Source organism: Staurois parvus, unplaced genomic scaffold (assembly GCF_062004578.1).
Source record: "Staurois parvus isolate SC_StPar_1 unplaced genomic scaffold, SC_StPar_1.0 ptg000392l, whole genome shotgun sequence".
NCBI classification, from domain to species: Eukaryota; Metazoa; Chordata; class Amphibia; order Anura; family Ranidae; genus Staurois; species Staurois parvus.
The window spans coordinates 3,603,864-3,748,042 of NW_028318188.1; the positions used below are offsets into that span (position 1 = coordinate 3,603,864).

At 42.3% G+C, this 144,179-nt stretch overlaps 1 protein-coding gene and 1 long non-coding RNA gene across 5 annotated transcripts; both read left to right on the forward strand.

Annotated features, from left to right (window-relative positions):
- Positions 1-2,719: 2,719 nt before the first annotated feature.
- GCNT4 (glucosaminyl (N-acetyl) transferase 4) lies at positions 2,720-75,884 on the forward strand. 4 transcript variants are annotated; one of them, XM_089686157.1, is made up of 5 exons: positions 2,720-2,869; positions 52,752-52,794; positions 56,391-56,450; positions 58,745-58,961; positions 66,978-75,884. In XM_089686157.1, exon 5 carries the CDS (start codon positions 66,979-66,981, stop codon positions 68,293-68,295), a length of 1,317 nt encoding a protein of 438 aa, XP_089542283.1. In that variant the 5' UTR covers positions 2,720-2,869; positions 52,752-52,794; positions 56,391-56,450; positions 58,745-58,961; position 66,978; the 3' UTR covers positions 68,296-75,884. The 4 variants fall into 4 exon arrangements, with proteins under 4 accessions (XP_089542283.1, XP_089542284.1, XP_089542280.1 ...); XM_089686158.1 differs by lacking the exon at positions 58,745-58,961; XM_089686154.1 differs by lacking the exon at positions 52,752-52,794.
- A 35,359-nt stretch (positions 75,885-111,243) lies between these two features.
- On the forward strand, positions 111,244-138,459 carry LOC149455497 (uncharacterized). The gene is made up of 2 exons (XR_016314042.1): positions 111,244-111,380; positions 137,949-138,459. It is a non-coding gene; the product is annotated as an uncharacterized LOC149455497 (long non-coding RNA).
- Positions 138,460-144,179: the final 5,720 nt, after the last annotated feature.

The window sequence follows — 144,179 nt, forward strand, 5'->3', positions numbered from 1 at the left end:
CTTGAATTTGCACGATTTCAAAGTTGGATGTCAGTGTAACTTCAGGTGAGACTTAGAAGACATCTGTGCAGCTTCATGTACAGATGTCTAAGCAAGTCACTCCTGAACTTGCAACAAGTATTTCATGAACTGCTTTCACGATATGACTGCTCCATTGCGGACAATAGGGTGTGACTTGTCATGCAATTTGAAATGATCAATCGCATGACAATTTGCGCCGGTGTGACCGGGGACTTAGTGCTTTGTCGAGAGGCAGGTACACACTATAGAAATATATACATAGAAGTATATACTTTGGTCAGTTTTCATACCATTTCATATCTATGGGTTTAGTTCTGGTTTATGATTTGATTTTGGAATGAAAACCACGTACACTGTTAGAAATTAATTTGTTTGAGAGAACTTTTCTGTCCTACTACTGTGAATTTTCTCCACAATGAATGTCGTACTGGTCCCACTAACGTTGGAAAATTGAACAAACATTCATAAAATATGAAAGTCTACATGTGTGGCCAGGAGATGGTAAAGCCTGGCAGTTGAGCTGCAGTTTTACTAACTGGGGTCACATTACCACCATCCTTTAACCACTCCATGATCATGGAGCAGTGGTGTGCCATTCACAGGGTTTAAATCAACATATCAAATGAACATATAGACAAGCCTGATGCATTTTGGAAACAAGTTCTGTGGACCGATGAGGTTAAAATTGAACTTTTTGGCCGGAATGAGCAAAGGTACGTTTGAAGAAGAAGGGGCACAGAATTTAATGAAAAGAACCTCTGTCCAACTGTTAAGCATGGGGTTGGATCAATCATGCTTTGGGGTTGTGTTGCAGCCAGTGGCACAGGGAACATCTCACGAGTAGAAGGAAAAATGGATTCAATAAAATTTCAGCAAATTTTGGATGGTAACTTGATGTCATTTGTGAAAAAGCTGAAGTTAAAGAGAGGATGGCTTCTACAAATGGATAATGATCCTAAACACACCTCGAAATCCTCGACATCAAGAGGCGTAAACTGAAGGTTTTGCCCTGGCCTTCACAATCTCCTGACCTCAACATAATTGAAAATCTATGGATAGACCTTAAAAGAGCAGTGCGTGACAGACAGCCCAGAAATCTCAAAGAACTGGAAGACTTTTGTAAGGAAGAATGGGCAAAGATACCTCAAACAAGAATTGAAAGACTCTTGGCTGGCTACAAAAAGCATTTACAAGCTGTGATACTTGCCAAAGGAGGCAGTGCATGCTATAAATTCTGCAGGGTGCCCAAACTTTTGCAGACGCCATTTTTTTGTTTTCTGTTATTTTGAAAGTGTAAATGATGGAAATAAAATCTAACTTTTGTTGACATATTATAAGAATGTCCAATCTGTAATTTGATGCCTTTTGGAGATTTTTCCATCTTTCCTTGGCTTCTTTATGCACATTAATACAAATTTTTAGCTGGGGTGCCCAAACTTTCGATCCCCACTGTATATGTGATTTCTTATTTCCGGGTAGGGGGCGCGCAAGCCCTACCTGTGCCACCATTTGGGGCCGTGTCTGTCAATCACTGGGCCCCGGTCGGTAATTATTCGCCGCCGCCCAGTGATTTTGAGGATCTCCAATGGGGAGGACTGTTTTGTTTACTAACAGTCCTCCTCCCTGTCAGTTTGGGCACAACACAGCCATCCACAGCAGTGTGAGTACAGTGAAGCACACACATCCCGCCCCCTAGTAAACACTCCCTGCATACAGTTAACCCTTTGATCCCCCTCATGTTAACCCCTTCCTGCCCAATGCCATTAGTACAGTGTTGGTGCTTTTTATTAGCACTGATCACTGTACTGGTGTCACTGGGGATGTCAGTGACACCAAGTAAGTTCCCCCCAGTGTCACATGTCCGCCGCAGTCCCGCTATAAGTCGCTGATCGCCGCCATTACTAGTAAAAATGAAAAGAATTCCAGTATATATACCACCATTTTTAAACGCTATAACTTTCACGTAAACCAATTAATTTACATGTATTGGGGTTTTTGCTAGCAAAGACATGTCGCAGAATACATTGTGGCCTAATATTTATGACAAAATTTGAATTTAAAATTTTTTTACTGGACATGTTTAATAGCAAAAAGTCCAAAATGTTTTTTTTTTCTCAAAATTGGCGGATTTTTTTTATAGCGCAAGAAAATAAAAAATGCAGAGGCAATCAAATACCACTGAAAGAAAGCTCTATTTGTGGGGGAAAAAAGGACGTAAATTCCATTTGGGTGCAGCGTTGCATGACCGTGCAATTGTCAAAGTAACGCAGTGCCGTAACGCAAAAGATGGCCTGGTCAGGAAGGGGGGTAAATCCTCTGGAGGACAAGTGGTAAAGTCACTTAGTACTTTATCTGCATGAAATTGGCCTCAGAACCTGTGTAATGAATATGTGTTCACTGTTCAGGTTTAATGGGATGAGGAGACAACGCTACTTCAGGGGTGACAAGCGCACATGAGAATGAGCCCTAAGAAGTTCATGGACATCAAATTGCAGGACCATGATCGGAGTAGTAGATGAGTATGGACGATGTGTGACAGATCTGCTGTCTATGACATCACACACCAACTTCGTGCATTGCAATGATCGGGGTGGGGAGGACACTGTGTGTCGTGTATGTGATCAGTAAGTTCACACTTCCCTGTGTATGAAGACAGACGAGCAGAGCCGTCCCTCCCTCCCCCCCGTCATCATCATCCTGCCCCTTGTCTCCATCGCACGGCTCCCACTCCTCCTGAGCTGTCACACCGCACAGCCAGCCGGCGCCACTCTACATCTCCGCCGGGAGGGAGGACTCTGCCCCGGGCACAGCGATCACAGGGAGCCGGCTCCCCTCCGCACCCAGCCCGGTGAGTACTTCACATGGAGGCGGACAGCTCCGGAGCCCCACCGCTACCTGCCATGGAGAGGAGTCAGATGCTGAGCGTTCTCCGCACACTGCGGGCCTCCTCCTCATCATCCTCCTCCTCATCCTGCACCACTTGGAGGGCAGCTCTGGACACACTCAGAGGGTCGGGAACAGTGCTGCAGGGAACAGCTATCCTGGGGTGGTTCAGTGGGAAGCAGAGCACTGGGGTGGTTCAGTGGGAAGCAGAACACTGGGGTGATTCAGTGGGAAGCTCAGCGCTGGGGTGGTTCAGTGGGAAGCGGAGCACTGGGGTGGTTCAGTGGGAAGCGGAGCACTGGGGTGGTTCAGTGGGAAGCGGAGCCCTGGGGTGATTCAGTGGGAAGCTGAGCGCTGGGGTGGTTCAGTGGGAAGCGGAGCGCTGGGGTGGTTCAGTGGAAAGCGGAGCGCTGGGGTGGTTCAGTGGGAAGTGAATCACTAAGGTGGTTCAGTGGGAAGCGGAGCACGGGGGTGGTTCAGTGGGAAGCGGAGCGCTGGGGTGGTTCAGTGGGAAGCGGAGCACTAAGGTGGTTCAGTGGGAAGCAGAGCTCTGAGGCGGTTCAGTGGGAAGCGGAGCGCTGGGGTGGTTCAGTTAGAAGTGGAGCTCTGGGGTGGTTTAGTGGAAATCGGAGCGCTGGGTGGCGGTTCAGTGGGAAGCAGAGCATTAAGCTGGTTCAGTGGGAAGCGGAGCGCTGGGGCGGTTCAGTGGGAAGCTGCGCAGTGGGACGGTTCAGTGGGAAGCTGCACAGTGGGGCGGTTCAGTGGGAAGCTGCACAGTGGGGCGGTTCAGTGGGAAGCGGTGCAGTGGGGCGGTTCAGTGGGAAGCAGCACAGTGGCAAGTGGTTCAGTGGGAAGCGGTTCAGTGGGAAGCGGTGCAATGGGGCAGTTCAGTGGAAGCAGCGCAGTGGGATGGTGGAAGTGGAGCTCTGGGGTGGTTCAGTGGAAATCGGAGCGCTGGGTGGCGGTTCAGTGGGAAGCAGAGCATTAAGGTGTTTGTGGGAAGCGGAGCGCTGGGGCGGTTCAGTGGGAAGCGGCGCAGTGGGGCGGTTCAGTGGGAAGCAGCGCAGTGGGGCCGTTCAGTGGGAAGCGTCACGGTGGGGCGGTACAGGGGGAGCGGCCCAGCGGGAAGCGGTTCAGTGGGAAGCTGTGCAGTGGGGCGGTTCAGTGGAAGTAGAGCACAGAGGCAGTTAAGTGCACTGGCATAACAACATGGGTCGCAGATGTCAGTGGCAGTTGGGACATGGCCCCTTCTCCAGGGGGCCCTGGGGACTGTCAACTCCTGTTCTTCAAAGCAGAAGCAGTTTCCTCCTATATATCACAATGTGATGTTTTCCTTTTACTTTTCTGAAAGAGTTATTATTATTATTAATATAGTAATAACTATTATTATAAAAAGAAGAGTTAACCTACATCCATCCCTTAGTCATCCTTGTCCTATGAAATCTGTTATCTCCCTCTGCCCAGCCCCCTCCTCACATGCCCTGTAATGTCTTATCTACAACTGGACAGAAGATGAAAAGAGAAAAGGAAGAGTTGCAGCTGTTGGGAGTCTGAGAGCCCATCTCCCTGTGTCAGTGCAGTCAGTGCTCAGTGTAGGGCAGAGCATTTCACATTCTGGACACTACAGTCTTGCCTGCAAAGTGCTCTGGGAATGGTTAGGACACGGACTGCCTGCATGTGAGATGGAAATGTCCTTCAGGGTGGAGTAAGCCAAACTTGTATTTAATTTTTTTGCATACAGACAAAAGAGAGACATGAACACCTAAGAAACCAGGGCTGGTTCACATCATACCTGCAAAGGAATCGCACAGGAACGTGCTGTGCATTCCTGTGCAATTCACACTGCATGCAAAACACACTCCATTTGTGATCTTTAGTGGGTGTTAGTAAGAGGTTAATGACACCCCAAACACAGATCACATGTGCAGTGTGTTTGCCTACACCAGATCGCATGGTACTTTTGTTGCAGTGTATTTTAAAAAGCAGTGCATGCGATACTTGTGGTGTGCAATTTCTGTCCATCCAAAATGAAAGGGCTGTGATCGCACTGCACAGGACTGCATGTGAATTGCACAGGAACTGCTCAGTGTCACTGTACATATCACATGCAGTCTCTGGTGTGAACCGACACTGAACTAATGGAGGGAGATTAAATGAAGACGGGAAGGAGAAGAGGAGAGAGAAAGAAGGGGAGAGAGAGAAATGGAAAGAGAAAAAGAGAGACATGGGGGAGAGAGAGAAATGGAAAGAGAAAAAGAGAGACATGGGGGATAGAAAGACGGAAAGGGAGAATGATGTTTGGGAATTTAAGAGACAGAGAGAGCAAGAAAGAAAGAGAATAGGAGAAGAGAAGAGAGAGGAGGAAAGAATAGCAGAGGAGAAGAGAGAGAAGGAAAGAGAATAGGAGAGGAGGAGAGAGAGGTAGAAAGATAATAGGAGAGGAGAAGAGAGAGAGGTGGAAAGAGAATAGGAATGGAGAAGAGAGAGAGGAGGAAAGAGAATAGGAGAGGAGAAGAGAGAGAGGAGGAAAGAGAATAGGAGAGGAGAAGAGAGAGGGAGAGAGAAAGAGAGAGAGAGAGAGGAGGAAAGAGAATAGGAGAGAAGAAGAGAGGGGGGAGGAGGAAAGAGAATAGGAGAGAAGAAGAGAGAGAGGTGGAAAGAGAATAGGAGAGGAGAGAGAGAAAGGAGGAAAGAGAATAGGAGAGGAGAAGAGAGAGAGGAGGAAAGAGAATATGAGAGGAGAAGAGAGGGAGGAGGACAGAGAATAGGAGAGGAGAAGAGACAGAGGAGGAAAGAGAATAGGAGAGAAGAGAGAGAGATGAGGAAAGATAATAGGAGAGGAGAAGAGAGAGGGGAGGAAATAGAATGGGAGAGAAGAGAGAGAGGAGGAAAGAGAATAGGAGAGGAGAAGAGAGAGAGAGGAGGGAAGAGAATAGGAGAGGAGAAAAGAGAGCAGAGGAAAGAGAATAGGAGAGAAGAGAGAGGAGGAAAGAGAAGAGAGAGAGGACAAAGTATAGGAGAGAAGAGAGAGGAGTACAGAGAATAGGAGAGGAGAAGAGAGAGAGGAGGAAAGAGAATAGGAGAGAAGAGAGAGAGGAGGAAAAAGTATAGGAGAGAAGAGAGAGGAGGACAGAGAATAGGAGAAGAGAAGAGAGAAAGGAGGAAAAAGTATAGGAGAGAAGAGAGAGGAGGACAGAGAATAGGAGAGGAGAAGAGAGAGAGTTTAATGATTTCACCTAGGGGGATGGAAATAAAAGGTTGTAATACATTCTTGCCCACATTTTTACATTCCATACTGGGGTCTGCTTACAAGTATTCAGAATAATTGAAGAGGTATATCTAAATGTTGACCACTTCTCCCAAATCTTTTGAATTACCCTCTCAATATGTAAATAAAGATCTGAAATCACTTCAAGTATGTTGGCGCACGGTGGAAGCAGTGGGTGGTAGTAAGGGGGGTCCCAGGTCAACTTTTGCATCAGGGCCCACAAGCTTCAAGTTACGCTTCTGGTTCAGTGGGAAGCAGTGCACTGGGGTGGTTCAGTGGGAAGCAGGGCACTGGGGTGGTTCAGTGGGAAGAAGTGCACTGGGGTAGTTCAGTGGGAAGCAGAGCAGTGGGGTAATTTAGTGGAAAGCAGAGCACTGGGGTAGTTTAGTGGACAGCAGAGCAATGGTGTAGTTCAGTGGGGAGCAGTGCACTTGGGTAGTTCAGTGGGATGCAGTGCAGTGGAGTGGTTCACTGGGAAGCAGAGCACAGGGGTAGTTTGGTGGGAAGCAGTGCAGTAGGGTAGTTAAGTGAAAAGCAGAGCAATGGGGTAGTTCAGTGGGAAGCAGTGCAGTGGGGTAGTTTGGTGGGAAGCAGTGCAGTGGAGTAGTTTGGTGGGAAGCAGTGCACTGGGGTGGTTCAGTGGCAAGAAGAGCACTGGGGTGGTTCAGTGGGAAGCAGTTCAGTGGGGTAGTTCAGTGGGAAGCAGTGCTGTGGGAAGCAGTGCACTGAGGTAGTTCATTAGGAAACAGTGCAGTGGGGTAGTTCATTAGGAAGCAGTGCAGTGGGGTAATTAATTGGGAAGCATTGCAGTGGGGTAGTTCAGTGGGAAGTAGTGCCCTGGGTTAGTTCATTAGGAAGCAGTGTAGTGGGGTAGTTCAGTGGGAAGCAGTGCACTGGGGTAGTTTAGTGGAAAGCAGAGCACTGGGGTACTTCAGTGGAATGCAGAGCACTGGGGTAGTTCAGTGGGAAGCAAGAGCACTGGGGTGGTTCAGTGGGAAGCAGAGCACTGAAGTGGTTTGGTGGGAAGCAGTGAAGTGGGGTAATTCAATGGGAAGCAGTGCACTGGGGTAGTTCATTGGGAAGTAGAGCACTTGGGTAGTTCAGTGGGAAGCAGAGCACTGGGGTAGTGCAGTGGGAAGCAGAGCACTGGGGTAGTGCAGTGGCAAGCAGAATACTGGGATAGTTCACTGGGAAGCAGTGCACTGGGGTAGTTCAGTGGGAAGCAGTGCACCTGTAGTTCAGTGGGAAACAGAGCACTGAAGTGGTTCGGTGGGAAGCAATGCACTGGGGTAGTTCAGTGGGAAGCAGTGCACTGGGGTATTTCAGTGGGAAAGCGGAGCACTGGAGTAGTTCAGTGGGAAAGCGGAGCACTGGAGTAGTTCAGTGGGAAGTGGAGCACTGGAGTAGTTCAGTGGGAAGCGGAGCACTGAAGTGGTTTGGTGGGAAGCAGTGCACTGGGGTAGTTCAGTGTGAACCAGTGCACTGGGGTAGTTTGGTGGGAAGCAGAGCACTGGGGTAGTTCAGTGTGAAGCAGTGCACTGGGGTAGTTTGGTGGGAAGCAGAGCACTGGGGTAGTTCAGTGTGAAGCAGTGCACTGGGGTAGTTCAGTGGAAAGCAGTTCAGTGGGGTAGTTCAGTGGAAAGCAGTTCAGTGGAGTAGTTCAGTGGGACGCTGTGCAGTGGGGCAGTTCAGTGGAGTAGATCAGTGGGACGCAGTGCAGTGGGGCAGTTCAGTGGAAAGCAGTTCAGTGGGGTAGTTCAGTGGAAAGCAGTGCAGTGGAGTAGTTCAGTGGGACGCAGTGCAGTGGGGCAGTTCAGTGGAGTAGTTCAGTGGGACGCAGTGCAGTGGGGCAGTTCAGTGGAGTAGTTCAGTGGGACGCAGTGCAGTGGGGCAGTTCAGTGGAAAGCAGTTCAGTGGGGTAGTTCAGTGGAAAGCAGTTCAGTAGAGTAGTTCAGTGGGACGCAGTGCAGTGGGGCAGTTCAGTGGAGTAGTTCAGTGGGACGCAGTGCAGTGGGGCAGTTCAGTGGAAAGCAGTTCAGTGGGGCTGATCTGTGATCCTCTGTGGACATGACCAGTGGCTTGTTCTCTCACATGTCAGCACAGTCCTTGTGAGTGGAGGCTGATGGTTCCCTTTCTCATTACATCTCACATGCTTCCTCTTCCTGCAGCAAGGTGTATAGATATATAAACATAGATGAGTGACAGGTGAAGGAGACCAAGCTTTATCCGGTCTGATCCACCTCCCTCACTCCATTTTTGACTATAGATCTTTGCCCCAAATGTGTAGAGCAGCCTCACCACTAGTTTACATAGGAAGTGCTGGTGTGCAGTAAAATTCAGAATGTCTCCGCAGCACATTGGAGGGCGCTACATGTCATCACACAGCAGGAAAACGCACCACACTGCTGTGCAGTGACATGAATGAATTGTCACTAAATTACACTTCAAATAAACTGAAGAGAAAAAAAAGCAAGCAATGTGATGTGCTGAGCCGACACTGTCACTGCCTGCACAGTAATACACTGTACCTTGCGGGCTAGTCTGAACCTAGATTTAAAGTGCCTCCATTCCAGATGGAGGAGCAATAGAGACACCTTTGGACAGCAGCAGTGTTAGGCTGGGGGGAGGGTAATGTTAGATGGACTAGCAGATTGATATGGATTTAACAAAGATGAACTCCAACTGACACTTTTTAAACAGTTACAGCAAAAGATGTTTTTTTTTTCTCTTGGGGTAAAGGTTTTACATAAATAAATAAAAGCTGATCATTGTTGTGCTCTCCTGTCAGTAGAGAATAATTTGTCCCTCTGCCTGGTCTGTTAAAGGAAGTTAAAAAAATAACAGATTTACTGGGCCATCAGGTGAAAATAAAGGGAAAAAAAAGAAAACTAATGCAAGCACAACATCTAAGAACTTGTAAGCTGTAGTATATAAAATTTTATTTTTGGGCTTAATTCTACTTTAACCACTTGCCCTCCAGAGGATTTATCCCCCTTCCTGACCAAGCCATTTTTTGTGATACAGCGCTGTGCAGAGAAGTACACAGCAGCATGTCCTTTCTGGCAGGAGAGAGACCTGTGTTGTTTACACACAGGCTTCTCCCGTCAGTGATACTTGGTGATCGCTGGGTGCCGACGGGGAATCTCCAGCTGGGACCTAGTGATCGACATCTGTGGCCGCCAATGACGGCGCAGGTATGGCGGCGCGTGCATGCGCCCCCTACCCGGAAATACAAAATCACATATATACAGTGGGGATCGAAAGTTTGGGCACCCCAGCTAAAAATTTGTATTAATGTGCATAAAGAAGCCAAGGGAAGATGGAAAAATCTCCAAAAGGCATCAAATTACAGATTAGACATTCTTATAATATGTCAGCAAAAGTTAGATTTTATTTCCATCATTTACACTTTCAAAATAACAGAAAACAAAAAAATGACGTCTGCAAAAGTTTGGGCACCCTGCAGAATTTATAGCATGCACTGCCCCCTTTGCAAAGCTGAGACCTGCCAGTGTCATGGATTGTTCTCAATCATCTTCTGGGAAGACCAGGTGATGTCAATCTCAAAGGTTTTAAATGCCCAGACTCATCTGACCTTTCCCCAACAATCAGCACCATGGGTTCTTCTAAGCAGTTGTCTATAAAACTGAAACTGAAAATAGTTGATGCTCACAAAGCTGGAGAAGGCTATAAGAAGATAGCAAAGCGTTTTCAGATGTCAATATCCTCTGTTCGGAATGTAATTAAGAAATGGCAGTCATCAGGAACAGTGGAAGTTAAAGCAAGATCTGGAAGACCAAGAAAAATATCAGACAGAACAGCTCACAGGATTGTGAGAAAAACAATTCAAAACCCACGTTTGACTGCACGATCCCTCCAGAAAGATCTGGCAGACACTGGAGTTGTGGTACACTATTCCACTATAAAGAGATACTTGTACAAATATGGTCTTCATGGAAGAGTCATCAGAAGAAAACCTCTTCTACATCCTCACCACAAAAATCATCGTTTGAACTTTGCAAATGAACATATAGACAAGCCTGATGCATTTTGGAAACAAGTTCTGTGGACCGATGAGGTTAAAATTGAACTTTTTGGCCGGAATGAGCAAAGGTACGTTTGGAGAAGAAGGGGCACATAATTTAATGAAAAGAACCTCTGTCCAACTGTTAAGCATGCTGTTGGATCAATCATGCTTTGGGGTTGTGTTGCAGCCAGTGGCACAGGGAACATCTCACGAGTAGAAGGAAAAATGGATTCAATAAAATTTCAGCAAATTTTGGATGGTAACTTGATGCCATCTGTGAAAAAGCTGAAGTTAAAGAGAGGATGGCTTCTACAAATGGATAATGATCCTAAACACACCTCGAAATCCACCGGGGATTACATCAAGAGGCATAAACTGAAGGTTTTGCCATGGCCTTCACAATCTTCTGACCTCAACATAATTGAAAATCTATGGATAGACCTTAAAAGAGCAGTGCGTGACAGACAGCCCAGAAATCTCAAAGAACTGGAAGACTTTTGTAAGGAAGAATGGGCAAAGATACCTCAAACAAGAATTGAAAGACTCTTGGCTGGGTACAAAAAGCGTTTACAAGCTGTGATACTTGCCAAAGGGGGCAGTACAAGATATTAACTCTGCAGGGTGCCCAAACTTTTGCAGACGCCATTATTTTGTTTTCTGTTATTTTGAAAGTGTAAATGATGGAAATAAAATCTAACTTTTGTTGACATATTATAAGAATGTCTAATCTGTAATTTGATGCCTTTTGGAGATTTTTCCATCTTTCCTTGGCTTCTTTATGCACATTGATACAAATTTTTAGCTGGGGTGCCCAAACTTTTGATCCCCACTGTATATATATATGATTTTGCTCAGCCCTGCTGCCCTGTAGCAGTAGTTCTTCTATAGGGCGGTAGGGAAGCAGTTAAATTCACTGGTGAATGACTCACTACCTCTGCTGAACATTTGTTCTGAGCACCAACTACATTTTTGGTAAAATAATACTTTTGAAGATTAGTTTTGAACTTTCCTCCTGCTAGTTTGAGGTCATGTCCCCGTGTTCCTGATCTTGGCTTCATATTAAAGATACTGCCCTCCTGAACCTTATGTACACCCTTAATGTATTTAAAGGTTTCAATCATGTCCTCCCCTTTCATTCTTTTTTATTTGTAATATTTGTCTCCCACCACCCCTCTTCCCCACCTCCATATTTCAAGCAATTGTAAAGGTTATGTTTTTTTTCTAGAATAATAACCATGTTATACTTACCTCCTCTTTTGGGGTCCCCCACTGGGGATCTTGGCTTCTCTCTTCTTTGTCTGCCACCATAGCAAGCCACTTGCTATAGCGGCAGATGTGTGGACTCACTCCCAAGCCATGCTCTGTGCATCCATTGACGCATACAGTGGGCCCTGCCCCCAGCTTTCTGCTCACAGGATTTGATTGACAGCAGTGGGAGTCAATGGTTCCTGCTGTTGCCTCTCTGTCCTATGAATGCAGAGAGAGGAGAGAGCTGCTACAGACAGGCACAGCACTGGGTCAAGTGAGGACTTGGGTAAGAATTTAGGGGAGTGAGGGGCCTTTACTGCTACTGGGATATTTTTTACCTTAATGCAGGGAATACATTTAAATTAAAAAATGTCTTCACTTTAGAACCACATTAAAGCGGAGTTCCAGTAATTTTTGTCTTTATTAAACGTCAGGAGCTGCAAAAACTGTAGTTGTTGACTTTTAATGAACACACACTTACCTCTCCCAGGATCCAGCGATGTGCTCACCTGCGTCATCCCTTCTCTCTCTTTTCCCTCACCGGTGCTGCCATCTCAACTGTGGGCACCAGGCTGTGACAGCTTGTGGCTTCACAGCCGGGTGCCCACTGCGCATGCGTGAGTTGTGCTGCACATCCTGAAGTGTCCCAGAAGACTGCCGGAGGAAGGAGGGGGCCGAACTTCTGGCTCACTTTACCATGGGGAACTGAGCCAGAAGTGGGAGCGGGTACCTGTCAAAACCAGGTATCCGCTCCCCCCAAAAAGTGCCAAATATAGCAGTGGAGGGGGGAGGAGGCAAACAAGCGGAGGAACTTTCAGGTGGAACTCCGCTTTAAATTTCCTGCACAGAGGTGCCGTAGGTCTCTGCCAGGTATTTGGGACCTGGCAGAAATCTGCAGCATGTCTTAGTGTGTGTGGGGGGGATCCCCATGCATGTGAACAGATGCTGCTACTCTCTAGTATCTGGGACCTTGCAAAGACCCACCGCATCTGTGCAAAGGAATCTCCTGGGACTGTTGTGTCACATCTCAGGAGGCAGTGTTTTACTCGGGGCCCATGTGCACTACAGCATTCCGTTGCTGTGCAGACATTCAAGAAGTCACTACCAAGTCCCAGATACCTGGATCAGTATCATGTATGCACCATGGAATCTTGTGGCACACAATGAGCCCCAACGTAAAACACTGACGCGGCAAAGGTAGGAGGCAGCAGGTTGTCCCATCTGAACAAGGAATGCAGAAGTGCTGCACTGCAGAACTAAAAACATACTGTACTTTTTTTTAACAACAGTGAAACATTTTTCAGTTCTGTAAGAGGGAGGGGGAGGAAACAGAAGAGAAAAAAAATTATTGTAATGGTTAAAGGTGCTCTTGAGTTCCTGCAGTCTCTCCTTTGGTTTTATCCCTGAGACCTTTATCACTGAGACTCTTATCCCTGAGTCTTTTATCCCCCAGATCTTTATCCCCAAAACCTTCATGCCCGAGACCTTCATCTCATAGACCTTCATCCCCAAGATCTTCATTCCCAAGACCTTCATCCCCGAGACTTTCACCCCTGAGATCTCTATCCTTCAGATCTTTACACCTCAGACTTTTATTCTTCAGACCTTTTTCCCTTAGACCTCTATCCTTCAGACCTTCCTCCATTTTTGTTGCCCATCTCTGGAACAATTCTTTTAGGGAAATCAGATCCTCCTAAGATCTTTATCGTATCCCTCAGACCCTTATCCCTCAAATCTCTATCCTTCAGACCGGTGCCCCTCAAACCTTCTTCTATTTTTATTGCTCATCGCTGGATTCCTTCTTTTAGGGGAATCAGGTCCTCCTTCCTCCAGATTCTCCTATAAAGATCTTTAGTTAGACCTCCTTTAGAATACTGTGCCCAGTTCTGGAGGCCTCGCTTACAAGAAGATATTGATAAGACAGAATGGGGTTTATTTACTAAAGCTGGAGAGTGCAAAATCAGACTCCCTTCTGCATAGAAACCAATCAGCTTCTAACCTCAGCTTGTTCAATGAAGCTTTGGCAATGAAACCTGGAAGCTGATTGGTTTCTATGCAGAAGTGAGTCTGATTTTGCACTCTCCACCTTTAGTAAATAAACCCCAATGAGTCCATGGTGTAATGCTAGTTATACAGGCTTGTTCAACAAACTAAGGACAATCAAACTGCATTTTTTGCAGATCTGTGTTGAGCCAGAAATGCCATGGGCTACACATGTAATTACTGTTTGTGCTGTTTAGATTGTGTTTCCCTTCCTGTTATTTGTTTGCAGGTACTTCTGGCAGGTGCCTGGGACAAGTTTCTATTTTACTAAATTGTCTAGCACACATATTTGTTTATTTCCATGTATTTCGTCATTGTTATGATATTACAATGGGTGCAACTACTGGCATGGGTTAATTTTATGCCTGTACAAGCCCCTCATTGTCAGCCTATGTAGCCGTGCACACATAGGCATTTACAAGGGTATTTGAAGAGGAGCGTTTACAGGCAGAAAATAAAAACTCACCAAAGGTATATTCTGAAAGGAGCTCTTTAGCAGAAAAACTGTGTAAACGCGTCTGCGTGTAAATGCATTCCAATGTCCAGAATGTTAATTTATGTTATAAATACAATACATATTGTAATATTACGGGTATTTTTTATGCTACATTCTGGCAGAAAAAAATGCTGCTGATTTTCCTAAGCCCGTGTGCGTAAGTCCTTATACAGCTAAAAACAAAATGAATCCAGGAAATATCCTGGACCTTGTCTTCTCCCACCTCTGCGCTCCCCACAACTTCACTAACACCCCCTTCCCTCTCTCAGACCACAACCTCATTACCTTCTCTGTCTCCTCGTCCTCTAAAGCCTACCCCTCCCAAGTGCCATACTACTACCAGCCGTAATCTCCGCAACCTGAACCCTACCCCCCTCCACTCTGCAGGTGATCAACTCCACGACAGCATCCTCCCCCTGTCCTGCCCTGACTTGGCTATGACTGCCTATAACAACGCGCTGTCAGCCGCCCTTGACTCATTAGCGCCTCTAACCACACGAAACATCAGACCCTGACAGCTCCAGCCTTGGCAGACTGATCACACCAAAACTCTCAAACGACACAGTCGTGCCCTGGAGCGACTATGGCGCAAAACCAAATCCCAACAAGCCTTCACCCATTTTAAATCCGCCTTCCACACATACACCTCCACCCTCCACGCTGCCAAACAAGCCTACTTCCTGATCATCATCAAGATCCTCTCCTTTAATCCTCGCCGACTTTTTTCCACCTTTAACTCTCTACTCTCTCCACCCCCACCTCCACCCAGTACCTCACTCACTGCCCTTGAGATTGCCAATCACTTTAAAAACAAGATTGACACAATTCGCAAGGACATCGCCGCTCCTCAAACTCCCTCCAAACCCGTCCCCTCTCAGACAGCTACCCCCTCATCACCCCTCTCCCCCGGCCTCACCACTACTCTGACCTCCACCCCACAGAACATTCCTCACACTGAAGCCCCCTCCACACTCCACACCTTTGACCTTACTACCATCGAGGAGGTCACCAAGGTCTTTTCTGATGCCCGCCTCACCATCTGCCCCCTTGACCCTATCCCCTCACAACTCCTACGGCCCCCCTCCATCCTACGCTCCCTCACCCACATCTTTAATCTCTCCCTCTCTTCCGGTGCATTCCCCTCCCCTCTGAAGCACACGCACATCACTCCCATACTCAAAAAGCCCTCCCTGGACCCCAACGACCTGAACAACCTCAGACCCATCTCCCTGCTCCCATTCTCATCCAAACTCCTCGAGCGCCTAATCTACAATCGCCTAAGCTCTCACCTCAACGACAACAACCTCCTCGATCCCCTACAGTCTGGCTTCCGTCCCCTACACTCCACCGAAACTGCCCTAACTCAAACTCTCCAACGACCTTCTAACCGCCAAAGCTAATGGCCACTATTCAGTGCTCCTACTCCTTGACCTCTCCGCTGCCTTCGACAGAGTTGACCACCCCCTCCTCCTCAAAAAACTTCAATCCCTTGGCGTCAGAGATTCTGCTCTCTCCTGGCTCTCGTCCTACCTATCACAACGCTCCTTCAACGTTACCTATAACGCTACCACCTCCCCCTCGCTCCCCCTCTCTGTTGGGGTCCCTCAAGGCTCCGTCCTCGGGCCCCTTCTCTTCTTCATCTACACCTCCTCCCTTGGCCAACTCATACACTCTCACGGCTTCAACTACCACCTCTATGCCGACGACACAAATCTACCTCTCTACCCCTCGCCTTACCCCCCTCTGTCTCCGCCCGAATCACAAACCTACTAAACGACACTGAACCTCTGCAAAACCGACCTCCTAGTTTTCCCCCCAGCTCGCACACACCCCCCATTGACTTCTCCATCACGTCCAACAATGCCACTATCAGGCCCGCCCCGCAGGCCAGAGTACTTGGTGTCATTCGGGACTCCAACCTATCCTTCCAGCCCCAAGTCCAATCACTAACTCATGCAGACTCCACTTCCGCAACATCGCCAAAATCCGCACTTTCCTAACCCCAGAAACCACTAAACAGCTCATCCACTCCCTCATCATATCACGACTCGATTACTGCAACTCCCTCCTCACTGGCCTGCCTCGCCACAGGCTATCCCCGCTTCAGTCGATCCTGAACACGGCAGCCAGACTCATTCACCTTACCAACCGCTCCATTTCCGCCACCCCCCTCTGCCAATCCCTCCACTGGCTTTCGATTGCCCAACAGATCAAATTCAAAATCCTAACACTGACATACAAAGCTGTCCATCATACTGCCCCAAATTACATCACTGACCTAATATCCAAGTACCACCCAACACGCACTCTCCGCTCCTTACAAGACCTCCTTCTCTCTTTTTCCCTAGTCTCCTCCTCCCATGCCTGCCTCCAGGATTTCTCCAGGGCGTCACCCATCCTCGGGAACTCCCTACCCCAATCCATCAGACTATCACCTACTCTCCTCTCATTTAGGTGCACCCTGAAAACCCCCCTCTTCAGGGAAACCTACCCCACCCCCTGCTAATTTGCCGACCTCTTCCACTCTTCCTACCACTCCATTCCCCACAGCTATCTCCTCCTGTACCACTATCCCCTCCCTCCTAGATTGTAAGCTCCAAAGAGCAGGGCCTTCGAACCCCTCGTGTATCACATGTATCGCATGTTCTGTCTCCCTTTGTAATGTACAGCGCTGAGCGAACTATTGGCGCTTTATAAATACTGTATAATAATAATAATAATAATAATTATCTTATATTTGATTCCTTTATGAACTATTGAATATACTGTAATGTCTATGAAAATACAACATGTCACTTTGTTATTGTAAAATCATTCCATAGTTACACTTTTGAACAATCCGTTAAAGGGCCAGTAATGCCAAACAGCATCACTTAAAGTGTATGTAAACCCTAACAATCAACTCTTTTTGATTCCTTTTCTTGTCCCCTCTATGTTATAAAGACAAGGAGGAAATGTTCCATAGCCCTGTCCATGAGTGACAGCATTGCCTCTCTGTTGGTAGAGTGGTCACCTTGCTGTTAGGATCACCAGTTGAAAACAAAGTGAAAATAAATAGTTTGAAAAATGAAAACTAATGTAGCTGCTACATCCAAGGGCTGGTAAACTGCAGTATATTACATTTTTGCTCTTGGGATTAGATACTCATTTAAGTAGAACTCTGGGGAAAATAAAAATGATGTACTGTATATGATGCAGTCAGTTAGTAGCTTTAAATTAGACCTATAACCAAAGCCTTTTTTGGCTATGCTTTTCCTATGGATCACAGGAGCGCAGTTCATTCTGCACTCCTGTGACCTGTTTTCAGCTGACAGCAGACTAAAGTTCGCTGTCGGCGGACGTCACAGAGCCGATCCAGGCACTGACAAGATCCCAACCATATGGTTGGGATCTACCCAGATGCCTGGACCAGCTGCTGGCTCAACCTCTCAGCGTTGCGCTGAGAGCCTAAGCCTGCCGCTCCCGTCCCTCCACAGCCCAGCACTCCAGTGAGCCCTGGAGGAGTAGAGCAGATAGCCAGTAATAGACAGTCACCAGTTCTTTATAGCCTGAAGACTGAGAGCTGAACGGTCAGCGGTGTTTGATTGCTCAGTTCTCGGTCTTAGAGCCAGCAGGGGTCAGATGCATCATCAGAGCGATGCAGCATCCACCAAGGTAAGTATAGATTTTTTTTATTTTTTTTTATTGAATCCCATACTTCTCTTTTAACAAAGCAGTTTTTTTACTCCCTCTGTTGATCCTGCCAGTAAGTCCATTATTTTACTACCTTTTGCAATAGGGTGACAACGCTGTTTGTTCTGCAGTGAGATCTCTTCATTGGTGTCACCTTGTAGACAGGGTAGCCTTACATGGATATGCAGTTTTTAGATGGACTTTAAAGCGAACTTTCACTCAAAAGTGAAAGTACCGCTCGGCCTATTCCCCACCCCTAAAACACCTGCATTTTTTTTATGTTGAACAGGTAAATGTTTTGCCAGGAACCCTTTCCCACTTCCTCAATCTTTTCCTAGATGAGAATGACATTACCTGCCCTGGCCCCTTCTTGCCTGCAGCCTTCTGGCACAAGTCACATGTCCCAGGAGGCTGCAGGACCAGACTCACTGTGCAGTGGTGTTTTCGCATATGCACAGTGGGGAGCCATATGTGATTCCACAGAAAGTCACAGCTGGCTCCCAGAACCAAGATGGTGGTTCTGGCGACCCGCAGCAGTGAGAAAAATGGGCTGTAGAATGACAGCAATGGAATATGTGGACTGGTAAGTACCTGACTTTTACAGTACTTGTATCTGGTGACTTTTAATTTTGAAAAAAAAGGTGAACTTTCTCTTTAATGGTTAGTTCACCTATACTGAAAGACTGCCTATGCTTTAAAAAAAAACCCAAAACTTTTCATCATTGAAAGTCTGATAATGCCCTTGATATAGGTCTGGGCTATTTACATCCTCTTGAAGCCTGGCAATTTCACATTCTGCTTTGTTTCCAGGATGTTGCTAAGGCACTTCCATCTATTACTACTCACTTCCACCAAACCCCAGCAAATGTACAGTTCACTATCTCCTTCATAACAGCATCACTGAGCTTAGAGCTACTGTGCTGGGCAAGATAGTGTGCATGCAAAGGGATTTTGAGTCAGAGAAAGAGCTTGCTCCTGTGATGCTGGGAATGGGCAGTAACAGCTGGGACTGTCTTAGCAATGTCCTAGCAACGAGGAAAGACGGGGATGCCATCTCTGGGAGATTTTTGGCCAGGCATCTGGATATGCGTAAGTGGCATACACCTATAGAAAGGGCATTAGGTAGTGTTTTGGTAAAGGTGACCTAACCCTTTAAGTAAGCAACAAACAAATGAATGCTTAACACTAGTTCCTACTTTTTAAGCAGTTGAAGTGACAATGGTAGCTGTTAAACAAATATGAATTAAAGCTGACTGATGTAAGCACCCCTGGCAGTATTACATTCTAACCGCTGTAACTGTCATTTTTTCTGGACAGCTTGGCACGCATGTTGATGTGGAAAAAAATATATAAATATAGTCGTGTGAAATGAAAAAGAAAGAATAACAATTCTTTCATCACAGGGATGAACTGCATACAGTGGGTATAGAAAAGAATCACCCCTTTAAAATAATCACATTTTGTTGCTTTGCAGCCTGAAATGAAGACAGACACAGTTTATGTTTTAACCAGCTGTACCTACTCAGTGCAAATGATAACATCCAATTGAAAGATATAACACCAGCATGTCAGAAAAAATTTAAAAAAAATAAAAACGGAATCATGTAGTTGGAAAAAGGATCACCCCCTCCTAAAAATGACTTGTTAACTCAGTCAGGTGAAGCTAATCACCTTCTCAATGGCACACAAAGCCATTTGACTTTGAGCTGTGATCAGCTGTGGTCATTTAGTTTAGCTCAGCATGCAAATAGCTTTCCTGGAGCATTTCAGCCCGTTAGTGAAACTGAAGCAAACAATCAACTATGGCACTGCAAGGTCCGAAGATCTCTGGGATAAAGTTGTGGACAGGCACAAGTCAGGAGAAGGAGACAAAAAAATATTCAAAGGCTTTATCAATGCCTAGAAGTATAGTGAAATCTATTAGGTATTTGGTACAACACAGACCCTCCCTGGATCAGGACGTCGCTCCAAACTGGATGAAAGTGCCAGGAAGAAACTGGTCAGAGAGGCTAACAAGGGGCATACAACAACTCTGAAGCAGTTGCAGGAATCTATGGCAAGGAGCTGTCATTGTGTGCATGTGACAACAATATCTCAAATTCTCCACAAATGTGGCTTTTATGGGAGGGTTGCAAGAAAAAAAAGCTACTCAAGAAAGGCTACATGCAGTAACCACTGAGCTCTGCCAACAAGCGTCCTTGAAGATTCTCAGGCCACATGGAAAAAAGTGTTATGGTCAGACTAAAAATATGATTATATGGCCTCAATACTAAATGATATGTCTGGCGGAATTCCAGTAAAGCTCACCATCTAAATAACAACATTCCTACAGTAAAGCTTGGAGGTGGTGATATCCTGTTATGGGGGTTTCTCTGCAGCAGGGACTGGAGCACTTGTCAGGATAGAAGGAAAAATGGATGGGCCAAATACCGTTCCATTCTTGAGGAAAATCTGCTGCCTCTGCCAGAAGGTTGTCAGTGGGAAGAAGGTTTACCTTTCAACATGAGAATGACCCAAAGCAAACAGCAAAAATGACCACACAGAGGTTGAAGGAGAATAAAGGTGAATGTCCTTGCATGGCCTAGTCAGAGCTCAGACTTACACACCATCAAAAATGTGTGGAATGACTTGAAGTCCGCACTCCACAAACGGTCACCATCAAATGTAACTGAATTTAGCAGTTCTGCAAGGTCTAGATGTGCAAAGTTAGTAGAGACATATCCCAACAGACTAAAGATTGGAATTAAAATAAAAGGCAGTTCAATAAAATACTGACACACGGGGGTGATCCATTTTCCAACTCAGTGATTCTGTATTTCAGTTTTATTTGTTTTGGTATTATATCTTTCACATGGATGTTATTAGTGGCACTGAGTAAATACAGCTGGATAAAACAAAAATTGTATCTGCATTTCAGGCTGAAAAGCAAGAAAATGTGACTATTTTAAAGGGAGGTACCGTAATTCTTTTCTATATCCGCTGTAGGAATACAGAATACAGAATACAATATGTTTCACTGTAGTGATGATAGGAATACAGAATACAGAATGCAATATGTTTCACTGTAGTGATGATAAATAACTACAAGGTGTCAATCCACTCAAAGCTAGTATCTTCCTTGGGTGGGTGTTTGTCGGTTGAATCACCACTTCCTTTCTTTCTCAGAAATGATAATGAGATATGTGCACCTGAATTTCTGTAAACCAGACATTGCCACTGAAGGATACAAAGAAAACAAAGAGAGGGGTGCACCGGCCTAGTGCATTACCTTAAATAACATTTATTAATAAAAAATGATAGGTGATATACTCACAAAGGACAAGTATAAATACGCTCATCATAAGTGTCAGGATCCGCAGGCGCAATGTGCCGATTTGCACTAGCGTGCGGGCACTAGGTCCTGGGTGGCCGCGACGACGGCGGAACTCGCGCATGCGCACTCGAGATCGCGGGCGCGCGCCTTGCACCAATGACAGTGCAGGACACGCTATTTAAATCCGCTCTGCACTGACACTGGTTGCCGTATGGTCTTATCTGCCTGTTCCTGCTTCTGTTATAAGTTATTTGATTGTTGCCGACCCTGCTTGATCCTGACCGTGCTGCCTTCTCCTGCCCTGACCCCTGGCCTGTTTGACCTCTCTTTGGATACCCCCATTGGATCTGACCTCCTGTTACTGACCCGGCGAGTGACCCGACTATTCTGTGCCTGCTGCCTTGTACAGCGCTGTCCCCATAGTTACTGACCCGGCCTGTCTGACCACGCTTCTGCTCAGCCATCCATCCGTCCTGCACGGACCCATCTGCCTCTTCACGTCAGGCTCTTATCCTGCGCTCTGGGGAATCCTATTCCGTGGGTTGCTAAAGGTACCGCCAGGCGGTGCATTACAAAAGGAACAGCACTGTCCAGTCTAAATGGTATGGCTATCCACATAGGAACCCTGGACCTCCAACAGGCTAACGCGTTTCAAGGACTTGTCTCTTTCTCAGAGCCAGTATACACAATGCCTGTACTGCAGATGCTATGGGGAACCATCACATCCATCACAGCAGAGTGAGTACATTGCAATAGTTTTTCCACTCTATCCCCTCTGTCTAAATCATCCTTTCTGCACACCGTTTTGCATTCACTTTGTACACACACATTGTTGTCGGCATGGATGGATCTTGGGACACAATATGCATGGTTCATTATTATTATTATTATATATGGCATATTCTATTGGTTTTATATGTATACATTTATACATGTTTTTATGGATTTTTATCCGTTTTAGCCCTTTATAGTTCGTAAGGATCTTTGTATGTTGATTGATTTGTTTTGAGTCTTTTCCTGAGAAGGGCAGCACATATCAGCTTTGTCCCCAAATCTGGGTGAGGAGGTGACAGCCCACTTGTAACACTTGCATTTGATACCAGACTATTTATAAAGAGGGTACAGGCTTTGTGTATACTGGCTTTGAGGAAGAGGCAAGTTCTTGAAACGTGTTACCCTGTTGGAGGTCCAGTGTTCCTATGTGGATAGCCATACCATTTGGACTGGACAGTGCTGTTCTTATGATGAGCTTATTTATACTTGTCCTTTGTGAGTATATCACCTATCATTTTTTTATTAATAAATGTTATTTAAATAATGCACTAGGCCGGTGCACCCTCTGTTTATTTTCTTTTTATCCAGTGTTTGGACTCCCTCAGTCCTTTGAGGGCAGCAATGTGTGAACCACCCAGGATCTCCACAATGGATCCATAACTGTATTGAGTTCACTCCCCGAGCGCAGGAGTATTTGTGTCAATTACTTTTGATTGCTACTAAAGGGTCGGTCTGCTAGATTCATCTTTTATTTTCCAGAGTATGCAGCATTAAGAGTCGGCGATACATCACAGGGGCATTCAGAATAGAGATCTTACTGCTCATAGAAAATGAAAGTGGGGAGAGATGCAGCCCAACAGGCCCCAGCCTTAACCACATAGTCAGTGTTTGGTGAACTGGCCCCTCCATTATATGAACAAGTCTGTGAGTTTGAAGGGTTCCATGAATGAGGCAGATATAGTATGGTTTCTGGTTGAATGGAGAATCTTGAAATTCTTCTTTCTTAAAGTGAACCTTTACTCTCTCAATCAACATTAACTATTTGAATCCTTACGCTGCTAGCATTATTACATATATTGGAAGGTATATTATATTTACTTGTTTTAAACATTTTTTACATATCTTCAGTTGCTTCCTGGTTTCTGGTGTAGGCCCAAACTTTGCCATACATCCTAGGAGTCTTAATAGTCATTTGTTTTCTTTCATCTGGAGGAGGGACTTTCTCAGCTAATCAGACTGTCCTGCCTGCATGCCTGGGTTAAGGGAAGATGGATTCCAGGAAGTAAATTCTATATGAATTGCCTGCCCTTACTCAAGATGCTGGCAGCTAGAAATGCTAGGGGGAGGGCTTTTCAAAGTTGTTTCTCAACAAAATAAATAATGGAAACATGAATGTGTGAGTTTGCTTTGAATGTTAAATATAAATTAAATAGTGTTTTCAGTTTGTGGTGCTCAGATACAGTTACGTTCTACTTTAATTACAGTTGACTGTTAGTAAGCACGTTGAAGACAATAAATGCAGCTCATTCTCATCCTAAAATAACTGATTATGGGGAATAAAAATAACTTTGCATAGGAAATGCAAATGCAGTCAATACTATTTCACTTGTTCTTTATTTCTGAAACATAGTTATTAATGATCCCATCATTGCGTCATGTCAACATCAGTGCCATACGTATGATACCACTGTCATGCTCCCTGTTTGGTAGCATTGATCCAGAATAATTCTTGTGCCTATAATTTTAATCATACAGGTTGTGCTTTTAGAATTCTAACTATGGATCTACAGGGTACAGCTACCGCCCTCCTCCAGGAACTGGCTCCTGAGATCCCCTTGGAGCGATTGGAATTTGACCGTATCCATAGAGCTTTAGCTCCTAAACCCTCGGAGGGCCCTCCCAGGGACATAATCATTAAATTTCATTTTTACCGCACCAAAGAGTGTCTACTACAGGCGGCTCAGAATCGTCCGGCTCTGGAATTTCAGGGTAACTCCATTCAGCTGTTTGCGGATTTGTCTCCAGTCACGATTTCGAAACGTCGTATCCTGAGACCCTACCTTCAGATTCTACAATCAGCTGATATCAAATACAGATGTGGTTTCCCTTTCAAGCTCTCTTTCTCCTTTCAAGGTTGCTAGTTCCAAGCTTCTTCACCTGTGGATCTTCGCCGCCACTTTCAGGAAATGAAACTGGAATTACCATGCTCCCAGGCTGAGGAGACTACAGTTTCCACATGCCCGCGGGGCTCCCAGTCTTCACGTAAATCATCTCCTCCAAGCCAGAGTAGCTCTCAGGCTCTTCGATCTTCACAGGCCCAGCGTTTTTAGGAGTCTGCGAGTTGACATTCTGTGTCCGGTTGGGTATTCACATTTGCTTTTTACTTTTTGAGATGCGGGCGACACTGCCCACAGATGTTTCTACGCAGCTATGCCATGTCGCACTTTTTTCGCTGCAGCCAACGCCTAAATAACTATGCTAGTTCTGTATAGATGCTTCTATTTATGTTATTGTTGATAGGCAGAACCGGCGGTGGATCTCAGGCCGCGGGTGTTCACTGGGCGGGCCCGTGAGCGGTCTCACTCCTCTGGTTATTTTGGAGTTTCTTCATTTTTGAGGCTTTAGCTGACTGAGATTCCTATTGCCTTACGAGTCACTTATTGACCACTTATTCGTGGGTGTATTAGCCTAAGCTGTTTGCTTTGTGTTTTCTTGTTTTTACTAAGTCGAGTTGTTCCAGTGGACTATTATGTCCCCCTCCGAGCTGGCTAGTGGTCTGGATTGGTGTCCTGCCCGCTACCTAGCCTCTTTGTGGGTATATCACCCACAGTTGATTATTACGATGTTTGTACTAATCTTACTGTTTCACATGCATACTGCTCGTATACCAGATGGTTTCTTGTTTTCTTCCTTCTTTTCCATCTTCTTTTCTTTGATCCTTGTCATGTGTGTATTGTGTTTTTATACATTTTTTTTTAGGGCTCTCGGCGATCGTGGCGAATTTGATCTTTTTTCCTTCTGATCGCCATGTCGTTGAACTGGTTATCTTTGAATGTTCAGGGAATGAACTCCCCGCAAAAACGGGTAAAAATATTTAAGTTTCTCCAGGCTCGCCATGTCGATATTGCTTGTCTGCAGGAAACTCATTTCTCAACTACCTCCGCCCCAAAATATTTTGATGCACGCTACCCTCAGGTATTTCAGGCTACTTGCCCTACTAAACAAAGGGGAGTTCTTGTTGCTTTTCACAGCAAAACCCCATTTGTCTGTGTGAAGCGTATTGCTGACCCCAGTGGCAGGTATCTTTTATTACAGGGCACGATTCAGGGTATAGATGTCACAATACTGACCTACTACGCTTCCAATGTCAACCCTGGACCCTTTCTATCACATATCTGCTCCCTCCTGGCTGTCCATCAACAGGGTACCCTTTTGATGGAAGGAGATTCCAACTTAGTATTAAATCCCTCCCTGGATAAATATCCTGCAGAGAATTCTAGTTCTTCCACGTCAGCTAAATTCTTTACCCGTACGTTAAGTACCCATGATCTGGTAGATCTATGGCGTGAGTTCCACCCCCGGGGGAAAGACTATACTTACTACTCTCACCCTCATCATTCTCACTCTAGAATTGACCATGCTTTTGTATTGCGCAAACATCTCCCTTTGATACGCTCAGTCTCTATCCTCATGGTTCCATGGTCTGATCATGACCCCACTCTGGTGGTTTGTCGATCTCTCCTTTGTAAGCCAGCCTACTCCTCTTGGATTATGAATGATTCCCTACTTTCGCTAAAGGAGATTCAGGCGGAACTACAGCGCAAATCCCAAGAATACTTTCAGCTAAACTCGGGTTCTGTCTCTTCTTCGGTGACGTTGTGGGAAGCTTACAAGTCTGTTCTTAGGGGCCATATTATTCAGATAGCTTCAAGGCAGAAGAAGGATAGAGAATATAAACAGTGTCAGCTGGAATCAAAGCTAGCTTCTGCATCGGCTCAATTTAAGCAGGTACCTACCCCATCGAACCATAGATTGCTAGATCAGGCCCGCCTGGAACTGGATCTCTGTTTGACGGATGAGGCTGAGCGCTCTTTGCGTTGGACGCACCAGAAGTGGTATAGTAAAGCAAATAAACCAGATTCCATGTTAGCACGTAGATTACGCACTTTTACACATCACCCCAAACCGATTTCTCTACGCACTCGTCAGAATGCTCTCACAAGTAACCCTGTAGCGGTATTGGAGGAGTTCCGGCATCGGCTTGCCAGACTCTATACGGATCCTACACGGGCTGACCCTTAGTCTATTTCTGACTTTTTATCCCGTCTGTCCTTGCCTACTTTGACTCAGGCTCATAAGGACCTGATGGACCGTGATATCCAAATATCAGAAGTTCTGCAATGCATTACAGATCTGAAGACGGGCAAACGCCCAGGTCCAGATGGTTATATGGCTTTATATTACAAGAAATTGGCTGATGTGCTTGCCCCTCACCTTGCCACTATGTTTAATGCGGTAAAGGGAGGTTCGAACTTTTCCCCTGACTTTTTAACTGCTAATGTGGTTATGATCCCAAAACCGGATCGTGATCATTCCTCTTGGGCAAACTGTAGGCCAATTTCTCTTATTAACATTGACATGAAAATCCTCACCAAGATCTTAGCCACTCGTTTGAATTCTTTCCTTTCTCGTCTGATAAAAAAGGACCAGGTGGGTTTCGTCCCCCACAGACAAGCCGGAGATGCCATCAGACGCATTTTACAGTTACAACATTTGGCTCATGTTCGCAAAATTGATATGATGCTCCTATCTCTAGATATCAACAAGGCCTTTGACACTTTGTCCTGGCCTTATCTCATGTTGGTCCTTCACCGTTTTGACTTTGGTCCCTCGTTCTTACGTTGGATCTCTTCATTATATACTTCCCCTCAAACAAAACTCAAATATTATGGTTTTGAGTCCTCAACGTTCCCGATTGGCAGGGAAACTAGACAAGGGTGTCCACTTTCTCCCATACTATTTATCTTGGCTTTGGAACCTTTGGCAGAAGCTATTTGTATGCATCCTGATATTAAGGGAATAGACGTAGCTGGTTCTCAGCATAAGTTATCTCTGTTCGCTGACGATATATTGTTGTCGGTCACGAACCCGGGGGTCACTTTGCCAAATTTACTTGCGGTTTTGGATTCCTTTGCAGCTCTCTCAGGCCTCAATGTCAACCCTGCCAAATCTAAGGCTATGTCAATTACCCTCTCACCATCACTTTTGGCTACTCTGAAACATTTGTTTCCTTTTCAATGGCTCTCGGCCTTGCCGTATTTAGGAATTAAGCTCACCCCGACTTATGAAGGACTTCATCTTTAATGAACTGACAGAGCTGTTGTCCTGGTCTCACTATCCGCTTTAATGGTTTGGTAGAATCAATGCGACCGTATGACTTATCTTCCCAAATTATTGTATGTGTTTCAAGTTTTACCTGTCCTTGTTCCCTCACATATATTGCGTATTCATCAGCGAAAACTCCTGTCTTTCATTTGGGGTTCTTCTCGACCCAGAATTAGTAAACAAATCTTATTTGCTCCTAAGACCGCGGGTGGGTTATCTGTCCCAAATCTTCAGTCTTACTATCTGGCGGCCAATATTGCCCCCTTAGCCCATCTTCATGCATCTCATCACTTTCCCTTGTGGGCTACTATAGACTTGCTGGATTCCCACATGATACCACTCTCTTCTTTGCCGTGGCTTCCCTCTACTCATCAACCTTCATCCCTTAGTCCGACGCTGATGCTAATGCTTCATCTTTGGGATTCTATTAAATATTCTGCTGGTCTCATCTCTGCCCACCTACCGTTACTATGTTTGCTACATAACCCATTATTCCCCCCGGGTCGTGATAACCCTCTACGGTTTGCTTGGTGGCAAGCACATGGCTTCCATGATGTACATTCGATGCTATCTCCCACTCGAATACTCACCTTTGAAACTCTGCACTCCTCTCATGATATCCCATTGCGGGAACATTATGGCTATCTTCAAATCCGCCACTTTATCAATACATTAATACAGATGCACTTGGGACTCACAGGTTGTCCCCCTTTCAAAATCAATGTAGACATAGACCCCATGCTCCGGGCTTAATTTCTCTGGTCTATTCTTCTATTACTTCTTCTAGAACTCCTCCGGTCCGTTCTTATCATTAGCGTTGGTAGTCAGAACCCGGGGGCACTCTGGATCAACAAGATTGGCGGACCATGACCCAATCGTTATCTAAATGCTCTAGGAATGTTATCATACTAGATAATGCTTATAAGGTTCTTTATAGATGGTATTACACGCCTGCTCGTCTGGCTCGTTTTATCTCTACATATTCCCCGACTTGTTTTCGGGGCTGTCAACAAGTGGGTACTATGGTCCATATTTGGTGGACTTGATCTAAGGTTTGCAGATTGTGGATCAGAGTTTATGCCCTCCCCCGTACTATGTTTCACACAGACATTAAGCGCAACCCGTATGAAGCGCTTTTATTTAAACCATTAGTGGGCCTACTTCGTCCCGAACGGCAGCTGGCATCACACCTGTTTATGGCTACCAAGCTGACGATCGCAAGGGCTTGGAAGACTCCCCTCCTCAGCTTCGAGGCTGTCAGAAACCGGATGAACTTCATAATGGTCAATGAAAAACTGACTGCTATACTGTTAGACACCCACACAAAATTTCTGCAGACATGGCGTCCCTGGCTTGATATAGCCCAACCATCGAGATTCTACCAGTCCCTTTTGTCGATATAAAATTTACATATCAGTTTATTTTTCTTTTTTTTTCTGCTGCGATCCCCCTGGAGCCCTTTTTGTTTTTGTTTTTGTCTCCTTCCTCTTCGTTCCTCTCTTTCCTTTTGTCTAGTCTGTTTTCATGTTATGTGTACTGATTGTGATTATTGCTTTGAGTGCCGCACCAGCAATACTACACCGAGTTCCAAATTATTATGCAAATTCTATTTAAGTGTCACAAAGATTAAATATTTTGTTTTTAAGTTTAACTCATGGATGGCATTGTGTGTCAGGGCTCTTTTGATCACTGAAAACAATCTCGGACACCTGTGATAATTAGATTGGCCAGTGAGCCCAATTTAAGGAAAAACTACTAAAGGAGGGTGTTCCACATTATTAAGCAGAGCGCCATTTTCAAGCAATATGGGGAAGAAAAAGGATCTCTCTGCTGCCGAAAAGAGTGAAATAGTTCAATGCCTTGGACGAGGTATGAAAACATTAGATATTTCACGAAAACCTAAGTGTGATCATTGCACTATTAAGAGATTTGTGGCTGATTCAGTGCACAGACGGGTTCGTGCAGATAAAGGCACATTGAGGAAGATTTCTGCCAGATCCATGCATCGGATCAAGAGAGCAGCTGCTAAAATACCATTACATAGCAGCAAACAGATATTTGAAGCTGCTGGTGCCTCTGGAGTCCCACGGACATCAAGGTGTAGAGTCCTCCAGAGTCTTGCAGCTGTGCATAAACCTTCTATTCGGTCACCAATAACCAATGCTCACAAGCAGAAACAGCTGCATTGGGCAGAAAAATACATGAAGACTAATTTTCAAACAGTCATGTTCACTGATGAGTGCCGTGCAACCCTGGATGGTCCAGATGGATGGAGTAGTGGATGGTTGGTGGACGGCCACCCTATTCCAACAAGGCTGCGACGTCAGCAATGCGGTGGTGGAGTCATGTTTTGGGCTGGAATCATGGGAACAGAGCTGGTCGGTCCTTTTAGAGCCCCCGAAGGTGTAAAGATGACCTCTGCAAAGTATGTGGAGTTTATGACTGACCACTTTCTTCCCTGGTACAGAAGGAAGAACTATGCTTTCCGTAATAAAATCATCTTCATGCATGACAATGCACCATCTCATGTGCAAAGAATACCTCTGCATCAATGGCTGTTATGGGGATAAAAGGAGAGAAAGTCATGGTGTGGCCTCCATCCTCCCCTGACCTCAATCCTATTGAGAACCTGTGGAGCATCCTCAAGCAAACGATCTATGAGGGTGGGAGGAAGTTTACATCCAAACAGCAGCTCTGGGAGGCTATTCTGACATCTTGCAAACAAATTCAAGCAGAAACTGTCCAAAAACTCACAAGTTGAATGGATGCAAGACTTGTGAAGCTGCTATCAAATAAGGGGTCCTATGTTACAATGTAACGTGACCTGTTAAAATGTTTAAAATGTTAAAATGTTGTTGAAAGTTTGATTGAAATAGCTTTTGATTTCAGGAAATATGCTGCAAACACAACAAATGACAATTTTCAGTTCTTTACAACCTATAAAGTGTTTTGAAACTTACTGTGCGTAATAATCTGGAACAGTGCATTGTAAGTGTTTTATGTTTAAAAAAAATCCTGTTATCATTAGGAGGTTTGTTCAATAAAATTTGAATTGTACTCTTAATAGTTGATAACATGAGAATTATGCTGACTGTTATTTACATCAATTATTTAGGGAAATGAGAAAAATATCATTTGCATAATAATTTGGAACACGTGTATATCTTTATGCTGGACTCCATCGGGAGCCCTGCGTGTGGAATGTCCATTTTTATTCAGAGAGGTTCCATCTCATATCATCTCCGCTTTCTATATGCTGATATAGTGACAATTTTCCTTAGAGTTTATACTCTCATTGGTCTATAAACGTTTCCCATTTTTGCAACTTACTGTTTTCTCCCTTTTTTTTTTTTCTTTCTGTACTCGGCACTTAAGTATGCTGTTTATTTCTATCTCTCCCTCAGTACGTATTCTGTAATATTCATCGAATACCTTGTATGTTGTATTTCTGTTGGTCAGTGTATCTGTTTTTGACTGATTCGCTGCTCCTATCTTTTCTATAATAAAATTCTTTGTAAAAGAAAATTCTAACTATGGACAGATCAGTATTTTTCATAAAGTACCCATACTGCAATTATCAGGGTAATAATGGACAGTATTACAATATTGAACCACTTGCCCTCCAGAGGATTTACCCACCCCTTCCTGACCAGGCAATTTGTTTGCGATATGGCGCAACTCTGCACCCAAATTAAATTTATGTCTTTTTTTCCAACAACTATGCAGAGCAATACAAAGCAGCATGCTGTTGCTGACAGGGGAGAGATCTGTATTGTTTACATACAGGCCTCTCCCCTGTCAGTGTTCCTCGGCGATCATGGGGTGCCAGTGGGGAATCTTCAACCAGGACCTGGTGATTGACAGCTGTAGCCACCATTGGCAGCATGGGTAGGGCAGCGCGCGCACCCCCTACCTGGAAATACAAAATCATGTATATATACATCATTTTGCGCAGCCCTGCTGCCCTGTAGCAGTAGTTCTGCTATATGGTGGTTGGGAAGCAGTTAAATAGTGTAATAAACCGCCTGGCGGTACCTCTAGCAACCCACGGAATAGGATTCCCCAGAGCGCGAAGTCTAATGCAGGCCATAGATGGGGAGAAAACCGGCCGATTTTTCTTTAAAAAGATGAAAAATCGGTCGTTCAAGCGGCCGACGTTACCAGCAACGGTAAAAAAAAATCGGCCGATTTTCATCCCGTCTACAGCCGGCAAAAAGTGTCCCTGCAGAGAGCTCCGCTATTTCTTTGACAGTTCCTTGACATTTATAGCGTTGCAACAATGTATCTATTTGTATCCATTTAGGATAGAGATGTTTTTATTCGGAAACAAATAGATACATTGTTGCAACCGCTATACGTGTCAAGGAACTGTCAAAGAAATAGCGGAGCTCTCTGCAGGGACACTTTTTGCCGGACTGGAATTCCTCTTCTTCTTCATCCTCTTCTTCTTCTTCTTCTTCTGCTTCTTCATCCTCTTCATCTTCTTCATCCTCTTCTTCTTCTTGATCCTCTTCTTCCTCTTCCTCTTCTTCTTCTTCATCCTCTTCTTCCTCTTCTTCATCCTCTTCTTCATCCTCTTCCTCTTCTTCATCCTCTTCTTCTTCATCCTCTTCTTCTTCATCCTCTTCCTCTTCTTCATCCTCTTTTTCTTCATCCTCTTCCTCTTCTTCATCCTCTTCTGCTTCTTCTTCTTCCTCTTCTTCATCCTCTTCTTCATCCTCTTCTTCTTCATCCTCTTCTCTTCTTCTTCTGCCTCTTCTTCATCCTCTTCTTCTTCCTCTTCCTCTTCTTCTTCATCCTCTTCTTCTTTTTCCTCTTCTTTTTGTCTTCCTCTTGCAGGTCACTGCTCATGCGCAGATTTTTTTATCGGTTAAAAGATCGGCCGATTTGCCCATTATTGCCGCGAAAATGGGCCGATCTGCAAAATTGGACGATTTTTTTCCAACTTTACCGATAAAAAAAATCTGCCAAAATACCGAAAAACGGCCGAACAATTAGCCCGCTAACGATCCGAAAATCGGCCGATTTTATTTTCGGCCGAAAAATCGGCCGATTTTCGACCCATCTATGGCCTGCATATGTCTCAGTCTGCTTGTTCACCTGGGCCCCTGATGGTGGGGATGGACTTGGAGCAGACAGAGACCAGGTCGCGGCCCCTGAGTACACCCACCCGTGGTAGAGGGATCCACCAGAGGTATCTGCAGGATGAGAGCCTGATGTGAAGAGACGGATGGGTGCAAGCAGGATGGATGGATGGCTGAGCAGAAGCGTGGTCAGACAGGCCGAGTCGGTAACCGTGGGGACAGTGCGGTACAATGCAGCAGGCAGAGAATAGTCGGGTCACTCGCCGGATCAGTAACGGAAGGTCAGATCCAATGAGGGGCATCCAAAAGAGAGGTCAGGCAAGCCAGGGGTCAGAGCAGGAGAATACAGCACGGTCAGGAACAATCCGGGTCAGCAACGATCAATCAGCACAGATACAGGAGCAGGAACAAACAGAAGAGACCAGTGTCAGTGCAGAGCGGATTTAAATAACACGCCCTGTGCTGTCATTAGTGCCAGGTGCGCACCCGCGGTCCCGAGTGCGCATGTGCGAGTTCCGTCGTCGCCGTGGCCGGACAGGACCTAGTGCCCATACACCAGTGCGAGTCGGCACACTGCACCTGCGCCGAGCCACACGCCGCAGCGGCTCCTGACAAATAGCATTGACAATTTTGGTGTGTCTGGTTCTGTGCAGTAAAGTACAAAAAATAGGGAGTACAGTTGTGGTACATGAACATAATCAGTAAAAAATAGCACATGGGATATTTTTATTATCGTGCATTATGTACAAACTTTGCAGGGATGTTCAATATATATCGCCCGATGCTCGGGACATGTAGTTCCGGGCACTGGGCAGGTCGTTTTTTTTTTTAACCTTTAGTAGTACTGCGGGCAAGCAGCAGGGCTCACCTGTCAGATGGAAGCATTCGAGCGGCTGCGCTGGTATCCGATTGCTTCCACACAGCCCAATACAATGCCAGCCATTGCCACCCTGCCCGTTATGTCTCCCAAGCTCTGCTTGCCCATCTGCAGCCCCAGGACTGATTCAGTGGGTGCTAGTCTGTATAGGGGAGGGAGCAGAGTGGACATGTCTGCTCCCCTCCTTGTCCTGGCTCGAAAGTGACATCACTTGCTATGGGGGCACCCCCGCAAATGCGCTCCTCCGCCGCGGCTCTGTGTGTCTATTCACACAAAGAGCCTTGGCTTGGACCAGCCTCTCCTGATTGGCTGATTGGCAATCACAGCCAGTGAACCAATCAGGAGTGAGAATACCCGGAGAAACAAGGCTCTTGTGAACTTTGCTGGATTGGGATGGGGCTCAGGTAAGTGTTAGGGAGGAGGCAGGAGGGGCTGCTACACACAGGTTTTTTATGTTCATGCATACAATGCATGAATGTAAAAAAAATCTTGAGCCTTTACAACCACTTTAAATGCTATAAATGTTTTATTTGACTTATTTTGCACTGTCTACTTTTCCTGTAAAAAAAAAAATCAGGGGAATTCAAAATGGCAATTCCCTTCAGTCGGCCATACATGGGTCGAATCCTGATAAAATTTTCTTTCGAAAATATTTTCTAAGAATTTTCGTTCAAACTCTGCACCATTAGTGGGTCACAGCAACAGCTGGTTTTTGAGCGACCATTGAATTTGAGTGATCGGGCATCTTGGAAATGTTTTCAAAAACAAACGAATTTCTAATCAATGATGGGAGAATCGTGCGAAAAATGTAATTGAAAAAGAAATGAGCATGAGCCGTGACCTGGAAAGAAAAGAAAATTCTTGGCCATGAAAATTCTTTTCTGTAGCAAAATGAGGTGAAATTAAAAGGTTGGTTGGTCAAATTTCAAAATCAATGGTGGCACCATCAGATTACAACATGCATGAAATTTCTGATTTTCTAAAGAAAATTGTTTTGGAATTCGACCCATGTATGGCCTGCATTAAGAATTACGTGGGCCTAATTCAGGCATAACATTACAGACACATGCAGTGAATTCAGGTAGTTACTACTCTCAATTTAAAGCAGAACTCAATGAAAATGTTTTCTTTTCTCATGCAGTGGGGCTGTGCCCGCATCACATGAGTTAACTGCTTGTTTTGTCCAGGTGCGTACAGAAAGGCTATACTTATCCGATCCTCTGGAAAACAGCACTCCCCCACATCCAGCGGTGGACTGTTACTACTGTCCGTACTGCCAGCCTATAGGTATGATTATGTTAGCAACAGTCCATGCACAAGTCCGCTAGCGGGGGGGGGCAGGAGCAGCAGGGACCTATCTCGTGCTCAGAGGATCAGTAGATTAGGTAAGTATATCTCTGCTCTTCTCAACCCTAGACAAAAATGAGCAGTTAACTCATGCAGTGCAGGCACAGCTCCACTGCATGGGAAAAAACATCTCCTGGAATTCTCTATTCATCGCTATGGCAGTGACAAATTCCTGACGCATGACCGCCAGTTCTCAGTTTAGGAAACCAATCAAATCAAATAAGACCAACTCTGATCTGGTGTACAGAGATTCGTGCCTGTGCTGGGAAGCTGCAAACACACAGCTGCATCCCCTGCTTCATCTATCTGTCACTGGGAGATTCCCTGGCTGACAGCTAAGTGCTAAACTGATGTTCAGGAGCTGTTGAGAATTTATTTCAGCAGCCCCTGAACTCTCCCTAATGTTTTCCTATGTGTCCATGTACACATAGTCGTTTACAGTTGTTTACAGACAGTTGAGTTTACAATTGTTTTTTTTAATGCACCAAACTTGTGTTCAGGAGTAGATTTTAGCAGCGTTTCAAATGCCAAGCGCTTGTAAACGCGTCTATACGCTTGTAAACGCGATTAACCGCTTTTATAAGTGTTTATGTTTTTTTTTAACTGTTCCATATCCAGATGCTGTCCAGAGGCTGTTTTCATCATCAGAAATGCATGCAAATCGTTTTCCATGTGTTCAAATGGACCCAGTACACCAGCGCAGTCAGTTCCAGGTTTCGCGTGAAGGAAAAAATGGTAGAACGTGCTACAAAATCGGATTGTAGCAGTGTGAGCCTTGTTTAAAAAGAGGACTCAGTCTCCCCCCAAAAAATTAAGTCAGCTGCTACAAATACTGTACTGTAGCTGCTGACGTTTAGGGCCAGTTCACACCACAAAAACGCACTCTAGATGCATTCCGGATACGTTTTTGCTTACAGTTCACACCACACTTCGTTCCAGTGCAGTTTTGAAGCAGTTTGCTATGTTCCAGTATGGTTCTGTGCAGAAAAAATGCAGCATGTTCTACTTTTTTTTTCTGCACCAGAAACTGACTGGAACTGGATGCATCGGTGTGAACTAGGGCCATTGGAATACATGGAAAACACTGTGCATGCATTTTTGATGCAGAAAAAAAATGATCTCGACTGCATCTGGTGTGAACTAGCCCTTAGGGCCAGTTCACACTATATGCGTTTCATTGTGCTTTTTTTCTGCACCCAAAACGCACAGAAAGTAGGTTATATGGTTGTCAATGTCATAGTTCACATCGGTGCTTGCAGTTCCAGTGCGTTCCAGTCGCATAAAAAAAAAAGTAGAACATGCTGCATTTTTCCTGCACAGAACTGTGAACTGGAAAACATAAAAAATGCACTGGAACGTGTTAAAAATGCACCGAACGCGCCAAAAAATGCGTCAAAAACGTGCATGCAGAAACACAGCTATGCTGTATTTCTATGGTGTGATCCAGCCCTTAATATAAGGACACTTACCTGACCAGGCATCCAGCACTGTCCTCACTCGAGCCGATTCTTTAATGGGCTTTGGTTCAAGGCACCGGCATCTTAATTAAGGGAAAATGGCTGTGAAGCCCTGCGGCTTCACAGCCGGCTTCCCACTACACATGCGCTAGTTGCGCTGCACTTTGTGAATTGTCCTGAAGCCTTATGGGACCTGTGATAGAAGGCTGCAGGTAAAGGAGGGGTGTGAATGTTCATCCAGATCGCCTAGGCCAGTGATGGCGAACCTTTTTGAGCCCGAGTGCCCAAACTGCAACCCAAAACCAACTTATTTCTTTCAAAGTGCCAACACTGCAATGAAACCTGAATATCGAGCTTTTGGTTTAGAAAAAACAACTCGTACAGTAGTGCAAACTAATTAACAGTACAGGGATGACCAGAGACTGCGGACAGTACAGGGATGACCAGAGACTGCGGACAGTACAGGGATGACCAGAGACTGCGGACATAGTACAGGAGATGACCAGAGACTGCGGACACAGTACAGGAGATGACCAGAGACTGCGGACAGTACAGGAGATGACCAGAGACTGCGGACAGTACAGGGATGACCAGAGACTGCGGACATAGTACAGGAGATGACCAGAGACTGCGGACACAGTACAGGGATGACCAGAGACTGCAGACACAGTACAGGGATGACCAGAGACTGCGGACACAGTACAGGGATGACCAGAGACTGCGGACAGTACAGGGATGACCAGAGACTGCGGACACAGTACAGGGATGACCAGAGACTGCGGACAGTACAGGGATGACCAGAGACTGCGGACAGTACAGGAGATGACCAGAGACTGCGGAAAGCACAGGGATGACCAGAGACTGCGGACAGTACAGATGACTGCTGACCTTTGGGGAGGGAGGGGGAGCGGGTACCTGAATTTGACAGGTACCCGCTCTTACTTCCGCAGAGTTTTTTTTTTATCTTACCTGTTCCTTTATCCAGCCGCGCGCTGTCTTCCCGGCTTCTGTAGTGTGGGCGCTCGTCGGACAGCCGGATGCCCAGTGCGCATGCGCGAGAAGCGCTGCGCTTTGTGATTGGTCCGGCGGCTTCTGGGATCTGTCATGTGTCCCAGGTACCGCCTTACCATTCACAAAGAGCACTGCTTCTTGCGCATGCGCACTTGGGACCCGGCTGTCACGCACACTACAGAAGCCGGGAAGACAGCGCGCCGCTGGATAGAGGGACAGGTACGGTCCCACTGCAGAGCTGAGCGGCCGGCCCGGTATTCTGACACGGCGGCGGTGGAAATACCGGACCAGCCGCTCTATATTCGCTCCATAAGACGCACTGACATTTTCCCCCCTTTTTTGGGGAAAAAAAGTGCGTCTTATGGAGCAAAAAATACGGTATTCTCCTGGCGTGCCCACAGATAAGGCTCGGTGTGCCGGCTGTGGCACACGTGCCACGGTTCGCCATCACTGGCCTAGGCGTTCAAGGCAGAAGTGGGAGTGGGTACCTGTTAAAACCAGATACCTGCTTCCCCCCCACTTCAAAAAAAGTGCCAATTCCTAAAGAGGAGGGGAAAGGCAAACAAAGCGAACTCCCCCTTTTGGGTGAAGTTCCACTTTAAAGAGATAAACTTTCTTTGACTGTATTGTGCTATGTGCCTGTCCCCTTTGTCTTTTATGGTTAACCTCTGATTATCCTGAAATGTGAGTTCCTATTGCGGTGTGGCCGTCTGGCAGCTGTCCTGATTTGCCTTCATGCGATTTTTGACATTATTATAGATGTCTACTAATTTGGTAAGAGGCTGATTTGGGTTTTCAGTGCTGGAACACTGGTGTGACCACCTGTGAAATTTATAGCACCGTTCACAATTCATGGACGTTCTTATATTATGGGACTCATTTTATATTCGCTATGTAAATAATTTTTGTGGATGGTATATTTAAAAGGAAAAGCATCATTTTTAGGAATGTTTTTCTTCACATTTGTATATTTTGAGAATTATTGATAATACATATTGAAAGGATTGTTTCCTGTTTTTGAGTGAAATCCCATGCAGAGCTACCTGCTGTGAACCTGAGATTGCAGACTGCTTTTCTTTATGATGACTTGTTATATAAATAGCTGGAGTTGGTCCTTCACTTGCTTGCTTATCTGCACTTTGACCTGCAAACCTGTTACATATGTACATATGTAGAAGAAAAATGGATCTGCTTGAGATTTTCAGTGTCATTTATAAACATAGCCAGTTGGTTTAATTATTTCTAGATGTGACAAATACAGACCTACACCCTATCCAACTGCCATGTGCCATGGATAAATAAATAAAAAACCTTTCAGAATAATCTTACATAAACCAACATACTTTATTATACATATGCTATAAATAAATGTTCAGCTGCAGTGGATATAAAAAGTCTACACACCCCTGTTAAAATGTCAGGTTTCTGTGGTATAAAAAAATGAGACAAAGATAAATAATTTCAGAACTTTTTCCACCTTTAATGCAACCTATAAACTGTACAACTCAGTTGAACAACAAACTAAAATCTTTTAGGTGGAGTGAAGTAAAAATAAAAAACTAAAATAATATGGTTGCATAAGTGTGCACACCCTTAAACTAATACTTTGTTGAAGCACCTTTTGATTTGATTCCAGCACTCAGTCTTTTTGGGTATGAGTCTATCAGCATGGCACATCTTGACTTGGCAATATTTGCCCACTCTTCCTTGCAAAAACACTCCAAATCTGTCAGATTGGGAGGGCATCTCCTGTGCACAGCCCTCTTCAGATCACCCTACAGATTTTTGATCAGATTCAGGTCTGGGCCATTCCAAAACTTTAATTTTCTTCTGGTGAAGCCATTCCTTTGTTTATTTGGATCCATGCTTTGGGTCGTTGTCATGCTGAAAGATGAAATTCCTCTTCATGTTCAGCTTTCTAGCAGAAGTCTGAAGGTTTTGTGCCAATATTGACTGGTATTTGGAACTGTTCATAATTCCCTCTACCTTGACTAAAGGCCGCAGTTCCAACTGAAGAAAAACAGCCCCAAAGCATGATGCTGCCACCACCATGCTTCACTGTGGGTATGGTGTTCTTTTGGTGATGTGTAATGTTGTTTTTGCGCCAAACTTTGTAATTATGGCCAAAAAGTTCAACCTTGGTTTCATCAGACCATAACACATTTTCCCACATGCTTTTGGGGACTACAGATGTGTTTTTGCAAAATTTAGCCGGGCTTGGATGTTTTTCTTCGTAAGAAAAGGCTTACGTCTTGCCACTCTACCCCATAACCCAGAATACAGGAGATTGTTGTCACATGTACCACACAGCCAGTACTTGCCAGATATTCCTGCAGCTTCTTTAATGTTGCTGTAAGCCTCTTGGCAGCCTCCCAGACCAGTTTTCTTCTCATCTTTTCAACAATTTTGGAGGGACGTCCAGTTCTTGGTAATGTAACTGTTGTGCCATATTTTCTTGATGATGATGATGATGATTGTCTTCACTGTGTTCCATGGTATATCTAACGCCTTGGAAATTCTTTTGTACCCTTCTCCTGACTGATACCTTTTAACAATGAGTTCCCTCTGATGCTTTGGAAGCTGTCTGTGGACCATGGCTTTTGCTGTAGGATGTGACTAAGAAAATGTCAGGAAAGACCTACTAGAACAGCTGAACTTTATTTGGGGTTAATCAGAGGCACTTTAAATGATGGCAGGTGTGTACTGACTCCAATTTAACATGATTTTGAATGTGATTGCTTAATTCTGAACACTGCTACATCCCCAGTTATAAGAGAGTGTGCACACTTATGCAACCACATTATTTTAGTTTTTTATGTTTACTCCCTTCCTCCCCTAAAAGATTTCAGTTTGTTGTTCAACTGGGTTGTACAGTTTATAGGTCACATTAAAGGTGGAAAAAGTTCTGAAATTATTTGTCTTTGTCTCATTTTTTACATCACAGAAACCTGACATTTTAACAGGGGCGTGTAGACTTTTTATATCAACTGTATATTAGCGTCCATCTAAGAAAACTTACTGTTGTACTTTGTTAATGTGTAATTTCCTGTCTTCTCTCTGTGCAATGAAAGCAGAAGTCATCAAGCAGGTTTCATGTCCATGTTGCATATTCACATACTGTTCATCAGCCATTCAGCATATAATAAGACCCACCCACAGCAATGAGTTTGATATAATGCTTATGTTATATAAGCAAAAACATACAAAATTATACAAATGTGGTTCCAACAACACTAAAGTATATGCAATGTCTAACACACAACTGCTAAATAATGTAGTTAGTAAATAAGGCCCAATTCATACCTGAGCTTTTTGTAGCTGGAAGCGCCAAAACACTCAACATCCAAAATCCTTTGGTTTTTATTTGTAGCTGTTCATACCTTAAAGCTTGAAACTTGTAACTTGAAAAAGTACATGAGCTTCTTTTGAGCTACAAGCTTCTGGCCCCAATAAACTTCAACGTGAACAGCAGAAACGCATGTATATTGTTTTTTTTCACTGTAGTAACTAGCTTTACATTGGTTAAAAGAAATTTTAAAAACACTTATATGGGTGTGCTTTTGAAATATCATTTTGGTGACCATATTTTGTTGCAGTATGACACTTAAAGCAGAACTCTAGGAAACCTAAACATTCTCCCTTGCAGTTGGGCTGTACCTGCACTGCAAGGTTTAACTGCTTTTTTATGTCTAGGGGACTTGGTAATGCAGTTTTACTTAACCGATCCTTCATTCCTATAGGCTTCTCCATGCTACTAGACTAGTCCCTGCAAAAAGTAGTGAGTATATCTTTAGAATAATGGCGTGGTACTAGGTGGAGTAACAAGGACAGATTTAGGAAACTAAAATAAAGAGATTGGGGTCCTGTTAGATGTACATGCTTCGAGACCCACCCCTGAAGAGGAATCAACATCATCAGGAGGAATCAAATTACAACTGATTCCAGGGCTAGAAGTAGGCAATAGGGGTTTTAGCGTGGTTGGGGGGGGGGGAGGGAAGAGATGGGGGGTATGGTGAATGGGGCAAGGGGGAGGATAGGGAGGGAGGGTGGAAAAGGTCCCCTTGGAGATAGTTTCGTGTTTCAGAAGGTTTACACCTGCTTCTTTTTAAGTGGATAGGAAGTAGGAGGAGAAAGTAAATAGAAGAAATGATTGTTAGTAATCTCATGACTTATAATGAGAAAGGTTTGAACACCCCATCTAAAAGGCATAAGAGGAACTCCATTGGTACTCCAGTGATATAGTGTTTTTGCAAGAGACATATATGTTACAGGATACAAATGTCAAAGTATAATCTAAACACTACCCAATGTGGTATTATGCGGATTCATCATTAAACACGCAAAAGGGGTTGCAATTGGGTTATCAAAAAACATAAGATTTACCATAGAAGATAGGTTAGCTGATCCAGAAGGTCGTTTTTTAATTTTGAAAGGAAAATTACAAGGAATAAAACGTACACTAGCAAATATATATTGCCCAAATAAGAAGTCAATGACTTACTTGGAAAGTATTTTAAGAAAACTTCTAATTTTTAAGAAAGGCTACCTGACAGTGGCAGGAGACTTTAATTTCTGTATGAATCCCTCGATGGATGCCTCATCATCTGCTCGGAGAGAGGGAGGGAAAATTTTTTTAAGATGGTAGAGAAAATGGTACATCAATGTCAATTGATGGATTCATGGAGAATAAAAGAGATAGAGATTATACCTTTTTCTTTCCAGTGCATAGGGTGTATTCAAGATTGGATTACATAATGATAGGTCATAGACTCCTGGAGTCTTTGGTAAAATCCAAAATTGAGGTAATGACGATATCAGACTGTAACATAAATGTAAGGTTTGAGTAGCTGAGATGTGATCTATAGAAATATGGCTATGTAGATTTAGCTTCATTCCATGTTAATAAGATGGGTTCAGGATTCAGTCAGAGACATATGGTCACCAGTTAGCATCTGAAAGGACAGAGCATCCTCTAGGCTTGAGGTGACACCTAGATGCCAATAAGACTTGTCACCTACGTCTTCAGACTTTGTCGCCTTCTAGAAATCTAAGAAGGAGAACTGTAGACATTTCGGCTGCAGAGGCCAGAAGAGGGCTCCGACCTGTCTGCCAAGCTCTGAGGTATATCAGCAGATCAAATGAATATATTTCATCTCTCATAAAAGCTAAAATATTAGTTGCAGAGAGATGAAAATACTTCCTTCTGATTGGACACACTGTAGGCTACATCTGCATGTAAAACTGTATTTGTAGCCTCTGTAGAATCCCAGAGAAACGCAGAAAACGGTTATCTGGCGCCTGATTGCGACAGCTGAACAGTGATTGGTACTGTCGCAATCGGACTGATGCGCTGGTTTCGGAAATTCAATTCCTGACTTGGTGATTCAAACCGTTCCTGGTCCAAATGACTTTGGGCATTTCAGTACCCAGAATGTCCTGTGGGCTGGTACAGGAACACCCCCCAGAATTCATTGGCTAAGGGCTAATGTCCAGCCTACGTCCATATTCTCATAAATTGAGGACCTGGGATATGGACAGTGTGATTCGTACGGAGCCGGTTCTATTGACTGGCGGATCACGGACTTTCTCTGACTTGCTCCAGTCACAGGATAACTATTGGTAAAAGTTTTATTTCTGTTTTTATTCCCTTTTATTTTATAGTCAATAGCCAATTGTGTGTCTTTTTGCATTTTTTGTAACTGTTTTTTTCTTTGTACATATTTTATGCACTGCCCACTTTCGGGATATTAAATCATAAAATTAATAAGTGACTTCTGGGTACCTAAGCTCGGGCTCATAGATTGTATTGTATTGCAGTGTCTTTATATGCTCGGTCAAGTTCATTGCCTATCTGTATGCAATTGTACTGCGTGTTGGCAGATTGAATGCAGGTTGTAAGGTAGCAGGTCTGCCATACGGAGATATGTATGTGTGTGGTGGCCCAGCAGACCAGTTTGCGGACAAACTGTTGGGTGGTGGAAAGCTACCGTTTGTGGTGTGTCTGGTGTGGGGGTGTGTGGACAGTGGAAGAGTGATTAATACTGGGGTTCTAGCTTGTAGGATAGCTGGAGGAATCCTAGAAGGGTGTGCCAATTGCTAGGCTGCTCCTCAACCCTTAGCGTGCACCAGATTGTATATAAGATTCGTATCTGCCTGTGTGTGTGGTCAGCCAGCTGGATTGGAGTGGAGTCTCCATCTAGTGGTGGCCGGAGGTAGTGCGGGCTGTGAAAGTATATCACGGCTGGTCTTCTATATATTCAGAATAAGTCCCCCTCATTCCCTCTTACCCCAAGTCACGGCCGGACGTGCACGCCTCGGTTACCTAGTCGTTGCGGGCGTGTGCTTGTGGGTTGGATCCGTGACAGATTGCTGGCAGTGGTGGGATCTGCTTAGTACATTAGTGCATGGTTTATTCATTTAACCTGTGTACTAAAGGTTGGAAGCTTGGTAGAAGTGACTGACCTACAGAAGCTCACTCAGTGCATAATTTTTGTTTTGTAGAAGACATACTTGGCAATTTGCTCCCCACCCCTTCTTTGTTTTTCTTTTCTATCTTTTATTTTGGCATAATGGCTAAGACAGTAATCATCTACATGAAGCAAAGTCGCGATGACCTGATGAATCTTAGGGGAATTTTGATCTCAATGGGGGGCAAAAAAAAAGAAAGAACTGGGACAGGAAAAAAACACTCTAATTAAGGAATTATATGAGTTAAAACAGTTGCATAATGCAAAAACAGAAACAGAGATACAACATAAGATAACCCAAAAAAGGGAAAAGATAAAAGATCTGATGGAATATGAAACGAGAAAAGTTTTCAATATGGTAGCTAAAGAGTGATTTCAGTGGGGGAATAGACCAGGAAAGTATCTGATGAGAAAACTGAGGAAAAAGAAATCAAATTATATTGAAAAAATTAGAGATAAGAAAGAAAAAATGGTGTATTCAACCACTGAGATCGCTAAAACTTTCCAACAATATTATAGTAATCTATATGAAATTAAATCTAAAAAAACCGAAGGAGTTGGTAGAAGAAAGGAAAAGAAAAATACAGACATATCTAAAAGAGGCCGAGTTGCCTAGACTAGAAGAAGGGAAATTAGTAGCTCTGGATAAGCCTATTAGGCAAGAAGAAATTTATACAGCTCTTAAAAGTACAGTAACAAGAAAGAGCCCTGGACCAGATGGATATACATTGAGATATTATAGAAAATTTAAGGAACTACAAGTACCTAAGATGTGTGTATACATGAACGCTTTGGGCGAGGTAATGGCAATGAGAGAGGAGTCATTGCAGGCATGCATTACAATTTTACCGAAAGAAGGCAAATACTTGTCCCAATGTGCTTGCTACAGGCCCATATCTCTATTAAATATAGATATAAAATTATATGCAAAGATATTAGCAAAGAGAATGAAGAAGTTGATGCCAGAATGGATTCATACAGATCAAGTGGGTTTTGTTCCAGGGAGAGAAGGATGAGGTAATGGTTTGAGAACATTATTGCTTTTTCAAAAAAGTAAGAAAGAAAACCGACCGGCGATTGTTTTATCAATTGATGCCGAGAAAGCTTTTGATAGGGTAAATTGGGGATTTATGTTTGATACATTGGAAGTCTTGGGTATTGGACCTAAGATGATGCAATGGATTAAAGCGTTATACAGTTCCCCAACGACCGCAGTCAAGGTAAACGGCATGTCGTTACAATTTTTTAAATTGCATAATAGAATTAGACAAGGATGCCTCCTCTCTCCATTACTCTATGTGATAGCATTAGAACCATTATTGGCAACTGTTCAAGGAAATATAGATGTAAAAGGAATTAGGATAGGGGATGTAGGACATAAAGTAGCGGAGTATGCAGACGACATTCTGTTTTACATGGAGAATGCCAGAGTGACAGGAAGCTTTCCCTTTCATATAGAGGGAGAATGACATTAGTTATTTAGGTGTAACATTAACCCCCGATGATAGGACTATTTATCAGGCAAATTATATCCCATTAATAAATGAACTGAAAGAGGAACTGAAGAAAATAGCTAAATGGAACAATCTCATGGATTGGCCGTATAAACTTGGTAAAAATTATAATAGTCCCTAAGGTATTGTATAAACTTCAAATGCTCCCAATCTACTTACCATGGTCATTCTTTGAGATAATAAAAAAGATGATTCTAAAATATTTATGGGCAAATAAAAGACCAAGAGTCAGCTATGAGGTATTGTGTAAGGATAAAGTCAATGGGGGTCTGAACGTACCAGATTTTAAAAGATATTATCACACGGTGTTGCTTTCACGTATAGCAGACTGGTTATACAATTTACAGGGAAAAACTGGGTGAAGATGGAATGTACACTCAGTGAGATACAGTTAAATAAGATTATTTGGCTGCCACAACAGTTTAGAAAATTATCGAATAATACTAGCACTTTAACACGTAATGTTTTTAGGATTTGAGATAGAATTCATACACAAAAGGGGTGGGAATAAAATTCACTGTTAATACCGTTGTGGGGAAAATAATTTCCCCCCCCCCAGGAAATGAGAATGTTGCAGGTAATTGGATAAGAGATACAAATGCATGTTTAAAGGATATTATGGAGAAAGGTAGGTGAATTGGATCCTGTCTAAATTGGCCCTAGTATGTGTATGTATGAATGTGATTTAGGGACCTTAGATTGTATGCTCCTTGAGGGTTAGGGACTGATGTGAATGTACAACATATATATGTAAAGCGCTGCATAAATTGACAGCGCTATACAAGTACCTGAAATAAATAAATAATAAAGGGGAATTGAGCACTTATATAGAGTTAAAAATTAAGAAGGAATTACTGTATTTTATGTATTAGATAAGTGGCAATATTTTCAATTAAGACACTTTGTCACAACTCTCCCACAGCCACTGAGAACAAGGGAAGAGATGAATCCATTCAAACAACTTTTTAGTACTGACATAATGAGAAGGCATGTGACCTCTCTCAAGATTCTTACCGCTATGTCTGGAGTTCTCTCTCCAATGTTCTTAGAAAAGTGAGAAAAGGTATTAGGAACAAAATTGAATGATAAAGAAAAAAAAGAATATTTAAGTTAATACATGGCACGGTGGATATGAACACAAGAGAAATGAATTATAAATGTTTAGCTAGGTGGTATGTAACACCGAGTGTGGCTCATAGACAACAGATAGAGAATTCACCTTTATGTTGGAGGGGATGTGGAATGGAATGTACAATGGCACATATGTGGTGGGAGTGCCCAAAAATATAGCAATATTGGGAGGAAATAATACAACAAATACAGGAAATATCTGGAATTAGTGTACCAAAGGACCCCTGGGTGTGCTTATTTCACAATATGGCCCTCATGGAGAAGCAATATAAGAGTTCAGTGATTTTTCATATGATTAACGTGGCAAAGGGATCGATCCCCGGGTTTTGGCAAGCTCAGGAAGCCCCTAAAATTAGGGATTGGATAAGTAGAGTGGAATTTATACATAGGACGGAGGAGTTATATTACAAGGGAGTGGATAAAGTCGATAAATTTAGAAGTATATGGGATAGATGGGCAGGCTTTAAAACATCAAGGAGATATTCAGAACTGACTAATATAAATATCGGAAGTGAAGAACAAAGGAAGGGGGAAATTAGAGGTGTGGAATAAAATAGAATAGTGGAACAGGAAAAAAGAGGTGTGGAAATAGGGGGTGACCACTGGCAAGGGGAGGTGTGGTTGGAGGGAAGGAGGGAAATGGGTATGTGTTTATATATATATATATATATATATATATGTTGATGTGGAGAATATTATATTGAGTGTATAGAAATTGTTATATTTATACTGATGATAAAATTAGAAAAAATTAAATAATAAAAAAAAGAAACCGTCACTTAACCCTTGCACTAGGGCTGTTAGGTTTCTTGGAGTTGGGCTTTATTAAAGATTCATGCACACTGGCCTAGCAAAATGCCAGAGCTTTAGGCAGAAAAGAACACTAATTCTGAGCATTTTTTGTACTAGCGTTTAGGAACATTTAGTGTTTTTTTTTCTGCCAGAAAAGCTCTCAAAAAACACACAATAGAAGGGTTTTTTCTGCCTCTAAAGCTGAGCTTAAAAAATGCCACTAGATTACCTAATGTGCATGGACACATAGAATAACATTAGTTGATTCTACAGGCAGAATGCTAAACTCCTCTGGGAACAGCGTTTTTTAAGCTAGTGTGCATGGAGCCTTAAAGCTTTGCGATAACCATTAATTCAACATTAACTGCTTTCTCGCTGCCCTATAGCAGATATACTGTTACAGGATGCATTTTGCATTTCCAGGTAGGGTGTCCGCGCCCTACCCACGCCGCTATTTGCCTCGGCTGTCAATCACCTCGTCCCAGCCAGTGATTACTCGCTGGCACCCGTTGATCAAGGAGCATTACCGACGGAGTGAGAGAACTGTATGTTAACAATACAGTTCTCTCCCCTGTCAGCTCCTGCACACTGCTTTGCATGGCTCTGCATAGCAGAGCCATGTAAAGCAGTGTGCTTACAGTTCAAAGCACACACACAGCACACAGTAAAACAGCACACAGTTAACCCTTTGAGCGCCCCACATGTTAACCCCTTCCTGCCCAGTGCCATTAGTACAGTATCAGTGCTTTTTATTAGCACTGATCACTGTATTGGTGTCATTGGGGATGTCAGTTCCCCCCAGTGTCAGAATGCCCACCGCAGTCCCGCTATAAGTCACTGATTGCCAACATTACTAGTAAAAATAAAATAAAAAAACACTGTATATATATCGCCATTTGTAAACACTATAACTTTCATGTAAACCAATTAATTTACACGTATTGTGATTTTTGTTTTAGCAAAGACATGTTGCAGAATACATTTTTTCCTAAATTTATGACAAAATTTGCGTTTTAAATTTTTTTACTGGACATGTTTAATAGCAAATGTCAAAATACTGTTTTTTTTTCTCAAAATTGTCGGCTTTTTTTTCTTTTATAGTGCAAAAAATAATAATCGGGAAAAAGGGATATAAATTTCATTTGGGTGCAGCATAGCATGACCACGCAATTGTCAGTTAAAGTAACGCAGCGCCGTAACGCAAAACATGGCCTGGTCGGGAGGGGGAATCGTGTCCCTTCAATACAGTTTTCATACCTTACATTTTATTTCCTCAGACCAGAACATTTGACTACTGATTTCAAGCTACCCTTGCTACCTCTGCAGCCTTGTGAGAATATAGACACACTGTGAGAACTCTGTACTGAGCTGGGCATTGTCCAGAGCTCAGGTCAAGCGAGACTGCTGGCATCACATATCACATGACCACAAGACTAGGAAGTCTGAGATGCCTTTACAGTTTGGCATTCTTAATGCTTTTAGTGGAGCCAGGATGATTACAGTGGTACATAACACAAGCAGGGTTTTGCACATTTTTTCCTTTAGTTTATAAGGCTAAATATTGAATACACTGTTAGAATGTATATTCTTCCATTCAAGGTGTGCTTTAAAGGCTACGTGCACTTTCATAATAAATGCCATAATCTCAGGATCAGGCAATGTTTACATTCTTGAATGCTACAACAATTCACCCTGTTGCTGGGCATTTGTTAAGACCAGTCATAGAGAGTTATGGCTGTACTGGGACATGTGCCAAGCCAAAGCCCAAGATGCTCATTATTCTTTAGGGCCAGTGAGAATGTCCTTTGGTCTGCATTAGAGACCTCTATTATTATTGCACTCCGCTAGATAATTGCTAGGTGTAGATAGATTTAGTTTGTGTTTAGATGGGTACATGTAGTTGTCCCACTGTAGACAGTGTGCATGTAATTATTGCTAGGTAAAAGCATAACTTGCACACTGTAATTAGTGTTGCTATGTTCTTCTAGTTAGGTGTGCTCAGTTTGCTCAGCTGCTGCCAGGCTTATAGCTCCCTCTGTGTCCAAAAAGCTTGAGACGTTTCTAATGATAGGTGTGGAGCTATGCAGATGGCAGCACGAATATTGATGTAGCCCCAGCCTATCCCAAATAGACTGGCTCTGATGGCATGCTTGGTAACTGTATAAATTCTGTGAGCATACTGGGCTATGGGTCTTTCCTGGATAGGATTGTTCCAGCCTAGAGAAGGGCATGTTGCCCTCCTAGGTATCTACTGCCATGTGGCCTCAGGTGGGTGACCTGAGGGCCTGAATTCTGAGACCCGGGTTCTCCTGAAGCTGACTGAAAGGCTGTCTACTAAAGATCTGGTCTGGTATCATGGAGAAAGGTGTCCATCTGTTCTTGGTCCTTTGTGAGTACAGACACCCCAAATGATATTAGAGACTGTGTGCTACTTAACCCCCTTGTGGACCTAGGAAGTTTGCTGTGGGTCTGGGCTAAAGGAAACACAGCTGGTGTTCCAAAGAGCTTTTTCCATTTAGCCTCTTGCTACAAGAGACTCTGCTTAAGTTTGCGCACACTATTACAACTGCTGCTTTAAGCTGAAGTCTACTGTTTGCTTCAAGCATGGACTTCATCATAGCTTATCCAAGAGGTTACTTGAAGTCCTCAGTTATACATAGTTCTTATTTCTGGAGTATCCCACCTAATTCCAAGTCCTATCCAAGTTCTCCCAAAAATAAAAACAGCACCCCTAGACTGGTTATTGGAGAAACGTGTGAATGAGCCTAAGTGTCTGGCTGCGGGGCAGAGTATTTGGGGAAGTCCTGGATAGTATTCCTGCAGCTTCTGTGGGAGTAGCTCTACATTATAGAGGACATCAATGGGAGGAGCTGAAATCATGGGATTTTACCATGAAAGGTCACATGGACTTTACATGCGTTAAGTATTTTAAAGAGAACCTGCGGATCTAGCCAACACATAATATGCCCACCCAATGAATTGAAAGCATTCTAAATTCACACTGGGTGAATACTTTCAATTCATACTGGGTGATCACTGTTAATTCACACTGGGTGATCACGCGATTCACATTGGGTGATCACTTTCAATCCATATTGGGTGATCTAGCTAAGCCATTAGTACAATAAAAATAACAACGGGATCCTCCTTAGTATAGTAAGAAACATTTATTGAACAATTAAAATAGCACACTTACATGTAGGATTATTGATATTCAGCATAAAGATTGGATGTGGACACTGCAAAGCTGTTAATGTGCGTCTGTAGCTTTTGCTTCCCAAGCCGGCATAGGGAACCCAATTTGACAGCTGTCAAAAAGCCACCAATGCCTGGCATCCTACAGCGCTATCCACTGCCTCGTGGCAACTCCTTCGTGAAACTGAAAGGATGGGGCTGTACAGGGGGCAGCAATGCTTTTCAAAAGAACAATCCTTCTTTGTCAAATCCTACGTTTTGACGAGGATTGTTCCTTTGAAATGTGTTACCTCCCTCACCTTTCAGTATCCTGTAGGGGTTGCCACGAGGAAGTGGATAGTGCTGTAGGACGTAAGGCTTTGGCAGCTTTTTGACAACAGTCAAAATGCCAGCTTTGGAAGCAAAAGCTACCGATGCACATTAACAGCTTCGTGGCGTCCACTTCCACTCCTTATCCTGAATGTCAAGAATCCTACATGTAAGTGTGCTATTTTAATTGTTCAACAAATGTTTCTTACTATGCTGAGGATCCTGCTTTTATTCTTTGTTCATTTGAGCTTACTAGATCTTCCTGGATCTCTAAAGGAAGCTACAGGATCCTTTTGCATGACTATTGATCTCTATTTGAATCTTTCTGAAATTCCTGACTGACATTTCTGAAAGCTGGAACTTGTAGTGCACTGAACTGTTCTGTGGAACTTTTGTACAAAATAATTGGGATCACAAAAGTAGCAACAGTGATTTTGCCTGGATACAGGGCAGGGGCAGACTGACTACTCATGGGCCCCCCTGGCAATAGGGGATCATGGGGCCCCTGTGTCCTTGCCCAAACTCAAAAAAGCCTATGAAAAAGGTACCAGGGGCATCTCATGGGGCCCCCTACTGACCCCGGGCCCTTGGGCAGTGCCCGAGTTTCCAAATGGTCAGTCGGCCCCTGATACAGGGTATATGACCCAGCAATAACTCTAAAGGCTAATACAAGAAAAGAGCTTGCTCTCCTCCTTTAGTTGAAGATCCTCCTGGAAGCTGGAAATCACTGTAGTAGGTATGGCTACTATAGTGATTTCCACTGACTTCTAGGTCCCGTGCTGAGTGGCCGCCCAGCTGCTATCTGAATTCCATTTAATTCTTTGCATTGTCTCAATGAATGCAAAGAATTCTCTGATTGGATGATGTGCCGATTGTGAAATCACTTATCCACTTCAACCAATCGGATAACATTTTGAATCCATTGCTGAGTGGGCAACCTCCTGTATTCACAAGGCAGCAGAGCAGCTGGTTGGCATAAGAAGAATCAAATGGAGATTACTGGGAAAAGTGGTCTCTACCACAGTGATTTTCAGGGGGATTGGCCAGGTATGGTATTCACATAATTACATCGGTCCAAGCTGGATCAATGTTAAAATATTCATTTTCAATACCTGGAATTCATCTTTTAAGTGGACGGGTGGTGTAACCAGGCTCTGCTCTGCTTTTGCTTTCATTTATTCATTGAAATGAATGACATTCTGCTTTCTAAGGGGTCTTGAAGGATGCAGAACCTCGAGCAGATTTGTAATGCACATGGTTGCATTTTTTAGGCTCCATGCACACTGACAATAATTTTTAACTCTTCTAGAAGCCAGAAGCGTTTTGGCCAAAAAAAGTTTGACACTTGTAAAATTGTATGCCACGTTTACACGCATTTACCCACTTCAAGCACTTGGGCATTATTTCATTTCATTGGCTAGAATAAATTTATTCTGGCCATTAAAATAAATTATCGCTCAAGCACTAAAGGCACCGAGCCTTAACACGCATTTAGACGCGTTTAAGTGCATCAGGCGTTTTTTCAGCCAAAACGCTGCTGCTCTAGTACATCCTGGCAGTGGGTTTTTCCTGCCACTAAACTCTCCTGCCACAAAATGCTGCTAATCCTAGCATGAATAAATAGGATAACATGAAGGGTAGTTTAGAGGCAGGAAAAAAACGCCTGAGGCCCCTAGGAGCAGCTGTAAAAACGTCCAGTGGGCATGAGGCCCTAAAATGTGTTGGTATTTGACTTTTTTTAAATCAGCATTATGGCAGCAGTGAGAGGCTATGCCCATTAGTGGCATAGACTGTTAAGAGGGAGAATATTTAGTAGTGTAACTCAGCCTGGGAGTCTGGTCATTAGCACTTCATGTGTGCAGACTGTTTCCATTTAGGAAATTATCTCAGCGGTGGTGACAGGTTTCCTTTAGACCACAATATAATCTGCGTGACCTTTTTGTAGTTCTACTTTTCCCACTCCATTATATAAGCTACGTACATTAGGTTTTCTTTTTTTTTTATCTGCCATTTATAATGTAACAGTGGAAGCCAAAATGACTGCAAATATTCAAAGGAATAGTAGTCCCTAGAAAGGAAAATACATAAAGTATTTTTACTTATGAGCTAAACCCTGCAGAGTTTGAGAATAGCAGAGAATTCTTAGCTGGCAGGAAGCCTGTTTGGCAGCTAAATTAAAAGGAATAAAACCCAGGCATTTGATTGGCTGAAGCTAGCAGCCGTGCCATCACAGCACCATATACGGCCAATAGACAGCTGCAGTGTACTTTGTCACCTCCGCGCACAAAGCCTCCAGAACTCCCGTTACTGTTTCTGAGTGTCCAAAATCCCAAAATCTGATGTTTGAACTAAACACAATCTGAATTTGGCATCAGCTTTTTTGTGTCTCCTGTATTGCTAGGCCTCCTCACTTATGCCTATGTTTATGTTTACCTAGGTAAGGAATAGAATTTATAACACGCTTCATTGTGATGGATGTTGTAAGTAAAGTCTTTATTTACTAATGGATATAAATTGTGTTCCTTCAAATGCCAATTAACAGTACTTAGCACAACAAATCCAGGCATCCATCTGATTACAGGTTCATGGCTATTAAAGGATGATTGTGTCAGTTCACATTTTAGTTCACACCACTGTGTTGCTGTGGTTTGCGCTGAAAAAAGTATGGAGTGCAGTATTTATTTATTTTTTTGGCGAGCACAGTGCAACGCCATCCACCGCTGCTGCAACCTAGAACTTAATGAAATGTCATTTTGTGACATTTCAATAAAGTTAATTAAAAAAAAAAAGTGATCAGCGCATCGGCACTGCTGTCAACCTAATGCATACATGCAGCTGAATTCAACATCATTCATAAATTTCCCCTTCTGCAACTGTAAGTTTGCACTGTGAACTTAAAGTGGAACTTCACTCTTTCAATCTACATGAACTATTTTAATCCTTATGCTGATAGCATTAGTAAATAGGTGGGAAAGTATACCATATTTACTTGTTTTAATCTATTTTTCTACATTGCTTCAGTTACTTCCATGCCTAGGCAAATGATGTCATACATCTTTAGGAGGGAAGGGAGGGTTCACAGCTCAGCTTTTGCCTAAGCTAAGGGCAGATAGATTTCAGGAAGTAAATGATAAATGAATCATCTGCCCTATCTCAAGATGTCCACTGCCAGAAATGACAGGGGGTGTTTTTCAAAATGATTTTTCAGTAAAATAAAGCAAGGAGACAAGGATGGATGGGCGAATTTGCTTTGAATATTAAAAATAAATTAAATAGCATTTTTGGTTTGTGGTGCTCAAATGCAGTGCAGTTCCACTTTAAACCTTACCTTGATCACTTGGCATCTGTTTATATTGAAATTCTGTCTAATCTTTAATTTGACCTTTGCAAATTTGCAATAGATGACTCGATTTTCTTTCCCTCCACCATGGCTATGCCTCCTGCAGAGCTATTGTGTTATTGCGGTTGGGAGTGGAAGGGGGGCAGTGATTTAAAGAAGAAAAAGGTGTCCGTACTCTGCAAAATAATGTTTGAATAAAACGTCTTTATTCCAAATGACAGTAACACAGGGTTGCAGGAACATTAACGCGTTTCACACAACTTCAGTGCTTAGTCATAACAAGGAACCAATAGCGAGACCTCTGCTTAAAAGGAAAATGCACACCTGTATAGTAGATGCTATTAAACCCTTCTTGACAATTATCACAAAGTACACACACAGTATCTCCCAGAAGTGAGTACACCCCTCTCATTTTTGAAAAATATTTTTTTTATATCTTTTCATGTGATAACACTGAAGAAATGACACTTTGCTACAATGTAAAGTAGTGAGTGTACAGCTTGTATAACAAACAAGAGATCCCTGTGCTCAAATCCCAACAGCTAGTGCATGCATTTATCCATCAGGTGCTAAAGGGGTGTAACCACATATTAACACTAGAAATTCTGAGGACCCTCTGCACACTGGTATATACCCTTCTGGAAGGGTATATACCAGTGTGCAGAGGGTCCTCAGAATTTCCAGCTTGTATAACAGTCTAAATTTGCTGTCCCCTCAAAATAACTGAAAATGTCCAAAATGGGTCCAAAGTGTCAATATTTTGTGTGGCCACCATTATTTTCCAGCACTGCCTTAACCCTCTTGAGCAGGGAGTTCACCAGAGCTTCACAGGTTGCCACTGGAGTCCTCTTCCACTCCTCTATGACGACGTCACAGAGCTGGTGGATGTTAGAGACCTCTCACTCCTCCACCTTCCGTTTGAGGATGCCCCACAGAGGCTCAATAGGGTTTAGGTCTGGAGACATGCTTTGTCAGTCCATCACCTTTACCCTCAGCTTTTTTTTAGCAAGGCAATGGTCATCTTGGAGGTGTGTTTGGGGTCGTTATCATGTTGGAATACTGCCCTGTGGCCCAGTCTCCAAAGGGAGAGGATCATGCTCTGCTTCAGTATGTCACAGTTCATGTTGGCATTCATGGTTCCCTCAATAAACTGTAGCTCCCCAGTGCCGGCAGCACTCATGCAGCCCCAGACTATGACATTCCCACCACCATGCTTGACTGTAGGCAAGACACACTTGTCTTTGTACTCCACAACTGGTTGCCGCCACACACGCTTGACACCATCTGAACCAAATACATTTATATTGGTCTCATTAGACCACAGGACATGGTTCCAGTAATACATGTCCTTAGTCTGCTTGTCTTCAGCAAACTGTTTGTGGGCTTTCTTGTGCATCATCTTTTTAGAAGAGGCTTCCTTCTGGGACAACAGCCATGCAGACCAATTTGATGCAGTGTGTGGCATATGGTCTGAGCACGGCAGGCTGACCCCCCCCCCCCCCACCCCTTCAACCTTTGCAGCAATGCTGGCAGCACTCATACGTATATTTCCCAAAGACAACCTCTGGATATGACGCTGAGTATGTTCACTTAACTTCTTTGGTCAACCATGGCAAGGCCTGTTCTGAGTGTGTTGAGTTATTTTGAGGGGACAGCAAATTTACACTGTTGTACAAGCTGTACACTCACTACTTTTACATTGTAGCAAAGTGTCATTTCTTCACTGTTGTCATATGAAAAGATATAATAAAATATTTACAAAAATGTGAGGGGTGTACTCACTTCTGTGAGATACTGTATAACATCATTACAAGATGATTAAAGACATACAAAAAAGTAAAAGATGTATATATGTGAATATATATATATATATATATATATATATATATATATATATATAAAACATACATACTGTCAGATAAAGCAAAACTAGAGTTAATGATATATACCAGTATGCATATAAAATTATGAAAAAAAAAATAAAAACAAAAACATTGAAACAGACTGTGGCATGGACCTGTGAAAAACACGGACTGTGCAGGAGGGAGAAAGCCAGCAAGTCACTCATAAAAATTAGAACCCAGTGATTGTTACTAGTGGCTATAGCCAGTGGCAGTAGTCGAATGTAAAAAATCCGACAGTCTGGTTGTACCCAAATCATTTGATGGATTGACTTGGGTACAATCAGGCTGTCCATACATGGATCGAATGTAGGCTGATCCTTCTTAAACCAGCCAAATTTCGATGCGTGTTTGGTCGGCTTAAATTCACTGCCCAAGATTTCAGGTAAAGGTGTTGCATACAAAAAAACAGTTGCATAGGCGTTGCATCAGTGAAAGGCAGCCTGATTTTGGATGTTTACTGTGAGTCATGTTGTATTTTTTTTTTTTTTTTGTATATGAGCCAATAAATGATGACGTGTTTTTGATTATCTATTTCCTTGGAACTTTCCAAATACAGTTTTCTTTTTTTTAAGAATATACTGTATTTCCTTCACCATAGTCACTTGATGTTATTGTGAAATAGTGACTACCCAGGCCTTTAGAAAGTCTTTTGTAGCCTTTCAAGCTTTATAATTCCTCCTGTAAGGTTTTCCTTTTAATCAATGTATGGTCCTTACTTCCGTATTTATGTACCTTTCATAATACAAAGCGTTTTTGCCTGTATATAAAAACAGCTCTGTTGCTGTCTATTGCTGCATCTATGCTATAATCATTGTATTTCTGCTTGTTACAGGGGGCTGCCATGCATTCACCAGGACTCCTTTCCTGCCAGCGACCTTTACTGAAGAATTGAGTAAGTAGACTGAAAATAATCACTAAACTGACTATTTTTATCTAGTTTTTAATGTAGATGTTGCCTCTGCTCTCCCACTAGCAGCCATTCTCAGCCAGGATTCTTCCAGAAGTTGCTAGGGGGTTCCTTGCGCTGTGACTGATTGACTTTCCATTTCATAGTGCTTGCATAGTTCCAGAGCATTACTTGCAGAGTAACTGGATTGTATTTACATGCACAGCTATATTCCATTGCTGGCCCATCTTTCCCTGTTGAAGAATGTCAGTACAGCTTTTAAAATGTTACACATAGATGTGAATAGTTCCATTTGTGATGTGAATAGTTCCATTGCACTGATCCATGTCCTAATTTGGGTACTTGCTAAAATCTGAGATGTGAATAGTCCTATTGCACTGATCTGTATCCCAATTGGTGTTGTTTCTGAAATCTACATCTGCAGTATCTTTAGAATAAAGATCACTCTCATGGTTTTCAAATAATAACAAGATTTAACTGCAGTGTGTGGCGCTGCCTGTCTACACAACATACATCCAAATATAAATGACCGTAATCAAACAAAGTTGAGTAAAATCAAACAACCAGTGAATGAAGTCCGTGATAAAGAGAAAATCTATGATAAAGTCTCTTAAATAACTGGTTACTATTTATAGGTAAAGTTGATCCAAGGAACATCCGATTGCCTCTCGGGGGATCAGGAAGGAATTTTTTTTCCCTGCAGGAGCAAATTGGATCATGCTTTGCTGGGTTTTTTGCCTTCCTCTGGATCAACTGTGGGTATAGGAGTAAAACTTTTTTTTTTTTATGGTTGAACTGGATGGACTTTTGTCCTTTTTCAGCCAGACTAACTATGTAACTATGTAAATGTATTGAAATCCGTAAACGTGTTTCCCCATTGAGTAAGTGAAATCAAACTCCAAATGCTCGTAATACCTCAAAGATAGTGAATCTTCGTGCAAATCACCACTGTGCTCATAGATGGCCTATAACTTCATCATAAGACCTGACAGGTCTCACATTGCTCAAAGACAATCGACCTCCAGCTAAAGCTGCTTCACAGATACGTTTCACACGATATGTCCACACAGATCCAGCAGCAATAGGGATCAGCCCACTATTGGCCTCAACTGCTGCACATGTACACCTTTGCGATCACAGAAACAGATAATTTAGATGCTCCAAATCAGAGATAGCTGACCATAGTGTAGTATGAATAAAATACAAAGCTTTATTAAAATATATACGGAATGCACTCACATTTGATCAGTGACAAATCACGCAGAAGATAAAGAACATGAGTAGCCCTCAGCGTTCACTCCTCTGGCATCCAACACTGTCACTCACCTAATCCTTCCCTACGCATTACGCCTCGCCCACATGGCATCATCAGAGGAATATTAAAGTGATTGTAAAGGCAGATCTTTTTTTTTTAATAAGAAACGTGTAATACTTGCCTGAAAAAAAAAACATTGCACAGAGCAGCCCTGATCCTCCTCTTCTTGAGTCCCCCACCAGCTCTCCTGGCCCCTCCCTTTGCCAAGTGCCCCCATAGAAAGCTTGCTATGAGGGCACCTGACCAGGCTCACTCCCAAGCCTCTGCTCTGTGTGTGTCCATTAATACAAAGACGGGGCTCGGCCCTGCCCCCCGCTCTCTCCTCATTGGCTCTCTAACTGTGATTGACTGTAGCGGGAGCCCTGGCCCTGCTGCTGTCTCAGCCAATGAGGAGGAAAAGAACCGGGAGAGCTGAGGCTCTTGTGCACATTGCTAGATTGACATGGGGCTCAAGTAAGTATTAGGGGAGCTGCTGCACACAAAGTTTAACTTCATGCATATAATTCGTGAAGATAAAAAAACCTTCAGCCTTTACAACCACTTTAAAGATTTCAGTAGCTCGGTAAGTACTGAACACTGGTTACGTGCGGTGCTCTGACAGTAAATGGCAGTCACAACATTCTGCAGGTTCCTGTAGAATGTGATGTGGGGATGCAGTGTTCATTCTGTGTATATCTCCAGGATGAGACTGCCAAACCTACAGGAACCAGCTGATGTCTCCTGGGCAGCCTCGAAACAAGCTGGAATTAAATTCTCTTATTGTAACTGATTTCAGTGGCATCTCAGAGGAATCCTCTACAATAGTAATACTGATTGTATTACCTCTAATCTCAAGGCAGTGGCATGAGGGAATAGCAATTTGAGGCCTAGATTAAAACAGAGTTCTCTGTCTATATTTCTGAACATAGATGTATTCAGTCTGCTTTGTTGGAAAAAAACAACTGTATTATGTCTGGTTTTGCAGAACTAGAGAAGGAGAAAGTGGCCAAGAGGAATTGTAAAAAACATGCACAGACTGCTGCGAGGCGGGCTATAATTAATCAGTCGAATCGCTAGACGATGGAGCTACAGCAAGTCACATATACATGTGTTCTGCATTCCATCAGCTGTTACCCTCGGTACAGACGAGGAATGTGAGATCTTCGAATTTAGTAAAAAACACAGCAATACTAAAAACACAGGTGAAAAACATTATCTATCTGTCCACCTATCTATTGATCTGTCATCCCAGTCTTATATTTAAATGTCTCTATCTATTCAGTCTTGTTTCATATATATTATGTATATCTATCTATCTATCTATCTATCTATCTATCTATCTATCTATCTATCTCTTTTACATCTAATGTGTCTGTCTGTCTATCTATCTATCTTTTCATTCCTATTTTACATCTAATGTGTCTGTCTGTCTATCCATACCTGTATAATATTTTATCTATCTGTCTCTATTTGCCTATCTATCTATCTATCTATCTATCTATCTATCTATCTATCTATCTTTTAATTCCACTTTTACATCTAATGTCTATATCTATCTATCTATCTATCTATCTATCTATCTATCTATCTATCTATCTATCTTATCTATCTATCTTTTCATTCCTCTTTTACATCTAATGTGTTTGTCTATCTATCCATGCCTGTATAATATTTTATCTATCTTTCTATCTCTCTGTCTATATATCTTCTCTTCCCTCTCATCTATCTATCTATCTATCTATCTATCTATCTATCTATCTATCTATCTATCTATCTATCTCTTTCTGCCTGCCTGCCTGTCTGTCTATCTCTGTCTTTTCATCCCTGTCTTACATGTAAACTATCTATCTAACGCCTGTCAATCTATCATTTCAAAATAGGTAAATGGTAAAATCTAGTCTACACAATGAGATTACATTGCTGTGGTGGATCAAATTACAAAAATGTCATCATAAGAAGAAACTTGAATAGTGGCAACTGCTTTTCCATTAACTGTTGTGTCAGACAGCACAAATACTGCAGCATTGACTTCAGCAGAACAGCCGATAAGATAAAGAAAAAAAAAATAGTGGCAGTATTGTTGGCCAGTGTGACAGTATGTATTTATATTCAGTGCCAGAACAGGGGAAAAGAAATTAATTATACTTAAAGAATCACTTTGTACATCATTTTGCTGAAAGTTCTGGAAACTGCATAGTTAAATAGATTCAGACATAATGTAGTGTGAATAAATGTGCTTCTGAAAAAAAGGTAATAGTAGGAAGATAGCAATGATAGATATAAATTTTATGTATTTATAAAGTGCTTACACACGCAGAGAACACTGAACCATTCACATCGGTTTATACCCCTGACGTCTCTACATCAGTCATTAACACACATTGCAGGCCCAGTTGAGACTGTAACCGTTGGTGTTCCTAGCACTTTTGTGAACTTGAGGAAACCAAACCACTTAGAACAGTGTTGGTCAACTTAATACAGGGGGCTTCAAGTGTGGCCCCTCATATACTCAAAGGGGGGCACATAATATTCAGTGAATGTAATGCTAGAGAAAGCTGCAGAAATCAAACAGGAAATGGATGGAGACTACAAGCGTGCTGAAAGAGATGTTTAGAGACTCAGACATGCCACTTGAGGTGGTCAGCTGATCAGGAGTTGTTGGAGACTGGGGACAAGCTTCAGGAGACAATCACATATTGAAGACACTTTGGGGTTGATTTACTAAGAATAAGGTGAAACAATAGATGTTAGACACCAAATTACACCTAACTGAAACAATTAAGACCTTGCCGTGGTTAATGGAAAAGTGGCTTCACATAGGAAAAGGACTTTTAGTAAATGTCGCATCAGCCTAGTCACATTTACATAATAGGCAATGCTAAACTTGGTCCCTAGAAGGTTTAGGAGCACAGGATTAAGCCAAGATCCCATTTCTGTGTGTGTGTGTAAAAAGAAACAATCGGTAGGTGTGGCATGTTGTTTGGCTTCCTTTAATGCTAATTCTATTATTAACTCTCTTCTTTTGTGGTGTTTTTTACATGTTCTGCAAACAAATGCATTTTTTAATTAATGTTACAGAGTAATGCATGATATTTTCTGATGTTAAAAATATATATAAAAAATACAGTTATATCTCATAGGACAAATCATTTTTAATGTCTACTTAAAATTTTCTTATATTTTCTTACAATTATATATCTTAATTCTTGAATAATGGTACTACTATATACTGTACAGTATGGTCAACACTGTGGCTTAGTGATTAGCACTTCTGCCTAGCAGCACTAGGGTTGCTGGTTCAAATCCCATCCATGGCACTAAATGCATGGAGTTTGCATGTTTTTTCTGTGTGGGTTTCCTCCCACACTTCAAAGACATGCTGGAAGTTGTTTTGGCTCCTGTCTAAACTGTCCCTAGTATATGAATGCGAGTTAGGGACTTTAGAGTGTAAGCTCCTTGAAGGCAGGGCCTGATGTGAATGTACTATATATATATATATATATATATATATATAGCGCTGTGTAAATTGACAGCACTATATACAGTAAGTACCAGAACAATTTTTTTTTTTTTGGGGGGGGAACTTGCTCTTCCACCCATCTTTCCTGGCCTGCAGGACTGTATGCTCAGAGAAGGGTGAGTTAGTGATTTTGTGGGAAGCCGCACTTTTTTTTTTTTTACTTTAGCCATGGGGTTCCCCTTCACATCCATGACAGTTATATCTCTGTTACAGTCAGGTCCATAAATATTGGGACATCGACACAATTCTAACATTTTTGGCTCTATACACCACCACAATGGATTTGAAATGAAACAAACAAGATGTGCTTTAACTGCAGCTGTCAGTTTTAATTTGTGGGTGTTTACATCCAAATCAGGTGAACGGTGTAGGAATTACAACAGTTTGCATATGTGCCTCCCACTTGTTAAGGTTGACATGTTAAAGACTAAACCTATCCACCAGATGAATTCAATGAAAGCTGAATTTCAGCTTTAGAGCTGTTCAAGTTTTTTTTTGGTTAGGTGAGGGGTTATTTTTATTTAACAGCTTGCATGTGTACAGAATAAAATGTTTATTTTGTAGACTATTTGTATGGATGGTAACAGTACATTCTACTTGATTGCGAAAGTGAGAAATTTGATCTAAGAAATAGTTTCATATTAAACATTTATTTTGACAGCAGCAACACAGTTGGGTACATTAATTTACTTGTGTATAAAAAATCTGTGGCATTTATGGTGCTACATTTTACACAAGAGAGCTAGAAAGGCCCTGCTCATAAGAGCTTACAGTCAAAGAGGGATCACAACTTAACTTTCACAGTGTACAGCTGGGAACAATATAAGGCCAATATTAACAAGACAACACATTTCACAATATGTACAACAGATCTCACCATTCCACCATAAGAGTTGTAGAATTAGAACAATTGGCATTTGTTAATAACAACAAACGCTCACAAACCATAAACGCATGGTCAGACTAGAAATATACACACAAAATTGAAGCCATACCCACAAAAACCCACTTTTGAGGGAAAAATGTACAACAATTAATGCAAACACACAAATCAAACATGGGGTGTTGGGTCATTGTACACAATATTCTCTCTCCCCCCCCCAATAAAAAAAAAAATACACCACCAAGGACTGACTGCAAATAACCTGCCCTCTTCTCAGGTCAAGCACACCCCCTCCCCCTACTGCAGTCCTTTATATAACTTAGGTCGTATTGTTAGCACGCCAAACGACTCCACACACCCAGTGAAGGACATGTCCATTCAATCTGTCTCTTCATGAATGAGGCAAGTGTTTGCACCTGATTAGCAGAAATACTCCTCCCAATGTGTTAGGCCTTGGCTATATGCATCAATTCACAGACTACAGGCCAAAGATCTAAGTTCATCACCTTGCACACAAAGAAAGCAACAGTTATCTAAGCATATGTACCTGTGCAGTGTACAACAGAAAATGTGAAATGGCTAAGTCTCTAGGCATGCTCAGTGCTGAAAATAAAAAAAAATGCAAGTTGTAAGTCCTTTGGCATGCGCAGGTGACAAGCTGACAAGCACATTCGCCATCAGCAGCCAAAACACATGTCCAGTATTTCCCATCTACTCCAATGGCTCTAGTTTACTCCAGTGCAGTGTGTTCTTGTTCATTCCAACAAATTAGAACATGATGGGTGTGTTCTGCATGGACCTACACTGGGACCTGGCCAGACACCTCCTAAACGCACTGACATGCATTACTGCCTGCAAATTCTGTGGATTGTTAGCAGACGGCATCTGCTGGCATTATAACAACTAGTGACTCTAGTCCAGGGGTGGGTAAACTTTTTGACTTGAGGGCCGCAATGGGTTCATATATTGGACCCGGGGGCCGGACCAAGAGTAGATGAATGATGTGTATGTGTCATCCATAGTAAGTATAGTAATATTCCCCCATAGTAAGCACAGTAATTCATCCCCCATATAGTAATTCATCCCCCATAGTAATTAATCCCCCATAGTAATTAATCCCCCATGTAGTAATTCATCCCCCATATAGTAATTCATCCCCCATATAGTAATTCATCCCCCATAGTAATTCATCCCCCATAGTAATTCATCCCCCATATAGTAATTCATCCCCCCTATAGTAATTCATCCCCCCTATAGTAATTCATCCCCCATAGTAATTCATCCCCCATATAGTAATTCATCCCCCCTATAGTAATTCATCCCCCATATAGTAATTCATCCCCCCTATAGTAATTCATCCCCCATAGTAATTCATCCCCCATATAGTAATTCATCCCCCATATAGTAATTCATCCCCCATAGTAATTCATCACCCCTATAGTAATTCATCCCCCATAGTAATTCATCCCCCATATAGTAATTCATCCCCCATAGTAATTCATCCCCCATAGTAATTCATCCCCCATATAGTAATTCATCCCCCATATAGTAATTCATCCCCCATAGTAATTCATCCCCCATAGTAATTCATCCCCCATAGAGTAATTCATCCCCCATAGTAATTCATCCCCCATATAGTAATTCATCCCCCATATAGTAATTCATCCCCCCTATAGTAATTCATCCCCCATAGTAATTCATCCCCCATATAGTAATTCATCCCCCATATAGTAATTCATCCCCCCTATAGTAATTCATCCCCCATAGTAATTCATCCCCCATATAGTAATTTATCCCCCATATAGTAATTCATCACCCCTATAGTAATTCATCCCCCATATAGTAATTCATCCCCCATAGTAATTCATCCCCCATATAGTAATTCATCCCCCATATAGTAATTCATCCCCCATAGTAATTCATCCCCCCTATAGTAATTCATCCCCCATAGTAATTCATCCCCCATATAGTAATTCATCCCCCCTATAGTAATTCATTCCCCATATTAATTCATCCCCCATATTAAGTCCCCAAGTCCCCCTGTGTCAATTCACTTACCTTTGCTCTGCGCGTTCCTCTCGCCGTCTTCCCGCGCCGTTCCGGTGTAGCATGAAAATCTGTCTCCTATGAGGATCTGTCCCCCTCGACGTATCTGCGCATGTGCCAGTTTCAGGCATTAGCAGCCGATCGGCGATCTCCGGCACATGCGCAGATACGTCGAGGGGGACAGATCCTCATAGGAGACAGATTTTCATGCTACACCGGTCTTCAGGGCAGACTGTGAGAGGAGCCTAGCGGGAGCCTAGCTCCGCGGGCCGGATTAAAAGGTCCGCCGGGCCGTATACGGCCCGCGGGCTGTAGTTTGCCCATTGCTGCTCTAGTCGCTCCCCAATGACAGCAGAATGAAAACAGCATAGCCAACATTTACCACAACAGCAAGGGCCCTTCAGTCTGTCATGGATTTGAAGGGGAACCTCATGGCCAAAAAAAAAAAGTGTGGCTTCCCCCCAAAATCACTAACACATCCTTATCTGAGCATACACTCCTGCAGGCCAGGAAAGGGGGAGTGGAAGAGCAAGCCCCCCACACACACACATACATACACTTTTTATTTGTAATGTCAGCTCTTTTGTTTACATTATGTGAAACCTTCTAAAATGTACCAAATTGCAAAAAAAACATATAAAAACTAATTTTTATTTGTTCAGGTACTTTTATAGCGCCGTCAATTTAATCAGCGCTTTACCTATATATTGTACATTCATATCAGGTCCTGCTTTCAAAGAGCTTACAATCTAAAGTCCCATTCTAAATCTAAAGTCCCCTAACTCACATTCATATACTAGGGACAATTTAGACAGGAGCCAAAACAACTTCCAGCATGTCTTTGGAGTGTGGGAGGCAGGGGCAGACTGACCATTTGGAAACTCGGGCGCTGCCCAAGGGCCCGAGTTCGGTAGGGGGCCCCATGAGATGTCCCTGGTACCTTTTTCATAGGCTTTTTTGAGTTTAAGCAAGGACCCATGATCCCCTATTGCCTGGGGGCCCCATGAGTTGTCAGTCCGCCCCTGGTGGGAGGAAACCCACACAGGCAGAACATGCAAACTCCATGCGGGTAGTGCTATGGTTGGGGTTTGAACCAGCAACCCTAGTGCTAGTTGGCAGTAGTGCTATCCAGTAAACCGCTGTGCTGTAAGGTGCCTTCAGAGTGCAACTCTGTGGTGAGAACCAACCCTAAGTCCCTGGGCATGTCAGTGTATCAAGCAATATGTTTCAAACACAGCACAACATTTGGATTCCTTTTAATTTTGATTCAGCACTGGTATTGTGTGTGGTACATGAACACAGCTTTGGGAGTTTGGATTTGGATTTTTGTTAGATGCTGAGCACCAAGTGCAGTTTTTCTACCATTTAGTTATTATATCCCAAAAGTCTAAGTCCCTGGGCATGTTTAATGCACATGACAGCACATACATAAGTATATATACTGCAGAGAATATACACTCCAAAACAAAAAGAATAAAACATGGCGCTATCATTATTTAAAAAACGAGAAAAAAAGAATATTGTATAAGAAGCAAAAAACAATCTAAATAAAATTACAAAGGAAATGAAAAAGTTCGTAGAATATCTATTTTGGTGTTTCTGTGCATAGCAACTGTTCTATAGTTACAAGTATTGACGTATACTGTTAAATATATATATAAATGTTAGCCTGTTTAATAAGCACGCTTACACAAAAACAGGTTCACTCTTTTCAACGACATTTCCAGGCTTGCCAATAAATTCATTTACTATAGTACTCCACAAACAACAACAGAGTAAATGCACTCTTTAGTTTTCCTGGTCTGGGCATGCTCAGTCGTGTCACTACTGAGATGTTTAAACTAGGTGAAGACTAAACGCTACTAAAACGCTATTATCAGCTTTTTTTTATCCAGCTATTTTCCAGCTTTTTTTTAGTTATACAAAAATGCTAGTTTGCATGGAGCCTACAAGAGGCTGCTAAAGAACACTGCTAATAAAATCCCCTTACAGATCAATGCTTCCAAAATACAAAATTACACATTTGATAGTCTGTCAGCAGGCTCAGTTTGAAATATAAGAGGAAGAAAAGCATACAAAGACATGGACAGCTTAGAAAAAGTAAGTTAGTGTGAAATAAGCCAAACCATTGAGCTACTAGAGGCAGTCTAAATAGTTTGCCTTGAATGACTTGCAGAAGAACCAAAACAGACTCCTGTGCACGTGGGAGCCCTCGCTGTCTAATAAATGCCAAAGGGCTGCAGGTTGGGCACAGGGATCTAGAGGAAACACAATCACTGTAAAAATTCATTAATGCCAAGTAGATGGAATCCTTAGATAGATAGATAGATAGATAGATAGATAGATAGATAGATAGATAGATAAATGACGGGATAGAATGTTTGTTGGCAAAACCAAACAGTTTTTAAGTTTGGTAATTGCTGTGGTAACCTTACAGTCCATTTGGATCCAGGCCCTTACTTGACTTTGATGGTTATTGTTTAGTGCTTCACATTTGTTAAATTTGAAAGCCACTTGCAAAAAAACACATTGAGTATTCATTTTTTAAGGTTTGAATTGAGAGTTTTGGAAAATCGTTGTGAAATATGATAAATTGTCTACTGTGCTCACTTAACCCTTTATATATTATCTAAGCTTTTGTCAATCACAAAATTTCAGTAAGATTGAGTATAAATATGCTGTAAAAAAATTTAGGACATAACATGCTTATTACTAAATATTTTTTTTGCTTTGTGTCATTTATATTTCATGTCATTTATATTTTGGCAGAATGAAGAAGTGTAAGTGTTGTTCTGTTCTCCTACGACAGAGGTTTATCTTCCTCATCTGCACTGTGTCTCTACTGGGTATTTTGAAACTTATGAATGTTGATTTGATATTTTCTAAATCCAAAAGTTATTTTGTGGAACCACAGCTCTTTTTTTTGGGTGTTACTAAAAATGTCCCACCACATGATCCCTCCAACAACATTAACTGTACAGCTATATTTGAACTGGAACCCTCAGAGATTGGGAAAAGTTTACAGCTTCGGAAGAGGCGCATATATGACCTTGATGATGAAAAAGTTGCAGCAATGACGAAGAACTGTGAAGTATATAAAAATCTAAGACCGTACAATCAAAAGCTTTTTTCCAAGGAAGAAATGGACTTTCCAATAGCCTATTCAATGGTTGTACATAAGGATGCTATAAATGTTGAACGTCTCTTGCATACAATATATAGTCCAGCTAATGTGTACTGCATCCATTATGACCTAAAATCACCTCCTGAATTCCAGAGAGCCATGATCAATTTAGCCAGCTGCTTTCCCAATGTTTTTATTGCATCGAAACTTGAAAAAGTGGTCTATGCCCATTTTTCCAGGCTGCAAGCAGACCTTAATTGTCTGTCTGATTTGCTGACCCACCCCATTCAGTGGAAGTATGTCATAAATTTGTGTGGGCAGGACATGCCGCTCAAGTCAAACTATGAACTCATTTCTGAATTAAAAAAACTTGATGGGAAGAACATGCTTGAGTCATCAAGGCCAACAGATTTAAAGAAACAACGATATATCTATCACCACCAGGTATTGTTTGTATTAAGTCTCGATTACATGAAAATGCCCATCAGAACATTTACTCAGAAGAGTCCACCACCTTCTGGTATTGAAATGTACTCAGGAAGTGCTTACTTTGTTTTAAGTCGTGCTTTCATTCAGTACATTTTTGGAAGTCCATTGGTTGATGAATTTTTAGAGTGGAACAAGGATACCTTTTCCCCAGATGAACATTTTTGGGCAACCCTGGTCCGTATGGCTGGGGTTCCAGGTGAGGTTCCAAGGACTCAAGGAGATATAACGGACCTTGACAGCAAAACTCGTCTGGTGAAGTGGAGCTATCTCGAGGAAAGCCTTTATCCACCATGCACTGGCACTCATGTTCGCAGTGTTTGCATTTATGGAGCTGCAGAGTTAAGATGGCTTCTTACTTCAAAACATTGGTTTGGCAATAAATTTGATCCAAAAATAGACCCTGTTTTAATTAAGTGTTTAACTGAAAAGATTGAAGAACAACAGAAAGAATTTGTTTCTTTATCATTAACATGATTGGAATATTCCTTGTGTTCTACAGTAACTGTATTTGTGCTTCTGGAGAGCTCAGTGTCCTATACATGGGGAAGAAAATTGCATTGGACCAAGGCCTATAATTTATTTGTAGAGTTGTTTAAAAATGACTGCAGTAAAGTTTATTGCAGAATGAAATTTGTAAAAAGGGATCACTTAAAAATGCAAGCAATGGCATTTTCTGTAGTAATCTTGGGAAATTGAAGAGACTCTAGGTGCTGAGGAACCATAGGTCTTAACATGTTTTTGTCTAAGATTAGCCTGCAGTATTAGAAAATGCAGACAGTTTACAAGCCAATAACCTTCTTTACAGGGTGTCGATGCTGTGTCCTGTGGTGTTTTGTCCTTTAATGTACGAGTCCACAAACTTTATTGTGCTTGGTAAAGCTTCTCAAAACCTAGCCTTGTATTGGGCATCTGCTGCTCCAGTGGTAGATTTACCATTGGTATTGAAGTTTCTGATGAACTGTGGTACCAACTGTATTTTTCTAGTTTTCAGCAATCATTTCAGACTGAAATTATATGAACAGTACACTTCCCCTTTGTCACCATTATATTTTTTTATGTGTTGTTAAGGAAAATATAGTTCAATGCATACCCCCAACAGTTTATAACCTCAAATCAGGAAAGGCTAAGTACTACTGTGATCAATCTAAATCAAATCCAGCCAATCTACCACTTCCATAATATGACAAAACCATTCTCAATCATTGCCCTCTTTAGAATCCAAGAATCAGAACTGTAAAACTAGGGACATTTAGTAGGTGTGGCTAAAAGTTAAGTATACAAAAGAAAGAAGATACTGTGACTGACCCATGTGCTCTTTTGATAAGATTCAGTAAGATTCTTTTACAAAAATGAGTGCTAAGTAACCTGTTCACTCAGAAGAAAGAGTTAGCACCCATCTTTCATCTTCTAGCGAAGGCAGAAGATCAAACAACTTTTTGGCTGCTATACCTAAAGCTCAATTTTATACCATTGCTTTGTGTTGTGTGCCTTAAAGATGGGGTTGGGCATTTCAGTTACTTTTCTTTGAATTTGTGCCAAATTTCCATTCCAATATAGCTGCTTTTTTGATTGTTTTTTTTTAAAGACCTATGAATTTTATCAATATTGCTTTTTTATGAAATATTGCACACTGCTGCATATTGTTTTTGGTTCCCGTCATGTTATTAGTGACAAAATGGACTGAAATAACATGTTAGCTCCAAGAAAAAAAACTGCAGATAATTACAGTTATTTGGTGGATTCAAGAAATGTGTTTTTAGGCCCTGAGTTGTTTGTTTTTTTACATTTTTGTGCCAAGTTATAATTTGTGTTGTTAAAATGCACTGTATGTTATACTACTGAGAAGATTTACAGTTCACTGCTGTTTCTAATAAATATATATATATATATATATATATATATATATATATATATATATAGTGCATTACAATCCATGTGTATGTGATGTGCAATGTGCTTGAAAATGGACATCCCTTTTAGAGCTTTTGCTTGAAGGTCTTGATGTTCCTTGTCCATATAGAATACCAGTTGTTGAGATGAATATTCGAACATCTTTGAGTCGGACCTGTCATCAGTACATCTCAATAGGCTGGACCTAGACAGCTCTTACATGATCAGTGAACATTAAATACAAGTTGCTTAACACAAAGAAACTACTAGTCATATAATCAATTGTACACATGTGAAAAAGTCCATACCACGTTCTACAGATGATTAGTGAAGGAAGTTGGCTGTATTAAAGATACCCTGTCATCTTGTCCATTCAAAGTGACAGGGTTTCTTTAAAGTCCAACCCCTTTTACTGCTACTGCAAGATATCAGCTGTAGGCTGGGGTTGGAGTTTACAAGCATCAATGATGCCACCCCCAACCCCCCCCCCCCCATCAGCTGTGAGAGTTTGTCTAAAGACTAGTCTCTAGGCCTGAGCAATGAAGGGGATTACATGCTGCTCTATACCTGGAAGTAGCGGAAATTTTGCAACAGCTACAAAAAGAGTAGGAGCGGTAGGGGAGGTTAGTATAACTGAGTTGGGGGTGGCCTTTTAAACGCCTTTGTCACACTGCTGTAAATAGACTATGTGACAGAATCCCTATAGGGGACATTCACAGCAGCAGCTATGTTAGAATACAGTCCCTGGTGGGCAGTGTGGTGACAGTGGTGCTGATGTGCTATAAACAGTGCAGTGCACTGTTTCTTTTTTTGCATGCATGCATGCAAATTTTATTAGGATCTGTTGGCTGCTGCACAGTACAGTGCAGTGAAACAAGTACTGCATGCCATGACCTCTTTTTTTTTTTTCTTAATGCACACTGCTGCAACGCGGTGGTGTGAACTGGCCTGATAGGACACAGGTCTTGTCTTGCATTTAATGCACTTGGAGAATAAAGAGAATATTTTTCCTAAGGACTGCAGTTTAGGTACCATTTGCTTTATAGGCAATAATTTGTTTAAGCTTTCTTCAACTTCCAATCATTTAGTAGGCCATATACATAAAGTAATATGTTTTATTGATGATTAAATGTTATTTAATAATTATACATTAGGTTGTAATTATTTTTGAATGAAGGATACATAAGACTAGGTTTACTTATGTAATGTCTTTCGTCTTTTATTTAAAGTTTTTAAATGGCCTTATGTAATGTGTTTTGCTATACCAATTATGACAATGAATACCTGACAACTGTGATGTATAGTAGCATTTATTTTTTATACTTTTTTGCAAATCATGTGTGGGACTTAATTCAAAGATGTGTGTCAAGAAATATTCCAACGCACACACAGGCGCTACAGAGAAAGAAGTTGCCTATAATTTTTTTCACAAAGTGCGATAATTACAGTAACCCTATAATAAGAGCTTAGTTATGAATTCTGAATGTGGTACCTACTTTATATTTATTGTCATACTGTGGACAGTTTCAGAGAATTATGTCAATATGTTGTTAATACTGCTTTAAACGCATCGCCCACCCAAATGTAGATATTAATAAGGACTGGATTTTCAGAGTGGCTTCTAGCATCTATGTGGGACAGTGGCTGCAGTATTTGTGCACAAGTTCCCAGATCTGTCCATGGCTATTGTAGGTTGGTCCAAATCTGTGTTCCAGTTTATAATTATGAATTATTAAAGAAAAACTCTTTTCATGTAAGCAATCCATGTAACATGCATAACCCAAGTGTAATTTGAGCAAAATCAACAACCATTTAGCTAAAGCAAAAGTAAACTGATGAAGAAGATCTATCTTTTTTTTTTCACTATTCGGTCTCCTATGGGACAAAGTACATGTAGTACTATGTGACTAGGTGCTTTTTAAGTCTAGTTATGAGGTCCGACATGCACCCCTTCCCTTCTTGCTGTGGCTGATCCCACAACAGCTAGGAATGAGATGGCTGATTCATAATGGCAGCTTGTCTTGGCTGAGTACTTTACACAGACAAGCAATGGCAAGAGGAATGCAGAGGCTGATACTCCCTCTCTCAGGTGCTAGGCAGTCTTCTCCACAGTGCATGACTGTTAAGGTTTGTGACTTTGTAGTAGGATGTCAAGCCATCTTTTGTGGTTTTATTATTATTATTGTTATTATTATAATACATGATTTATACAGAGCCAACAATTTACACAGTGGCAAAATGCTGTTTTATTTTGTAAAGCACTGACAGGCCAAGCAGATAGCACTAAGGGTCCATTTACATTCATACAGACACAAAGTAATGCACCATAGATGCATTACTGAATTGCAGTGACATTCATTTTCAATGGTACTAAGGGAATCCACCTGCAATGCAGTGCACCACAACACAGGTTGGTTCTCTACTACGTTGTCATGTGCTGTCTTACAAAATATGGTGCGACTTTCTGTCTGTTTTGGTGTGTGGGCTGTCCATTCAAATAAATGAGCTGTCTTAACATAATGGGGTTGATTTACTAAAACTGAAGAGTGCAAAATCTGGTGTAGCTGTGCAGGGCAGCAAGTCGGATTCTAACAGCAGCTTGTTCAATTAAGGTTTTCCACAAAAAAAAACGGAAGCTGATTGGCTTCTATGCAGAGCTGCACCAGATTTTGCACTTTCCAGTTTTAGTAAATCAACCCCAATGTTTCTGTGGACTCCCCTCAATGCATTGGATAGGTGTGAATGGGCAGCACGTTTACACACACACACGCTAACATATTACATTCACATCTATACCTAATCCTCAAGGGGTGTACAATCTAAGGCCCCTAATTTACATTCATACATACACATACTTTGGACAATTTAGACAGGATCCATTTAACCTAGCAGTATGTCTTTGTCATACGAGTGAATGGCAGTGGTATGGACAAAGCAACCCTCCCACGAATTCTCAATTATTTTAACGCAGAGTTCACAGACATATCTTAGTATTCTGGGGTTTTGGTTTAGGAGATGTTCATTTGTTTCTTAGCAGTCCTGCCAAGTTTAGAAACCGAAGCAAAATTGTTAATACAACATTTAGAGATCTAAACAACTCTGCCAGTAGAAACTGAAGACAAGTTTTTGTTTGGACGAGAATCCTTTAATTTATTCTTCAGTAAAAATAGTTGGAATTGGGTCCATTCTTTGGCTTTGGATTAGCCAGGTTGGATAGCAAAGAATGAAAGGAGTGAGAACTTGCTGCAGTAAATGTCAGAATATATCAATAGCCATGACCTTACCTTAAAGCTGAAATCCAAGCTGGCTATAGATAGTTGTTTTTTTTTTTCATTCAGCCAGCAGACTGAATAAACAAAAATGAACACTTTCCTCCATCTGCTTCCCTGCTGTGACATTGTATTCTGACAATGGGACTCTTCACTGTCAGAATATACTGATCACTAGCTGCAGCTGCTGATCAAGAAACATTCTCCAACATTCCCATGCAAACAAACGGGAATGGCCACACAAGGATAAGAATCCAGCAGGTCCCTACTGAACCAGCCAAATTTGGATCCAATTATGGCCAGCTTTACACCTCCCTGCCTCCACTGATTGGACAGTGAATGAGCAGCAGCAGACTGATGAGATCAGCAGTTCTCTTCTCTCAGTATATTCTTTTTCTATCGGCTTAAACCTGTTTCTCTCCTAGCGCGGCCCCTCCCTCTTCCAGACTAAGTTGTGCTGTACTAGGATTACTGTGTTATAAAACACCAATTATTGTATTTGTGTTTATTATCTCCATGGAGTTCAGCTTTAAGTGTAGAAGCCCTGCTGAATTGCATAAGTTTCTACAATTCTTTTTAGCTCTGTGAGTTGAAAGTTGAAGCTAGCTAGTATCCCCCCCTCCTATCCCCCCACCACAGACAGACACACACACACCTGACCGTCCTGCCACTTAATGTGGAATGCCAGATAAGAGTTCATATTTGGAACAGAATGGGGAAAGGTGGAGAATGGTTTGCATATGGGAGTTTTCATCCTACTTCCTGCCTTGTGTAGACCATTTTTGAGACAGAAAGTGAAAAGAAATCTCTAAAATGGGAGAACAGACAGAAAAAAAAAATGTTTTGTCCCTTGGTGGCTACACTCATTCCTCTATTGTATCAATGGAGGGATCCATGGTTCCCACCCAGGCTGAACTCTAAACATGTCGGTGGTGTTTATCTCCATTACATAGGGATTAATGGAACTGGTGGTTTACAGAAAAAGATGAGATTGTTTGGTAATTTTTCTGTTCAGCTCACAGGATTTCACAATGACACTGCATTTGTGGCACAATCATCATGTTTATTTTGTTTATTTATCCTTCAAGGTACCTTTACTTGCATATTACTATGTGTAAGAAGCTCAAATGGAACATTTGCATTTTCAGTTGTATAATTACCATGTGAAAGAACCAAAGGCTTTAGAATCTGCACAACTGTTTATGCACTTTATAACCTATGTCTTTCGTCCTAGCACCTTCATTTTAAAGAGCAGCTCTGCCTTCAGTTTCAAATAGAGTTTTAGGAGTCAGAGGAAGGATTCTCCTCAATCTGGTATTTGAAAATTTTACATAGAGGGGGCTTACATAATATTTGGGAGAGGTAGAAGCTAGCTTAGGGTCTAAGACATCCAAAGAAACCAAACCTGCAAGCATATCCAAAGACTAGGCTCAAGGGTGTGAGAGCAATTCAAAGTACAACCATACAGAAAAAAAAATGTGGGCTTCTGTTGCAATTTCCTTCTGAAAATATCAGTTACTTGTCTGTCGCTGGCGTTGAGTCACTGACCTAAAAGAAATCTGAGTAGCATTAGAATTCTGGATAGTTGTGGGTAGTGATGAGCAGCGTTTGGTCTGAACTCAGTCTGATCCCAGTTCAGCAAAACTCCTCATATTCCCACCAGTCCAAGCAGCTGCAGGCATTCCCTAGCGGCCCAAAAAGCCAGGACATTCCCCACCCAGCAGCATATTAACAAAGGGGTGGGTATGCTCATGACACACATGACCTAATATGGCCTCATGGCCATATTTAACCAATGTAACAAAAATTTAAATTGAAGCACCACACCACTGTTAAGAGGTCCACATACAGCTTTGAATCTTGAGTCTCCGAAATGCATTGGATACTTTCTGGATTGTCCCCCACAGTTTTATTGGAATAAAGTTGTATCTGAACCTCTTAGCAGTGGTGTGGTACCTCAATTTCCATTTTTGTTACATTACACTACAAGCCAAGGAGACCCTGAAGATCCTTTCCGGGAACCAGATTATTTACATTACCATCAATACTTTAAAATGGCAGTGAATTAATCCTATGGGTCCAGCACTATTTTTCCACCTTCCTCAAATATTTAATCAATGTCGTTGACCAAATGTGGCAATATTGGGCCAAAGACATCATGAGCATCCCAACCCTTTGTGTACATACAGCTTCAGGGGAATGCCACGACTGCAGTTGATTGGGCCAACAGGTATGCGAACATGCCACACCTTCCCAGTTCAGACCGAACCTTGTGCATCCCTACTTGTGGATCAATGATGCAAAAAATAAATGGAGCTACATGAAAGCCACCTAGTATTTTTAGAGGGAGAGGTCAGACAACTTGTTCTCTCAGTACTGATTTCCAGTAAGCATTCCATTTAACTTCCATAGTACCCATTATCATTTATTTGTGCTAAAAGCAGAGTTGCCTATGCATCTTTTTTTACTTGTTATAGGGGAATGTTAATTGAAGTTACTATGCAGTGTTTTGGAAATGACTCAGGAACTCCTGTAATATAAACTGTTTGCTTTTGATGTCATAAATTATACATTTGTTTGTCAATACCTCTTATTCCATCCAGAACTTGACTTCCTCTTAGAAGCATTCATTCTTTATTGCTGCGCTCTCTGCTCAGGCAGTGGCCATTTTCCTGAACCTCAAGAGCCTGATGGTAGATATGGAATAAGAAAAATTATTGTATGAAATGTGTTACTCTGTGAATTGATCTGTGTGTGCTGGTACACATGGCTGTTTTATTTTTATAAAAATAAGGTGTAATATGGGTGATAAATAAGGCAATCATTTTATATAAAATATAATTATATCTAATGTCACATGAAATAAATTGTTTTATTTGTAATAAATGTTTTTGATTAAAAAAAGTTTGGTCTCTTCTTTTTACTGCTTAAAAATTATACATTTTTGTGGGATATTCTTTCTATTACAGTGACATGGGTTACTTTGTAGGAAAAATTGTTTCTATTACAGTGACATGGATTACTTTGTAGGAAAAGGTCCTATTATCCATAGTTACCATAAGGCCCCTGTAACCCAGTGCAAGAGAAAGAGGGGAAGCATCAAAATACTATATATATATATATATATATATATATATATATATATATATATATATATATTGTGCTATGTCTGTGGACATTTGTAGGTAAACCCACAGCAAAACTTAAAGTCGTTCTGAAAAACCTTCTCCCCAACTCCAGCCCCACCTAATACTATCTCAATCTCAATCCAGTGATGTGCATGAGAGCATCGGCTCTCCTGGCTTTATCCCTGCCAATTGGCTCAGAGACAGCATTGGGAGCTATTGGCTCCTATAGCTGCCAATCACAGCCAGTGAGGAGGGAGCAGGGGGGCAAGACTGAGCCATGCACTGTGTGTCTATGGACACACAGGGCTCGGGAGTGAGCAGCTTGCTATAGGGCACTCAGCTGCTGGAAGGAGCCAGGAGCACTGGCGGGGAACCTGAGAAGAGGTGGTTTGGGGTTGCTGTTCAAAACCATTGCACAAGAATGACACGCATATTGAGCGAGGAACCCAGAAACTAGTGGCAATCACTGTTGTAGCTGTCCCTACTTCTATGATATCCACGGATTGGCCAGCTGTGGCAGGTACACGCGTAGGTTGATCCAATCTGGTTGAATGTAACATCTGCAAAAAAGTTCATACCTAAACTTCAGTTTTAAGTATTGATACACCATGCAGCCCTGCATAGTAATGTTTTCGTCAACAAAATACACTCTTAAGTACTCTTTTCTTCTAAATGTTGCTGTCTTCCCCAAACGTCCAAGCAGGGAGCGAGCAAAGTAGATCACTCAAAGAGTTCTATGACTGGTCCCCTTGCACCTACAAATGCTGAAACTAGGGTTAGGATTTGTAACTAGAAATGTCCCCTTTCAAGATGTAGAATTCTGCCTTATATAGTATATGTGATTGCTAATACCAACGCTGTCTGTGGACCTGCTGCCTGTCAGTCAGCCTGGAGAGGAGTAGCTGGGAGTGGCTCACAATTTGGGCTTCTGCACTGTTTGTGCATGTGGGTGCATGGAACGCCGGTATACAAGGCTGTAGTCCCAGACAGGAGTGCACTCATAAAAGTGGACCCAGGGGATCCTGAAAGGCAGCAGAACACCATTGCAAGCAAGATGAGACCAAGGGATACCTTGTAGCACAAAAACATAACCCAGCCAATTAATTAATGCACAAAAAATCATTGGTTAAACCCACAGTTTCACCACCCCTTTTCCTTTATACTGGCATTTCAGAATTATAATGCAATTTTTTGAGAGATAAAAAATTTTGTGTTGTTCAGACCATCCTTAGATGTGTTGGCTGCATTGGTTTCCTTTTTCAGGCTCCTTTTCCCTTATTTTGCTTATGTTAAAGTGGAGCTCCACCCAAAAGGGGAAGTTCCACTGTAATGCTTTGCCCCCGCTCCCCATTAAGGATTGGCACCTTTGGGGAGTGGGGGGGGGAGGGGCGGGTACCCGAATTTGCCAGGTACCCGCTCCCACGTCCGCTGTGATTGCCTAGTTGTCCTCCCTCCCCGTTGTCTTCTGGGACATGTGACAGGTCCCAGAAGACTATGGGGCCATTCACAAAGTGCAGTGCTTCTCGCACATGTGCAATGAGCACTTGGCTGTGAAGCTGCAAGCTGTCACAGCCGGGTGCCCACACTAAAGATGCCGGCGCCAGGGAGAGAAGACGGCAGGTGAAACCAGTGGTGGTGAGGACACTGCTGGACCGAGGGACAGGTAAGTGGCTATGTTTTAAAAGTCAGCAGCTACAGTTTTTGTAGCTGCTGAGTTTTGTTTTATTTTTTTCAGCAGGAACCACCCTGTTTAACCACCTTCCGCCCACCCTATAGTACAATGACGGGCGCAAGGTGGTTCTCTCGTTCTGATAGGACGTCATATGACATCCTACCATTCTCACTGCGCATGCGTGGCTCAGGGAGCGCGTAGCGGATCACGGAAAGCACAGCGGATCACGGAAAGAGCCAAAGATGTCGGCTTGGTCATGTGATCAGCTGTGTCCAATCACAGCTGATCACATGTAAACACGGAAATGCCAGTTATCGGCATTGATCTCCTCTCGAGCTGTCACGCTAACAGCTCGAAAGGAGAGGAGAGCCGGTAATCGGCTTTTCGCGGAGGGGACATGTACACTGATCATCAGGGCACTGATGACCAGTGTGCCCTGATGATCAGTGTGGCCCCAGAAGTGCCACCTGTCAGTGCTCATCAGTGCCAGTGCCCATCAGTACCACATCAATGACACAAATCAGTGCATATCAGTGCCCATCTGAGCTGCCTTTCAATGTCACCCATCAGTGCCACCTATCAATGCCAATCAGTGCCACCTATCAGTGCTGCCAATCAAATAAAAATCCCAGAGGTGATTAAATACCACCAAAAGAAAGCTCTGTCTGTCTCAAAAAAATTATAAAAATTTCATATGGGTACAATGTTGCATGACCGTGCAATTGTCATTCAAAGTGTGACAGCGCTGAAAGCTGGAAATTTGCCTGGGCAGGAAGGGGGTATAAGTGCCCTGTAGGCAAGTGGGTAAAGAAACAGGGTGGTGCTGACAGAGCCATCCAAAAGATACCTTTCTCTGATTTAGCAGGAATCAATCAAAATGTGTTCCAAGTTTAGCTAGTTTAAAGTGGCAATAAACCCAAAAGCAAACATTTATTATATTGCAGCTTACCATTTCATCTGGTGATCTAGTCAGTAAGTCCACTGTTTTTTTCAAAAGAAAAAGCTCCCCAGCAGAATGTATCCATTACAGAGATGAGACAAACCATTCAACACTGATAGGGGTGCTTACAATGATGAACTTGCTTATGTAAAACCTTTTCCCCAAAGGGAAAAAACAGTTTGCTGTAACTGCTTATAAAGTATTAGCTGGGTTTTTGCTTCAGTTTTAGTGTATCTAAATCTGCTAGTACATCTAACACCCCCCCCCCACACACACACACACACACACACAGTTGCAGTCCAAAGGTGCTCCTGTGCTTCTTTATCCAGAGTGAAGGCACTTCTAATATAGGAGGTGTGTTATGGACCAGATTACCAGGTGAAAACAGTGGGAGAAAGCCTAAGAAAGAAGAAAAATAATGCAGCCACCATGTAAGGGGTAGCAGGAGCAGGGTGGTGGTTGTTTGCCATATCCTCCATGTTTTCCAATTACCTCACTGGCCTCCAAGTCTGGGAGACATGAGAAGCATACTCACGGGGTGGATTCTACTGGGCTATGCTAGGCACCTGGTACAGGGTCTCTCTCTCTACTCCACACACATGGGGTAACTTTGCTTGTGTGCCATTTTCACCAATGCCTGGGGCAAAGCTGAGCCATTAGTGAATACTCAACTTTAAGGCGGGCCTCTACTCTTAGAGATGAACGTACACTATGTACACTTGCATGACAACTGTCCAGTTACTCTCAGGTCCCCATGAAAATGTACATCTTCCCACTGTAGCTAGTAATTAGGCAGACCATGCAGAACACTGACTACACTCACCTGTCAAGCATTTCCTAATACCAGTCCGGGTAGCAGCATGGAACCCCTCCGTGTAGATAGCGTGGGCTCCACTGTGCACGTGACTTTAACTCTTGAGTTTCTGTACAGATAAGATCAGATCCATTTTTTTACTACAAATTGGGTCCAAACATTCTCTCCTCTAAAGTTTAAAGTGCAGCTCTCTGCATTAATCTGCCCTTATATAGTGTAAGTCATCTATACCTTAAATTCATTTATAGGATTGAATTATTCATATATTATGATATTGATTAATGATGAAATATAACCTCAGTAGCATTGGTGAATTTCCCATCCTTGTACCTTGCAGCAACCTCAGTGGCCTTGGTGATCTTGTGCTTATCCTGGTGGCAGTGTTAACAGCAGCTTGCAGTATCCTTGTTTATAATGCACTCATGTGGTCATACCAAAAAGTCTAAACATACGGGATAGTATGTCATTATGTAATGAATAATTGTCATGTTTCAAAAAAATAGTTATTATTAAAGCGGAGCTCCACCCAAAAGGGGAAGTTCCGTTTAATGCTTTGTCCCCGCGCTCCCCATTAAGGATTGTCACCTTTTGGGAGCGGGTACCCGAATTTGACAGGTACCCGCTCCCACTTCCGCTGTGATCACCAAGGTGATCAGAAGAGGACGTTGTCCTCGCCCCTCCCTCCCGTGACAGGTCCCAGAAGACTGCAGGACCATTCAGAATGCGTAGCGCTTCTCACGCATAAGCAGTGGGCACTCGGCTGTGAAGCCACAAGCTGTCACAGCCGGGTGCCCACACTAAAGATGTCGGCATCAGGAAGAGAAGACGGCCGGTGAAACCAGCGGTGGTGAGGAAACCGCTGGACCGAGGGACAGGTAAGTGGCTATGTTTTAACACAGTTTTTGTAGCAGCTGACTTTTTTTTTTTTTCAGCTGGAACTCTGCTTTAAGGTGTTTATATGTACAGCTATTGCATCCCTGAAGAAGAGCAGACTGTTGATCTCGAAATGCATTTAATGCTTGACTACAAATTACTATATGTATGATCTTGTATGCAATTATGACCACAAAATTGTTGGTACACTTGTTCTTTCATTGGATTTCAAATAAACTATTATGGTTTTTACTTTGTGCTTTACTTTTTTGCTCATTGATTGGTGCTGCCCTTAAAGTCCCACCCACAGGGGATATTTCTTTCTCTGTACAGGATGGGGACCTCTGCAGTGCAGTTCCATTCTGGTTGCTATGGGAGATGGAATGCGGCATAGGGAGTGCTAACAACATCTCCCTCACAGCTAAAGGCAATTCCACCTATAACAGGTACACTTTACGGACAGGCTGCTCACTGACTGTACTTTCATTGCTCATGACAACTACATGTGTAACTTGCATTAAGGTGACACTTTAGTATGTTAACTCTTCATACCCCATGTGCTAGTGACTCATGCTGTAGACTAAGTGCAAAGTTGTGCCGGTTACTTGCATTACACCCCTCTGAGTAACTTCAGACCAGGCAAAAGGCAAAGTTTCAACTCTTTACTGAATAAAGTGCAACAGTACAAAGTCCAACAGAACTTCAACAGAACAGTCCATTTTCCTGAGTACCTAATCCTAACGAGGCAATGTGCTGTTCCAGCATACCTGCAGAGGTGAGTCTGTGTAGTTGCAACATCCAACAGAAGAAATTTGCAGAAGTTGGTTTCTTCGGGGCAAACCCCAAGTCTTTAAGTTGTACAGGATAGTTGCACCATTACTACACCTTTCCAAGGTGTCATTATCTTCCGGATTCTGGGTAGATGGCCAAGGCCAGGAAAGCGAACCATCCTTCTCTCACAGTGGATCCCCCAGACTCCAGGAACAAGGCTAAGGCTACAGGCCATTGGCCACCTGTTCTCTCTGGACCCGGCCCACTGTCCCAATTATTCTCACAGGTGCAGTGGGTCAGACCCAAGAATCTCACCAAAGAACCATGAGAATATTAACCCTTACTTTCTTGTCTAGGACAGTACCTACCTAGCTAATTTCAACCCGTTTATAACCATATCTAAGGATTGGTAGACTGCTATATATTTCATTTTTGTGTTTAATATTGCTTAAGGATATGTATCAGGGTACAGTAAGCCTGTCTTGTGTATGTATTGGTATTCTATTCAGAGAAAAAGGTGCATGAACTCACCCTTCAAAAGTCACCCCTTGTTTCCGATCCTACCCACCTCCAAGCACTGTTCTATGGTTCCACCCCCTACCCACCTCCCAGCAATGCACTTGTGGTGCTAAGTAATTTGCCATGAATTTGTTAATGACCCCCCCAGCAAGAATAGATCCCCCCAGCAACATTGGACCATCCGCAACAAAATACCCTCCAGCAGCAATAGACAACCAGCAGCAACAACAGATCTCCCCCTTCAAGTAGCATCAATAGACCCTCCAGCAGTAACAATAGACCCCTACATCAACAGAAGATCCCTCCCAACACTTGACCCCCCCCAGCATAATAAGACCCACCCCTAACAACAACAGATCCCCCACAAGCGACAACAGACCCACGACACACAAAATTAGATCCCCTTCAACAACAATAGATCCCCAGCAGCCAGCATCAATAGATGCTCCAGCACACCTCAGCACCCCTTGCCATTATATACATTCAGTTATGGAGGTACTGGAAACTCGTTCCCCAGCATTCCTGCTAAAAAAAGGCCCTGAGAGTATCTCATGACACAAAAACTAGCTAGAAGTGAAAGTGTGAATCAGACTGAGCTGCTATAGGGTAGGACAGATATTTCTAATTTTAAGCAGCTGCAAACTTACCTATAAATGTTAGTATCCTGTTATATTATGTGCATCTAGGCCAGAACCAACTCTTGAGGGAGTCTATTCCACATTTTCACAGCTCTTACTGTGAAGAAACCTTTCCGTATTTGGAGATTAAATTTCTTTTCCTGCAGACGTAAAGAGTCCTCTGTGATGACCTCAGGGTGAATAACTCAACACCGAGTTCATATGAACCACTGATGTATTCATACATGTTGATCATATCCCCCCTTAATTCCCTCTTCTCAAGAGAAAATAAATTCAGTTCCTCTAATCTTTCCTCATAGCTGAGCTCCTCCATGCCTCTTATCAGTTTGGTTGCCCTTTCTCCAGTTCCTCAATGTTCTTTTTGTGAATTTGTGCCCAAAACTGAACTGCATATTCCAGATGAGGTCTTACTAATGATTTGTACTGAGGTAATATGATATCTCTCTCTCTGGAGTCTATACCTCTTTTAATACAAGAGAGGATTTTGCTCGCTTCAGAAACTGCAGCTTGGCATTGTGTGCAATTATTAAGCTTGTGATCTACTAGAACTCCCAGATCCTTCTCCACCATTGATTCCCCCAGTTGTACTCCCCCTAGTATGTATGATGCATGCATATTCTTAGCCCCCAAGTGCATAACCTTACATTTATCAACATTAAAAGTAATTTGCCACTTAGTTACCCAATTAAACAGTGCATTGAGGTCGGCTTGTAAATTAGAGACATCCTGTAAGGACGTTATTCCACTGCACAGCTTGGTGTCATCTGCAAAGACTGAAATGGGATTTTTAATCTCAGACCCTTTATCGTTTATAAATATATTAAAAAGTAAGGGTCCCAACACTGAACCTTGGGGTACACCACTGACAACCCTAGAACATTCAGAGTATGAATCATTAACCACTACTCTCTGAATACGATCTTTTAGCCAGTTTTCTACCCATTTACATAAGGATTTATCCAAGCCTGTAGACTTTACCTTACACATTAGCTGTGTGTGGGGAACTGTGTCAAACGCTTTTGCAAAATCCAAGTATATCACATCCACCGCCACCCCTCTGTCCAAGGTTTTGCTCACCTCCTCATAAAAAGAAATCAGATTTGTTTGACAACTTCTGTCTTTCATGAATTTCAGTCTACAACTGGAGTGGTCGCATTTTAGAAATTGCCCTTCAAATTTGAGGTGGCTAGAGTGCAGTCTAAATGAATGTCAATGGGTGGCGTGAGTTGCAAACAAATGGTCATATTGTGAAAACTATCAGGACTATAGCTTAGCCGTGGACATTTTTAGTGGCAGCAGGGATAGCTGAACGTTTTGATATACGATTTGTGTTGGCTGGGCTTGAAAATGAGGGAGTGATGGCAGTTTAGAAATCATGTTCTGATTTTTCAGCTCACACTCTAGCTTTTGTCAGCTCACACTCTAGTTTTGAACATTCCGCCATTCATTCCTATGGGACCAATTTCACCACAAAAATGCTGATATTTCATGAACCATTCGGCGAAACGTTCCACAAAGTACACCAATCAGGAACAATCCGCACATTTCGGTATATTACTGTCTATGTAGTGTAAAAACTGTGGGAGGAGTTAGGGTGGTAAATTTGGCTATAATAATAAGAATATATATGTGAGATAACAGTAAGTGGTCTTGCCATGCAAGAACACTTAATTAAACTATTTGGATTGTAAGTATTTCATGCCAAAATTCAAGAATGAGATAGGAATTGTTGTAAATAAGAATTAAAAATTAAAAACACCCCACTGTTCATTATTCTGTGTCCTATGACTACCATATAGCATGCCTCTGATGTGGGGATGTGCATGGACATGGAGAGTTACTGTTTTTCCTTGAAATCATGCATAGTTTAATAAAAATGTATGGAACCGAAGAATAATAAAGCCAGGTGTGTTTCCATGTATTATTACAAAACCAACCATACTGTCAGAAAGAATTTTCACAAATTTTCATTTCCCATTTAAAAGAAAATGTGACAATTTTCATTTTTCTTCCACTTGACACACATAGAACATCATTTATTTTTTCTGTAACACAAATACATTGTTTCAGTAAAATACCACCTATTTCTAAACATTGTTTACATTACCAAAAGATAGGCAAATGTTCTGCCACTACAGGAGGACAGCATAGACTAGTATACCTGATAAAGAGGAAAATGTATTATTCACAGTGGCTGCTAGGATTGTGAAAGACCTGTAGCACATGAAGGAGGTGTCATTTGCAGTGCAAGAGGGGCACACTGTGGGAAACGGGCATGGTCATGTTGTGTCTTACAGTGGGAACAGTTAAACTGAATGAAAGAATACATGTTGTATAAACTGCACACATGCCACAGCAAACAAAATACCCTTTAACCCCCTTGGCGGTATTCCTGAGTGCAGTTTGGGATTAACTTTCAGTACCACAAGCGGTAATCCTGTGCTACTCTCGGGATTACACTGTAGCGTTGCTCTGGGATCCCTTGAGCACTTACCCTGTCCTGGGGTCCCACGATGTCCCCCCCGCAGCATCCCCGGCCATGTCCTCCGGCCGATGCCAGCATCCATCTTCTGGGTTCTGTTCCCTGCGAGTGTCGGGATGTATGGGGGGTGGAACCGGAGGGAATTTAAAAAATGTAAACATTTGACATTCACTTAATACACTAAAATCTGATATTATTACATTACTGTATCAAACCATTTCACATACATATTGTCCCGAGTGCTTTGTCCTGTGCCCTGCCTGCATTTTTACCGTTCTTTCTGCCTGGAAACTGAGAAACGTCCATGGCGTCCAAAAAGTGTCCCTTTAGGTCAAAAGCATTTTTAGACCAGCTAGAGAACAGCGATAATAAATCAGAACCACTTGCAGAATTGACTGATAATGATTCAGGAGGAAATTTGTCATCAGACACTGAAAACGGTTTTGCAACTAAGCTCAGTGATGTGCGAACTTGGCGCTATATATTTAAATTTCCGTGTTTTTGGTTGGATTAAATTATTGAATTAAATTTATTTTTTTTTTAGGATTATTTACTATTTCAGGTACTTATATAGCACTGTCAATTTACGCAGCGCTTTACATATATATATTGTACATTCACACCAGTCCCTAACCCTCAAGGGGCGTACAATCTAAGGTCCCTAACTCACGTTCATACATACACATACTAGGGCCAATTTAGACAGGATCCAATTCACCTACCAGCATGTCTTTGGAGTGTAGGAGGAAACCGGAGTACCCGGAGGAAACCCACGCAGGCACAGGGAGAACATGCAAACTCCAGGCAGGTGGTGCCGTGGTTGGGATTCGAATCAACAACCCTAGTACTGCCAGGCTGAAGTGCTTACCATTTAGCCACTGTGCTGCCCCAATTACTGTGTATTATAATTTATGATTTCATGTTTCAAATTTTATCATACACAGGATGTTTACTAGACTCTTGTTCGGACAGATTTCAGTGAGTTATTCCTAAGAATTACAGGCCTACAATAAAAAACAACATATTTCCATTGAAAATAATGTACTGCTTTGAGCACAGAAATACTGACATAATCATACCGCTAGGGAGGTTAAAGGAAACACAGCCCAGCACACAGAACACAGGGGCCAAGAGTAAAACTAATGTACAGTCCGGCATACAGAGTGAATGGGTCAGGAGTATGTAACAAACAGTGTGCAGGGTTAAGGAGTGTGCTATGTACAGAGTGCAGGAGTCAGGAATATTTAGCATACAGAGTGCTCAGGTCAGGAGAGTGTTGTGTACAGAGTGTGGTGGTCAGGAGTTTGTAATGTGGAGAGTCTAGAGGTTAGGAGTAAAAGTAATATACAGTTCATAGAATAGACTGCAGGCGTGTATATATGGCATATGGCAAAGTGCCAGAGTATGTAATGTACAGAGTACATGAGTCAGGAGTATATGCACCCTAGTGCACAGCCCCCTGTATCTTTCAATTCACCAACACCCCCCTTTATTCATAGCAGAGCAGTGCTCCTTATGAGGCATTTTAACAACAGACACACCCCACATACATACATGCATTTACACGCATACAAACACACAAAAGCTTGTATAAGCTCAGACGCCAGTGAACTTAGTGAAAATGTGGCTTTAGCACAAATATATTTCCAGAATGATCAGAATGTTGCTCACTATCTGCTACCTTTTGAAGGAAAAGTTTGACTCTGGGTTAAAATTTTGAGTTCAGTAAACAATTGAATATGGTTTACTAAAAAATATAGGAAGAGATCAACAAGGGGTGCATACAGTGATCTGTAATGATCTGCTGAGGACTTTGTAGTAGCTAATGGATCACATTGGAGTACCCCTGGATGCCAAAAAAACAGCTTTTCCTTGTACATCTCTTCAATTTCTAGGAATCTATAAACTGACACTGTCATAATGGACTTTGACTGCCACAATCCAAAATTATTAAATTAAAAGCTTTTTTGTCTCTGTTAATTAGGAAAGAAAAGGCCACATGAATGAAATGCAATTCTTGCTTGAGCTGCTGGCTTTTATTATGTATCATGCCCATTGAAAGGATTTTTTCTCGTTGGTTGGCCTTCATTACTGCAAGTTTAAGATTGTAATTTTTATGTTTGTTTAAACAGGGTGAATAAGGACGATCTGTTAGTGTCTTTCTATCTTTCCTTTTAGCAAAAGGAGTTTATTTCTGATACTGACTTTCACTTTTTCACTGATGCATCTGTAGGTGTTGGTTTTGGAGAATTTTGTAGGTGTCATTGGTGACTATGACCTAATTTCTGGATTGTAAATGGTTTGGCAAAAAATATTTTTAGAATTGTTCCTTGTGGTGGTGTCCCTTGTCTTATGGAGTCTTCAGTTGTGATAACAAGGGTGTTTTATGTGCAGTCATTTGTGTGGCGTCTAGGTCACCACCTGTAGTCATTCCCCATAAAGCTCGTCTGCGGAAGGAAGCATGAAGTGCTCCAAAATCTCCTGGTAGACGGCTGCATTGACCCTGAACTTAATGAAGCACAGTGGACCAACACCAGCAGATGACATGGCTTCCCAAATCAACGCAGGCTGTGGAAACTTCACACTGGACTTCAAGCATCTTGCAGTGTGTGCCTCTCCATTCTTCCTCCATACTCTGGGTCCTTGGTTTCCAAATGAGATGCAAAAGTTGCTCTCATCAGAAAAGAGGACTTTGGACCACTGAGCAACAGACCAGGTCTATTTTTCTTTAGCCCAGGTAAGACGCTTCTGACATTGTTTGTTGTTCAGGAGCGGCTCGACAAGAGGAATATGACATTTGAAGCCCATGTCCAGGATCCGTCTGTGTGCGGTGGCTCTTGATGCACTGACTCCAGCCTCAGTCCACTCCTTGTGAAAGTCCCCAACACTTTTGAATGGCCTTTTCCTGACAATCCTCTCCAGGCTGCGGTCATCCCTGCTGCTTGTGCACCTTTTTCTTCCACACTTTTCCCTTCCACATAACTTTCTATTAATGTGCTTTGATACAGCACTTTGGGAACATCCAACTTCTTTTGCAATTACCTTTTGAGGCTTTCCCTCCTTATGGAGAGTGTCAATGATAGTTTTCTGCACAACTGTCAGGTCAGCAGTCTTTCCCATGATTGTGATTCCTACTGAACCAGACTGAGAGACCATTTAAAGGCTCAGGAACCCATTGCAAGTGTTATGGCTTAATTAGCTGATTAGAGTGGGACACTTTGAGCCTAGAATATTGCACCTTTTCACAATATTCTAATTTTCTGAGATTGTGGATTTGGGGTTTTCATGAGCTGTAAGCCATAATCATCACAGTTATGACAAATCACGGCTTGAACTATCTTGCTTTGCAAGTAATGAGTCTATCTCATATATTAGCTTCACCTTTTAAGTTGCTGAATTACTGAAATAAATGAACTTTTGCACGATACTCTAATTTTTCGAGTTTCACCTGTAGTGTAGTATGTTCAACAAAACCAGCCTTTATTATAAAGGAATGCACTCACATTAAAATGTGTCCTCCTGGGACATTGCAGTGTAAAACTCACTGACACAGTGATCTCGAGCATATTTGGTTGCTGTTATCCCACTTGCAAAATGGCGGCACGTAGACTTCCAGTTTGCGGGTTGACGCCATTGGCCCACCCTACTCGTTACATCTTCTCTGATCCTCCCCTTCTTCCAGTGTCTCCTAAATATCTCCTGATATAACAGAGGCTTGGGGGAAAGCTGCACATGCTCAGTTTAGTGTGTATTGCTAGAGAGTTTGTTTTCTTGGGATAGTGCATGTGATCAGTACAGGGCCAATCAGCACTGTCCAGACAGAGGTCAGGGGTCCTGTATCCTCCTACAGCAGAATGAAAACTGCTCCCACAAGCTGTAACCAGTGCTCTGCTGAACACTGATAGAATTCACAATACTGCTTTAACTTCTGATGAGAAAAGGTATTTCACCGTTTATATTTACTATAATAATTGCATTTCAATGTTGTGTGTACTGTGGGAGACCAGATATAGTGAATGCAGGGTCCTGGGTTTAGTAACACTTTAAATGAATGGGATGCAGGTTGGGTACAGTTGATGTAGTAAAATTTGTGTTCTTTCACTTCAGGTTTTACTTCCTCAACTTTAACTGATTCCCCTGAGTTGTTATTATGTTTCCTATGTAATTTCCTACATCAAGCTTTTTCTAATGCTGACTTTCCTTGTATACAAATTGCTTGCAGGTGTTCCCTTCTTTACAAGATTATATGTTGCCCTGATGTGTTTATCGTATTTTGTTGTCAAACAGTTTATGAAAGGCCTCAAGACATACATCAAGAAAAATATCAAATACACAATTGATATTTGCCGTCCCGTCTCTTTTTGGATGCTTTGTGAGCTGATTGTTGTTACTAATTCTGTTTGTTCTACTCCATACAAGGTGACATTTTCTTTAAAGCCTTTCGACTGTTAGTCAGTCTATAAATCTTGCTTTTGTTTTTCTGGGTTGCTACAAGATTACATTCTCATAAATTCTTCTATTTACATATTTTTGAAACATTTAAAGACTGATCAACTAGGGAAAGGAAGGTGGTTGTTGCTGTGAACAACAAACTTTGCTGCCTTGCTATGCTAGTTTATCAATTTCTTTTATCAGACCCTCCTCTGTTTCTTTTATAGTACATGCATGACTGAATGACAGCGTTGTTTAGTACTGTGACTGTGATCTCTGTGATTGGTCACAGCGATCACATGGTACCAGGGCAGCTCACAGCTGCCCAGTACAACAATCAGTGATCTGATGTGTCCAGTGGGCACAGTGGTCACAGATCGTGTCTCTGCATGATCTAGACTAGAGAGAGCACATGGGAGGACATATGGGTACGCCCTCCCATCCGAGGGTATATGCACAGAGGCCAGACTGGAGGCTGTTAAAACAATGTGTTTCTACCTTGGGCCTTCTTGGCTTTCAAATAAGTTTGCACTTAGGAGCATGTTACACCCATATTTATGGTGCAACACGTAACGTGATCCTATACACCCACCTCCCGCTGCCAGTGCTCCCCTCTTTGTGACAGCAGGTTGGGGATCTTCTCCCTGCACCCACTGTCACAATTTTGAAGCACCCGCATGATTGTGTCATTCATTCACAGGTTCCTGTGAATAGACTACAGGTACCCTCATTCATTGCGGGTGATGGCTTGTAATTCTCAATGAACTGTGAGGGCACTGGTGACCATTGATTCTTCCTGTCGTTCAGTAATTGCCTACCTGTACAAAAAAGTACTCTATGGGCAGACAGCTTCCTGAAAGTCTGCAGGATCCTGACATGGCATCCATGTTCTGCTGGTCACAGGTGCAATGCTTTGCAAGCTCTATTGTAAAAAAATAACAAATCTAATTTTTTTTCACATGCAAAAAGATATGCATTTTTTCATCAAAAAGGGGATTTAGCCTTTAAAATTGTCCTCCCATTCATTCAAAATTAGGGCTGCAGAAGAGACAGGAAGGCTGGGCCTAGGTTAAGATTGTATAAAACTTCTATCACAACCTGATTTTACTGCCTTAAAAATGCAGTTTCCTCCCTTCCTTCTTGTGGCAAGTGTTGTTTTCTCACCACAATTTAACCACTTGCCTACAGGGCACTTATACGCCCTTCCTGCCCAGGCCAATTTCCAGCTTTCAGCGCTGTTGCACTTTGAATGACAATTGCGTGGTCATGCAACACTGTACCCATATAAAGTTTTTATCATTTTTTTGTGACAGATAGAGCTTTCTTTTGGTGGTATTTAATCTCCTCTGGGTTTTTTATTTTTTCTTAAACAAACCAAAAACCACAGAACATTTTGAAAAAAAAAGTTTTTTTCTTAGTTTTTGTGATAAAATTTTGTAAATAAGTGATTTTTCTCCTTCACTGATGTGCACTAATGAGGCTACAGTGATGGGCACTAATAGGCTGCACTAATGGACACTGATAGGTGGCACTGATGTGCACTGATGAGGAGGCACTGGTAGGTGGCACTGATGGGCATTGACAGGCATCACTGATGGGCACTGAAAGGCAGCACTCATATATGGCATTGATAGGCAGCACTGACTGGTACTGTTAGGCGGCACTGGAGGGCACTGATAGGTGGCACTGATGCACACTGATAGGCGGCACTGACTGGCATTGATGGGTGGCACTGACTGGCACTGATGGGTGACACTGAAAGGCAGCTCAGATGGGCACGGATATGTGGCATTGATGTGGCACTAATGGGCACTGGCACGTGGCACTGATGAGCACTGACAGCTGGCACTGATGGACACTGACAGGTGGCACTGCTGGGGCTACACTGATCATCAGGGCACACTAATCATCAGTGCTCTGATGATCAGTGTACATGTCCCCTCCGCAGAATGCCGATTACTGGCTCTCTTCTCTGCCAATAACAACCATTTCCCTGTTTACATGTGATCAGCTGTGATTGGACACAGCTGATCACATGACCGAGCCGACATCTTTGGCTCTTTCCGTTGATCAGTGATCCGCTGTGTCCGTGGGACACAGCGCACCGCCTATCACCTCACTGCGCGTTCCAGTAGCCGCACATGCGCGGTTAGAATGGGGGGACGTCATATGACGTCCTCCCAGAATGAGAGAACCACCTTGCGTCCATCATATTACTATATGGCGGGCGGGAGGTGGTTATGGGTTAAAATATACTCCCCAGGCTGCCTGGAGCTACCCACTATTCGGTCTTACCAGAGAAGGCTGGCTGAGCCCTGTAGTGCCTCTGCCATGGTGCCGCTTGTGGCTCTAGGCCAGGGGGTCTCCAAACCTTCTAAACAAAGGGCCTGTTTACTGTCCTTCAGACCTTAGGAGGGCCGGAGAGGCCAGTAGAAGAAGAAAATGTCCCAGCGTCAGCAGGATTAAAAAAAATTACATAGTGCTTGTAATCAGTGGAAGGAGGGATAGTGTCCAGTCATTGATATTAGTTGGAGGAATAGTGCCCCATCATTGGTATTAGTAAGATGAATAGTGCCCCATCATTGGTGACAGTGGGAGGACTAGTGCCCCATCATTGGTATTAGTAAAATGAATAGTGCCCCATCATTGGTGACAGTGGGAGGAATAGTGCCCCATCACTGGTGTCAGGGGGAGGAATAGTGCCCCATCATTGGTATTAGTAAAATGAATAGTGCCCCATCATTGGTGTCAGGGGGAGGAATAGTGCCCCATCATTGGTATTAGTAAAATAAATAGTGCCCCATCATTGGTGGCAGTGGGAGGAATAGTGTCCCATCATTGGTATTAGTAAAATGAATAGTGCCCCATCATTGGTGACAGTGGGAGGAATAGTGCCCCATCATTGGTGACAGTGGGAGGAATAGTGCCCCATCATTGGTATTAGTAAAATAAATAGTGCCCCATCATTGGTGACAGTGGGAGGAATAGTGCCCCATCATTGGTGTCAGGGGGAGGCATATTAAGGGAGAATGTCACCAGCACACCAAGGATCACCAATATGGATCCAAAAGTTTTAATGAACAATCGAAAATAAATAAACCATAAAACAATAATCAGATGTGCATAAACTGCATTCCCGGAAATAGAGACATTGTGGTCACATGTGTATCCTAGTACTCCCCGGATTGTAAAAAAGTGTCAGCTGAAAGCAGCTCTGTATTATGGTAACAACGATCAGCAGCATATATGTCCCTGACAGAAGATAAAAGCTGTTGTCTAGAGATGTGGGGGGATATCTTCGATTGCCAAGTGAGCTGCAATGAGGAAAAACCTACAGTGGCCCTATTGGTGCAGTGGCCGACAGTGTCATGGTGACACATGTCACCTGCACATGCACCATGCGAGTTTACTATTCACGCATGCTCTCAAAATCATTCCTGCACCGGCCACCATTATAATGGAAACCCATGACGTTGGTGCTGGGCAGGACGAGGAGGAGGCAGGTTTCCATAATATAGAGCTGCTTTCAGCTGACACTTTATTACAATCCAGGGAGTACTGTGATACACATGTGACCACAATGTCTCTATCCCTGGGAATGCAGTTTATGCACATCTGATTATTTTTTTATGGTTTATTTATTTTTGCAGTTTATAACGTTTCTGTTTACATTGATTTGAATGCATTTTTGGAGGGAACATGACATCATGGGGCGGGGCCAGGCTCATTTCACTTCACTCTGATTGGTGAATGGTTTTGTTAAATAGTTCTCCAGTTTCTGTCACAATTTGTCACATGCCTGATGAAGGGGTCCTGCGAGACTCCGAAACATTGCCTTGCTGTAACTATGTGAGAGTTCATTAAAACTTTTGGACCCATATTGGTGTTTCTCGGTGTGCTGGTGACATTCTCGCTTGCTGATTCTGTTCCAGCCGACAGTCACTGCAGCACCCACTTATGCACACAGCCATTTTTAACGCAGGAACATGTGTGTTTGGATTGTACACTTGCAGGGGAAGGAATAGTGTCCTATCATTGGTGTTAGTGGAAGGAATAGTTCCCCATCATTGGTGTCATTGGGAAGACTAGTGTCCCATCATTGGTGTCGGGGGGGAATAATGCCCCATCATTGGTGTCAGGGGGAGGAATAGTGCCCCACCATTGGTGTCAGTAGGATGAATATCGCCCCATCATTGGTATCAGAGAAAGGAATAGTACCCATCCTTGGTATTAGTTGGAGGAATAGTGCCCTATCATTGGTATTAGTGAGAGGAATAGTGCCCCATCTTTGGTAGTAGTTGGAGAAATAATACTTAATTGTTTATATCAGTGGGAGGAATTGTGCCCCATCATTGGTGTCAGTGGAAGGAAGATGCCCCATAGTTGGTGCCAGTGGAAGAAATGGTGGCTCCTTGTTGGTATCAGTGGAAGGAATAGTACTCCGACAGCTGGATAGAGGCAAGCAAAGGGCCGTTTTCGGCCCATAGGCCACAGTTTGGAGACCACTGCTCTAAACAGAGAGCAGAGTGGGCTGGTCTTGGGGCGGTGATAGGGTGTCACGTGATCAGTGGAGGCTAGGCTGTGAAGGGCCAGCTTCTTTTGGCTGCCATGAAGTTGTCGGAACGCTGTTCAGATTAGAGGTAGCCACTAAGTGGGCGGGCTCCTGGCTCATCTAAAGATTGTGCTCTCCTTGCTGTCTTCTGTTGCAGCTGGTCCCGTTCATCTGCTCCAAGCCTCCTGTCAAGTTGTTCTGCTCTGGTAAGCTCATGCCTGGCTTTATGCTTTACAAATATTTTCTGCTGACCTGAGATTGAGACTGAAGATTCCTGTCATTTTTGTAGTCAAACCTGCAGGTCCTGTTAATCACTCGCATCAGTTTCAAGCAAAGAAACATTTACATGGAAAGGTTCAATTTTTTTTTTTTTTTAAAGAGTGCAAACTTCTGTCTTTTTTCACACATGGAAGAGCCCAGAGTGGGAAATATGTCCGCAGAAGGGTCCAAACTCACCGCTCCAGCTCAGCAAGGCTGTTACGAGGCATGGGAAGCCAGATTGGCAGAACGGGCCAAAGCAGAATAAACTTCCGTCAAGACAGCGTTTCAGATAGCCTCTTCCTCACACAAGTCACTCTGACCCAGGCCAGGTGAAGGAGTGACATAGAAAAGCCTCAAGGAAGAGTAAATCAGCACACAGACACAGAAGTAGATCTTCGTCCTCCTCCAGAACCTTGTTGCCTACCCAGGAGGAAGAGTCGGTCTGTTGGGTCTGTTCGGCTCAGGCGTTGCCTGGAAAGTTATGATGTGCATCTTGCCTCAAGGAGGTTGCTTGTGATAGCGCGGCAGAAGCTCAATAAATAAAGTCTTACATCATGAGCGCAGTGAAAGAAGGAAAGAGGAGTGTATTAAGGAAGGCCTCTCGCTATCATTATGTGGTTCAATCCTCCTCAGGGGATTCAGAACCTGAAGTTTTCGTCAAGATTGGCACAATTAGTGACACTGAATCCCACTCCTCAGATTCAGATGAGAAGCAAGGGCCCCATTCTTTTGACTTTACATTAGTTCATACTTTGGTGCAGGCAGTGAAGGAGGCTCTGAGATGGCAGGATGAGAGCTTGCCCCCTAAGAAGCAATACAAATATTACCCGGATTTGAAGAAAACCATCCCATCCTTTCCTCTCATTTACGAGATTCAGGAGTTGATCAAGGATTCGGTTTCGTTCAGAGATCCCATTGACCAAAGAATAGATACGGATGTAAAAAGGATGTATTTGGTAGCTGGGGCAACCTGTAGGCCAGTTATAGCCTTAATACCTGTTTTGGCAGCCCTGAGAGTGTGGGTGGCGGAGGTAGAAACCGGCTCTTCGAGAGAGGTTGGTGGAAGTAGACGTTCGTCTCCACTCCAGTACGTCAAGTTGGCAGTAGACTTTCTTGCAGAGGCCACTGTGGATCAGGTCAGACTGACGGCAAAACTTATGGGTCACTCAGTGGTAGCCTGAAGAGCCTTGTGGTTAAAACATTGGTCAGCGGACAGCGCTTCCAAGCACAGCCTCTGTTCTGTTCCATTTGATGGAAAGCTTCTATTTGACAAGCAGTTAGAGACAGCAATTCAATTAATTTCTGGTGGAAAATTGAGCCTAATTCCACAAGAAAGAAAGAGGCAGTGCCAGCCCTGTCATTCATCCAGAAGATCCAAAGACAGTTTAAAGAAGCAGGTTTGTATAGGCCGGGGCGTCCTTTCTTCAGGCAGTGGAATAATGTTGGTGCAGCCTTTCAGAAGGGGTCAAAGCCCAAGGCCATGCAGGCAGCGAAGGCAAATGAAAAATCCTTCTGAAGGTGTCTTTACCTAGTCCTCTGAAGTACGAGTGAGGTTGGCTCTTTTCAGAGAAGTCTGGGTGGAAGAAGTAGAAGATGCCTGGATTCTGGACATTGTCCGAAGAGGCTACTGTTTGGAGTTTGCACGGAGGCCTCCTCAGCCTTACTTTGTGGAATCCCATATTCCAGACTGTCCAGTAAAATGGCAGTGCTTGCAAGCATACATAAAAGAATTGTTAACGGCTCAAGCAATTCTACCAGTTCCAAGAAAAAACAAGGGGAAGGGGTGTATTCGCCTTTATTTCTGGTTTCAAAGACTTCAGGAGGTTTCAGACCCGTTTTGGACCTAAAATATCTCGACTCCTTCATTGAGAATAGGTCCTTCCAGCTTTTCCAAAAGACGCTCCAGAGGATGAATGGAAAAAACTAGACCTAGTGGTTTCTCTGACTAAATACCTGGACAAAAAGCAGGACAATCTTTTTGTCTTTCTTTGGGTCCAAAGAAAGGTTCGCCTGTTCCTCCAAGGATCATGTCCACCTGGACCATTGAATCAATACAGTTGGCTTACCGGTCTCTGGGCTTTGATGGAAGTAGTGTGCAGAACAGCTAGCTGGAACACATCTAATACCTTTATTGGCCATTAAATGGTGAATGTGACACTTCCTTCCTTGGAGGCATTTAGGTGTAAGGTCATTTTGGTGGCTGTCAATAAGTGTGTAGCACCATTTTCATGTTGGCATTTTCTTTTCTTGTCTAGTAATTTCCCTTGCTTCTTGCTGGGCATTGCTTGATACATCCTATGGTAGACTGACATAAGGAGGTCCAGGAATAGGAAAAAATGTTTTCTTACCTACCGTAATTTTCCTTTCCTGGATCCTCCTCATGTCAGCCAGGGATTTCCTTCACGAGATGGGACATGAAGAATATGAACCTGGGTTTTAAATAAGAAAATTATAGTCGAGGTGTCCAGAGCAAGGACAAAAAAATAACATGGACTGAGATAGACAGCTGAGCTATATAAACTAGTAAAGAGGTTGTCCTGGAGGGGTCAGAGGGCAGAGCTGACCCATGGTAGGCTGACATGAGGAGGATATATATATATATATATATATATATATATATATATATGGTATATATATAATTTATTTGATTTTTTGGGGGGGGGATTTTGGAAGAAATCAATGAAATTTTTAGAGCTTTTATTTTTGCTGGTTTAATTATAAGAGGTTATTTACTGATTTTGTTCATAGAATCACGCAGTAAGTTGTTTTATGTTATGAAATAAGCACTGTGATTATTTTGCTTATTTACATTAAATCATACAGTGTCTTGTTGAAAGTTCTAAAATAAGCATTGTCATAAATGTATACATTTATTTAGAACACTGTCATTCGTCTATGGTGAGGGTGGAAGTAGGAACACTTAATCCAGGACTTGAGTACCAGTTGCTTCAAGTTTCTGGCTTTAGTAGCACTGGCTGATCTGGTTGTCTCCTGTATCTCTTTTTGCGGAGTCTGGTCTTTCTAGATATATGATTGTAAGAGCATGTGATCTTCTTTGACTTGGATGACTAATATTGTCTGGTGCTTCTAGGTTGTTTTTATCATCCAGTCGAAAGTGACTTTTCATTATTTTCCTTTATCATTGTTATTCTGCAATCCTCTTCTAATCAGTTCATGAATTTGTAAAAATTCCATCTATAATTTATGTATGCAACTAACAGTGAACAATAGTCATACGTTTCTTCATTTATGACATACCCTATGGAATTAGGATGATAATTGATGTTCCATCTACTGTACATAGAAAGCGAAAAAACCCAAAGTAACTAGCAATATACATATTAGCTGCACACCCCTATTGCCATTTGTACATTTTATATAATAACTTGAAAAGTACATTAAACCAAGGTACCATTAACCAAGTGTGATCTGCAGAAGATACTGGAGTAAATTCTGACCTGCCTCTTAGTTGATATGGTGATGTTAGTGCTATGAGGCTAGAGGGGAGGGGAGGGGAGGGGGGGTAAAAGTTTTGGTGATGTTAACAGTAGGTGGAACATAAGGAGTATGATTAAATAAAACCTGAGCCAACTCCCTACATATATGACCCTCTCATACAACAGTCCTTCAGAACCAACAAAATATACTTTCATTACTGTGCTACAAACAAGTCTTACTGACATAACCCTAATAGCCACAACCTCAACACAGTCATTTTCAAAATGAAACTCTTCCATTATCTTTTATGCAGAAAACAGAGAACATAAAGAGAAGCTCCTTTAAAGTTTATGTTTGGTAAAAATGTAAAGTTATAATATTTATTTCACATTGCATTTCCATTCTTCCTAGCCTACTCCATTTTATCCGAAAGAGCTTGAAGTTTGAAATCTTACTTTTTGGAGAAGAACACATTTTACTTCCTACTTTATTGCTGTGTCACACATTTTTGCCTTCTGACTAAAGCCTTGTACACAATATTGGACCAATGATTGTCTGTTTTTTGCATGCTAGTCACATATCGAAAATGAAGAGGTTACTAAAGTCACAAAAGTTCCCATTTGACAGAATACAACTTCTGAAGTGATGTAATGTATTGTAATGTATTCTTTCATTTTTGAGCATGTGTGGTGTTGGTCACTCGATTTTTTTCAGATGAATACTGTACTGATTAAACAACAACCAAAAATCCTCCTAGAACAGATTTACACCCAAGGCCCAAAACTCCCCATCAGCAAAGACCTCTCTCCCAGCCTTTCCTCAATAAAGAACACCCCCACAGCTCAGACTTCCCCTTCCCAGCGGCTTTTCAATACAAACCTACCCACAGTGCAGACCACCTCCATCCCCACTAGTCCTGACCTTCTTTCCAGTACTCACTCAGTCCCCACTCCCCACCAATACAGACAGCCCCTCCAGTATAGAGACCCGCTCCAGTTGAGTTCAGCTTTAACAATAACTCAGTTAAGTATCAGATGAGGGGGTGAGATACACCTTAACCCACTAGCTCAATCGGTGGAGGAACATGGACGGCCTCAGCCTTGAACTCCCCCTAAGCCATGCCCCTACTGCATTTTGCCCTGCCCACTGGGGGACCTATTCGTAGAGGTCAGTTAAGGACCAGATGTGATACCTTTTTATTTTTGCACTAACAATTTTTTAGAACAAGCTTTCAGGGTTCTCCCCCTTTCTATCCAGTCTAAGCAGTACAAAACAGAAAAGTATCAGGGCCAGTGCTCAGCTATGTTGTTGTAAAGGCTCCAATAAGACTACAATCACTTTCACCATAACTAGAATTTTCATGTTCTCAGGCTTACTGACAGCTCACACCCACAAAAAGCTGTGAACTGGTTATGTAGGATGTATGTTCAACCACTGAAGTGACCTAAATTGTTGGATATTTTTAGAAACTGCAGTATGTTGAAAATGAAAACGGAAAAACAGACACCCATGTATTTCTATGGACTAGCGGATGTAAATGGATGATAATCTGTTCACATTTGTGAAAGTCCATATCCGTTAACATCTGTTTTTTTTGAACAGAAGAAAACCCTGGTTTTTTTCTATAAAAAAAAAAGGAACGGATGGAAAACAGATGTAAACGGACAAAAAACAGGTGGAAATGGATAAAAATGGACAAAGATGAAAAACGGATGTAAACATGTAAAACAGATGTAAATGGATGTAAAACGGATGAAAAAACTGATGTAAACTGATGAAAAACGGTTGTAAACTTATGAAAAATGGATGTAAACTGATGAAAAAACGGATGTAAACTGATCCGTTTTTTTCTTGGAAAAAACGTGACTGAACTGATGAAAAAAACAGAAAGCCCATGTGAAAGGGGCCTAACTGCTTTATTGTTCAGCGTTGTGCAGCAGCTTGAACTGGGTAGCCCATAACAACCAATCTATACAAAAATCTGGTCTTACTGATCGGACTACAGTAAGCTGTTATTATGATATTATATTATTATTATTATACTGTACTTTGCCATATCATTGTTGCACTTTTTCATTGTCTTGGTGAAGAATCTTATTTTTCTAAACCTGTTTTGTGTGGTCTTGATGCTGCAAACAATGCAAAAGAATTTAGCACAATGTAATGCAGTGTATTAAAAATCAAACTAACGGACCTGTAGAATTGTGGGCCACATTGGTCCCTCTGGGACAGATCTTCTTATTTCTAGTTCAGCAGGATTATCCACTGTATTGGTCGCAGGTGTTGGAGCTGTATGTTGACCTAAATGTTATCTTAAATTGCTGTTCAATGCACATCAAAATATCAATAAACAGAATAAAAGAAGATAAACAAAGTATATTGTTCATAGTGAACATTCAATATTTTTCTAAACCCAATCACTAAAAACCTATATAAGCTAAAACATGTTAATGTAATTTCAAAATTTTTTTCAATATTTTTGAAAATATTACCTTGCCATGAAGGGGTTTCTGCAGGAAATTCCCGGTATAGGGTGAAAGTTCTCTGTCCTTGAATTGCGCTCCTATATTGTCACCCTGTCAGATGGGCTTTCAATGGGATTTAAAAATGGCCATTTTAACACATATTACATATACACTGTTGTCAGCATCAGGAAAGCCACCCTGAGAATTCAATGTGGCCATCATTGGGGGTGCATGTAGACAGGAAGGGGTTGATTTACTAAAACTGGAGCACTCAGAATCTGGTGCAGCTGTGCATGGTAGCCAATCAGCTTCTAACTTCAGCATGTTCAATTATGCTTTGACAATAAAACCTGGAAGGTGATTGGTTTCTAGGCAGAGCTGCACCCGATTTTGAACGCTCCAGTTTTAGTAAATAACCCCTGAAGTGTCTGTAAACAGGATGCAGAAGATCAGCATCACTGAGACGTAACAACAACTAGATGGAAAAAAAGTGAAAATAAGTAGTCTCTTAAAAATAAAAATGACAATTATTTACATCAAACTAAATATCATTCATTTATCATTTACATTTTACTTTAGGCAATAATTGCTGCAGTTGCTGAACAAGGGATAGTCCTCTGAATGTATTCAATAGAACATTGCAAAGAGCAGAATGCAGTAACCCATAGCAACAAATAAATGATCTCCAATTTAGCTCCTTTATGGATTGTGGCAGTCTGCTTTGCTGCACAAGCCTGTGTGACCTGCAGGCCTAATGTGCATCTCTAATATAGTTTATTGAACGAACACTTCCAGTCATCAAATAAAACCAACCAGTAAACTGACCATATATACAGTGTAATATAATCCAACAAATACTGCAGTTTGTACTGTAATCAGAAAATTACTTAATTTATATGTAATCCATGATTGTGGAATTGATGGACAAATGTGGATCTTTTGCAGATCTTGAAGTGAATCCAGGTAGAACAGAATATTTATGGCTGAATAAGAACAGTGGGTAAATCTCCCCAGGCAGGGAATGTACTTATGGGTTCTGATAATTAGGCTTGTATTTTGCTAATGAAATAATAAATACACCTATTTTTTTACCTGTGATAGGTTTGGTGCTCAAATTATTAGAGGCAGGGCTTTTTTTTACAATGGGAATGCGGGCAAACGCAGTTCTGACACCTCCAGCACTGACTGTATGTAATGGGAAGGGGTGTAGGGTGTGCTAGAAGATCTATTGATGCTGCCTTCGAGGGGATCAATTGTCATTGGTGGGGATCTGTTTTTTGTGAGAGGGTCTATTAATGCTGGGGGGGCTTTTATGTTGCTGGTAGGGATCTACTGTTGAGGGAGACAGTGTATGGTCCATTGCTGTTGTGGGGGGATCTAGGGTTGCTGGTGTGGGGTCTATTGTTGCTGCAGGAGATCTACTGTTGGGGAGACCAATTGTTGCCGGGGAAGTCTATTATTGTGTGGGGGATCTATTGTTGCTGGGGTGGGCTGTATTGTTACTGGGGAGTCTATTGTTGCTGCAGGGGATCTATTTAACTACTTTTCTTGTTATTATTAACCAATTCCATACAAATTATTTAGCAACACAAAATGTTACTTGGCTCTGTATTCTATAAAAGGGGTGAGACTTGGAGGTAGGTAGGGGTGGAACCAAGAGATGGTGCTCAGAGGAGGGAGGAGACAAGGGAGACTCAGAAAGGGAGAGCTCCTGCACCTATTCTCTGAGAAAAAAAGTCCTGGTTAGAGGGATGGAAAAAGTTACCTTTATCCCTAAGACAGCATGTGAATCTAATTAAAGCTAGTATCCAGAAAACATTGATTTATCTAATTTAGTCTCTACCATCAATGATTCATGTTTATCTTACTCCACTGAGACTGAACAGAGATTAGACAATTTTTTTCGGAAAAAGAAAAGAAGTATAATTAATGCTTGACTGTCTGAATGGATTGGGTTGGAACTCCCAAATATACAGATCTATAACATTGTTGAATTATTAAGAATAGCCTAAGCCTGGCTTCTAAAAATATCAGTTTCATCGATTTAGACTTAAAAAGACAACTAGCAAAGGGGATCTACGTGTCTTTCTTATTACAGTACATGCTAAGAAAAATGAATATGTAGAGATGTTGAGACTTCCTTTTCATTAGAGATATCCTAAAGACATGAAATTTGCTGTGGAAATATCAAGAACGTAAACAGAAGAATTCATATTATTTGCCTGTTATGGGGAACCTAAAATTCATAAAAATAATAATTTATAAAACATTTGATAAATAGGCTAAATTGGGATTATGCTCACTAATTAATTTCCAAAATGAAAAAGGTGAACTTATTTAATTTAAGATGCTTAGAGAACATTAGGGAATTGCTTATGATTTGGAGCACTGGTCTCCAAACTGCAGCCCAGGGCGGATATGGCCCTTTACTTGCCTCTATCTGGCCCTTGGTGACTGTTCCACCGATTGTCACCAATGATGGCGCACCATTCCCCCTACTGACACTATCAATGGGGCATTATACTTTTCACTCATATAAACAATGGGGCAATGATGAGGCATTGATGCCAGGGCATGTATTACTCCCACTGGCTACAGTCTGGGCCCCCTAAAGTCTGGAGGACAGTAAACTGGCCCTTTGCTTAGCAAGTTTGGAGACCCCTGATTTGAAGTTTACTAATAGACAAGTAATTGACTCTATAGGTACAATAAAGGAAGAATGTTTGAATATTCAAGCTTAGGTAATTCTTATCCTAGAACAACTCCAAATTAATAAGGGTTTTGGAAAATAAAGTACTTCTAAAAGGTTAAAGTACAACTAAAGATGGAGATTCACCCTCTCTATTAGTCCCATTTACCATTATCATTGAAAGTGACAGTAATAGAAAATCCCAAATTTTGGGTTGTCCCCGGAAATGTAATAGAGAGGAAATCTTCCACTAGTTCTGGTGACCTGGAGTCCCTAAGGAATTCTCTTAACTTGCTGGGAAACTTCTCACTTCCTGTTTTGGCTATGGGACAGGAAGTGAAGGGAAAGCTCCCCAATGGGACACAAATGGCAAAAGGTAAACTGAGAGGGGTTGTGATCCTCCCTTACTCTATTCAAAATTTAAAAAGTTTTGCCTTTCATTCTACTTTAAAGATCTATACAATAAAAATTGAGGAACACTTTTACTGAGCTGAGGGAATTAGGCAGGTTATCAGATGGCTACATACCTTAGTTATGGGAACTGACCTCAGAGAAATGTACTCTAAATTGGTTACCATAGCCTATATTTGTACTGCAAGATACTATGAGGAGGTGGAAGAGAGTGTTCCACATTGTATGAAATGTCCCTCCGTCCAGATCTAAACCACATGTTGTTTCACTGCAAAAAGGTTAAGAGGATGTTGACTTGAGCTGGGGAATGGTTAAGTGGGCCTGCTGAGGAAACATGTTAGTCTGAAACTCGCAATATTTTTTTTTGCCAAACCACAGGGAAAAAGATGATCATTTTTGACATTGGTTATATTGACCACACTAAAAGAATTGCTCAGAATGTGGACAGAGAAAAAACACAAAATTAGACAGATTAATAACATCATACATCAGCTTTCTATATTCTTGTTAGCGAAATTTTTCAGGGCAATGGGAACCAGTTCTGAGAAAAATCAGCATTTTTAATTTGCTGGACCAAAGCTCTTTTGGCTGTACTTCTGTGGATTACAGGAGTGCAGTTCTTTCTGCACCCGTGTGACCCCTTTTCAGCTGACAGTGGGCTGAAATCCTCTCTTGGTCCAGGCTAGGGAAAGATCCCGACTTTAAAGTCAGGATGCACCCCAGGGTCTGGAGCGGCACCTTGCTCAGCCTCTCAGTGAGCCGCTGAGAGCCTGAGCCAACCGCTCCCTCCCCTTCCACAGCCCAGCGCTTCAGTGAAGGGGGGGGGGGGGCAGAGCAGACAGTCTTGACTAACAGTCCCGCTCTCTGCTCAGAGCAGCTGTGAGAGCTCAGCGATCAGTGGTCATGTGATTGCTGAGTTCTCACACTTAGGGCCAGTGAGTGTACATATGCAGCTTTGGACCGATGCTAAATCCACCTAGGTAAGTGTAAATGGGGAAAAAAACCTATACCCATACTTCTCTAATATTCCATTGCTTCAGCTGTTGAGTTATGGTACTATGTTTACCCTGAGTGAAGGCAATTGTATAGCTGTTATAATTATTGGATACATACTGTATATACTGTATATAGTGTTTTATCCAAATAAAGCATTACAAAAATTACATTTAAACTGAATTATATGTAGCCCTTTTGCTGCCACCAATGTTAGGCTTACTTTAATGGTAGCAGAGACATTTACACACACGCTTGGCTGTTGTGTGTCCACTTTCTTAGCTGACGCTCGGCTTTCTGGCGAAAGTGGTTCAAGTGGCTGTAAAGTGGCTGTCTGTTATCTGGGACTGTCTCTTAGCTGGGAGTGTCTTTTAGCTGGATTGGACTGTTTCCTAGCTGGGACTGTCTTTTAGGTGGATTGGACTGTCTCTTAGCTGGATTGGACTGTGGACATAACTGTCTCTTAGCTGTATTGGGCTATCTCTTAGCTGGATTGGGTTGTATGTTAGCTGGATATTTGGGGATGTCTCTTTGCTGGATATATGGGGCATGTCTCTTTGCTGGATATATGGGGCATGTCTCTTTGCTGGAAATACAGGGCATGTTTCTTTGCTGGATATATGGGGAATGTCCCTTTGCTGGATATATAGGGCATGTCTCCTTGTTGGATATATGGGGTATGTCTCTTTTCTGTATATACAGGGCATTTCTCTTTGCTGGATATATGGGGCATATCTCTATGTTTGATATATGGGGCATGTCTATATGTTGGATATATGGGGTATGTCTCTTTGCTGGATATATGGGGGGATGTCTCCTTGCTGGATATATGAGGCATGTCTCTTTGCTTGATATGTGTTGGATGTCTCTTTGCTAAATATATGGGGCATATCTCTTTGCTGGATATATAGGGGATGTCTCCTTGCTGGATATATGGTGCATGTTTCTTTGCTGGATATATGGGGGATGTCTTTTTGCTAAATATATGGGACATGTCTCTTTGCTGGATATATGGGGGTTGTCTCTATTCTGGATATATGGGGCATGTCTCTTTGCTGGATATATTGGGTATGTGTCTGTCTGCTAAATATATGGGGCATGTGTGTCTCTTTTCTGGATATATGGGGCATGCCTCTTTGCTGGATATATGGGGCATGTCTCTATGCTAAATATGTGGAGCATGTCTGTTTGCTGGATATATGGGACAATTTATACAGCTAAGTTTTGCCTAAGGCCTCACAAAGCCTAGAGCCACCTTTGATTCTAGAGGGCACACGAGAAGAGGAGGCTGGTTTTGGGAGGAAGAGAATGGAAACTAAATTGTGTGGATTGCAGTGGCTGCCACGGGGCATGGGGTGAAGGGAGTGTTAGGTATAGTTAATAATGTAGGTCCAGGGCTTGGGGATATATCACCAGATATTAGGAGAAAAAGAAGGGTGAGGGAGGCAATATGGGACTGTGATTTATATGAAGGGACATACCCCAGCATCCTGAAGGTTTTATCAGCATGTAGGTGTAGAATTAGCAGGAGCTGGTGAGTGCAGTAATGAAGAGAGGGCAGGAGTGAGGGTGATATATATAAGCTGTGGAGTGGAGAAGAGGGTGGAGGAAAGAGAGTTTAACCACTTCATGTCTGGACACTTTTACCCCCTTCCTGTCCAGGCCACAGGCCAATTTTCAGCTATCAGTGCTATCACACTTTGAATGACAATTGTGCGGTCATGCAACACTGTATCCATATGAATTTTTTAGCATTTTTTTGAGACAGATAGAACTTTATTTTGATGGTATTTATTTACCACTGGGATTTTTATTTTTTTGCTATATAAATGAAAAAGTCCAAAAAAATTTTAAAAAAGTGTTTTTCTTATAAAATGTTGCAAATAAATAATCTTTCTTCATAAATCTTGGCCAAAATTTATTCAGTTATCTTTTTAGTAAAAAAAATAAGCCAAATTAGTTTATAACCAAAAATTATCATTTAAAAATTTTTTTTACATTTTTTGTTTTTTTTTATATTATGTTTTTTTTTAACATACTGTCACTATAGCAGTACAGTGTTACCATAGTGACAATATACTACTTGTGGGGGGGTGATGAAGATTTTTTTTTTCTTACACTGATTGCTTTTACACCCATAAAGGCTGGAAAATCAATCATTTCTCATTCTCTCTGGCTGCATTGATTGGTCACAGCTTGTCACATGGTACAAGGCTGTTGTGAATAGTCTTGTACCATGTGATCTCTGTGATCATTCACAGATTTCACACGTAGTAAGCAATGATGTCAGAAGTGATATCTTGCTTACTCCTATTCATGTGATCACTGATTGGCCAATAAGTGATCACATGATTGGGACCTCACACAGAGGTCCTGTACAGCGATCGATGTACCGCTGTGTCCTCCGGACACAGCAGGCACAGGACCGCGGTGCCGTGCGCTCCCAGGGAGCACCCACAGTCCAAAATGGCGGGCTATGGTTGAGCGACACTGGTAGCCATTCAGTCTGGAAGACTGAAGGCATCTATTGGTAGTAATTAAATACTGTAGGGACAGCTCTGGATCAAAACTGAGTATTGCAGCTTTAGCTGCATTTTTGTCTTTTTATACTGCTGTAAGCCTTCACCTTGTAAAAAAACCCATTCAGTTTAAAATAGAAATGAAAGGCAAAACATTTGTGTATAAAAAAATGATACTTATATTTTATAAATGATCACATTCCCTCTGTTATCAGCTGCATAAGAGCTAGGGGAGAGGAAACAGCAGTACACTAATTTTCACAGTGAAAGGCTGTGAAGGGTGGGTGTGTTAAGATACATCTGATCATTGGAGGAGGGCAGGCTGAGTTACCAGCACAGCTAGAGAACTGACCACACTGTGCTCTCTTGCTCAGTGTGGTCAGTTTTTAATAGGAAAGCAGAGGGACTGGCAAGAACACCAGGGATTTCACACAAAGGAAGCAATACAAAGAGAACATGATACTTTTTCATACAAGTACATGGTACAGCAGGCCCATATCAGGAATATGAAATGTTGGGTTTACAAATTATTTTAAAAAATATCGCAAAGTATGCCTTTAAGAAGACTGTTAGGTTTCCAACCAAAAAAAGGATAGTCCCCAGCAATAGATGACTTATATTCACTCTGGCAGCCTGGGTCTCCTACTTTCCATTTTTTTCACCGCTGCAGCCTTCAGCATTCTCTTCAGCATTCAATGCTCCTAAGAGTGCCTGTGACCTCCACCATACTCTATGACTGCTTTCCCTGACCAACACAGAACACTGAACAAATTCTAATGTATTATATCAGTGGAAAGTGTATCCATATAAAATTTTCATAGCTCTTCATCCAGCTTATATAGGTCTTCTGTGAGATTAGAGAAAAATTGAATGTTCTCAGACTATATTCTCTGCATTTTCAATGTGTAAGTGCAGAAAATATCTCATTATGGCCCCTAAATGAAGCCGAGGAACATACTTACACTATATTGCCAAAGGTATTGGGACGCCTGACTTTACATGCACATAAACTTTAATGGCATCCCATTCTTAGTCCGTAGAGTTCAATATTGAGTTGGCCCACCCTTTGCAGCTATAACAGCTTCAACCCTTCTGGGAAGGCTGTCCACAAGGTTTAGGAGTGTGTCTACGGGAATGTTTTTTCCATTCTTTCAGAAGTGCATTTGTGATGTTAGGCACTGATGTCGGACGAGTAGGCCTGGCTTGCAGTCTCTACTCGAATTCATCCCAAAGTTGTTCTATCGAGTTGAGGTCAGGACTCTGTGCAGGCCAGTCAAGTTCCTCCACCCCAAAGTCGCTCATCCATATCTTTATGGACCTTGCTTTGTGCACTGGTGCACAGTCATGTCGGAAAAGGAAGGGGCCATCCCCAAACTGTTCCCACAAAGTTGGGAGCATGAAATTGTCCAAAATGTGTTGGTATGCTGACACCTTAAGAGTTCCCTTCACTGGGAATAAGGGGCCAAACCCAACCCCTGAAAACAACCCCACACCATAATCCCCCCTCCACCAAACTTTACACTTGACAGAATGCAGTCAGGCAAGTACTGTTCTCCTGGCAACTGCCAAACCCAGACATATCCACTGGATTGCCAGTCAGAGAAGCGTGATTTGTCAATCTAGAGAACACATCTTCACTGCTCTAGAGTCCAGTGGCAGCATGCTTTACACCACTGCATCTGATGCTTTGCATTGCACTTTGTGATGTAAGGCTTTGATACAGTTTCTCGGCCCTGGAAACCCTTTCTATGAAGCTCTCTACACACTGTTGTTGTGCTAATCTGAAGGACACACAAAGTTTGGAGGTCTTTAGCTATTAACTCTGCAGACAGTTGGCGAATTCTGCATACTGTGTGCTTCAGCTCTGTCATTTTACATGGCCTATCACTTCATTGGTGAGTTGTTGTTTTTCCTAATTGCTTCCACTTTGTTATAAAACCACTAACAGTTGACTGTGGAATATTTAGTAGTAAGGAAATTTCACGGCTGGAATTATTGCACAGGTAGCAACCTATCACGGTACCACGCTTGAATTCACTGAGCTCCTGAGAGTGACCCATTCTTTCACAAATGTTTGTAGAAGCAGACTGCATGCCTAGGTGCTTGATTTTATATACCTGTGGCCATGGAGGTGATTGGAACACCTGAATCCAATTATTTGGAGGGGTGTCCCAATATCTTTGGACATTTAGTGTATTTCTTATGACTGTCAACATCATCTAGTCGCCATAATGCAGTATTTTCCTCACCTACACATTCTCAATGATGAATATAGCCTGAGTACATTTGCTTTTGCCTCACTGGCACAAAACAAATTTACATGCAGTTTCAATTGGACAAACTACGCAAATATTTTTTTCCCACAGTACGTAGTATTTTTGGAATAGATCACTTTAAACAATTCAAGAAAGGTTACGTTATACACAACCGGGGCAGGTGGATTTTGATTGAACATAAAATAGTGGTTTACAGTGATTAGCAATGTACCCTGTTTGATGCTTGACATTTAAATATTTCTTTCTCAGATAGTTTTCTTTTGAGGCCAATATTTGGGCACATACAATCTCACTGCCTATCCCATCTATTTACCCATTATCTTATTTAAACAAAAAAAGGTTAAAGAGAATACCAGTTAAAAATCAAATTCTGTCCTTGCTTAGTATGTTTAAGAACTAAAATGTTTATATTATTGATTTTATTAAAGTGTTACTAAACCCACAACAGTAAAATCATTCTGTATATGCAGTAAAGCATGCTTGTTATTCTCACTGTGGAACCTAAAGAGTTAATCCTCTGCATTGTGTAAAAAGGCTGTTTGATCCTTTCTTCTATGCCCCTCCTCTTGTTGAAATGACCACCTGATACAGACTGAATCCATAGTCGCATGCACATGCTCAGTGTGGTGTGTATTGCTAGAGGGTTTTTTTTCTTGGGAGAGTGCATGTGTACAGCAAAGGGCCAATCAGCACTGTCCAGACAGAGAGTCAAGGGTTTCACATCCTCCTAGAGCAAAAAGAAAACTCCTCCTACAAGCGTTAACCAGTGCTCTGCTGAAGTCACAACACTGCGATGAGAAAAGGTATTTAGCAGTTTATATTTACTAAAATAATTGCATTTCCATGCTGTGTGTACTGTGGGAAACCAGATATCATGAATGCAGGGTCCTGGGTTTAGTCACACTTTAATTGCTAATTGTCTAGATTAGAAACAACAGTCTAACATACTGTAGACAGTCAGCAATCCCCTGAGTTTTACGGTCAACAGTGTGCCTGCGCAGCCAAGTGTGATTGCTCACAGGCACGTCCTTAAAGCAGATCGTCACCATTTTGACAATCTTCCCACCTCTCCACCCTTCCTATCCTTAAATAAAGCAGTTTTGTTTTATTTTTTTAATTACCTTTTTTTTAAAAAAAGGATTGATGTTCTCATATTGGCTGCACAGACTAATGCCGGGATACAGGCACCTTAATATCTTCCTTGAGACCTACTATTCATTTACAAGTTTTTGGACTTTATCATGCACTGTATCAGGTTAATTATTAGACGTGGTGTTGGGGGAGCACTTTACATACATTTGAGATTCCATTCTTATGTTATAGTATACTTATTTTATTAAGCAAGTGCCTATCTATTTATGGTTTGATATATTTATTTTTATTAATTCTGTATATATGTTTTTATTACACTGTTTTTAAGAATTTTAATAAACAAAAATGTACACAGCGGAAATTAGTTTCTCTGAAATGAAAAAGTGTGCTTGATCTCTTTTATTGTGAGATCATATCCATCTGGTAAGAGGTTTGGCTGTGAGGAACCACTTTGGCATGTTGAAGCACTTTAATGTTTTCATTCATCACTGAGCACTTTAAGACACCTGGAGATTAAGTGGAGTTTGGATTATATATGGACTTTATCATATTACTGTACTTATGACAAATGTTTAATTGGTATGAATATTGATCTCATGTTGCACAAGTACAATATAATAGAGTTGATTATTGATTTGTGTTTATATCGCAGAAATATAATTGTATTCAGATATTTATTTGTATAGGTTTAGCATAAAGGAGTATGTGCATGTACATTTTTAATTTGGTCCGGTATTCAGGATTTGTTTGGTGCAGCAGCTTTATAGTGTGGTTAAACTAAGAACAAGTATTATTTTTTTGTGGTTTTTAAGCTTTTATTGCTGCCTTTTTTCCTGCAGGGGATAATCACCCTTTCTATCTGCACTGGTGACAATTGTGTGGGAAATATTTTTTTAATGATTGCCACCAGAACAAGGTGAAGAAATATTTCAGTGGGAACATCTGTTGCTTTCACATTTTTCCAAGGGGGGGATTCCCTCAAAGAGTTCTTGTTGTATCCCCAGGATAATACCAGAAGTGAAATCTCAATAACAAGACAAAGACAGCAAAATGTAATCTGAATGGGGTTTAAATGGTACCCTACTTTATCCAGGCATAAAACACAAAGTTGGGACTATACATACACTTGCCAGTGTCTTTAAAGTGTTACTAAACCCACAACAGTAAAATCAGTCTATATATGCAGTAAAGAATGCTTGTTATACTCACCATGGAACCTAAGGGTTAATCCTCTGCATTGTGTAAAAAAGCTGTTTGATCCTGACTTCTCTGATCCTCCCCTTCTTCACACAGGGCCAATCAGCACTGTCCAGACAGAAGTCAGGGGTCCTGCATCTTCCTAGAGCAGAATGAAAACAGCCCCTACAAGCTTTAACATGTGCTCTGCTGGACACTGATAGAAGTCACAAAACTGCTCTAACTGCTGATGGGAAAAGGTATTTATCTGTTTATATTTACTAAAATAATACATTTCCATGTTGTGTGTACTGTGGGAGACCAGATATCGTGAGAGCAGGGTCCTGGGTTTAGTAACACTTTAATTGCTAATTGTCTAGATTAGAGACAACAGTCTAACATAGACAATCAGCAATCCCCTGAGTTTTACGGTCAACAGTGTGCCTGCACAGCCGAGTGTGATTGCTCACAGGCACGTCCTTAAAGCAGATCGTCACCATTTTGACAATCTTCCCACCTCTCCACCCTTCCTATCCTTAAATAAAGCAGTTATGTTTTATTTTTTTAATTACCTTTTTTTTATTTTATTTTTTTAAGAAAAAGTGTTCTGGCCATTCCCCTGTGTAGGTAATTTGTCTAGGCGAATGAAGTGTACTGTGCACACTTTGTCTCCTGGGATATGCATATCACATATCCCAGGAGGCATTGTCCCTCCATTCAGTAAAGGAGGAGGGGAGGGTCTGGCGGAGCGTTTTTGGTAGACTGGCCGGCTGAATTAAGAAAAGATGACGTCACACCTAAACATGGTGGCGCAGGACTGAGCAGAGGCAAACAGCGTGACAACACTGGATCCATTGGGTGGGTGAGTGTCTGAACTCTGCAGAAGGCAACCCCTGGTAAGCAGGGTTAAAAATAAAATGAGGGAGGCTGCGGAGCTGATTTAATTTGTTGACGGTGTCTATGTATTCATTACAGAACAGTTCCGATTAGCCATCCTCTTCCCGCCCTTGCCCCACCCAGCCTGTCATTAATAGGAATGTGCTGCAGCTCCTCCTAACCTCATTTTGGCTTCTAGACACACCCAACAGCTGCACTGTCTGAAAAAAGTTATGAGGTTTGCAGTCACCTGAAGGAAGCATTTTTTAAGCACAAAAAGGTACAAAAAATATGTTTACAATTTCACACATAACACTTTAATTGTATTGTTGTGTATGATTGCTGGAGTGTGAATTAATGCAAGCCTTTCCTTCTATTTTAACCCCTTCCCGCCTCCCGGCCCTTAATGCGCTGCTGAATGTTGGGAGGCAGAGGGTTATGATTGGCTGTCACAGCAGACACATGATCAGAAAGCTCCTGATCACAAATATGCATTGGGAGCTTTCTGGTCCCTGTCAGTAACTGTGCTGGGAGTGCGCAGGGTGCACACTTTTAGCACAGAAAAGCTTTTACGTAGGACCGCATGTATGCAGTCTCTCAGTTTAACACTGAGAGACTGCATACATGCGACCCTATGTAAAAGCTTTTACGTACCTCTGAAGGGAAGTGGTTAACAGCATTTTTTCACTTACCTGAATCTGCTGTTTGTACCCCTTACTGAGCCACTTCTGGGAGGGGAGACCAGTCATCTAGCACAGCAATCTGTGCCCGCACTGCCTGGTGAAGAAGCATTCTCCCATTTTGCAATAGATAGAAGACTCAGGACCACCCTTTGGGTAGCTTTTTTTTTTGTTTGTTTTTTTTCAATAATTACATTCAGACAGCCACACAGCCGCAGCCAGGGCTGGCTGTCATAAAAAAAAAAAAAAACAATAAATGCCTGCTGGTGGCACTAACTACTGCATGCACATATTGTGTGCAACCAACAGTAGCTGTCTTCAGCAGCTGTCAGTTTTGTGCTCTGTACAAATCAAAGGCTAGCACTGCCATTTTTCCCATGTAACAGTTCAAATGAGCGTTTCTGACCAACCCTAGAATTTCAGCATTTCTGCCACGTTCTGGCCACAGTTACTTGGACAATTTTTATGTGCCCATAACACAGACTGTTAGTGTGTGATAATGTAGCCTTAGAGGGAAGTTGGGGGAGGATGTGTGTTTCTGGAAAGGAAGTTACCGGAGAACAGCTTTAATCTGTATGGTGATCTCTTTGGTTAGGGCTTGGACCTAACCTAAGGCTGTTTTTATTTCAGTCCTAACATTACAGGCCAGTCTGGTTTTTCAGTTGTGAGTTGAATTTGCTTCATTACTGAGTGCTGCCTCATTACCACTCCTTGTTGTAACATTCCCAAAATATATTGTACATAAGTACACTGTACACTTAAGGGTGGGGCATAGGGAGTCTGGTGACTTATTTTAAAATTGACATCACAGTTGGAGGTCAGGCCAGACTTTGGGAAGACCAAATTCCCATAAATAAGGTCCCAACCTTCTGATAGAATGTGATAAAGAATGTGATAAAATATTAATCCAGAATATCATATATACTTTTCTCTTTATGAGGAAGCACATTTTTATAAGCTTGACATACAGTCGCAAACAGAGAAAAAAACATTCAGGCACAATAAACAAACAGATTATGACAAACCAGGAAAAAAACAAAAAATACAATAGAACAATACCTAAAACACATAAGGTCACTTGGAGAGATTTGAAAACTGGGCAAGTTTATACCAAGTGTAAATGAATAGGATGTGTGTGATGCATCAGTACACAGAGAAACCAGTTTCTCTGAGGTTGAGACACTGATTGATAAATCCAATCAGATATTTTGTTTCACCTAAGAGAGGAACATCAAGATGTGAATATGGTGGGAAAACCAAATAAAGTTTGGTGAATTCATTAGGACCAACTGCCTCTAACAGATATGGACATTACTTTTAAAAAATATATAGTAGTTTTGTATTTATTATTTATTTTGTTCATGGTCAGGACTTAAAATAGTTTTTCTTAGATATATAGGAAACATTCTTTCTTATTTCTAGCTAGCATGTGGAGTTTTGCCCTTCTTTTCCTGGTTTCTAGAAACCCTTGGTGAATCCATCACCATACAGTCAGACATAGCCAGCCTCACAGCAGACAGTGTCTTTACATAACCATACTATTGTGTGAATCCTTTGTCATGTAATAAATGTTTAATTAAAAATAAACTTTGTAAAAAAACAAATATAAAACATCTGTATAAAACATAGAATGCTAAAAAGTAAAAACAAAATAGTCAAATTCAGTATTGGTTTCTCTTTAATTAAAATCTTGTACCTCCTAACATTTCAGGATCTCAAGAGAAACCTGAAATGGATTCCAAAGATAGGAATTATGGGAGATATAGAGGAAGCTGAGGGGGAAATGAGGATGAAGAAAGAAAAGGTAAAATTAACCTCTGAGTATACAGTGTGTTGCACATGCAGTAGATGACGTGTGCAACACATTGCAAGTGTTCAAATTATGCTTCCAAGACCAAGAAGCAAGTCTGTAATAAGCTGGACAGCTATAGTACATCCCTCAGAACTGGAAGTTCCATGGAGGCAGTTGATTGATTCACTTCTGGTATTATCCTGGCGATACAACAAGAACTCTTTGAGGGAATCCCCCCTTGGAAAATGTGAAAGCAACAGATGTTCCCACTGAAATATTTCCTCACGTTATGTTCTGTTGGCAATCATTGAAAAAAAATTTCCCACACAATTGTCACCAGTACAGATAGAAAGGGTGATTATCCCCTGCAGGGAAAAAGGCAGCATAAAAGCTTAAAAACTACAAAAAAAAATAATACTTGTTCTTAGTTTAACCACACTATAAAGCTGCTGCACCAAACAAATCCTGAATACCGGACCAAATTAAAAATGTACATGCACATACTCCTTTATGCTAAACCTATACAAAAAAAATCTGAATACAATTATATTTCTGCGATATAAACACAAATCAATAATCAACTCTATTATATTGTACTTGTGCAACATGAGATCAATATTCATACCAATTAAACATTTGTCATAAGTACAGTATTATGATAAAGTCCATATATAATCCAAACTCCACTTAATCTCCAGGTGTCTTAAAGTGCTCAGTGATGAATGAAAATATTAAAGTGCTTCAACGTGCCAAAGTGGTTCCTTACAGCCAAACTTCTTACCAGATGGATATGATCTCACAATAAAAGAGATCAAGCACACTTTTTCAGTTCACAGAAACTGATTTCCACTGTGTACATTTTTGTTTATTAAAATTCTTACAAACAGTGTAATAAAAACATATATACATATATACAGAATTAATAAAAATAAATATATCAAACCATAAGTATATAGGCACTTGCTTAATAAAATAAGTATACTATAACATAAGAATGGAATCTCAAAATATATGTAAAGTGCTCCCCCAACACCACGTCTAATAATTAACCTTATACAGTGTATGATTAAGTCCAAAAACTTGTAAATGAATAGTAGGTCTCAAGGAAGATATTAAGTCTGTGCAGCCAATATGAGAACATGAATCTCACTGTGGAAAGCCAGCGTGCGCTACAAGCCTCGCATTAGCAGGCTGGATTTGACGTCATGTAGAACTCGGAAGTGACAGGATCATGCTTCTACGTACGTTTCACCTGGCGGCGTCTTCAGGAAGTTCCTGAATGATTGAGAGTCCCATAGGAGGGTGTCACATAGATCAAGTGATTTGTTCTCCACTACTCGTGAGTAATAAATTAATTTCCCAGTCACCAGCAGGTGTTGACCCCCACTTTGGGTGGTCAAATAACGCTAACTTCCTGAAGTTGCCACCAGGTGAAACATATGTAGAAGTGCGATCCCGTCAGTTCCAGGTCCTCTAATGCGAGGCTTGGAGTGTACGCTGGCTTTCCACAGTGGGATTGATGTTCTCATATTGGCTAAACAGACTAATGCCGGGATATAGGCACCTTATTATCTTCCTTGAGAGCTACTATAAGAAGGGGAGCCTGGAGATCCATGGTATGAGAGCCTGCAGTTGGGAATCCATACATTTGATTACATAGCATTATCTGACCACCCAAAGTGGAGGTCAACACCTTCTGGTGAGTGGGAAATTCATTTATTACTCAGGAGTGATGGAGAAGAATTCACTGGATCTAATTGACACCTTCCTATGGGACTCTCATTCATTTACAAGTTTTTGGACTTTATCATACCCTGTATCAGGTTAATTATTAGACGTGGTGTTGGGAGAGCACTTTACATAAATTCGTGATTCCATTCTTATGTTATAGTATACTTATTTATTAAGCAAATGCCTATTTATTTATGGTTTGTTATTTAGAGTGTTTATTCAGTTAATTGGGGCAGCTTCCAAAACCTCCTAATTATGGCAGAATTTATAATTCTATTTTAGCACATACTTACACCAGGTCTCACATGCACCACGATATTGCTTTTTTGATATATGTATATATATATATATATATATATACACTGTAAATAAACAAAAAAAGCATACTTCAGCATAGAAAACAGGAAACAGCTTTTTTCCCCAGTAACATCATAAGCAGAACTAAATATACAAATCAAAACACATTTAATATTGTTATTACCATTATAGTGCAGCTTAACAAACCCTACCTCCACCTAAACACACCCTCAGGCTAAGAAATGATTAAACATTGAACCCATGCATGCAGCTTTTTTTAAGAAATCTGATCTTATAAAAATCTAGGGGACGTGAAAGGACGGAAAGAAAAGCCGCACACCCAGAGACTGATGGATAGCAACTACAGGGACCTGACATTTCTTCACACCTTTGTCCAGGCTTCTGGCCACCACCCATCCTTCTCAAGACCCCGAATCTTCCCAACCTCATCCAGATTGTTGTGCACCCCCACCTTAACAGGAAGGACTTTTTTGCAAATGGAAACCTGACACCGTGCATTCCGCGTGAAGTTATGGACTACTAAGCTAATTAGAAAAAGTGTCTCAAAATCCCAGTGAGCTTGAAAGGCTCTGTAAGACCAGTGTGCGTAACTCAAGTGGGAAAGGAAAGGGATACCCAGAGCCCCACCCACCCGCTTATAGACTTCTATATTGAAGAGGCACTGAAGCAAGAAATGGTCCATCATCTCCTCCACCCCATCACACTCCACTCTTGGACAACCACGGTTCTTCGCAGAGTGATGCTTCAGGCTGTCCTTTACATAGAGTCTGCCATGGAACGAGAGCCAGGCCAAATCCCAAAACTTTAAAGGGATTCTCCTCATATTCATCAGACCCAGACCCTCCCTCATAACAGGGCCTGAGCAATCCCTCAAGGGCAGCGGCTCGCTAAAGGCAGATTCAACAACCCTCCTCTCCAGGGCCTTCCTAGGAAGAGACCTAATTTCTTCCACTGTCACTCGCCACTGTCGAAGCATTTTCAGGCTCAGGACAACATAAGCCGGGAGCTTACCATGTGGGACCCTCAGGCTTTTCACTGGCCCATCATTTTCCCAGCTCCACAGAAAAGGCCTAAACCAGGACTGAAAAATACCAACCCACCCAGACTGTTCGTCTGCCAGCATACTTCCAAAATTATGTTTCAAAAACATCAGAGAAAAGAAAACCACTGGGTTGACCATACCTGAGCCACCCATCCATCTGGGAAGGTAGGTTACAGACCTCTTAATGAGGTTCAGTCTGTTTCCCCATAACAGCTGGAAGAAACAGCTGTAGATCTTCCCATATAGAGACACTGGCAAAACACAGACAAAGCTGACATAGAAAAATACCGGAATCAGATAAGGTTTAAATAGGTCAGTCCTTTCCCTGTAAGAGAGTTTCCAATCCTTCCAGCTGGGAACATTGGAATTGAAAGTTTTAGGCATCAGATTTGGTCCTGGTGATTATGACCTTGTAAATTGGGTAAGCAGGCTACAAGTTACCGTCTTGTAGCCTGCTTACCCAATTTACAAGGTCATAATCACCAGGACCAAATCTGATACCTAAAACTTTAATTTCCTGCTGGGGCTCTGGGAAGGCGTCTGGTAGCGTAAAGCCTTCGCCTTCTTCTCCCATCCAGAAAACCCCACTTTTATTCTGATTGATCTTTGAACCAGATGCCTCAGCATACTGTTCCATAACCGAGACCACCTCTTCTACCTCCTCTGTCCCAGAGATGAAATCGGACACAACATCAGCATAGTTCACGACCCTTAGAGGAGGCTCACCAGGAATGCCCAAAGGAACTCCACACAAAGGTCTGCTCTCTAACCTCCTAATGAAGGGATTGATTGGGAATGTGTATAGCAAAGGACTCAAAGGACACCCCTGATGCACACCTGAGCAAACCCCAAAAGGCCATCCGATCCAACTATTTACAAGCATGACGCTTTCAGCCCCTTTGTATAATGTCTTCAGCCAATCAATAAAGCCCCCCTCCAGGCCATTCTTGCCAAGAAGCAGTGCTTATGATTGACCCCATAAAAAGCTTTGGCCTTATCCAATTCCAGCAGTTACTTTCCCCAGCCTGCAGCCATGAGGACCTCCCGGACAGCTAACACAGCTGAAAAAGTGCTTCTTCTGAACCAAACAATGCTGCTGATGAGAAAGTAAATTGCCTGCAACAGAAAATAAACGCTAGAAAATTATTTTTGCAGTATCTTCTTGTCAACATTGAGAAGTCTAATGGGCCCCAATTCTCAATTCTGATTACGACTGTGTAGACTCCAGATGGTTCAGTGTATTACAGCAAAGGTTTCCCCCACAGGAATCACTTCAGTAGACCTAAGACTCCAACTGCCACATAGTTCAGACCAAGGAACATTTAAAACCAGAAGAAAGGAAAAGTTTCATAGTGCAGTAATCATTAAAAAGCATTTATTAGATGGCTATTACACTTACAGTTTAACAAGCGGTGTACAGATTCACAAAACACGGGACATGCAAGTGCATCAGTGCATAGTGATGTCACCAATCCAGCTCCACCCCTGACAGAGGTTTAATCCCTTACCTCTGTCTCCAAAACTCTCTTCGATGGAGAGAAGCCTTTTGGCTACCTATGTTTATATTACTCTAACTGAGCACTACAACGAATGAAAGATGAACCAGGGCCCTTGGTAGACTGTTTCTAGGTCCACTAGCCAGTGGCACAGACAGGGCCTTTCACTCATACAATGTAGTCAAGTCAACTAAATTGCTTTGGTGATCTTTACAGTTTTGTTATGTATTGATATTTCTGCTACAGTTGTGTTCAGTTCTAAATGATTTAATGAATTACATTGTTACTGTTCTATTATTCAGCTGTAGCACTCAACCTTGAAAAGGCCGCTTATTTTGTCCCGGGTTCCCTTCCCACTAGTGCAGAACCAGCTAGGTAAACAGCAACATTCACTTCTCTGACTCCGTAAACAATTGAGGGGTTGCCTTCTTTGATGCTATTTTGAAAAACTGAACTTTAATGGGTGTAGAGGAGGTGTTGGATATTCCAGAACACTAAAAAATAATGTGAGGACACTATTACCTTTACTATTACGTCTTCATCAGCAATGTCCCAGGCCAGGCAAGCCCTAATATTAGAGGGTCAACAACAACAACAGTCACTAAGATTCTTCTTTCAGGTTTGTACTCACAGTGTCCCTGGAATTTGGATGTCTCCCTCCAGACTCAGGCAGACCCTCTTTTAGTTCTCTAAGAATTTGCAGCAGAATAGGCACCCCAGTTATGCATAGCTGGGATCTCAATAAGACTAGCAGAATCTTCAGCTGGACTGCCAGGAAAGGCAGCAGCTCTTCTGCCCGGGAAACTTTCCTCCTGGGGAAGAACAGAGCAGCTCCAGTCCTCATAGTATTTATGCTCACTCCCAGCCACCTTCTGGGCACTCTCACCCAGGGATTGACTGGGACCACGTACATTTTCACACTGCAGATTTGACTCTCTCAACCCACTACTTTCCAGAACCATCCAGACAGCAAGGGGAATCATCCAAACCCACACCCTGTGGGAATGTCGAAAGAACCCATATATCATCTCCTATATAAAAAAAACCATTGCTATCCAAACAAATTTTTTTGTCAGAAGAGATATAAAAAGTTTTTCTTATAAAAAAACTGGGCTTACTACTAATTGCTTTTCCTGACTTTTGCTCCTCTTTGAAAGTTGAATGACAAGGGTTAGGGCCAGGAGGCAGCAGGCTTTAAGAAGGGGTTTAAGTCCTCTTAATCATGGCTCAGCCTTCTTTCACTGGTACTGACATTTTTCATTGGTGCATGCGCACATGCGTGGAAGGGCTCTGCCTGGCTTTCTGGACATAAAGAGGGGGAAGCAGGAAGCGGGAGGGAGCTGGAGCGGGATTTGGAACTGGAGAGTACCAAATCTGGTGCAGCTGTGCATGGTAGCCAATCTGCTTCGAACTTTAGATTGTTCAATAAACCTCTAAGGAAGCTGATTGGCTTCTATGCACAGCTGCACCAGATTTGGCAGTCTCCAGTTTTGGTAATCAACCCCATTGTCTTTTGAAGTGAATGTCCACTGTAATCCCAACTTGGGCAGAAGCCAAAAGGGAAAAAATGGAAAAGGAAAGATGTGAATACTTTTTTGCATATACTTTCAGGCTTTACAAGGTGCCTGAACTTCATCATGTTATTTGCATAGAAATATTTTAACCACTTGACCTCCAGAGGATTTACCCCCCTTAATGACCAGGCCTCTTTTTGCTACTCGGCGCTGCACTAATTCAACTAAGTGCGCGGTCATGCAATGCTGCACCCAAACTAAATTTACGTCCTTTTTTCACACAAATAGAGCTTTGTTTCAGTGGTATTTGATCACCTGTGCGCTTTTTATTTTTCACGCTATAAACAAAAAGAGGCCAAAAATTTTGAAGAAAAACAATATTTTTTACTTTTAGCTATAAAAAATATAAAGTAAACTCAAAGTTGGTTATAAATTTAGGCCAAAATGTATTCCGCTACATGTTTTCGGTAAAAAAATTCCAAAAAGTGTATATTGATTGCTTTGTGTGAAAGTTATAGCGTCTACAAACTATGGTATAGATCAGGGGTGGGCAAACTTTTTGACTTGAGGGCCGCAATGGGTTCATATAATGGACCCGGGGGCCGGACCAAGAGTAGATGAATGATGTGTATGTGCCATCCATAGTAAGTATAGTAATATTCCCCCATAGTAAGCATAGTAATTAATCCCCCATAGTAATTCATCCCCCCTATAGTAATTCATCCCCCATATAGTAATTCATCCCCCATATAGTAATACATCCCCCATATAGTAATTCATCCCCCATAGTAATTCATCCCCCATAGTAATTCATCCCCCATATAGTAATTCATCCCCCATAGTAATTTATCCCCCATATAGTAATTCATCCCCCATAGTAATTCATCCCCCATATAGTAATTCATCCCCCATAGTAATTCATCCCCCATATAGTAATTCATCCCCCATAGTAATTCATCCCCCATATAGTAATTCATCCCCCATAGTAATTCATCCCCCATATAGTAATTCATCCCCCATAGTAATTCATCCCCCATATAGTAATTCATCCCCCCTATAGTAATTCATCCCCCATATAGTAATTCATCCCCCCTATAGTAATTCATCCCCCATATAGTAATTCATCCCCCCTATAGTAATTCATCCCCCATATAGTAATTCATCCCCCCTATAGTAATTCATCCCCCATATAGTAATTCATCCCCCCTATAGTAATTCATCCCCCCTATAGTAATTCATCCCCCATATAGTAATTCATCCCCCATAGTAATTCATCCCCCATAGTAATTAATACCCCATATAGTAATTAATCCCCCATATAGTAATTCACCCCCCATATAGTAATTCATCCCCCATATAGTAATTCACCCCCCCTATAGTAATTCATCCCCCATAGTAATTCATCCCCCCTATAGTAATTCATCCCCCCTATAGTAATTCATCCCCCCTGTAGTAATTCATTCCCCATATTAATTCATCCCCCATATTAAGTCCCCAAGTCCCCCCTGTGTCAATTCACTTACCTTTGCTCCGCGCGTTCCTCTCACCCTTTCCCGCGCCGTTCCGGTGTAGCATGAAAATCTGTCTCCTATGAGGATCTGTCCCCCTCGACGTATCTGCGCATGTGCCAGTTTCAGGCATTAGCAGCCGATCGGCGATCTCCGGCACATGCGCAGATACGTCGAGGGGAACAGATCCTCATAGGAGACAGATTTTCATTCTACACCGGTCTTCAGGGCGGACTGTGAGAGGAGCCTAGCGGGAGCCTAGCTCCGCGGGCCGGATTAAAAGGTCCGCCGGGCCGTATACGGCCCACGGGCCGTAGTTTGCCCATTGCTGGTATAGATACTGCAATTTACGCCATTTTTTTGCTATACAGCGCTGCGCTAGTTTAACGGACAATTGTGCGGTCATGCAATATGGTACATAAATGAAATTTACATCCTTTTTTTCCCACAAATTGAGCTTTCTTTTGGTGGTATTTGATCGCCTGTGCGGTTTTTATTTTTTGCGCTATAAAAAAAAAGACTGACAATTTTGAGGAAAAAAAACAATATTTTGGACATTTTGCTATAAAACATGTCCAGTAAAAAAAAATTAAAAAATCAAATTTAGTCATAAATTTATGCCAAAATGCATTCTGCGACATGTCTTTGCTAAAATAAAAACTTAATACGTGTAAATTAATTGGTTTACGTGAAAGTTATAGCGTTTACAAATGGCGGGAAAGATACTGTGATTTTTAGTTTTATTTTATACTAATAATGGCGGCGATCAGTGACTTATGGCAGCGATCAGTGAATTATGGCGGCGATCAGCGACTTATGGCGGGACTGCGGGACAGCGGCAGACATTCTGACATTGGGGGGTACTGACTTGGGGTCACTCACATCCCCAGTGACACCAATACAGTGATCAGTGCAAAAAAAAAAAAACACTGACACTGTACTAATGGCACTGGCGAGCTTCCTCCCCAGTGCCACTAGTACAGTGTCAGTGTTTTTTTTTTTTGCACTGATCACTGTAACAATAAAGTTAACAATAAAGTTAACTTTATTTTTCAGGGAAGGGTTATCTGTGTGAGGGGGAGTGTTTTACTGGGGGGCGGGGGTGTGTGCTGGATGGGGACAGGCTGATCGGGAGAGAGAAACTCTTTTGTCCCGTTCAGCTTGTCCTCGAGCTGTCAGGGAAGTGACAGAAAGCACAGCTACTACAGCCGTGCTCTCTGTCACTGATTGCCACCGATCTCCGGGAGATAGCCAGTAAGGACCGGCTGTGATCCGGCGACTGACATACGTGGCTGTGATCGGCGGGACAGGTAGGGCGGCGGCGCGCCTTGCACGCACCCCCTACCTGTTTACAAAACACACGTTTTAAAACATGGTTTTGCCTCCTCTTGCCGCCCTGCCGCCGTATTTATACAGTGGCTGGGCGGCATGTGGTTAAGACAGATAAGGTTTACCTTAAAGCGGAGCTCCACCCAAAAGGGGAAGTTCCGCTTTAAGGGCTGCTCCGCCGCTCCCCATTAAGGATTGGCACCTTTGGGGGGGGGGCGGGTGTAACGTACCTGGTGGTGGAGCCTGATGTGGAGAGAGGGCGTCCTCTTACCACTCCCATTCGGGAACCCTGATAGGGTAGACAGGAAGTAATGAGCTGGGAGGGGCACGAGTGCCTGACGGGTCTGCGGTGACAGCTGGCAGGTGGAGACCCGGTATACCAGGATGCAGGTAGCAGGATGCAGGTGAGCAGGTGCAGCAGAGAGGTGTAGCTAAGATGTGGATGACCGTGTCAGCTGGTAGCTAAGGATAGTCACAGGCAGTGTAGAATAGTCAGGCAGGCCAGGTCAGGATCGATCAGACGGATCAGGTACAGAGGAGCAGGAAAGCGGATAGTCAAAGGGAGAGCCGGGTCAGTGCAGGTGGAGTTCAATTGTTGTCAGTCAAGGAAGTGGATCACAGGAGTCAGGATACAGGAAGTAGTATACCAGAAGGCAGCATTCTGTTTGTAGCAGGGGTTTAAATAGCCCGCCTGTGCACGTCAGCATGTGCAGGTGTGTGCAGCTGTGACATTTCTTCCCTGACAGTGCCCCCCTCTTAAGGGCAGCCTCCGGATGCCCAACTGGGCCATTTTCTCAGGGTACCTGCATTTAAATGCCAAGATTAAATCTCTTGCGTGAACATTGGATGCTGGCTCCCAAGAATTATCATTAGGTCCAAATCCCTTCCATTTGATCAGATATTGGAGTTGATTCCTTCTCTTCCTGCAATCAATGATTGTTTCCACCTCATATTCTCTTTCGCCATTGACGATAATAGATTCAGGTGGCTTTGATTTCTGTTCTGGAAAAGGATTAGGTACTGAGGGTTTGAGCAATGATATGTGAAATACCGGATGTATCTTCAGTGTTTCAGGCAAAGTAAGTTTGTACGATACGTTGTTTATCCTCTTCTTTAAAGGTCCCAGAAATTTGGGACCGAGTTTCCTTGAGGGATATGTCAATCTTAAATTTGTTGTAGACAGCCATACCTCTTCACCAGGCTCTAGGATCAGGTCCCCCTTTCTTTTCTTATCAAAAATGTTTTTATTATCTTGTTGGGCCTTCAGGATTGCCTCCTATAGTAGTTTGTTGTTCTGTTGCAGGAACCCAAAAGGTATTCTGTACTGCTGGGATCGATGATTCAGGCAATGTGTTGGATAAGAATGACGGATGGAATCCATAGTTTGAGAAGAATGGAGAATGCTTTGTAGCTGAGTGCTTAGAATTGTTATAGGCAAATTCAGCCAAAAGGCAACAATGACAACCAGTCATCCTGAGAAAATGATGTAAAACAACGGATATATTGTTCCAGTGTCTGGTTTGTTCTTTCTGTTTGTCCATTAGTCTGGGGATGATAGGCAGATGAAAAGGATAGTTCTATTCTTAGTTTCTCACACAGTGCTCTCCAAAATCTTGAGGTGAACTGTACTCCTCGATCAGAGACAATATTTCTCGGAACTCCATGAAGTCTTACTATTTCTTTAATAAAACTTTGGGCCATCTCTGTTGCAGAGGGTACTCCTTTCATAGGAACAAAGTGGGCCATCTTTGAGAAGCGATCCACCACAACGAATATGGCCGAACAACCCTCAGATGGGGGTAATTCCACGATGAAATCCATGGAAATCATCTTCCAGGGTTGATTGGGGACTGGTAAGGGCCTCAGTAGACCCCATGTTTTGCTCCTATTGGTCTTGTTTCGTATGCATGTAGGACATGAGTTTACGTACGCCTTGCAGTCCTTCTCCCATTCAGGTCACCAGAAGTGGCGTTGTATTAGGTCTAGAGTCTTGTGGACTCCAAAGTGTCCTGTCAGTGGATGATCGTGACATTTATTATTATTATTATTATTCAGGATTTATATAGCGCCAACAGTTTGTGCAGCGCTTTACAATATAAGGGAGACAATACAATTACAATACATTTCAGTACAGAAGGAATGTGAGGGCCCTGCTCGTGGAGCTTACAATCTAAAGGAAGGGGAAGGCGATACAAAAAGTGACATAGCCCTAAGATCTTGAGCCGTACACTTTCTGGTGCAAAAATCTTGTCTCCTGACCACAATAAGCCTTCTTTAGCCGATAGGGTTACTCCTGGAGGTGAGGGAGCCCCCATTGATGCTTGCTGGAATTGTACCAACAGTTCTGTTTGTAAGAGACAGAAGTTTCTTGCTGAGAGCACCGTGTCGGGAATGGGGAGATCCTTAGGATCGTCGAACATCCGGAACAAGGCATCGGGTTTAACATTCTTGGATCCTGGCCTGTAGGTAATATGAAAAGTGAAACGTGAGAAGAAGAGTGCCCACCTTGCTTGCTGGGGTTTTAAACGCTTAGCCGTCTTCAGGTATTCTAGGTGTGCTGCTCCTTCCAAGAGATACCTACACTCCTCCAAAGCCGATTTGATTGCCAGCAGTTCCCTATCTCCCACATCATAATTCCTCTCTGGGGAAGACAGTTTGCGGGAAAAGAATGCTACCGGGTATAGTAGAAGTTTTGCTCCCACTGCATTTTCTGATGCATCAACCTCCACCACAAAGGGGAGTGTTGGATCTGGATGACTCAGGATGGGTGCTGAGGTGAATAATTCCTTTAGGGAGTCAAAAGCTGTTTGTGCTTCGGTTGTCCAATGGAATCGGATGCCCTGCTTGGTTAACTGGTTAATAGGAGCTATGATGGCTGAGAAGCCCTTGATGAATCTCCTATAGAAATTTGCGAGTCCAATGAAATGTTGTATTCCCTTTTTGTCTGCTGGTGCAGGCCACTCCAAGATGGTAGAAACCTTCTGAGGATCCATCCTGAACCCCTCCGTGGAAATGATTAATCCAAGGAATTGGATTCTTTGGCATTCGAATTCACACGTCTCAGGCTTGGCGTAAAGACCATGAAGTCTTAGGCGGCTAAGGACTCTCTGTACGTGGTCTCGGTGGAGTTCAAGGGAAGCAGAGAAAATTAAAATATCATCAAGGTACACTATAACGAAAATGTCTAGGAAGTCTCTGAAAATGTCATTTACAAAATGCTGGAACGTTGCTGGGGCATTGCATAGGCCAAAGGACATTACTAGGTATTCGAAATGCCCAAATGCCCAAATCTGAATTTTCCAACATGACCGATTAAAAAAAATGTGCAAAAATCCTGAAAAACGGCCGACCAATTAACCCACTGACGGTGCGAAAATCGGACGATTTTTTTTATCGGACGAAAAATCAGCCGATTTTCAACCCGTCTATGGCCAGCATTAGGCCCGATGGCAAGGGCCCAATATCTCTTGAGATTCTTGACCAGACATGCCAAGCTACTAGTGTTTGTGTTGCTGCATATAAACAAACTTTGTTCAAAGTGTTACTAAACCCACAACAGTAAAATCAGTCTGTTTATGCAATAAAGCAACCTTTTCCAACCTGGGTTCCTTCAGGTTTCTTCTGGGGCGCCTTGTCAGAATACCTAAAAATTGCCCAAAAATTGTGTGCAAGCCTACCTTTTAGTTACTCAAAGTAACAGGTTTTCGTTGTTCACCAATACAATCTTCCAGCTGCCGACATCCTAACAACCAATGACCTAATCGGTTCATAAGGAGGATGTCGGGTGCCTGCACAGCATCCTTGTTTGCCCCTCACCATCAGCACTGGGGTCACATTAGCAGAGTGAGGGAGAGAAGCATTGCAAAACTAGTCAGTACCAGTGTGCAAAAGTGTATGTGCTTTGGAAGATTAAATCACCTCTAATGTTGGGTGTCCTATGTGTGTGGATGATGCTGCATTATGTAAAACTATTTGTTTAGTTTTTTACATTTTAGAATGGGGTGCCTCGAGATTGTGCATAATTTAAAGGGTGCATTGACTGACAAAAGGGTGAGGAACACTGCAGTAAAGCATGCTTGTTATACTCACTGTGGAACCCTAAGTCGTTAATCCTCCACCTAAGGCTGTTTGATTCTGTCTTATCTTATCCTCCCCTTCTTCCATAGTCCCCTGTCTGCTGATAGTACAGAGCCCTAGGCACTCTGCACATGCTCAGTTTGGTGTGTATTGCTAGAGAGGGTTTTTTTTGGGGGGGTGCATGTGATTGGCACAGGGCCAATCAGCACTGTCCACAAAGAGGGTCAGGGGTCATGCAGCTTCATAGGACAGTCAGATGAGAATGAAACCTCCTCCTACGAGCTTGAACCAGGGCTCAGCCAGACACTGATAGAAGTCACAAGACTGCTATATACTGCTGAGGAAAAGTATTTATCAGTTTATATTTAATAAAATAATTGCTATTCCATGTTCTGTGTACTGTGGGAGAGCAAATATAATGAATGCAAAGTCATGAGTTTAGTAAAACTTTACACTTTGAGGCTTCTATTAACCTAATAATATTTGCAGCTCTCCAGGTATCTGAGTTGGTGGCACAAAATGAACTAAAATAGGTGTGTGGGGTTAAAAAGTAAAAGTGCATGATATAGTATAAATATGTCTTTATTAGGGTTTTTAGCATGAAGCATAAAGTATTTTAAACAAAGAAACATATCAACATAGACACCGCCCCTGCACATTATTACTAAGCAGAGATGCAGAACACATGGTGGCAAATCTGCAGGAGCATCTACAGAGTAAGGCCTGTTCACACCTATGCAGTTTGCTTTTTGTCCATCTTGCAGTGCTTTTCACAGTTTGTTTTGCATTTGCCACAAGCGTTTTTGATGCGTTTTTACTGTGTTTTTACTGCGTTTTGTTCAGCCCTTTTTTTCTGTTAAAGTGGAATTCTTTTGTTGCTGGGCAGAATAAAAATGCAAAATGTAAAATGCTTCAAAAATGCACTACCATGCATTTCAACAGCTTCTGCAGTGAACTCTATTGTAGCACAAACGCTGCTTTTTGCTTTTAAAAAAGTCCCTGACCCTTTCCAAAAATGCAGCAGCTCATAAAAGCATAGATGTGAACATGTTCCATAGAAAACCACGTTAAATGGTTTGCAAAAAGCAAAAAGCACTAAAAAACGCATTGGTGTGAACGAATCCTAAGATGCCCATCAACCCCCAGACACAGAGCAGAGGGAAGCTCTCACATGACAAAAAGTCTTAGGAAAACCCGGGGGGTCTTCCCTTCACTCTCATAAATATTGTCCCTGGTCCTCTGTTCCCACTGGTCGCTACTACTCTCTCTCTACCACTGGTCTCTGCCCACTTATGCCTGCTCATTCACCTTATTGGGCAGTTTTACAATATCTTCTAAATATGAGCATTGGTCCTATGTTTCCACTTCAGAGGACCAGTCACAGGTACTCAATCTCCTTGATCTAGGCTTCTGGTCAAGTAACTGCCCCTTGTATTCAGTCCTCAAAACAATGCTGACGTCATCATGTCACCACTGTACTAATTATTGCTGGTCTTTGCCCACTAATGCAAAGTCTTTCACCTTGATTGCAGTTCATGATAATTGTACACTGTACTTACTGTATGTACAGCTCTATGTAGTTTTGAAAGGCCTCATGTCTGTGGAATGTAATGAAAAGGGTCTTATAGGTCTCTCCTCCGGGGGGGCCAGACTGCGAGGAGGGAGTCGCTGAATTGTGGGAGGAACTGTGTCGTTGCAGCAACTTTTAAGTATTTCTTATCTCTGCAGTAAATTATGAAACAATTACTACTCACGTGGAAGAAAGCTTAAATATGAAATTATAGCGTGTCTTGGAATTCGGCCTTAAAACTTGCAAAGGGAATTTTTTTGTCACTTTATAAATATGACACTCCGTTAAATTAATACTCAGATGGTAGGTGATGTGAAATGAAACTCACTGTCCTCCTTTAATTATGTAAGTACATTTTTTCTATCAGTTAAATGAGGCAGTGTTACATTTCCTTCCAAACACAGGATATTTCATTACATCCCACACTGTGGTTTGTAACTGCTGAAGATCTACCAGATAAGAACGCCATTACAAACAGCACAGACCACCTGTGTGAACAGGAAGATGCTTGTTCTGCTGTGTTTATATTCAGAGCACATTATATTTAGAGAAGAAGCAGACTTCACTCTATAATAGCCATGGACAGTCACAGTTATTAGAAATGCTGGTGCGTTCCATGTTAAAGAGGAAATGAACTCTGGAAGTTGTGGCAATAAAAAAGGCAAAGGACTAGTGACCCATATTGCCTGTGGTCTACCTGCACCTGATCTTTTGTCATTTAGTGACTTATCATGCCTTGTCCTGTGCTGTGTGGAGGCAGCCATCTTGGTAGAGGCAGAGCCTCCAGCAAGCAGAACAATGAGTAGCACAATATGAACACGAAATCTCACTCCAAATCTCGAGAGACTAGCAATCAAAATCAGCTATGCTTTAAGACGGCCATAGATGGATTGAATCTTGGATGGTTCAGCAGGGAATGGATACATTTGAATCTGTCTATGGGCAGGCTGGTTGTACTGAAGTCTATCCATCATTTGTTTTTTCTTGCCCGATCCACTATATCTGCCAGCAGTGCTTATTGTATTCTGCAAGTGGGGAAGACTCCCTGCGATCCCCACTGGCAGAACGCAATAGCGAAGGATTCCCCCATCAACACTGACTGTGTTGATGGGGAAATCAAGCTATTTGCTTTCCATGGCTGAAGGAGTATGCACAGACGTGCCAAGGAACACTCACATACCAAGTTGCGCTGCTATTTTTCATCTAGAATTCAAACAAATTAAATTTTTTAGGGTACAGCTGAGGCACAATTAATATTTCCAGATGTTTCCTTTAATATAGCAAATTTACACTTTTTGAGTTTGGAGTGACTTTAGTGCTCAGTCACTGTAAAAAGGAAAGTGCAATGTCATTGTGAGTGACTATGCGGTGGGCCACAGTGACCTCCATAGGAAGTTACATTCCATATCAGTCATCATAAAGCCTGTGAAAATATTAGTAGCATTGAGGCTGTCATGTCAGATGAACTCTGTTAGGTTTAACCTGTGTAATTCAATGGTCGCCAGAACAAGAGGTGAGGGGAAATCTTAGAATAGGGGACAGCTGTCTTTGAGGTGATTTTCCCCATGTTTTGGAGAGCTTTAATCTCACTTCCTGTTGTGTCTTTGGGACAGGAAGTGAAGTTAATCTTTCCAATGAGTCACAGACAGTAAAACAAATACTGACAGGGATTTTAGGGTGCATTCATGTCTTCAAATTCACCCCCAGCAGGGGTTCCCATGATTAACTGTTCACATTTGAGTGATTACTGCTTGAGTGGCCTTGATTAGCTGTATAGCTGGCAGCCACTCATTGCTTTCAATGGGACTGCCTCTCATATCTAATCGCGGGGTTCTCGCATCAAATCAGAGGCGTGGTGCATTTGCAGGTGAGAATGCATCCTTAACCACTCTTTACACTGTCCAACAACAAAAAAATTGCTGAGGAAACATTTTAAGACCTTTATTCATTTAACACTGTATGTGTCAAAAAGAGTACTAGGCCAACTCCTGGTAAGTTAGATTTTAAATTGATTATTTTTACTTGCCTCATTTCTTTCACTTTTCCCACATCCCAATGTTATGTTCCACCTCTACAAAGAAGCCTGCCTAGGCTCAAAGAAACCTAGTGTAACATGCTCCTAGTTAACTAGTTAACTAGTTGATTATTTTTTACTCAGCTGGGTCAAATTTGGGTCAGGGCTGAGAGGCTCTGCAGATCAGTTCCTTGATACCTCCCCCTGCTCTGGAATCTTGGAGAAGATTCTTGAAGCAGTGGGCGGGGGTGAGGAGGGGCTGGTCTGCATACTCAGGGAACTCTGGCCAATCCCCAGGCACGAGACTTGGCATGGGACCAGGGAAGCCCTTAGGTATGATTGAGCCTGCTCAGCAGGAGGAGGGTTTGGGTGGAAGATGTGAGGAAGCTGAGATGCAGGAGCCTGGCAGGGGGCCAAGTGGAAAAGGGCCTACCTTCAGACAGGGTGCTGGAAAGAAGGATCACTCAGCCTCACCTGTCCTTAGAGCGAGGACCACCTGTACAGCCAGGAAAGGAGCCAGACCAGTGGAAGGTCTGAAGACAGAAACCTACTTTATTATTTGACTGCAACATGCTCTAGTGTTTTTTTGTTTTTGGAGGGAAAGTCTGCTGTAAAGGTTAAATCCCTGTCAGTTTACCTTGTGCTGTCTGTGCATCATTGGGATGATTTTATTTTACATCCTGTCCCAGAGCTTTAACAGGATGTAATTTGAACTGGATGGACTTTTGTCTTTTTTCAGCCAGACTAACTATGTAACTATGACCTCTTAGATATTTGCCACTGGACAGGTGCCCCCATTGGAAGATTTACCCTCATCTCTTGTTCTGGTAACAATTGTAAACTGTTGGATTTACCGTCACTTTCTCTATAAGCAATAATGGATGCATGCACAAAGTTGGGTAAAATATGTTGTTGCTGTGAGAAAGCTTTTGGACATTGCATCGCTGGAGCTGCTGAACTACTAGAGGTTGGACAATTAGCATTCCTGGGTAGGTTTTGAAATGGCCTCCAAGACATGCTACAAGTTCTGTTACAGGTACATTTACATCTTTTTTTAGTGTCATATGGAGCATGTGTGAGATGAAGAGCATGGGGTCATGCACTTCATGTCATACATACGCAGTCCATAGGCAAAGTGGTGGCGTGGGACTGGAGACCAAACAACACAGAGGCAGGAAAATATGAATAAAAAGTCACAATAATAATTTAAAGTTAATCCTCCACCTAAGGCTGTTTGATTCTGTCTTATCTTATCCTCCCCTTCTTCCATAGTCCCCTGTCTGCTGATAGTACAGAGCCCTAGGCACTCTGCACATGCTCAGTTTGGTGTGTATTGCTAGAGAGGGTTTTTTTTGGGGGGGTGCATGTGATTGGCACAGGGCCAATCAGCACTGTCCACAAAGAGGGTCAGGGGTCATGCAGCTTCATAGGACAGTCAGATGAGAATGAAACCTCCTCCTACGAGCTTGAACCAGGGCTCAGCCAGACACTGATAGAAGTCACAAGACTGCTATATACTGCTGAGGAAAAGTATTTATCAGTTTATATTTAATAAAATAATTGCTATTCCATGTTCTGTGTACTGTGGGAGAGCAAATATAATGAATGCAAAGTCATGAGTTTAGTAAAACTTTACACTTTGAGGCTTCTATTAACCTAATAATATTTGCAGCTCTCCAGGTATCTGAGTTGGTGGCACAAAATGAACTAAAATAGGTGTGTGGGGTTAAAAAGTAAAAGTGCATGATATAGTATAAATATGTCTTTATTAGGGTTTTTAGCATGAAGCATAAAGTATTTTAAACAAAGAAACATATCAACATAGACACCGCCCCTGCACATTATTACTAAGCAGAGATGCAGAACACATGGTGGCAAATCTGCAGGAGCATCTACAGAGTAAGGCCTGTTCACACCTATGCAGTTTGCTTTTTGTCCATCTTGCAGTGCTTTTCACAGTTTGTTTTGCATTTGCCACAAGCGTTTTTGATGCGTTTTTACTGTGTTTTTACTGCGTTTTGTTCAGCCCTTTTTTTCTGTTAAAGTGGAATTCTTTTGTTGCTGGGCAGAATAAAAATGCAAAATGTAAAATGCTTCAAAAATGCACTACCATGCATTTCAACAGCTTCTGCAGTGAACTCTATTGTAGCACAAACGCTGCTTTTTGCTTTTAAAAAAGTCCCTGACCCTTTCCAAAAATGCAGCAGCTCATAAAAGCATAGATGTGAACATGTTCCATAGAAAACCACGTTAAATGGTTTGCAAAAAGCAAAAAGCACTAAAAAACGCATTGGTGTGAACGAATCCTAAGATGCCCATCAACCCCCAGACACAGAGCAGAGGGAAGCTCTCACATGACAAAAAGTCTTAGGAAAACCCGGGGGGTCTTCCCTTCACTCTCATAAATATTGTCCCTGGTCCTCTGTTCCCACTGGTCGCTACTACTCTCTCTCTACCACTGGTCTCTGCCCACTTATGCCTGCTCATTCACCTTATTGGGCAGTTTTACAATATCTTCTAAATATGAGCATTGGTCCTATGTTTCCACTTCAGAGGACCAGTCACAGGTACTCAATCTCCTTGATCTAGGCTTCTGGTCAAGTAACTGCCCCTTGTATTCAGTCCTCAAAACAATGCTGACGTCATCATGTCACCACTGTACTAATTATTGCTGGTCTTTGCCCACTAATGCAAAGTCTTTCACCTTGATTGCAGTTCATGATAATTGTACACTGTACTTACTGTATGTACAGCTCTATGTAGTTTTGAAAGGCCTCATGTCTGTGGAATGTAATGAAAAGGGTCTTATAGGTCTCTCCTCCGGGGGGGCCAGACTGCGAGGAGGGAGTCGCTGAATTGTGGGAGGAACTGTGTCGTTGCAGCAACTTTTAAGTATTTCTTATCTCTGCAGTAAATTATGAAACAATTACTACTCACGTGGAAGAAAGCTTAAATATGAAATTATAGCGTGTCTTGGAATTCGGCCTTAAAACTTGCAAAGGGAATTTTTTTGTCACTTTATAAATATGACACTCCGTTAAATTAATACTCAGATGGTAGGTGATGTGAAATGAAACTCACTGTCCTCCTTTAATTATGTAAGTACATTTTTTCTATCAGTTAAATGAGGCAGTGTTACATTTCCTTCCAAACACAGGATATTTCATTACATCCCACACTGTGGTTTGTAACTGCTGAAGATCTACCAGATAAGAACGCCATTACAAACAGCACAGACCACCTGTGTGAACAGGAAGATGCTTGTTCTGCTGTGTTTATATTCAGAGCACATTATATTTAGAGAAGAAGCAGACTTCACTCTATAATAGCCATGGACAGTCACAGTTATTAGAAATGCTGGTGCGTTCCATGTTAAAGAGGAAATGAACTCTGGAAGTTGTGGCAATAAAAAAGGCAAAGGACTAGTGACCCATATTGCCTGTGGTCTACCTGCACCTGATCTTTTGTCATTTAGTGACTTATCATGCCTTGTCCTGTGCTGTGTGGAGGCAGCCATCTTGGTAGAGGCAGGGCTTTGCTTCCTCAAGTCAGAGCCTCCAGCAAGCAGAACAATGAGTAGCACAATATGAACACGAAATCTCACTCCAAATCTCGAGAGACTAGCAATCAAAATCAGCTATGCTTTAAGACGGCCATAGATGGATTGAATCATGGATGGTTCAGCAGGGAATGGATACATTTGAATCTGTCTATGGGCAGGCTGGTTGTACTGAAGTCTATCCATCATTTGTTTTTTCTTGCCCGATCCACTATATCCGCCAGCAGTGCTTATTGTATTCTGCAAGTGGGGAAGACTCCCTGCGATCCCCACTGGCAGAACGCAATAGCGAAGGATTCCCCCATCAACACTGACTGTGTTGATGGGGAAATCAAGCTATTTGCTTTCCATGGCTGAAGGAGTATGCACAGACGTGCCAAGGAACACTCACATACCAAGTTGCGCTGCTATTTTTCATCTAGAATTCAAACAAATTAAATTTTTTAGGGTACAGCTGAGGCACAATTAATATTTCCAGATGTTTCCTTTAATATAGCAAATTTACACTTTTTGAGTTTGGAGTGACTTTAGTGCTCAGTCACTGTAAAAAGGAAAGTGCAATGTCATTGTGAGTGACTATGTGGTGGGCCACAGTGACCTCCATAGGAAGTTACATTCCATATCAGTCATCATAAAGCCTGTGAAAATATTAGTAGCATTGAGGCTGTCATGTCAGATGAACTCTGTTAGGTTTAACCTGTGTAATTCAGTGGTCGCCAGAACAAGAGGTGAGGGGAAATCTTAGAATAGGGGACAGCTGTCTTTGAGGTGATTTTCCCCATGTTTTGGAGAGCTTTAATCTCACTTCCTGTTGTGTCTTTGGGACAGGAAGTGAAGTTAATCTTTCCAATGAGTCACAGACAGTAAAGCAAATACTGACAGGGATTTTAGGGTGCATTCATGTCTTCAAATTCACCCCCAGCAGGGGTTCCCATGATTAACTGTTCACATTTGAGTGATTACTGCTTGAGTGGCCTTGATTAGCTGTATAGCTGGCAGCCACTCATTGCTTTCAATGGGACTGCCTCTCATATCTAATCGCGGGGTTCTCGCATCAAATCAGAGGCGTGGTGCATTTGCAGGTGAGAATGCATCCTTAACCACTCTTTACACTGTCCAACAACAAAAAAATTGCTGAGGAAACATTTTAAGACCTTTATTCATTTAACACTGTATGTGTCAAAAAGAGTACTAGGCCAACTCCTGGTAAGTTAGATTTTAAATTGATTATTTTTACTTGCCTCATTTCTTTCACTTTTCCCACATCCCGATGTTATGTTCCACCTCTACAAAGAAGCCTGCCTAGGCTCAAAGAAACCTAGTGTAACATGCTCCTAGTTAACTAGTTAACTAGTTGATTATTTTTTACTCAGCTGGGTCAAATTTGAGTCAGGGCTGAGAGGCTCTGCAGATCAGTTCCTTGATACCTCCCCCTGCTCTGGAATCTTGGAGAAGATTCTTGAAGCAGTGGGCGGGGGTGAGGAGGGGCTGGTCTGCATACTCAGGGAACTCTGGCCAATCCCCAGGCACGAGACTTGGCATGGGACCAGGGAAGCCCTTAGGTATGATTGAGCCTGCTCAGAAGGAGGAGGGTTTGGGTGGAAGATGTGAGGAAGCTGAGATGCAGGAGCCTGGCAGGGGGCCAAGTGGGAAAGGGCCTACCTTCAGACAGGGTGCTGGAAAGAAGGATCACTCAGCCTCACCTGTCCTTAGAGCGAGGACCACCTGTACAGCCAGGAAAGGAGCCAGACCAGTGGAAGGTCTGAAGACAGAAACCTACTTTATTATTTGACTGCAACATGCTCTAGTGTTTTTTTGTTTTTGGAGGGAAAGTCTGCTGTAAAGGTTAAATCCCTGTCAGTTTACCTTGTGCTGTCTGTGCATCATTGGGATGATTTTATTTTACATCCTGTCCCAGAGCTTTAACAGGACGTAATTTGAACTGGATGGACTTTTGTCTTTTTTCAGCCAGACTAACTATGTAACTATGACCTCTTAAATATTTGCCACTGGACAGGTGCCCCCATTGGAAGATTTACCCTCATCTCTTGTTCTGGTAACAATTGTAAACTGTTGGATTTACCGTCACTTTCTCTATAAGCAATAATGGATGCATGCACAAAGTTGGGTAAAATATGTTGTTGCTGTGAGAAAGCTTTTGGACATTGCATCGCTGGAGCTGCTGAACTACTAGAGGTTGGACAATTAGCATTCCTGGGTAGGTTTTGAAATGGCCTCCAAGACATGCTACAAGTTCTGTTACAGGTACATTTACATCTTTTTTTAGTGTCATATGGAGCATGTGTGAGATGAAGAGCATGGGGTCATGCGCTTCATGTCATACATACGCAGTCCATAGGCAAAGTGGTGGCGTGGGACTGGAGACCAAACAACACAGAGGCAGGAAAATATGAATAAAAAGTCACAATAATAATTTAAAGGTAAGTATGATTGTTTATTTCCTCGCTATTCATTATTGACAGATCTCACTCTCATGATCTGGAAGATCCCAAAATAGGAAGGGCCTAACGAATTGGCAGAGGATTAGACTAAAATGTATAACATCAGGCAGCATTTAAGTGTGGAGCGTTACCCCCGAAGGAGCCACTTGAGTATTTGGGTCCCTTGTTGCTTTGCCTTAACCCCAAGAACAACCTCTACCCTGGCACACCAGGTTAGATGAGTCACTGCAGACACTAACACAGATATTAGAATTTTAGAAAATACTTTACTGGATGTATTTAGTTAATAAGGAAACAAACCCTGAACCAACAAATATACTCTCTTGTTGCAGAGATCAGTCTCTCACAGATTTATAACAATATATATCAAGACACTGTCAAATCAAAGCAAGGGAAGAAGAGACCCTTGGTCAGTCAGCTCCTTCTAGGCCCTGACGCCACAGGCAATAAACAACATAATATATTGGCTCTTAGTAGGAGTTTCTCCTTTAAATGACTAAGCATTAATTTAGCAATATTAATATACAGTCAGCAGCCTGCCCACAGATGGAGTCCCTTTGGAAAGGGGAGTCCAAACAGTGAGTATGTTCACTGTGCCTCATCATAAGGTGCTGGTGATGGTGGATCCTCAGGATTTGAAGTGCTGGGGATGGTGAATCCCAAATAAGTTTTTTTTTTTTTTTTTTTTTGGGGAAATATCATTTTTTCTGAATTATTTGAATTTTATTTGTCACTAAAGATTTTATGTTTAATTTAAATTTTTTTTGCACATTATTGGACATTATAATTTTTTTATTTATATATTATTTTTTTGTGTTTAGTTTTACTTTTGAATTTGTATCACTTTTTTGTTTTAATAGTAACAACTGGATGAAAGAAATTAGCAGATAGTACTCCTCAACAGCAACTTCAGAATTAAAGTTGTCTGCATGCAGATGTCTATACAAGGAGAATTGTTGGGCATACACCCGCTCACCAAACCTCTGGAGAGTGGCACAACCGAACTCTGCATGATGTCTGGCTCTTACCAGTACAGGATGCCGCTTGATGGCCTCTGGGTCAACCCAATGGTGAAGAGGCCTGCGCAATGCCCAATGATGTCCGGTCCAATCTTCAAAAAATGCCACGGTCCCTGGAACATTGAGGGTCACCCCACACTGAGATGAAGTACAGCACGACTGAGGAAAGTTCACATTACCCACCCATTTGTATACATTCTGAAGACACCAGGGCAATGTTATATGGGGCTGGAGAAGTGTTGAGTGTGAGCCAGTGGGACAGTGAGCAGATCATTTTGTCAAGTGCCATCATTTTTTTTAATAGGGGGATTTTGTTTTCCCAATAAAAATATTTTATTAATGGTGTATTTTATTAATGGTGTCAGTGTTTTATTTCAATAAAGGCGTTTTCCTAATGCATGATTGTTTATTCACAGTTTAAATTTTTGTGAATGAGTAACCAATCTTGTAAAGGTAGGAAGAGCTGGTTATCTGGACAACCTCTTATGTTAAAGGGGCCTTCCAGATTCCACTAAGCCCTAAGCCTCCAGACATACACAACCACTGTGCCAGTCATGTGGAAGAAGCCCTTGTCCCTTCCCATGTTGAGGACAAATAATCTAGTATGGATCAGGAGGGTGCCTGCTGCCCCCCCCTCTCTTCCCTGCCTGTCATGCTGTATGCTCACATTAGGGTCTTGTGTGAATATTAAGGGGGAACCCCACTTTTCTATTGTTACCCCTTTATTATCATATCAGCCCACAATATAATATGAATCAGACCATAGACTGTTAGTGTTCTTATCAAGGTCCTACTAAAAAGGTTGGGAGAACCACAATCGGGCTCAGGGTAGGATTTCTGCTGCTGTTCCTAATTTTGAGATATGGATTGCGTGCACGCCGGAAAATAATTACACGGACAACTGTCCAGTACAACCACTTTCACATCATCTCATCTCTGTTTATTGCAGGGCGGTGCTTAACCTTTTATACATAGAAAACAATAGAGTACACGTCACTATTACGTATATACAGTCACATTCTGAAAGGCACATTTTGCTTGGTTGAAATATAGGAGAAATGTAGAAACTTGATGCTTGCTTCTCATCCCGTTATCTCTGTTCACTCCCCTTCACATTCCCAAAGTCTAAGTGAAATCATCTCAGTGCGAAGGGAGGGGTTGAGAGCATCGCTCTGAGCAAAACAAGTTAAGGAGGACTGCAAAGCCTAGCAGACAAAATATATATATATATATACTCACAACACATATATTTAGAAATATAAAAAAGTATAAAAGTAAATATGTATAAAATGTATATTTTAAACAGAAAACAGAATAGGCATTTTACCAAATCCATCACAGTCCCCCCTTAAAATGACTATTTTACTCTGTTCCTATAAAGCCTAGCTCATCTGTCCTTATGTACCTTGGAACTCTTTTATGCTGTACGTTAGACGGGTGATGACTATTTCATCACCCTCCTTGCCACAGACTTTGTACATAAGGAAGTCAGATGCTATCCCTACAAAATTGTGAGATTGCTGTTGGTGGGGAGGGACTGTAGAGGAGTGAAAGGTTTATCCTCTTCCATCACAAAAGGGTCCTCCTCTTCTTGATGGAGAAATGTAGGTGTGCTGTTGTCTACAACCTTGCTTATTAACTTCTTTACAAATGGTAGAATACAACATACAATCAGAGCTAAAAGAACTAGAATTATTAATACAGTTACCCCTATTTGGGCGAGCACTTTTTGCCACCCACTCATCCAGCTAATATATTGATCCCACGGGTCTGAGATACCTGAGTTCTTCTTCAGGTCCACTGACAGATCTTCCAATTTATTTATACCCAGAGTAACCTTACCATTCGGGCCAGTATTGTCAGGAATATATGTACAACATGTTCCGGTTCCTTCTATCATTTTACAGACACCTCCTTTTTCTGCTAAAATCATGTCCAGAGCCATCCTATTCTGGAATGTCATGTAGGATGTAGGGGCTAACTGGTCAACGATTCCTTGGAGGGCATCTCTGGTGTAATTCACAAACCTCTGTTGGTTGTAGTATATGTAATTTATCCAATCTACATTTTTATTAACAGTTATCATGGGAATCAGGGATTCAAAACCTGCTTTACTTGGTCTCTGGCTTTAAATTTATTAGGCACCCCCCTTGGGACTCCAATGGCATCTATATACACATGTGGGTCAAAACTGCCAGAAGGAGCTTTTCGCTTCCTCCTACGGCCAGGCGTTGGGTCAGGGGTATTTTCTGCTAGGATGTGGAGAGGCATAATGGCCTTTGCAAGGGCACACTCACCAGTCCAAATCCCTTCCAATCTGGTTATAATCTTTTGGTTCCCAGTAATCATCCGTGACACATATGTATATTTGGTCACTACTATCGGAACATGCTCATTATGTCAAGATCATATAGATTATGGTCATAGCACCACATGGGATCTATACTACAGAAATCAAAGGTGAAAATAGCTACATGAATGTTGGATGAGTTGTACCAAAATATAGTGATATCCACCTGTTGAGCCTCTGTCAGACTTATAAGAAAAAGGATATACAACATAGTTGTCATGGTGTAGATGACACCTTTTCCTCAGGGGTTGGGACATTCTTGCAGTGGGAGGCGTGTATCCAAGTGTTCTTCCCGGCCACCTTGACAGAAGTGGCTGTGGTCAGCAGAACTTGGAATGGACCATTATATCTTGGCTCAAGGGAATGTTTCCTCATAAATGTCTTTACTAATACCCAATCTCCAGGTAATATTCTGTGAGTTCCTGTATCTGACTCAGAATCTGGAATGGAGAAAACACTTGGACATAGATATGGGTTAATTCACGTGATAATACAGTCACATAAGCAGTTAACACATCAGATTGTAATTGCAACTGTTGCGGAAAGTAACAGCCAAGTCTGGGGGGGGCTGAGCTAAACAAAATTTCTTAAGGGGACAGGGCATGTTTCCCCCGGGGGGTGTGTCTGACACTAAACAGAGCAATGAGCAAACTGTCTGGCCAACTCATGCCAGTCTCTTGGGCCATTTTTAGCATCCTGTTTTTTAGAGTCCCATTCATCCTTTCTACCTTCCCACTGCTTTGAGGGTGATAGGGGGTGTGTAAGGCCAACTCAACCCCCAGTGCTGTCCAAATCTCTTTTGTAAGGGTTGCTGTGAAGGCTGGACCCTGATCACTATCACCTCTGGGACCCCAAATCTACAGACTACCTCACTCAGTAATTTCTTAGCCATGGTCTTGGCTGTCATGTTTGTAACAGCATAGGCTTCCGGCCCACCAGAGAACATGTCCACCACCACTAGAGCATATTCATATCGGCCACTTTTTGGCATCTGTATATGATCAATCTGTATCCTCTGGAATGGATAGAGACGTTTTGCCAGATGTTTCTGCGGTGTCTTTTCCGTCCTCCCCGGGTTGCATTTTGCACATACTACACACGAGGCTCAGTAATTTCTGGTTAAGGTGGTTATCCCTGGAGCCCAGTAATACTTGCTGATCAGTGAGTTCATTAAGTTCTTAGAGAGATGTGCATGTCCATGCGTCCATTGGACAATTGCTGGATACATATGTTTTGGTAAACAAGTTTTTCCTTTCATCGAATACAATTCTCCATCGTAGTCTGCTCCTTTATCAATCCATTCCAGCCTTTCTTCTGTATAAGCGGCCATTTATATAAAAATCAGGTATTGCTTGTCAGATGGCACATGCACTGCCAAAAGTATCTGTACTGAGGTCTCACTCTCCTCTTCAGCCACCTCAGACGTTTTTCGTTGGTTTTTCGCTGCTTCTTTGGCAGCTATATCCGCCAAGTGGTTCCCTCTGGCCTCTTGAGAATTCAGTTTACCATGTGCTTTAACCTTCAAGACAGCCACTTGGTCAGGCAGGAGCAGTGCATCCATTAAATCCTTGATGGCTGGGCCGTGTTTTACCAGTGTTCCAGTCTCTGGCTTTCCAGATGATACCGAAGTCATAAGCTACTCCAAAGGCGTACCTTGAGTCTGTGTAAATATTAGCTCTTTTACCTTCTGCCATCTTACACGCTGTAGTGAGGGCTTGAAGCTCTGCTTCCTGGGCAGAGAAAGTTGGTGATAATGCTCCTGCTTGTAGAATTTCAAATTCCGAGGTCACAGCATAACCTGTGTGGTACTTTCCTCTTTCATCTGCATATATGGAGCCATCCACAAAAAGTGTGTAATCAGGGTTTTCCAGAGGAATTTCACTCACTGTAGGGAGATGTGTGGTTTCCATGCGCATCATTTCAAGGCAGTCATGTAGAGTAGTGCAGGGGTCTCCTTCTTCGCCTTCTTCTCCCCCCTAGAAAAATGGAAGAAGGGTGGCTGGGTTGAGGGTGAGACACCTTTGGAGGGTCACATTGTCAGGAATGAGGAGGAAGATTTGCAACCGTAGATGTCTGGCCGTGGACTGGTGTCGGGGTTGTACTTGATTCAGGATGGCAGCAATGTCATACGGTGCCAGAAGAAGCAGGAGGTGTGCTAAAACGAGATCTGAAGTTTTGTCCAACAGTGCTTGAGCAGCGAAGATGGCTCTTTAGACATGAAGGACCACCCCTAGCTACGGGGTCCAAATGGCAAGAATAGTACCCAATGGGTCTGGTTTGCCCTCCATGTTCTTGAGCTAGGACCTCCGTGGCGTGGCCTTGCTTTTCTGACACAGTTTGAAAGGTTTCTCATAATCTGGAAGTCCCAAGGCAGGAGCGGTGGATATTGCTTGCTTCAGCAGAATAAAATTGTCCAGGGCCTCGCTTGACAAAGTAAATGGCACAGACTTGAGAGCATCAGGGATTCATGTCCTGCAGTAGGATATGAGTCCAAGAAAGGCATGCAGTTGTTTAGCTGCTTTAAGTTGAGGAATATCCTGGATTACAGCTACACGTTTCCCCAGTCTTGTTTGAAAATACTGCCATAAGGAGTGACACGGGTTTGCCCATTTCCTAACGAGAGTTGGGGCGTGGTGGTTGATATTCACGCTGCCCTTCTCGGGGGTCCCTGTCTTGTCTGGGATATCTTGGGGCTCTGCATTCTCTTCTAAAGTGTCCCCGTTTCCCACAGTTATAACAGGTGATCCTTTCCCTGATATTTGGCAATGGTGGTGGACGAGTGTAGGTGGGATCTTCATCATTGACCACCATGAGGGGCGCTGGTTTTTTTTTTTTTGGTTTTTTTTTTTTTTTCTATGCCTCTGGCCGCCAACAGTAAGTCAGACATCTTCATAGAGCAGTATTCAGGGCAGGCCACCATCAGACCTTTCCTAATATCCTCTTTGAGCCATGAGACAAAAGCAGTTGAGAGCATGTGTGTGCGTGCCTTTTAATATTGAGAGAAGCCCAGATCATCAAAGGCCTGTATGAGTCTGGCATAATACTTCTCCACAGACTCCCCTTTATCTTGGGTGATGTCTTGAATCGTGGTAGTCTGATCCGCCAATTTCTCCTTTGCCCAGTCATGGAGCTGGGCACAAAACTCCACGCCTGAAGAATAGGAAATAACACTTGTCAGGCAGGCATCATTGAAGGCCGTCTGCATAACTGGCCAGAAAACATGTCCTGCTTTAATTTGGCATAGACTGAGCAGGTCTTTCCAAGCAGCTGAGTAAGTTTCTTGTATCTGCACTACCCTGCGATAAAAGGGTATTGGCTGTTTCTCTGGGTCAGGCAGACTCGTCACTAAGGCCGCTGCTTGTGATGGGGTAAAAGCGACATACACTACTGGTGCCCCTTCCGGTAATCTTGAATGTCGGGGTTGTCTTGTGTACTGTTCCTGTTTAGGTTGTACTCCACTGTGCGTGGGTTTGGGAATCAAATCTATTGGCGCCCTTGTTGCTTGCAACTGTTGATCGCTCCATTCAGATGCATTGTCATTCATGTATCCGGCTTGTGAAGGTGACGCTTCCATATTGGGAAAAACGGGAGTGTGATAGGAACCATCCTGGTTTAGAACAGGGAGAACTGGGTATATGCCTTATTTAGGCCTTCCGGGTGTACCAAGATGGCTGCCAGGCAGAAGTGCACTGGGCTGGACAGGAAATGACCATACAGATGTA

Excerpts from the sequence above, each read along its gene's own strand:
- GCNT4 (XM_089686157.1), top strand. The coding sequence starts at position 66,979 with ATGAAGAAGTGTAAGTGTTGTTCTGTTCTCCTACGACAGAGGTTTATC.